The sequence below is a fragment of the Coregonus clupeaformis genome, chromosome 31 (assembly GCF_020615455.1).
Source record: "Coregonus clupeaformis isolate EN_2021a chromosome 31, ASM2061545v1, whole genome shotgun sequence".
NCBI lineage: Eukaryota > Metazoa > Chordata > Actinopteri > Salmoniformes > Salmonidae > Coregonus > Coregonus clupeaformis.
The window spans coordinates 368,947-513,125 of NC_059222.1; the positions used below are offsets into that span (position 1 = coordinate 368,947).

General features: G+C 43.4%; 1 protein-coding gene and 1 pseudogene across 1 annotated transcript; both read right to left on the reverse strand.

The window, feature by feature from the left end:
• Positions 1–3,156: 3,156 nt before the first annotated feature.
• On the reverse strand, positions 3,157–23,518 carry LOC121547941 (annotated as a pseudogene).
• A 2,775-nt stretch (positions 23,519–26,293) lies between these two features.
• LOC121547202 (calpain-15-like) lies at positions 26,294–106,176 on the reverse strand. Its single transcript, XM_041858346.2, has 12 exons — positions 105,889–106,176; positions 63,571–65,245; positions 48,523–48,731; positions 44,165–44,348; positions 36,691–36,914; positions 36,291–36,416; positions 35,907–36,059; positions 31,884–32,045; positions 31,515–31,747; positions 30,883–31,046; positions 30,340–30,518; positions 26,294–28,650 (listed from the first exon to the last, which is right to left on the reverse strand). The coding sequence occupies exons 2-12, from the start codon at positions 65,221–65,223 to the stop codon at positions 28,473–28,475; spliced, it is 3,465 nt and encodes a 1,154-aa protein (XP_041714280.2). The 5' UTR covers positions 65,224–65,245; positions 105,889–106,176; the 3' UTR covers positions 26,294–28,472.
• Positions 106,177–144,179: the final 38,003 nt, after the last annotated feature.

Here is a 144,179-nt window from a genome sequence, read left to right on the forward strand (position 1 = left end):
ATTTCATAGTTTTGATGTCTTTACTATTATTCTACAATGTAGAGAATATTAAAATTAAAATAAAAAACCCTTGAATGAGTAGGTGTGTCCAAACTTTTGATTGGTACTGTAGGTGTTCCTTTTGTCCAGGTGGGAAAGGGCAGTGTGGAGCGCGATTGAGATTGCGTCATCTGTGGATCTGTTGGGGTGGTATGCGAATTGGAGTGGGTCTAGGGTGTCCGGGATGATGATGTTGATGTGAGACATGACCAGCCTTTCAAAGCTCTTCATGGCTACCGACGTGAGTGCTATGGGGCGGTAGTCATTTAGGTAGGTTACCTTCGCTTTCTTGGGCACAGGGACTATGGTGGTCTGCTTGAAACATGTAGGTATTACAGATTCGGTCAGGGAGAGGTTGAAAATGTCAGTGAAGACACTTGCCAGTTGGTCTGTGCAAGCTCTGAGTACACGTCCTGGTAATCCGTCTGGCCCTGCGGCCTTGTGAATGTTGACCTGTTTAAAGGTCTTGCTCACATCGGCTACGGAGAGCGTGATCACACAGTCGTCTGGAACAGCTGGTGCTCTCATGCATGCTTCAGTGTTGCTTGCCTCGAAGCGAGCATAAAAGGCATTTAGCCCGTCTGGTAGGCTCGCGTCACTAGGCAGCTCGCGGCTGGGTTTCCTTTTGTAGTCCGTAATAGTTTGCAAGCCCTGCCACATCCGACGAGCGCCAGAGCCAGTGTAGTAGGATTCGATCTTAGTCCTGTATTGACGCTTTGCATGTATGATGGTTCGTATGAGGAAATAGCGGGATTTCTTATAAGTGTCCGGATTAGTGTGACGCTCCTTGAACCCGGCAGCTCTAGCCTTTAGCTCGGTGTTAATTTCAACCAGCCCACCCCAATAATAAAGATGGTCTGGCCCATCTGGCATTTGTCAGAATTGCCAGACGGCCAATCCGACCATGACTGCAGGTATTTATTTAAAAATAATAAATGTTTAATGGTATAAAAAAAAAAAATGTATTTGAAAATCATACCGAGGGTATTTCTAAATACCCCGGGCTACGGTATACCGCCCAACCTTAGCCTACATACTGTAATTCTATTTCTATGGACTGCAACATTATTACATGGCCAACCTTTGCACAAGTACTGTATGATTAGGATTTTGAAGTACCTCACTTCTCTTCAATCCCTTGTATTCTTAATGTGTGAATTGCAGCAGCATCGTTATGTTCAGGAGAAGCATACTGTCACTTTTATTGACGTTCTCATTTGTTTAACAGTATGTAGAACAGATTATCTGTAGTGTAAATGTACTCCTCCAGGGATTTGAATAAAGAAAGATATGAGTGTCAAACGTAGGTTAATGATTGACAGCAGATAGCCTGCCCACTTCTGTCTTGAACACTATAAGGGTTGTCTCCATCTGAGTATGAGAAACAGATCGGCTATAGACATAACACAGTACTGCTTAAGGGAACTGCTGTCGACAGTGAAAGTCGATCTGGGAAAATCTTGGACACTCATCAAAAAAAAGCTTGTTTTTCCACTCGTGAAAAAGACATTTGGAACTAAAATGTACCACATTAATTGAGTTTGAGATGTGTCAACATTTCAAGAACCTCTCCAACAACTTGCGGCTGCTGGAGATCATACTGTGCGTGTTAGCCTTGGTCATCCCTATTTTCAGGGGTAGGATGGTGAACCCGTATGGCATCTACTGCGAGTTTGTCTGGGTCTTCTGTATCATTGTGGCCGTGGTCCTTCTGGTGTTTGAGATCATGCTTTTGCATATCCTCCTCGCTGCCTGCCTGCCCAACTGGGACGACCTGGTTTGCGGTCTGACCATGCTGTGCACGCTCATGGTCGCCGCCGCCACGCTCATCTTCGCCATCAAATTTGCTTGTTTGTCCTGCGTCAGCAGTATTTTCTGCGTCATCTTCTCATTGGCCGCTACTGTGGTTTTCCTGATCGACAGCGTCATAAGGAAAATGAAGTGTCCGGAGGGCTATCTGTCCAGTCTCAGGGGGGTCCTCCGCTTCACAGAGGCCGTCCTGGCTTGTATCATCCTGGCCGGCGCCACCAACTACTTCCTGGGCGTGGAGAGTGTCTTCCGTCCGCCCGCCATGTTTTTGTGCATCGTGGTCTATATAGTTTGCCTCCCTGTCACAGTGCTCATCATACTCATCCATCTGATCAAGCTACTTGAATGCCTCATCTCATGTATTGGGATGAAGCTGTTGGAGTTGGTGTTCAATGTACTGGCTGTGGTGTTTTACCTGTCTGCTGTCGTCCTCTGGCCCCTCTTTGGTTACAGGCACTACCGTAACTACAATCCGCCTAACTGTGACTACTGTCACCATGATGACCTGGATGTGGTAATTGTGGGGACCATTGGCAATCTCAGCCTATACGTTGTGGACTTGGTTTTTAGCGTCTTGGCTCGAATTAAATCCTAATATCTCAAGTCTTACTAAGTTATCAGCTGTGTACAAGTCTATTTGAAGAACAACATACAATTCACAATAGACATTTTCAAAAAGATGGAAAGAGCACATGTATAAATGTTGCTTCCTACTAACAAATACCATTAAATAAATCAACAAAATGCAAGAATACGGCCTTCTTGTCTTTTTATGTCTTCACATTTAAAATCCACAAAGGTACACTTGATGTCATTGAGTTGTTTATGGATTCAAGAAATTATAGATGTGGACCATGCTTAATTATTTCAGCAGCCTAATAGCGGATGGTATCCAGATAGGCCTGCTATTGGCCTATTATCAGCTATTACAAACTGTATGCGACTGAAATAAAAATAATTGGCTTAGCGAATCTAAATATGTGTGCTGCTGTCATCTTCTACAAATAAACATGTTCCAGTATACCCATACACAAAAATGGATGCACACATGACTGTAAGTCGCTTTGGATAAAAGCGTCTGCTAAATGGCATATTATTATTGTTATATTATTATACCAGCACCAGCAACTTGGCTTAACTAATTATTGAGTGATAGTTCTGCTGTTTGAACTGTTTTTTTTTAAAATGAGCATTGTGACTGCAATTAGAAAAGCACCCTCGATCTCCTGTAAGCAGTTTGTTGAACCACAGTGTAGCAACATGCAAGCTCAATTTCATAGATAACAAAGTATGTAGGTGTACATAACTGGTCACTTTATTTTACATTTGCTTAGAAATACATGGCTTGCATATAAAATGAGTGCAATATGCTACTGTCCAAAATCAATGCAAATGATCTATTGCCTGCTAACAATACAACGTTTTTTTATGGGTAAATTCAAATTGTGAGATATAAACTTTCAACTGAATTTCACCAACCATGGAAGAACAATTCGATAGTCAATGCAAATGCTTTAACAAAGAGACCATGCTGCTTCACACAACTCTGCTCTTGACTGAACTACTGTATCGCAGTGAAAAGTTATTGTTGTACAATGAGACATTGCATTATTTTTCTCACTTTGAGTTGATAAAAAAAATCTTATCCTTATCCTCCTTACTCCTATCCCCTACTCCGCCCCCTTTGTGTCTTGAATAACAATGTCCCGTAGTGTTTGATTTCAATTAAATTCTCAATCATCCTCTGGTTCTTCAAATTCCACTGTCTCCAGTAGGCCCTGGAAGCAGAAGTAGTGGGAATTGCAGTATACAGGTGGTTTGTCAGGAGTGGCCTGGACCTGCTCTGGTTTCTGGGAGGCAAAGGGGTTGACTCTACTGCTTTTTAAATCCATCTCCAACGCCGAGAGGACCTGCAGGGAATAGGTAATCTATGTCTTCCTGTGGGGATCAGGCAGGGTCAACAATTACACACTAAATACTATGTAGTAGACAAGTGAGCTCCCCCTGCACACACACACATATACTGATGAAGATAAGGGGGCAATCTGGGATATTGATGGAGTATGTGGGGAATGTTCAAAACCTAAATTAGATACCTTAGGTAGGAGGTATTAGCATAAAGATTAAACATTTGGCACCTTCGTGTGTGTGTGTGCATGTTAGTAGATACAGTGCCTTCAGAAAGTATTCACACCCCTTGACTTTTTCCACATTTTGTTGTGTAACAGTCTGAATTTAAAAATGGATACAATTTAGATTTTGTTTCACTGATCTACACACAATACCCCATTATGTCAATGTGGAATTTTGTTTTTAGAATCTTTTACAAATTAATACAAAATTAAAGCTGAAATGTCTTTAGGCAATAAGTATTCAACCCCTTTGTTATGGCAAGCCTAAATAAGTTCAGGACTATAATTTTGCTTAGCAGATCACCAGTGGTGGAAAAAGTACCCAATTGTCATACTTGAGTAAAAGTAAAGATACCTTAATAGAAAACGACTCAAGTAAAAGTGAAAGTCACCCAGTAAAATACTACGTGAGTAAAAGTCTAAAAGTATTTGGTTCTAAATATACTTAAGTATCAAAAGTAAATGTAATTGCTAAAATATACTTAAGTATCAAAAGTAAAAGTACAAATCATTTCCAATTCCTTATATTAAGAAAACCAGATGGCACTATTTTCTTGTTTTTTAAGTTTACGGATAGCCAGGGGCACACTCCAACACTAAGACATAATTTACAAACGAAGCATGTGTGTTTAGTGAGTCCACCAGATCATCAGTAGGGATGACCAGGGATATTCTCTTGATAAGTTTGTGAATTGGACAATTTTCCTGTCCTGCTAAGCATTCAAAATGTAACAAGTATTTTGGGTGTCAGGGAAAATGTATGGAGTAAAAAGTACAATAGTGTTTTAAGGAATATAATGAAGTAAACTTAAAAGTACATATACCCCAAAAAACTACTTATGTAGTACTTTAAAGTATGATTACTGAAGTACTTTACACCACGGCAGATCACATAATGCATGGATTCACTCTGTGTGCAATAATAGTGGTTAACATGATCTTTAAATTACTACTAAGATTGTACCCCCACAGATACAATTATCTGAAAGGTCCCTCAGTCGAGTAGTGAATTTCAAGCACAGATTCAACCAAAAAGACCAGGGTGGTTTTCAAATGCCTCGCAAAGAAGGCACTGATTGGTAGATGGGTAAAAATAAATGAAAGTAGAGACTGAATATCCCTTTTTGCATGGTAAAGTTATTAATTATGCTTTGGGTGGTGTGTCAAAAGAAATGGGGCAAAGGAGCTTTTTGTCCTGAATACAAAGTGTAATGTATTGGGAAAATCCAACACAACACATGACTGAGTACCACTCTTCATATTCTAAAGCATGGTGATGGCTGCATCATGTTATGGGTATGCTTGTCATCGGCAAGGACTGGGGAGTTTTTCAGGATAAAAATAAACAGAATTGAGCTAAGCACAGGCAAAATCCTAGAGGAAAACCTGGTCCAGTCTGTTTTCCAACAGACACTGGGAAACAAATGCACCTTTCAGCAGGACAATAATCTAAAACACAAGGCCAAATCTACACTGGAGTTGATTACCAAGACGACATTGAATGTTCCTAAATGGCCTGGTTACAGTTTTGACTTAAATCTGCTTGAAAATCTAGGGCAAGACTTGGAAATGGCTGTCTGGCAATGATCAAGAACCAACTTGACAGAGCTTTAAGAATTTAAAGAAAGAATTATGGACAAATATTGCACAAGGTGTGCAAAGCCCTTAGAGACTTACCCAAAAAGACTACCTGCTGTAAATGCTGCCAAAGGTGTTTCTAAAATGTATTTACTCAGGGGGGTGAATACTTATCAAATTAAGATATATTAGTTTGAGATTTGTCGTTAATTCTTAAAAAATGATAATTTTTTTCTTACACTCTGACATTACGGAGTATTTGGTGTAGATCGTGGACAAAAAAAATGACAATTAAATCCATTTTAATACCACTTTGTAACACAACAAAATGTGGAAAATGTTAGGAGGTCCGCTGTCTCACTGGCAGACGGTAATTTTGGTAATGCTATATAGTGAACAGATTTAGAGAATATGTCCACAATGGTAAGTATAGTATCATTACCTTCAGACTTGGGTAGGCCGGTGACAAAATCCATGGCTATGTGGGACCAGGGACGGCTGGGAACTGGGAGGGGTAGCAGCAGCCCCGAAGGGGACTGATGGGAGGCTTTGCCCCGAGCACAGGTTGAACAGGCTGCCACAAAAGCCCGAACGTCAGTTTCCATTGAAGGCCACCAAAAATGTCTCTTAAGCAGCGTCAACGTGCGTCTCATCCCAGGGTGACCAGCAAAACGGGAGGTGTGAATCCACTGCAACACCTGAGACCGGACCGTCTCGGGAACAAAGAGTAGGTTGGGAGGTCCATCACCCGGTCCCGGGTCCGTGGCAAGTGCAGTCTTCACAAGAGACTCGATCTCCCACTGTACTGCCGCCACGACGCATGAGGAAGGTAGGACTGCCTCAGGCTCGCTGGTCTCCGAAGGGTCAGCAAACTGGCGGGACAAAGCATCTGGTTTAACATTTCTTGACCCCGGTCTGTATGTTAGAATAAAGTTAAACCTACTAAAAAACAGGGCCCATCTGGCTTGGCGTGAGTTGAGTCTCTTAGTGGCTTGGATGTAAGCCAAGATTTTGTGGTCTGTCCAGACCACAAACGGCAGTTCAGCTCCATCCAGCCAGTGCCGCCATTCTTCCAGTGCTAGCTTGACCGCCAGCAGTTCCCGGTTTCCAACGTCGTAATTCCGTTCTGGGGGTGACAATTTCTTGGAGAAAAAAGCACAGGGGTGAAGCTTTTGGTCAGTGGGGGAGCGCTGGGAGAGGACTGCTCCCACACCTGAGTCCGACGCGTCCACCTCCACAATAAACTGCAGAGAGGTATTGGGGTGTATCAACACGGGGGAGGTGGAAAACAGTTCCTTCAAAACCCCTACCGCCTGCTCCGCCTCAGGGGACCACAGAAAAGGGACTTTTGGGGATGTGAGTCTAGTAAGGGGTGCCACCACTTTACTAAAACCCTTAATGAATCTACGGTAGAAGTTAGCAAAGCCCAAAAATCGTTGAAGTTGCTTACGGGTGGTGGGTGTGGGCCATTCCGTCACTGCCCGGATCTTCTCGGGGTCCGCCTTCACCTGCCCGCTCTCAATGAGGAAACCAAGGAACGATGTAGACTGTTTGTGGAACTCACACTTTTCTGCTTTGACGTACAGCTTATTCTCCAAGAGCCGTTGGACTCATGCTCCTCGGGTGACTTGGAAAAAACAAGAATATCATCCAGGTATACAAAGACAAAACGGTTCAAAAAATCCCTAAGAACATCGTTCACCATGGCTTGGAATACAGCAGGGGCGTTTGAGAGCCCAAAAGGCATGACCAAATACTCAAAATGCCCCAGTGGAGTGTTGAAAGCGGTTTTCCACTCATCTCCCTTTCGGATTCTGACAAGGTGATAAGCGTGCCTGAGGTCGAGCTTGGAGAAAACTGTGGCGCCATGCAGAGGTTCAAAAGCTGAGTTGATGAGTGGAAGGGGATACTTGTTTTTAACAGTTATGTTGTTTAAACCCCTGAAATCGATACAGGGGCGTAACGACTTGTCTTTCTTTTCAACGAAAAAGAAACCTGCACCCAAAGGAGACGACGAGGGACGGATTATGCCCGAGGCCAGAGAATCACCAATATACTGCTCCATTGCCTCTCTTTCCGGTCGGGACAGATTGTATAAGCGACTAGAGGGCAAGGGAGCACCAGGAAGCAGTTCAATAGGGCAATCATAAGGCCTATGTGGTGGTAGAGACAGAGCCTTGTCCTTACTGAAAACGTCAGCTAAGTCATGGTATTCTTTGGGGACAGATGACAGATTGGGAGGAGCTGAGGGATGAGTTGGGTTACACTTAGTGGGGGGAACCGCTGACCTAAGGCACTCTGAATGGCAGTTAGTGCTCCAACTGAGAATGGTGTGACGTGTCCAATCAATTTGTGGGTTGTGAAGAGCCAACCAGGGGAAGCCAAGGATTAGGGGGGTAGCTGAGCCAGACATAACTCTTAACTGAATGCTTTCACAATGATTGCCAGAAATCACTAGGGAAACGGGGGTGGTTTGATGAGTTATCTCCTTGAGGAGGCGCCCATCAAGGGCTGTGACTCGAATGGGGGTAGGTAGTGGCTCCACGGGGATACGAGCTTGTGTAATGAACTGGTGGCTAATAAAGTTGTCTTCTGCACCTGAGTCTATGAGAGCTGAGAGTCGGAGGGAATGACTCTGTAAACGTAAGGTTACAGGTACTTGTAATCGGGGAATGATGGGTTCAGGATCTAACTCTGGGCTCGCAAGTAGACCCACCGTTACGAGCGAGCCTTGTCTTTTGGTCGCTTAGGGCATGTAGCCAGAATGTGTGTGGCGTCTCCACAGTACAGGCACTCACCCGCCTGGAGGCGCCGTTGCCGCTCTGCTGGAGGTAGTCGAGCTCGACCCACTTGCATTGGTTCCTCCTCTGTGCTCGGGATGGGATCAGGAACAAGAAGCTGCCGGCTCCGGGGAGGCGAGACTCGAGTGGTTGAAGGCTGGGGAACTCGTCCTCCTAGATGTGGCCGACCGCCTCTCTCCCGACGCCTCTCCCGCAACCGGTTGTCTAGCTTAATGGACAGGGAAACGAGAGAATGTAAATCATGTGGCTCGTCACGAGCAGCCAGTTCATCCTTAATGGCTTCATTCAAACCGTTTAGAAATGCTCCTTGAAGTGCCACATTGTTCCACTTGGAGTCCGCTGCCAAAGTCCAGAACTCAATAGAGTACTCAGCCACACTGTTAGAACCCTGCCTCAAATTAAAAAGTATCTTGGAGGAATTACCCACATGGTCAGGATGGTCAAAAACAGTCTTCAATTTAGCAGAAAAATCAGCAAAAGTCAATCCAGTCAAAGTTTGATTTGAGCACACAGCCTCAGCCCAAACCAGAGCTCTCCCTCTTAACAGCCCCAGAACATAATGTACCTTAGAGGAATCAGTAGAAAACGACAGTGGTCTCTGCCGAAAATTCAAGTCACACTGAAGCAAAAATCCCCGGCACTTGTCCAATTCTCCATTGAACGGTTCAGGCGACGTGACCGGGGGTTCCCGATGGAACGAAGCCTGCATAATGTCAGAGGAAACAACTTGGGGTGCATCAAACTGGGGATCAGAGAGAGATGTAGAACTGATAACAGACAATTTAGAGACTTGTGTTGTTGACTGAGTCACCTGGTTCAGCAGTTGATGATTATTTTCCAAAAGAGTCCGAATCAATTGGTCATGCTGTCCTAGCAACGATCCTTGAGCCTGGATAGCTTGTTGGAAGCTGTCTTTGTTTGCCCCGTGCTGTTTCTCTGTTGGGTCCATGGCCAGATCGTTCTGTTACGCTATGGTTAAACCCAGCACTCAGAGAAACAAAACACGACTAAGGGAGTAGAAGAAACAAAAATTATTTTAATAAAAGTTCAATTTGTCTTAGTCCAAAAACAACTGAAGAAAAGGAACAGAGTGGGCTAGTCGGCTCCGGAGGAAGGAGAGGCTGAGGCAGGCAGGCAGGCAGGCAGGCAGGCAGGCAGGAAGGCAGGAAGGCAGGAAGGCAGGCAGGCAGGTTGGGAGGTATGTCTGAACTGAAGACAAAACAAACGACAGGTTAAGGAGAGTAAAGAGCCAGGCTGAAGACAAAGACAATTTAACTCTACTGGTGAGCCAAGTTACCGCTCTAGTAAGAACAACGATCTGGCGCCGGTGGAGAGCCATGCCCAGGAATTAGTAGTGCAGGTTGATGAGAGAATAGGATGCAGCTGCGTAGGCAGGAATCACTGGAAACAACCCGCAGCTGCACAGGAGAGGCAGATCCTGAGCACGCCCCCCGATCCACTCCAGACACACACCGGCAGACGCACCAACATAATGTGGACAAACACACATACAGATACAACAGACAAAGAGGGGACAAAACAAGGAGGAAGGGAAACAGAAAAGGGAGAGACAAGCTGCCCACATAACAGAAAAAGTCAAAGGGTATGAATACTTTCCGAAGGCACTAGCTAGCTACATTATACAATGCAACATGGTATTAAGCCAAAAAACTGAGTATTGTTAAAGTGCTAATCTGTTAAAGATGGAGAATGTTATACGCTATAGCAGGAAATATGGACGGTAAGATGAGGGTTATGTGGTGCTTACTCTAGTGCAGTAAACAGGGAAGGGATCTTGTAGTCCCTAAGGAGCAGCAGTGTTGGTAGCCAACCCTGATCCTGGCCTTGACTGGCATCAAACCCTATAGGAGACAGAGGAAGTCAAACAGAACTTAGCTCAGACAAAAACAGCTCAACCAGGGAAGCTCACAGTTACTATGCAAAGCTTCAACCTCAAAACCACCAAGTTGACAACCAGGAAAAGCCCTAATCTGTTTCTTGTCCATTCGTTTGAGATACAGTAATTGGAGTTTTAGCCAACACAAAATATGCTAGTCAATTCCATTTTCTTGAGTTTGGAAATTGGAAAAGCAGGACATTTGTCACGCCCTGGCTCTGGGACTCTTATGTTGAGCCAGGGTGTGTTGTTTCTATGTGTTTTGTGTTCTAGGTTTTTTATCTAGTTCATTTGTTTCTACGTTGGCCGGTGTGGTTCTCAATCAGAGGCAACGTGTATCAGCTGTTGCTTGTTGTCTCTGATTGGGAACCATACTTAGGCAGCCTGTTTTCCACAGTGTGTTGTGGGATCTTGTTCCGTGTATGGTTTGTGTCTGTTACTAAGGACTTCACGTATCGTTTTGTTGTTTTGTTCGTTCGTGGTGAATTAATAAATAAGTATGTTCACTCATCACGCTGCGCATTGGTCCACTGTATTCGACGATCGTGACAGAAGATCCCACCATAACTGGACCAAGCAGCGTGTCCAGGAGCCAACGCCAGAGAGGACTTGGGAGCAGAAGAGGGAGAGTCTGGCGAGAGCCATGGAGGCCATAGCCACGGGGGAGAGACGAACCCAATACATTTTTAGGGGGGGGCTCACACCGTGGACGACGGGACTGCTGGAGGCAGATAAGGGGCGAGTTGGTGGACGAGGAGAGAAGGCCACCGGGTTACGGGAGCCATTGGCGAGTAGAGGGAAGGAATATGTAGAGGCACGGCGAGAGGTACTGAGGTGTGTAGCCAGTCCGGTCCGGCCCGTTCCTGATCCCCATGTAAGGCCAGTGGTGTGTGTTCCCAGCCCGGCCCGGCCTGTTCCTGCTCCCCGCACCAAGCCAAGGGTGCGCGTCACCAGCTCGGCCCGGCCTGTTCCATGCCACTCGCACCAAGCCTACGGTGCGCGTCGCCAGCCCGGCTCGGCCTGTTCCTGCTCCCCGCACCAAGCCTGTGGGGCGCATCGCCAGCCCGGCCCGGCCTGTTCCTGCTCCCCGCACCAAGCCAAGGGTGCGCGTCACCAGCTCGGCCCGGCCTGTTCCTGCCACTCGCACCAAGCCTACGGTGCGCGTCGCCAGCCCGGCTCGGCCTGTTCCTGCTCCCCGCACCAAGCCTGTGGGGCGCATCGCCAGCCCGGCCCGGCCTGTTCCTGCTCCCCGCACCAAGCCTAGGATGCGCGTCGCCAGCTCGGCCCGGCCTGTTCCTGCCACTCGCACCAAGCCTAAGGTGCGCGTCGCCAGCCCGGCTCGGCCTGTTCCTGCTCCCCGCACCAAGCCTGTGGTGCGCATCGTCAGCCCAGTCTGGCCCGTCCCTGCTCCCCGCACCAAGCCTGTGGTGCGCTTCGTCAGCCCGGTTCGGCCCGTCCCTGCTCCCCGCACCAAGCCTGTGGTGCGCGTCGTCAGTCCGGCACAGCCCGTGCCTGGGTCACCGGTGCCTGGTCAGGTATCGGTTAGCTGCTCCACATCGGAGCCTGAGAGATCCGCTCCACCGATGTCCAGTCCAGATCCAGCCAGCAGGGCCAGACCAGACCAGGGGCGCTATGGGGGGTTTGTTGGAGGGTGGGGGTCAAGCCCGGAGCCGGAACCGCCTCCGAGGAGGAATGCCCACCCGGCCCTTCCGTGTTCGGTTTATGTTTGGCGCGGTCGCAGTCCGCGCCTTTGGGGGGGGGTACTGTCACGCCCTGGCTCTGGGACTCTGTTATGTTGAGCCAGGGTGTGTTGTTTCTATGTGTTTTGTGTTCTAGGTTTTTTATCTAGTTCATTTGTTTCTACGTTGGCCGGTGTGGTTCTCAATCAGAGGCAACGTGTATCAGCTGTTGCTTGTTGTCTCTGATTGGGAACCATACTTAGGCAGCCTGTTTTCCACAGTGTGTTGTGGGATCTTGTTCCGTGTATGGTTTGTGTCTGTTACTAAGGACTTCACGTATCGTTTTGTTGTTTTGTTCGTTCGTGGTGAATTAATAAATAAGTATGTTCACTCATCACGCTGCGCATTGGTCCACTGTATTCGACGATCGTGACAACATTGCACAACGGCAGAGCTTCTTACCTGGGTGAAATCCAACCACCAGATCTGGCTTAGCTGCTTTCTCGGTCTCTACAAGCTCCTCAAATAACTGGTGGTAGAGGCCCTTGCAGGCACTGATGTAGGTATTCATCCTGGGGCAAAAGTTTGTCAGAGGGGGCCTCATGATGGGCCCATCCACCACCTCTGGCCCCACCATCACCAACTCAATACCCCGGTGTCCAGGGTGCATTTGGTTCAGCTCATCATAGTCCGTCAGTCGGGCTCCCTGGGTCTTACTGTCAGAAACCCCTATCAAGTGGATGGTGAGGTGTTTAGGCCAAACAGTCTAAACCCTAGGGCAATAGTCATCGGTCGGGAGAAGTACTTGCTCGATACCTGCCAAATCAACTTTCTCAGGTCATCATCCTGGCTTGGGCCTGCCGGCGTTGGTCCAAAGGTCTGTCATATTAGTGCCAGACAAGATGGCGTCCAGATGGGGGGTGAGGTCCCCTTGCATTGCAAGCCAGTCATCCCAGCCCTTCACCTTCCCTTGTGGCCGGGTCCACTTCTTTGTAAGGAATGGGAGGTCTCTTGATTGGGTAAGAGGAAGGGGGAGTATGAAATCAGTTTAGGCCTGCTAAGTTGGTGCTATCCTCCTGGTGTTATCTCTATTTATTTATTTTAATACATTGTTCAGAAAATATCATAGAAAAAGAATTGGTCCTAGAATCGAACCGTGTGGAACACCTTTTTAATACATTTTTTTAAAAATTATCTCAGATCATCTGTCTGTACAATAAGGTGGTGCTTCATCATGACAAATAAGAGAGGAAGATTGCTCTTCTTTGTGTCGAATATAGGACCCTCAGTGCACATTGTTCATCTAAATCACGACAAACATGCAGCAATTGGCCCAATGTCATGACTCGTTCCTCTTCCAACTGCCTTCTCTTTCTCTCACCTTTGAACATGAGCCATTCCACCAGTCGGTCAATGGCTACTAAATGCAACTCTGAGCAGACCTTCTTGTGCTGAGGCCAATCAGCCTTCTGACACTGTAATGCAGTAGTAGACATTCAGACACCTGTGGTAGTCAGAAGAAGGAGGAGGGAGAGGATGGAAGGGAAAGGAAAGAACGTGTGAGGACAGTACACCCACTTCTAACCAGAGAACCCTTTTGGATCATGGAACCAGTACAATACATAATGGAGTTCATGACAAGTTTCATGTTCAAGCAAATAACCTAATTTCTTTAATTCAGTCTTTTTCATAATTACCTCACACAGTGTTTGAGTGTTTGTGCATCTGAAACCAGACCGGGCTGCTTTCTACAACTGGCGCAGAATTTAAACCCTTCCTCCATCTTCTGAAACATCTCTTTCTGAGACTTGGAGGCCATGGCGTTGGCCTTTCCCCCTGGGCCTGGGGCACTAGGGAGAGGTAGATGGAGAAACAATATTAGCAACAAAAAATTATAATTATTTTAAAGCATCATCCTTTTCAATATTGCTATAAAAACATTCTGCCATGCCAAAAGCTTTTTTGAATTTCGAACTTGACAGGGAGAATATAAAGTAGGCCTTTATTTCTAACACACTTCAACTGAAATATATTTTTTACACACATTTTACAAACTATGTCTTTACAATGAGAATGAACTAACCACAGATTTAACTAGAAATGCATGTAATAGAAACATGACACCCTTCACTCAGTGCAGGGATGTCTATAAAAAGGTAAGTGTGTGGGTGGCCGGTGGGTTTGGACATGGAGGGGTTGAAAAGGGATCCCATATCACAGAAAAAAATTAAGGGGGGTTAATACATCAAAGGCAAATGTACAGTGGGGGGGAAAAGTATTTAGTCAGCCACCAATTGTGCAAGTTCTCCCACTTAAAAAGATGAGAGAGGCCTGTAATTTTCATCATAGGTACACGTCAACTATGACAGACAAATTGAGAAAGAAAAATCCAGAAAATCACATTGTAGGATTTTTTATGAATTTATTTGCAAATTATGGTGGAAAATAAGTATTTGGTCACCTACAAACAAGCAAGATTTCTGGCTCTCACAGACCTGTAACTTATTCTTTAAGAGGCTCCTCTGTCCTCCACTCGTTACCTGTATTAATGGCACCTGTTTGAACTTGTTATCAGTATAAAAGACACCTGTCCACAACCTCAAACAGTCACACTCCAAACTCCACTATGGCCAAGACCAAAGAGCTGTCAAAGGACTCCAGAAACAAAATTGTAGACCTGCACCAGGCTGGGAAGACTGAATCTGCAATAGGTAAGCAGCTTGGTTTGAAGAAATCAACTGTGGGAGCAATTATTAGGAAATGGAAGACATACAAGACCACTGATAATCTCCCTCGATCTGGGGCTCCATGCAAGATCTCACCCCGTAGGGTCAAAATGATCACAAGAACGGTGAGCAAAAATCCCAGAACCACACGGGGGGACCTAGTGAATGACCTGCAGAGAGCTGGGACCAAAGTAATAAAGCCTACCATCAGTAACACACTACGCCGCCAGGGAATCAAATCCTGCAGTGCCAGACGTGTCCCCCTGCTTAAGCCAGTACATGTCCAGGCCCGTCTGAAGTTTGCTAGAGTGCATTTGGATGATCCAGAAGAGGATTGGGAGAATGTCATATGGTCAGATGAAACCAAAATAGAACTTTTTGGTAAAAACTCAACTCGTCGTGTTTGGAGGACAAAGAATGCTGAGTTGTATCCAAAGAACACCATACCTACTGTGAAGCATGGGGGTGGAAACATCATGCTTTGGGGCTGTTTTTCTGCAAAGGGACCAGGACGACTGATCCGTGTAAAGGAAAGAATGAATGGGGCCATGTATCGTGAGATTTTGAGTGAAAACCTCCTTCCATCAGCAAGGGCATTGAAGATGAAACGTGGCTGGGTCTTTTCAGACACTGATCCCAAACACACCGCCCGGGCAACGAAGGAGTGGCTTCGTAAGAAGCATTTCAAGGTCCTGGAGTGGCCTAGCCAGTCTCCAGATCTCAACCCCATAGAAAATCTTTGGAGGGAGTTGAAAGTCCGTGTTGCCCAGCGACAGCCCCAAAACATCACTGCTCTAGAGGAGATCTGCATGGAGGAATGGGCCAAAATACCAGCAACAGTGTGTGAAAACCTTGTGAAGACTTACAGAAAATGTTTGACCGGTGTCATTGCCAACAAAGGGTATATAACAAAGTATTGAGAAACTTTTGTTATTGACCAAATACTTATTTTCCACCATAATTTGCAAATAAATTCATTACAAATCCTACAATGTGATTTTCTGGATTTTTTTTTCTCATTTTGTCTGTCATAGTTGACTTGTACCTATGACGAAAATTACAGGCCTCTCTCATCTTTTTAAGTGGGAGAACTTGCACAATTGGTGGCTGACTAAATACTTTTTTCCCCCCACTGTATAAACCAGGGATCAGACCCCAATTCATATCAGATGGGATCAAATTCTCTGTCAAACAAAGTAAATTCATGAATTGAATGAGACGTGTCTTACAGCCATTTTACATTGTTGTGCTACCCAATCCGAAGGACCACTTCTGACCACTGTGAGGCGCAGGTCCCCTATTTTTAGAGTGGAGCATTTGGCCTGCCATGTATGGAGAGAGTTGAGGGAGGGGCAGGGGCAGGGGCAGGGAGGTTCAGGAAGCATGGCACATGAAACACACATTACAATGCAATTCATATAATAAAGCCTTGAATAAAATCTACTTATTCAACTTGAAATATCAATAAAACCTATGTAGTTATGTTTGATATGTTGTTGGAAACAGATCCAGATGAGAATGTTTTTAAAAGCATGCACATAATGGAATGGCATATTCCTTTAGTATGGGAAATATTATAGCCTATAAAGTAAACATCATATTGACTGTGACAATAGTTATGAGACACATAAAACCATCATGGCCTTGACCACATCTGAATCAGTCACTCCGTGCATATTTGCTTGCCATAGCGTGTCCTGGTCCGCAATAGACCCATGGGGACATTCAGTGTCTACATTTTGGGATAACATCAACACGAGGCAGGGGAGAGACCATAGACACATGATAGGCTACCCGGTGATTATCTATCAATAAATTATCTAGTAATAAAGCTGATTATTTCTTGGTATCGGTCATTCGAACTCTTTAAGTATAAACACGTTGCTGAATGACTCTCCTTGTGGAGCTTGCTTGAGTCGCAGCAGTGGCCTGCCCCAGCCACTTATACCACCTGTGTTCCACCTTCCAGAACTGTCTGACAACTCTAGACCCTTCCCATCTCTTCAGGTGGTTGCAGTTCTTGCATAGAAACTTCCCCTGAAAGCCATTCCACTGATTTCATCCACAGAGTTGAGCGCAGACTCCTTCAGTGTCGCTATGCAGTTGATACTTCAAAATGTACATTCTTAAACCCTTACCATGTACCTATGTTTGCCCTCTGTTGTTGCGTGCCTTTCTTTGTTTGCTGAAATCCATACTTTTTAATAAAATGTTAATAAAATACAAACACCGAGATTGTTGAGATTCAATTGAAACGTGCATTAGCGCTGAGTTGCCATTTTAGCGCAACAGCAATTAGGAAACAAGTGGTTGTATTTGATGAACGTTTTATGAAATAGTATGGATTTTGGCAAACAAAGAAAGTCACGCAACAACAGAGAACAAACGTAGGTACACGGGAGGGGTTTATCAACATTTGCATTTTTAAAGTATCAACTGCATAGTGACTCGAAGGAGCCAGAGGTTCATTTAAAAAAACTGGAATCTCTGCTCAAATCCGTGGATGAAATCATCGTGGAGTTGAGGTACCTCGCAAGATTTTTATATGCTTTAGAGAATCTCCAGTTTAGATATTTTTTTTCTGTAGGCCTAAATACCCATAAAGTGAGCCTTTTAAAATAGCAATTTTTAAATTATACTTTGTAAGACGATAGGATATTTGACCATATACAAGAGTGCATTTTAATCCACTAGAGAGAGATGTAGATCTATTCAAGACTGGCGCGCGCGCAAGCTACTTGATGTGCATTGGATCGAGTCAATCTGATGGAATGGATACCACATCTGCACTCCTCGGTTTTGACACTGAATGATTCATAATTACACTTCAGACAATAATGGGCAATTTTCACACTTTTGGAACGTCAACTTATTTGTGTAAGATATTTTTTATAGCATAAGAAAATACATATATATGTTTTCAGTTTCACTATTCAGCACGCAATTAACATAACATGTAGCCTTTAATAGCAAACAAAGTGAATGATTCAGTAGTAAAACTAAATGCACAGGCACCACAAATGTACAGAGCTTCATTAGTTTATCATACACAAAAGAGACAATGGAGATGAACACTATGAGATGGAAACAGGGGCGTCATGCCCCCATTATTTTATTTGTATATGGGGTCTCTGCGTCAGGCTCTATCTTTGCCATCATGTCACTAATTACTCCTCCATTAGCTGTCAACCTGACCTCTCTCTCTCTTTCTCTGAGGAGATCAGGGGACCTTGGGTACAACAGGCACTTATTCCTGTTGGATCTGGAGCAGGTCGATATGTCAGCCACTACTCCGTTCTACCTCGCTGTGCTTTGGGGCGTGGAACAAGACTATCTGTTCACAGAGATGTTTCATGGCCAGGAGCATGGAAAATGGAGGAGCCACTGTTTCACAACCCTCTTATCGGGATCAGAGTGGTGACATCTGCCAGCTTGCTGGCCAGGCTTGTGAGAGCAGGGCTCACTAAGTTGGGTGACCTGCAAGAAAAGGCTGGGTGGAAATCTGCCGGCAACACTTGTCATCTCCCGTCTGGATTACTGCAACTCGCTGTTGGCTGGGCTCCCTGCCTGTGCCATTAAACCCCTACAACTCATCCAGAATGCCGCAGCCCGTCTGGTGTTCAACCTTCCCAAGTTCTCTCACGTCACCCCGCTCCTCCGCACACTCCACTGGCTTCCAGTTGAAGCTCGCATTTGCTACAAGACCATGGTGCTTGCCTACGGAGCTGTGAGGGGAACGGCACCTCCGTACCTTCAGGCTCTGATCAGTCCCTACACCCAAACGAGGGCATTGCGTTCATCCACCTCTGGCCTGCTGGCTCCCCTAGTTCCCGCTCAGCCCAGTCAAAACTGTTCGCTGCTCTGGCACCCCAATGGTGGAACAAGCTCCCTCACGACGCCAGGACAGCGGAGTCACTCACCACCTTCCGGAGACATTTGAAACCCCACCTCTTTAAGGAATACCTGGGATAGGATAAAGTAATCCTTCTACCCCCCCCAAAAAAACACAAAAAAAAAAACATTGTAAAGTGGTTATCCCACTGGCTATAAGGTGAATGCACCTACTTGTAAGTCGCTCTGGATAAGAGCGTCTGCTAAATGACGTAAATGTAAATGTAACATGGCTTCCTCCATAAAGTCTACCAGGCTGCTACAGCAGGTGGTGGAATGGGTACGTGCTGCCTTACCAGGCTTGTTCAGAGAGCTGCTGAGGAGTAGGCAGAGACTGGACCGTCTAACCCCGAATGACACTGACCTACCTCTTTTCACCATTGCTGCCGCTGCAGGGGAACACCAGGAGGGGGAGGGAATGATCCTATCCTTTTTTTTAAAGAAGAAATTCTTATTTACAGTGACTGCCTACACCGGCCAAACCCGGACAACGCTGGGCCAATTGTGCGCCGCCCTATTGGACTCCCAATCACGGCCGGTTGTGATACAGCCTGGAATCGAACCAGGGGGTCTGTAGTGATGCCTCAAGCGCTGAGATGCAGTGCGTTAGACCACTGCGCCACTCGGGAGCCCAAGGCATAAGGTTGGCAGTGTGGTTAAGGTTAAGGTTAGGTTTAAAATCACATTTTAAGAAGATTAATTGTAGAAATAGGCCAGGTATATGAATTTGTGGCTGTGGTAACTGGTGACGATCAGGCATAACTCTGATATGAAGTGGTTTTTCTCAAAGTTGCATCATCATCAAATCATTTTATAACAGGGGAAAATTCTAGCCAATGAACATATCCTGTAGCAGCAGTCTACTGAAACACAATAGGTCAGGCTCTCGTACCGGATTTTTGACCACAGAAGATGAAAGGGGTCGGTGAAAGGTGAATAATTGCTGACAATAAAGAGGTAAGTTCGATTGCGTTTCAGTAGAGAAACCAACCAACTAGCTAGCTAGCTAATCAACTATGATTTCAAAGTTGAAATTGAAGTAGGTAGATATTTATTAAAGCAGGCTATTGATTAGGCAAGCTAGGTTAACGTCAGCTAGCTAGGAAGCTAACTAGCTAACATTTAACCAGTTAAAACCTGTGGTTTAACATTTACATTACATTTTAGTCATTTAGCAGACGCTCTTATCCAGAGCGACTTACAGTTAGCGCATACATTATTTTATCGAACCCACAACCCTGGCGTTGCAAACGCCATGCTCTACCAACTGAGCTACATCCCCTGCTGGCCATTCCCTCCCCTACCCTGGACGACGCTGGGCCAATTGTGCGCCGCCCCATGAGTCTAAGTCTGAGTTTAACCAAAGATGGTTTTGTTTTCTATACCGTCTTTGGTTTAACTAAGAGCATTATAGCTAAGTCAACAAGGGGTTTAGTAGAGGAAGAGGACTTGGAAGACCAGCATGACTGGGAAGGAGTGGCAGAGGAAGGGGGAGAGGCATTGTGAAAATAGACAGGGAAAGCCTTGAAGAGGGCGGTGATTGAGAAGGGGGAGTCAAGAGAGGTCAGGCTCTGAACCAAATAATAGCCAATATTGTAAACCGCTAACTGCTTACTTTGAGATAGTCATATTGAAATACAGATTTGTGCAGTTACAATAAATGAGTGACCTCAAACCATTTCTCTCCTCTCTCCATCCCCCTTCCATGCAGGGCCACGGTCACTAATATGTGTTGGTGAAGTTGTTCTCTGCTCAGCTGACAGGGACAGGAGATACAGGAGTCCATTCTGTCCCAAATATGCTACCTTGGCTCTCCTCTATGCACAGCACACTGGGACTTCCTGCAGGTAATCATGACATCCACCAATCACCCCTGTAGCCTAATAATTAGTGGTACTGAGAGTTCCTCTAATTTCTTTGATGCTGTATAGAAGCATTCTTCATAGGACATTTGTCACGTAGAGAAGATGATGACCAGCTGCTGTCTATTGGCTAGAAAGACGGTTCTATACAGAGTATGGTTCTACACTGAATGTATACTGAACAGAAACATAAACGCAACATGTAAAGTGTTGGTCCCTTGTTTCATGAGTTGAAATAAAATATCCCAGAAATGTTCCATATGCTCAAAAAGCTTATTTCTCTTTAATTTTGTGCAAAAATGTGTTTACATCCCTGTTAGTGAGCATTTCTCCTTTGCCAAGATAATCCATCCACCAGACAGGTGTGGCATATTAAGAAGCTGATTAAACAGCATGATCATTACACAGGTACACCTTGTGCTGGGGGCAATAAAAGGCCACTCTAAAATGTGCAGTTTTGTCACACAACACAATGCCACAGATGTCTCAAGTTGAGGGAGCATGCACTTGACATGCTGACTGCAGGAATGTCCACCATAGCTGTTGCCAGAGAATTGAGTGTTCATTTCTCTACCATAAGCCGCCTCCAACATCGTTTTAGAGAATTTGGCAGTACGTCCAACCGGCCTCACAACCACAGACAATGTGTAACCACGCCAGCTCAGGACCTCCACATCCGGCTTCTTCACCTGCGGGATCGTCTGAGTCCAGCCACCCAGCACAAGGTGCACCTGTGTATTGATAATGCTGTTTAATCAGCTTCTTGATATCCCACACCTGTCAGGTGGATGGATTATCTTGGCAAAGGAGAAATGCTCACTAACAGGGATATAAACACATTCCTCCTCATAATTTGAGAAAAATAAGCTTTTTGTGCGTATGGAACATTTCTGGGATCTTTTATTATAAGCTACGGACAATGAACACAGTTGCATTTTATCGATGGCAATATGAATGTACAAAGAGACCGTGATGAGATCCTGAGGCCCATTGTTGTGCCATTCATCTGCCGCCATCACCTCATGTTTCAGCATGATAATGCACGGCCCCATGTCGCAAGGATCTTCTTTGAAATTGTTGCATGTTGCGTTTATATTTTTGTTCAGTGCATCTTCACCTTGCGTAAAGGGATATTCAATGTCTGTTTTGTTTTTTTACCCATCTACCAATAGGTACCCTTCTTTGTGGTTGAAGCTGTGTTTGAAATTCACTGCTCGACTGAGGGACCTTACAGATAATTGTATGTGTGGGGTACAGAGATGAGGTAGTCACTCAAAAATCATGTTAAAAACTATTATTACACACAGAGTGAGTCCATGCAACTTATTATTTGACTTATTAAGCACATTTTTACTCCTGAACTTATTTAGTCTTACCATAACAAAGGGGTTGAGTACTTATTGACTCAAGAAAGTTCAGCTTTTCATTTTGAATAATTTTGGAAAAATGTCTAAAAACATGATTCCACTTTGACATTATGGGGTATTGTGTGTATGCCAGTGACCCCAAATCTCAATTTAATACATTTTAAATTCAGTCTGTAGCACAACAAAATGTGGAAAAAGTCAAGGGGTGTGAATACTTTCTGAAGGCACTACAAGCTGAAGGGGGGTAACTGGGTCTCCCCTATCCTATCCTATCCTATTCTGATGCCCTGATGACAGAGTTCCCCTAACAGGATGGTAATACCCTGGTAATGGAAACCCTTGAGAACAGAGCTCCATTAGGGAACAGCAGGAGATACCTCAGAAATGAGGCGACCAGCCTGTGGCCCTTGACGCCAAATCCCAACTGCAACAGTGAGTCAATCCCCCCAGTGGCCACTTGCATTCGTGTGTGTATCATACTACAGGGTGTGTATTGTCAGTATCAATGTACGGGTGTATTGTCAGTCTCTAGCCTCCACCTGCAAGGGTTTACATGACTGTAAAAAGAAAAGAAAAAAAAGACTACATTTACAGGCTGTATAACAATCTATACACTAAATCTATTCATGGATTTTTACAGAGAATTACAGGGATATGCCAAAAATATAAAGCATTTATAAAGATTTTGTAATTTGTTTTTGTGGAGTGTATTCTATATAGTATATATTACAGAGTACATAACATGCATAAAACTATTATGTTGTAAGTTATTCTGTAAAATACAAATCACCTTTACCTATTCTACTCACATTGTAATAAGACTGTTATATTTCTACACAGTATTAGACAATACATTTACATTATGCCATGCAATATATACTGTATATTTTGATATATATATATTTTTTTTGCATATATACTGCAAATATATATTTCTCTCTTTGAATAGTGTGATATAGAATGAGGCTTATAGAAGTTTGGTGAACAGGAGAGTACACCCTGAGATAATAGATGTCTTGAAACTCTATCCTTGACAGGACTGGCTCCAAAAGCACTGCAGAAATGCATTAAAGGCTAAATTACCTTGACAGACAAATGCCTAGCATGCTCTGGAGTATACGTATACCCACATACTGGCTATACTGTTTAGGCCTGTGTAACTTTGAACTGTATAGAGGTACAGAAGTTCAATACTGGAACTTTACATCAAGTTTCAGATAAGTGTGAAACGTGTCTCTTAGCCAGAATAAGGCATATGTGCAAGGCAAAAAAAATGCATTGTATAATTAATTGAAAACAGATTTTTCCACTCTGAAATAACTACAGTATATACGTATTGTTCATATCTACAGGGCACAAGGAGAACAAAGCATGATATTAGACTTCCCACAAGAAGAAAAGTTGTATTTCTCGAGAGACTCAAGAGTTTCTGACCACGAAGTTGATACCAGAGTCTAAAATCACTACAGACAGGCTATGCAGACAAATTAAAACAACGCTGGTAAACTTGTAAACCAACCAAAATAACTTTACAATACCTTGTCAGGTCTGTTTTAGAGGATTGTGGTCTAGGCTTTTCTTCTTCACTGGGTCTTTTTCTAGTCTCTTCCTCACTCCAGACTGCCCAGTGAGGGATGGTGACGGTGAATGACAGCTCCCCAGGTTAGGTGGTGGTTGTGCAATGCTACCACCAAGCAGTGGAGCCGGTAGTGAAAACCTATCCCCCTCCGGGCTGGGGGCAAGGCAAAAGCACTGATGCCTGAGCTCTGGAGGATTCCCGGCATCTGAGGTCAAGGGGGAGATTTGGGGGGGCAAAGTGAGGGGTTGAGGGGGTGGGGGTTAGGGAAGGGAGGAGGGAGTGGTGGAGGTTAGGTGATAAACAGAGGCAGAGATTAGGAGGGCTGGGGTAAAAGGGAGGGGGGTTGTTGATGGATTATGGCTAGGGGTGTGGATTGGAAGGGGCAAAAGGGGTTTTGGATGATGTCACAGGGGATGGAGGATTGGGGCTTGGGAAGGGAGGAGGCGGGGAGGAGGTTCAGTGATAAACAGGGGCGAAGGTTGGGAGGGATGTTAAGGGGTTAAGTGGTTTGGGAAGGGGTTCTGGGTGACATATGACCTCATGTTCTTGGTTATCAAGGCACATTCCTCTGCACTGTCCCAGCCTCACATGCTGAGGTGCTTTCTGGTGGACAAAGGAAGATGGGTAGGGTAACTGATCCTGAAGAGCGAAGTGCACATATCTTCAAACTGTGGCCAATAAAAACAGAGAATACTATAGACAGGTTGTCAAGAACTGTCTGTTTGTCTACCTGTTACTCTCTGACTGAACAGTAGAGTAGTTAGAAGAGAAAGCTGATACATAAGTAGAGGGCATGTCAAGAAACGAACAAGTTGTATTTTTTTTAATAAAAAAAACTTTTTTTGGTCCATCGGAACCTGAGATGAAAAATTAAACATACACCGTTTTTTTTTTAGATATAGATTTCTCCCAAAATCAATAAAATACTATATTCAGTATATAACATTCCTGCCCAAATAACAAGAGTTCCATTTTCAGCAATATGTTGGATTAAAACAGTTGGTTCACTGTGTCGATTGGGGTTGATTATAGCATTGAAGTCTATACAGTTTACAAATTAAGAACCAGATAGATAGACAGAGGCTGTTGGCTATAGACTGTAAATGGTCAGAGGGTCAGGATTTCCACATAGACCACACCACTGGCCATAGCCTCTAGAGAACACCAGGGTCACCCCTGCTGCAAGGAAGTCACTACCACCACAACTCAACACGAGGTGAATAGAATGATCCACAGGAACAACACAGAGACAGAGAGACAGAGAGAGAGAGAGAGAGAGAGAGAGAGAGAGACAGAGAGAGAGAGAAAGAGAGAGAGAGACAGAGAGAGAGAGAAAGAGAGAGAGACAGAGAGAGAGAGAAAGAGAGAGAGAGAGAGAGAGAGAGAGAGACAGAGAGAGAGAGAGAGAGAGAGAGAGAGAGAGAGAACATGAACAATAAAAACATTTATCAACAGCAACAAAAAACATGTAAGCACACAACATGTAAAGTGAAGTCACAGAGCCTCATGACACTGACATTTGAGGTGCCTTTGGATTTCAGGTATTTTTCAGTGCAGGATTCAGTTTCTGACAAAAGCCAGTCCCACTCAGCTAAAATATATAAGCATTCCTTTCTCTGTCACCTATCTATCTTGTGGTCCTCTGTAGCTCAAATGGTAGAGCACGGCGCTTGAAACGCCAAGGTAGTGGGTTCGAGCCCCGGGACCACCCATACACAAAAATGTATGCATGCATGACTGTAAGTCGCTTTGGATAAAAGCGTCTGCTAAATGGCATATTATTATATTATTATTATCAATCAATCAATGGATTGTTCACTATGGCTGTACTCATCATATCCACAGATTACACACTCATACATGTACAGTACATATCCCATCTTACTTGCACACGTTTTACATTTGCGATACAGCAGGTTCTCTTGTGCTTTCATCAAATCCTTTTTACTATAATAAATTAATAACACACAGAATGGAAAGCCAGTTGGCTGAAATCACAGAGAGCGAACCGACATTCTCCTGACAGTGTTCCGGTACATGTTAGACTTAGACTAAAACAGTGGACTATTTGAACAATATTATGGTCATAATGCCTACAGTACTGTCATGAGTTTGCTATTTAGGCAACTAGTTGGCTATCCAACAAGTTAGAAGTGCTTGTATTGCACGAGACAGCATGTATCATGATGACATTGTCAGGCTATTTATTTGCCATGACTGGTGTCAAAACTGCCATATTTATGAAATCATCGTGAAGACCTCAAGATCTTATTTCATAATTCCATAATTTCCTGGGACACTACATTCGAACACATGCAAAGTTTATAGAAATCATTACACACATTTTTTATTATTATTTCAAGTGCACCCCCGAACCTTTTTGCTCTTTGGATTTCAAGTTATCCCATTTCATTACAGAAAAGAGAGATTCTAATTCTGCCTTAACTTAGACTTATGTTACATCTTAAGTTCTTAACTCCCAAGAAATCGGTGAGCTAAGACGGTACCGTGTTTAAGAGTTTCTCCTCTGTCAAGGAACAAGTGAATGGTTTCAGCTTTGTTTCAGCTTAAAATGAGGGATTTGTGTTGTGAAGTCTGATAGCCTGGTTAAACCAGACTGAACACTGTACAGTGTCAACCAGGCTAGAAGTCTGATGGCTACGGCGTAAAACATGAATAATAGTTGTGACATCACATAGTCTCACTGCTCCCTGTGCATCCTGGGAACTATGGCATATAATGCACCAAGATTGCTGGAGAGGGAAGAAAACACTACATTCTGATATCGCATCAACATTTTGCAGGGGCCTCTTCAGTGTATGTGTGTGTGTGTGTGTGTGTGTGTGTGTGTGTGTGAGTGAGTGAGTGAGTGAGTGAGTGAGTGAGTGAGTGAGTGAGTGAGTGAGTGAGTGAGTGAGTGAGTGAGTGAGTGAGTGAGTGAGTGAGAGAGAGAGAGAGAGAGAGAGAGAGAGAGAGTCTGCGTTTGTGTGTCTGTGTTATTAAAAAGCAGAATTTGTTCTCTAATGTGTTGGCGCATCCCTTAGGGACAGCAGTGCAGATGCTCTGTTTTCTGAGGCTGACGCACCAACCTAACTAAACGCTCTAACAACTCCTCCAACGCTAAAACAAACTCACTTCCTTTCCAAGATCCTGTTCATTAGGACGGGCAATGAAAAACTGAAATGATCATTTCTTATTGGACAAGCCCAGGTAGTCCCTCCCCGTTTCAGTCCATTTTCTTCCATCTGGTGCCTAATGAATACGACACAGGTCTTGTAGTAAACTAAACTCACTGTCCAATCATGGCTTCCACAAGTACTCCCTTAGTTAGTAGTCTCCAGTTTAAGGAGAAGACAGACTAACAATTCAGGAAGACCTACAATGGAGACTTTAATATGACAATGATCCATTGACCTCCACAGTTGTATTTTCCCAACAGGACTTTAACTAGCTTTGTGTATCTGAAGAGTTGATGTTAATGCTGGAGCGAGACTTGATGTACCAAATGTGAGCAGACAAGCTGACTGAATGTGCAAAGTCAATCAACCTCAGGGAGACAGAGCAGGAGTTTGGAAAAATGATCTTGCCTCCTTTCGACATTGATCGCTAAACTGAGGGAAAGTAAGACAAGGAAGAAAGAGAGAAAATAGAGGCTAAGAGGTTACATTTCCTCTTTTTCACGACACCCAGATAATATTGCCTAAATGTGCTGATCTGTACCATAAGCTCTTTCTCTACCTCTCTTCCTCTGTACTCAAAACAAACAGCTCCAACGTCATGGAAGAAAAGCAGCTACCTTCCCAAACCTGTCGCCTCATCCGGAGTGACTGACAGCATGGATAACGAACGACAGCATGTCGAGTTAAAATAGCGATGTCCAACAACTTTAAGATTCCAGCTATGCTATATGTACTGTACAACTGTATATGGAAAACTGTATATGAAACACATTGATTTAACATTTTCTTTGAAACAGAATCAGAGTCCAGCTTTTATATGAAGTGGATAGGATTTGCCTTGCGTTTGAGAAATAATAGCACAGCATTTCAACAGCAGAAAAACTGGGGAGGGCTTGGACAGTTGACCGTCAGACAGACAGACAGGAAACAGAGAGATGGTACCCTAGGTTGCTTGTTAAACGATTCAAGCACACATACAAAATACAGACCAAAGAACGCTGGTAAAAAAAATAAAAGAAATAAAAGAGACCGACATCAACAATACCCTTCTAAAAAATGTTAATTACTGTGGTAAAATTGGTAGTTGGGTTTGGCTCACATAGTACTAGGGTGTAGAGTAGAGGATCAGAATTGTACCCCCCTCCCCATCCTGTTGATAGTTGACAGCTCCACAGGTGCAGGGTGCAGGAGGCAGGACAAGAGCCTGGGGGAGAGAGCACCTAACCCTCCCCCTCCCCCTCCATCCCAAAACCAAACCTCACACAGCAGCGCCTATTGGGAGTAGGACAAAGTTTCCCCTAGGCCTAGACGCTGATCTAAGGTCAGTTTTTGCAGTTCTTCCACCAATGGTAAAGGTTAGGCTTTGAGGAGGGGAAGCTGATCCTAGATCAGCTCAAGGAAACTTCTACCTTGAGTATGGTGGGTTGGATCCATAGACCAAGAACAGTGGGGTCAGGTGGTCAGGTCGGCATAGTGGATTGGCTCAGTGGGGGAACAGCCCCAAGGTGGCTCATTAGTTACAGCACTCCACCCTGACCTCTGAATGATCTTTAACCTTTGGGATGTGGGGTCAACAGTCTTCCTGGGCATTCGTTGACATCTGTTGCAGGGGTTAGGGAAGGAACAGGCGCTGTTCTGTTCTGATTAGGGTGTCCGTCTGTGTAATATACCTGGTCCATAGTCAGACATACAGTACAGCGTTGTAGTTGACAAGGCTAGATATAGAAATCTTCCTTGTTGGTTGGAGGATCTCAGACTCAGGACTCCTCTAGTCACCCAGAAATGCTGATTTAACCTGGGAGGGGTCCCTCATCCCCCATCACATCCAAAATGGCACATCCATCCACCCCCCTTCTCCTAATTCCCAACTGGATCCAGGTGCGTTTGGCAGAATTGAGTCCTCATCCTTCAGGGATCGAGGAGGAATTAGTGGTCATAGGGGCCGTGGCTGGTGCAGGCCGTCAACGTCGGGGTTGAGGTGGGGGCTGTGCGTGGCCTTGGTGGGGGTCCAGTCCCCTAGGGAGGCCTGAGCGGCCTTGCGGTGGGCCAGCCGGTGTGTGATGGAGAAGCCTGCGTTGCCCTCCAGCTGGGATAGCACCACCAGCACCTGCCTGCAAGTCAGAAAACACTGTCAGGAAACATGGTCATGCATGACCATCTTCAACAGAAAGATGTGGTAAATGAATAGTGGAGAATATGACTGGGAGAGAACATGGCCAGAAAACATTGTAATCATTCCATGAATAGTGAGGTGGTATATAACGATGTATGGATTCTAATCATGGAAAATATGAGAACTATGGGAGAACACGGCCAGAAAACATGGTCATAATGCCATGCGTGACCTGATGGTTCGTAATAATAAAGAACACGATCGTGAGAGAATATGGTCAGAAAATACGATCATTTGCGTATCATTGTCTTTACCAATGCAAGAAAAGTTGAAAAACACGGTAATAAAGCCATTCTGTCTTTAACAGTGGTATATAGGCCTACATAAAAATATTTTTTATCAAGTACGCTTTCTTCTCCATGCACCTGGTAGCACCTGCTAGCAGAGGTGTGGACTCGAGGGACATTACTTGGACTCGAGTCTTGACTTGAGTCACAAATTTCATGACTTGAGACTTGACTTGAACTTGGAGCCTCAAGACTTGGACTGAACTTTGAATTGAGACTGATGACTTGAAATTATCTGGGCAGGTTTTGTAGTGTTTTGTCACTCATTTTGTGGCACAGTCTCCGTGGATTACTCTCCACGCAGCCAGAGACAGTATCGCACTTGCAAAAAAACGGATTGGCTAGTGAAACGCACACTCGGTCCTCTGATTGGACCAGCAAACTGTAAATCAACACAGGTTGGGTGAAGGTTTTGTATTTTTTTAATACACTGAACAAAAATATAAACGCAACATGTTAAGGGTTTCTCCCATGATTCATGATCTGAAATAAAAGATCCCAGTCATTTTACATAAAGCTTATGTCTCTCACATTTTGTACACACATTTGTTTACATCCCTGTTAGTGAGCATTTCTCCTTTGCCAAGATAATCCATCCACCTGACAGGTGTGGCATATCAAGAAGCAGATTAAACAGCATGATCATTACACAGGTGCACCTTGTGCTGGGGACAATAAAAGGCCACAATGTACAGTTTTGTCACACAACACAATGCCACAGATGTCCCAAGTTTTGAGGGAGCGTGCAATTGGCATGCTGACTGCAGGAATGTCCACCAGAGCTTTTGCTACCATAAGCCACCACCAACATTGTTTTAGAGAATTTGGCAGTACGTCCAACCGGCCTCACAAACCGCAGGCCAATTGTAACCACGCCAGCCCAGGACCTTCACATCTGGCTTCTTCACCTGCGAGATCGTCTGAGACCAGCCACCCGGAAGAATTTCTGCACAAACTGTCAGAAACTGTCTCAGGGAAGCTCATCTGTGTGCTCGTCGTCCTCACCAGGGTCTTGACCTGACTGCAGTTCGACGTCGTAACCGACTTCAGTGGGCAAATGCTCACCTTCGATGGCCACTGGCACGCTGGAGAAGTGTGCTCTTCACGGATGAATCCCGGTTTCAACTGTACTGGGCAAATGGCGTCGTGTGGGCGAGTGGTTTGCTGATGTCAACAGAGTGCCCCATGGTGGCGGTGAGGTTATGGTATGGACAGGCATAAGACTTGCTTGTGACTCGAATAGTAGTGACTTGGTCCCACCTCTGCCTGCTAGCACCTGTGTAAGTTTACGTTCTAAATAGGCCTATATAAACAATGTACTGTGTGGTGCACAGCAGTACCTGTATAGAGGCGGTACACTGTCGATGGTCTTGAGGCTGCCGCGGGTGGACACTACGTTGAAGCTGTCCGTACAGTCACATGACACGTGGAGGTAGTACTTGGGGTGGCGGTTCTCCACCACCACGATCAGTCCCGCCCAGCCGTGGGTCAGGTAATAGCATGTCATGCCCTCGCGTCCCTACAGAGACATACAGAGACAGAGAGACAGGCACGCACACAGGAACACACACACACAGGAACACACACACACACACAGAGGCAGACGCGCACAAAGAAACGCAGACAGACAGAAACAGAGATACAGACAGACACATATACATTGTAAATAGTACATACATAAGATGCCATTTGAGTTACACATATGCCTGTGACACAGTCTCTCTCTATTCAACCCGCCTACTATGTTTAGATAACGGCAGTTTCTGATTTCTATAACTGGATGTGTTTCGTCTCCAGTAGTGAAATGCTCTCTTTGCCGTCTCTGTGCGAGTGTGTGTCTGTTACAGAGTCTGTGTGTGTGGTGTATGCTACTCCCTTCTCACCTCGTGTCTCTCTCCCTTGTTCTCGGTCAGTAGGATGATGGCGTCGGCCAGCGTGGTAGCCGTAGCCTCCACCTGCTCCACCATCACCTGACGGGAGCTGTAGATGGCCAGGATGTACCCTGGGAAGTCTTGGCTGGGACGCCGTGCACTGGTGGGGCTCGACACTAAAAGAAGACAAGAGAAGATTCAATCTTTCAATCCACAAGCTAGCAGGTTAACTACAGGTGTAAGCACTAGCACTTATGGAATGGACAACATAGCTCGTTTTTGACAATACACGGTCCTTGGGAGTCTTTAATAGATCACTCAGTCCATAGGCATATTCTCCTTATTGAATGCTTTACCGGCTCGTATGAAATTCATCAACATTCTCACACACATATTCAAACACAACTGACACATTCACACTATGAACGTGTCAGTTGTCTTTGAATATGTGTGTGAGAATGTGTATGTGAGAATGGAAAAGTATACATGAACACAAACGTGTGTGTGTATGTGCGCGTTAGCTTGTGTGAACCTAGTGTGGCCAGTACTCCTCTACCATCCATTCATGCTAATCTGTAGAGGGATATACTGTATGCATGTGTGTTTGTGAATGCGTGTTTGTGTACGTGTGTGTGTGTGTGTACCTGGTGTGGGCGGCCCTACTCCGCTGACATTCATCTGCCAGTGGTTAAAGGCGCAGCACACCATAGCGTACTCGCCCGGCTCCAGCATCACATCGCAGCCCACAAACTTCTTAACGGCCCGCTTGCTGTGGGCCAGCAGCCGGCCCAGGGTCAACTTGTTGCCACTGCCAAACGATGCTCTGAACACCATGATACACAGGTCCAACAGGTGGCTGTCTGCTGTGTCCGACCGCCTAGAGGAAGGAGGGGAATAGAGATTCAGAAGTTTATAAGATGTATTGTTCATTCCAACAGGTGCCTGTCGAGAGAGAGAAAGAGAGAGAGAGAGAGAGAAAGAGAGAGAGAGAGAGAGAGAGAGAGAGAGAGTACCTGCTGCCCTCCTGGAAGAGGGCAAACTCCAGCGCGGTCCTCTCCAGCACGGTCAGGGCAGTGACCGTAACAGGACCACAGGCTCTGCTGGGGAAACAGCCCTGTAAACGCACCTCCTGCCAATCTGAGTGGATCTTACATATGTCCACCGAATCAAAGTACCTGTGGAGAGACACAACAAATACACTGTTAGACAGGACTAGAAACCTTATGCACACACACACTTGTCACTCAAAGCTAATTGCGCTCTTGTTAATGGTGCCGGAGGAGATGGCTGCTGTTTTACGGGCTCCTAACCAATTGTGCTATTTTGTGTGTTTCTTTGCGTTGTTATTAACTTATTTTGTACATAATGTTGCTGCTACCGTCTCTTATGACTGAAAAGAGCTTCTGGATATCAGAACAGCGACAAATATTTTTTCTTTAATGAGTCTGACGCGAAGGACCAGGCCCAAATCCCCGCCATTCGCATGAAGAAAAGACGGAGATACAGGGGGCGCAGATCGGGGTGCCTTGTGAGAATTTGTCGGCCAGTGGGTAACCCGCCTCTACCATCTACCACCCGTTCTATTGGCCAACGTGCAATCACTGGAGAATAAACTGGATGAGCTCCATTCGAGACTATCCTACCAACGGGACATTAAAAACGGTAATATCTTATGTTTCACCGAGTCGTGGCTGAACGACGACATGGATAACATACAGTTGGCTGGGTTTTTCGTGCATCGGCAGGACAGAACAGCTACGTCCGGTAAGACGAGAGGTGGTGGTGTGTGCCTATTTGTCAATAACAGCTGGTGCGCGATGTCTAATATTAAGGAAGACTCGAGGTAATGCTCGCCTGAGGTAGAGTACCTCATGATAAGGAGTAGACCACACTATCTACTAAGAGAGTTTTCATCTATATATTTTTTCGTAGCCGTCTATTTACCACCACAAACCGATGCTGGCATTAAGACTGCACTCAACGAGCTGTATAAGGCCATAAGCAAACAAGAAAATGCTCATCCAGAAGCGGCACTCCTCGTGGCCTGGGACTTTAATGCAGACAAACTTAAAACCGTTTTACCTAATTTCTACCAGCATGTCACATGTGCAACCAGAGGGCAAAAAACTCTAGACCACCTTTACTCCACACACAGAGACGCATACAAAGCTCTCCCTTGCTTTCCATTTGGCAAATCTGACCATAATTTTATCCTCCTGATTCCTGCTTACAAGCAAAAACTGAAGCAGGAAGTACCAGTGACTCGCTCAATACGGAAGTGGTCAGATGACGCAGATGCTACAGGACTGTTTTGCTAGCAGAGACTGGAATATGTTCCGGGATTCATCCAATGGCATTGAGGAGTATACCACCTCAGTCATCGGCTTCATCAAGAAGTGCATCGACGATGTCGTCGCCATAGCAACCGGACGTACATATCCCAACCAGAAGCTATGGATTACAGGCAACATCCACACCGAGCTAAAGGCTAGAGTTGCCGCTTTCAAGGAGCGGGACACTAATCCGGACATTTATAAGAAATCCCGCTATGCCCTCAGACGAACCATCAAACAAGCAAAGCGTCAATTCAGGACTAAGACTGAATCCTACTACACCGGCTCTGACGCTCGACAGATGTGGCAGGGATTGCAAACTATTACGGACTACAAAGGGAAACCCAGCCGTGAGCTGCCCAGTGACGCGAGCCTACCAGACGGGCTAAATGCCTTTTATGCTCGCTTCGAGGCAAGGAACACTGAAGCATGCATGAGAGCACCAGCTGTTCCAGATGACTGTGTGATCACGCTCTCCATAGCCGATGTGAGCAAGACCTTTAAACAGGTCAACATTCACAAGGCTGCAGGGCCAGACGGATTACCAGGACGTGTACTCAGAGCATGCGCGGACCAACTGGCAAGTGTCTTCACTGACATTTTCAACCTCTCCCTGACCGAGTCTGTAATACCTACATGTTTCAAGCAGACCACCATAGTCCCTGTGCCCAAGAAAGCGAAGGTAACTTGCCTAAATGACTACTGCCCCGCAGCACTCACGTTGGTAGCCATGAAGTGCTTTGAAAGGCTGGTCATGGCTAACATCAACACCATCATCCTGGAAACCCTAGACCCACTCCAATTCGCATACCGCCCCAACAGATCCACAGATGACGCAATCTCAATCGTACTCCACACTGCCCTTTCCCACCTGGACAAAATGAACACCTATATGAGAATGCTGTTCATTGACTACAGCTCAGCTTTCAACACCATAGTGCCCACAAAGCTCATCACTAAGTTAAGGACCCTGGGACTAAACACCTCCCTCTGCAACTGGATCCTGGACTTCCTGACAGGCCGCCCACAGGTGGTAAGGGTAGGCAACAACACATCTGCCACGCTGATCCTTATAACACAGGGGCCCCTAAGGGGTGCGTGCTTAGTCCCCTCCTGTACTCCCTGTTCACTCACGACTGCGTGGTCAAGCACGACTCCAACACAATCATTATGTTTGTTGATGACACAACAGTGGTAGGCCTGATCACCTACAACGATGAGACAGCCTATAGGGAGGAGGTCAGAGACCTGGAAAGATTTGGCATGGGTCCCCAGATCCTCAAAAAGTTATACAGCTGCACCATCGAGAGCATCCTGACCGGTTCCATCAACGCCTGGTATGGCAACTGCTCGACATCCGACCGTAAGGCGCTACAGAGGGTAGTGCGTACAGCCCAGTACATCACTGGAGCCAAACTTCCTGCCATCCAGGACATATATACTAGGCGGTGTCAGAGGAAGGCCCAAAACATTTATGGACCAATTGTTTGCACAGTGGGAAATGAATATCCAACTGTGTGGAGTTTGGAGTTTGTGACAGCAACTATGTGAGCTTATTACAGTATTATAGAGTCTATGGAGCTAGGAACACAATCATCTGCTAAATATGTGTATGTGACCAATAAAATTGAATTGTATTTTATGTCCTTGGATATCAAATGATCTTCTATGTAGAAGAACCCCTTACCTTCAAATCACTTGTGTTGCTTGTGAGCGTCACGTTACATGTGCGTATTCGTGAGAGTCTCAGCTTTTCATAGATAGCTTTTAATAGTTTGTAGCTCAAATTATTCGGACTCTACAGATGTTTTTGTAAAAAGACCCAGCCCGGGCCCCGTCTCACAAACACCGCTCTACCTCAGCACCCTTTAATCACACAGACTAATGGTTGGTACCAACGGATGCAGAAGAAAAAGACGAATCCAGTGGTACAATGTGTTTAAAAGGGGTTAGAAGTACAAATTGCGCCGGTGTCGCGGTGGGACTCATTGAGTTAAAAGCCGCGAGGACATCACATTGCTTGTCTACCAGGTATTTGTTTGTCAAGTACCCTTTACCTTGCTGTATGCTGAGCAGAGTTACTGGGTTTCCTCTCTCTTCTTTCAGATACAGTATATTGACAGACAGACAGACTCTAGATTCCATTGCTCATTTAATTGACGGAGAGGATGAATTGAACAAAGACAGGCAGACAGACAGACAGAGACAGACTGCACAGAGCATTGGGCCCTGTACCCTACATTGCAATGTTCACTGAATTGACAGAAAGGAAGAAAAGCTGACAGTCAGGGAGGGAGGTGCATCCTTGTTGCAATGCACTCTCCGAGTCTGATTCACAGAGTACCATTCACTTATTGGACTACCAGGCACTTAAGTTTAAATCATGCTACTCAACAACCTAGCAACCACACCAAAAAACAAATCAACCAACCAACCAACCAAATAAAACAAAAACACTTGGTATTTACAAGGCAGACAGGACAGGAGTGGGTCAGTGTCTCTCAGTTTAAGTCTTACACACTAATGAGTCAACCTATTAACTACCAATTAGTCCATTACCTGGAATACCATCTAATTGACTCTTGTTAATGGGACTTATTGGTTTTAGTGAGAGCACACCCAGTGGGTCTCCAACATCGTAGTCACCCATCCCTGACCTAGTCCTAGGTCATTGGGTGATCGGCACATTAAGACGGGACCTACTTGATGAAGTCTCCATACTCCATCCAGAAGACGCCCTCGCTGCTGCCGTGGGCCATGAGCTCATGGCGGAGGAGCTGCGGCCAATCAGGCCACTCGTCTGACCAGCTGCCATTCCACGAGAAGCGACCCCATGGGTTCCTCAACCGCAGGAGTCTGAGAGGGAGAGAGAGAGCATGTCGTTAGCAGAAGCAATTAAAAGGAATGCAATTGGGACTGAAAAACGGAAGGACTCTCATCAGGGTTTGATAAGGTTCTTACAACTACCCGTGGTAAAAACGGAAAGGATACAATGACGGGATTTCCGAAAAAGAAAGATACATGGCCCTTTTCACCAAAAACGTATTAGCCACACCCCCTCCGACTAATAACCCAATCAGCTCTCACCTGTAGCCCTGTACGTCCCGTACATCCAGGATAGAGTAGGCATGGCGAGGGCGGAGGCCCAACGACTCATACACCCCATCATCCACCTTCATGTTCCCTCCACCGCATGATGCCCCCATCAGAAACCTATGGCAAAATGGCAAAATGTGTAGAATTGCAGGAAATTGCTTTAAAACCGCTAATTCTTCTCTAATGAGCGGCAGTATGGATGTGGGTACGCAGACCCACGAGCCACTGCGGCCCCTCACGATGAGTTGTTTTTTTGTGGCCCCCACATCAAAGTTGCCCATGATGAGTTCCGAGTAATTACTTCTTCCCTTGTCCCATTTGTGCATATCATGTTACATCTTCAGAGAATAATTGACTTTCTCCAAAGAAAAACCTCCTCTATTCCACTCACCCGGCCTCCTTGGAGCTGAGCATCTTGGCCCAGATGAGGTCCGTGTCGATGCTCTCCTCGCGGGGGTTGGTGGAGCTGACCTGCAGCATGAGGGAGTCACACGGCGCCCCTGTCAGCGTGGCCAGGCCCTCGATGGCGCGCCCCGCCTGCAGGGCAAAGTAGGAGCCGTGGAGCTTGGCAAGGGCCTTCTCTATCAGGGCCACCCAGAGTTGCTTACGCTGGGCCTGGAAAGGGACAGAGAAAGGAGGGAGGGAAGGGGGATGGCGAAAGGGAGAAGGAAATAGAGAAAGAAAGAGAGAAAGAAAGAGAGAAAGAGAGAAAGAGAGAAAGAGAGAAAGAAAGAAAGAAAGAAAGAAAGAAAGAAAGAAAGAAAGAAAGAAAGAAAGAAAGAAAGAAAGAAAGAAAGAAAGAAAGAAAGAAAGAAAGAAAGAAAGAAAGAAAGAAAGAAAGAAAGAAAGAAAGAAAGAAAGAAAGAAAGAAAGAAAGAAAGAAAGAAAGAAAGAAAGAAAGAAAGAAAGAAAGAAGAAAGAAAGAAAGAAAGAAAGAAAGAAAGAAAGAAAGAAAGAAAGAAAGAAAGAAAGAAAGAAAGAAAGAAAGAAAGAAAGAAAGAAAGAAAGAAAGAAAGAAAGAAAGAAAGAAAGAAAGAAAGAAAGGAGAAGAGAAGAGGGGAGGGGAGGGATACTGTGGGATTATTTAAGATACTCATTGAAGAGGTTTCCCCTCTCTTTGTTATTTCCTCTATGACATTTCTGAGAACCTCTGTCTCCACTAGGGCTGTGGAGGTCACGAAATTTCGTCAGCCGGTGATTGTCAAGCAAATAACTGTCGGTCTCACGGTAATTGACCGTTTAGTATCTCCAGGCTTCCACACATAGCCTACAAGCCATTTTAAAAAGCCTAATAAATCCATGTAATATAGCCTACACCGTCACAATAAAGCCATTATTTATTCTAGACAGGTCTAAAGAAGCATGATATGAAGAAAATGTAGTTTATTTCAGAAGAAAAGAATAGCATGTTCTTCTACCAAATTATTTTTTAATCTTCAACATAGGAATGCTATCAAAAAGAACTTAATGAAACTGGTTACAATTGACGGAGTCACCCATAATTCACCAAATTATATTTTGAAGGAAGAAACAAAGTACTTTAAGCATATGTTTTCGTTTCAGTCGCCTCCATCTCCTCTAACTGAAGCTAATTGTAGAGATGTTTTTTCTATTGATAATGTCAAATTAACAGCCACACAGAAAGACTCATGTGAAGGTGAAATTACAGAGGAGGAACTTCTGGATGCAATTAAAGACTTTAAGTCTGAGAAAACTCCAGGGTTGGATGGCATACCAGTCGAGGTATACCAAACCTTTTTTGATATACTAAGAGGACCGTTATTAGCATGTTTTAACCACTCCTATGTAAATGGTAGATTATCTGACACTCAAGAAGAAGATCTCATTATTACTGAAACAGGATACAAGTGGAAAATATAAAGATCCAGTCCATTTTCAAAATTGGAGGCCCCTTACACTTCAGTGTTGTGATGCAAAAATCCTAGCAAAATGTATAGCGCATAGAATTAAAAAGGTATTGTCGGATATTATTCATTCTAATCAGACAGGTTTTTTACATGGAAGATACTTTGAAGATAATATAAGGCAAGTATTGGAAACAATAGAACACTATGGAAAATATGGGAAACCAGGCCTGCTATTCATAGCAGACTTCGAAAAGGCATTTGATAAAATTCGACTGGGGTTTATATATAAATGCCTGGAGCATTTCAATTTTGGAGAATCTCTTATAAAATGGGTCAAAATCATGTATAGTAACCCTAGGTGTAAAATAGTAAATAATGGCTATTTCTCAGAAAGTTTTAAACTGTCAAGAGGAGTGAAACAAGGTTGTCCACTATCGGCATATCTATTTATTGTGGCCATCGAGATGTTAGCTATTAAAATCAGATCCAATAATAATATCAGAGGATTAGAAATACAGGGCTTAAAAACAAAGGTGTCATTGTACGCTGATGATTCATGTTTTCTTTTAAATCCACAACTAGAATCCCTCCACAGCCTCATAGAGGATCTAGATACATTTTCTAACCTCTCTGGATTACAACCAAATTATGACAAATGTACTATATTATGTATTGGATCACTAAAAAATACAATTTTTACATTACCATGTAGTTTACCAATAAAATGGTCTGATGGTGATGTGGATACTCAGAATACATATCCCAAAGGAAATAAATGATCTCACTTCAATAAATGTTAATAGAAAGTTAGCAAAAATAGATAAGATCTTACTACCATGGAAAGGAAAATACCTGTCAATTTGTGGAAAAATCACCCTGATTAACTCTTCAGTATTATCCCAGTTTACCTATTTGCTTATGGTCTTGCCTAAGCCTAGCGAACAGTTATTTTTTTATTATATGAGAAAAAAATATTCAATTTTATTTGGAACGGCAAGCCAGACAAAATTAAAAGGGCATATTTATATAATGAATATGAATTTGGAGGACAGAAATTATTAAATATTAAAGCATTAGACCTATCACTAAAAGCTTCAGTCATACAAAAGTTATACTTAAACCCGAACTGGTTCTCAAGCAAATTAGTAAGATTGTCTCACCCAATGTTCAAGAAAGGCCTTTTTTCCTTTATTCAGATTACAACAACTCATTTGCAGTTATTTGAAAATATCACTATTTCTAAAACAAGCCATAGAAAGTTGGTTGCAATTTCAATTTAATCCTCCAGAAACGGCAGAACAAATAATGCAACAAATATTGTGGTTAAATTCAAATATACAAATTGACAAAAAAACTAAATTTTTTGACAGAATGTTTAAAAAAGGTATAATCTTCGTAAATGATATCATCGGTAGGACTGGTGGAGTTGTCGCACATGCAGCTAACAAAAACATATGGAAATGTCTGCTCTACCCAAAATTACAACCAAATAATTGCAGCCTTACAGTAAAAGTGGAAGAGGAAAGTGGAAGGGGGAGAAAGTAAGGAACTTGTCTGTCGGCCTTGCATTAAAGAACATAATTGGTTAAGGAAAACTGTGATAAATAAAAAAGTATATCAGTTTCACTTAAGGACGAAAGGATTGACAGCCGTCCCATATAGATTGCAAAATAGTTGGGAAGAGATCTTTGACGTACCGATCCCATGGCATAGTGTTTATGAACTGACACGCAAAACGACACCGGATTCAAAAATTAGAATCTTTCAATTTAAATTATTATATACAATTCTTGCTACCAATAGAATGTTATTTACAGTGGGGAGAACAAGTATTTGATACACTGCCGATTTTGCAGGTTTTCCTACTTACAAAGCATGTAGAGGTCTGTAATTTTTATCATAGGTACACTTCAACTGTTAGAGACGGAATCCAGAAAATCACATTGTATGATTTTTAAGTAATTAATTTGCAATTCCTTCGACCTCATGGCTTGGTTTTTGCTCTGACATGTACTGTCAACTGTTGGACCTTATATAGACAGATGTGTACCTTTCCAAATCATGTCCAATCAATTGAATTTACCACAGGTGGATTCCAATCAAGTTGTAGAATTATCTCAAGGATGATCAATTGAAACAGGATGCACCTGTGCTCAATTTCGTGTCTCATAGCAAAGGGTCTGAATACTTATGTAAATAAGGTATTTCTGTTTTAAATTTTTCATAAATTTGCAAAAGTGTCCATACACCTGTTTTCACTTTGTCATTATGGGGTATTGTGTGTAGATAGCTGAGGATTTTTTTGTATGTAATCCATTTTAGAATAAGGATGTAACGTAACAAAATGTGGAAAAAGTTAAGGGGTCTGAATATTTTCCAAAGGCACTGTATATACTCCGGACTCCGACATTGCTCGTCCTAATATTTATATATTTCTTAATTCCATTCTTTTACTTTTAGATTTGTGTGTATTCTTGTGAATTGTTAGATATTACTGCACTGTTGGAGTTCGGAACACAAGCATTTCGCTATACCCAAAATCTGCTAAATATGTGTATGCGACCAATAAAATGTGATTTGATTCAATTTGTTTAACTTCCAAGGAACCAAATATGCTACCTGCGAAGGTTTTTGGAACCTCACTAATTTGACTGGTAAACTCATGGGTATGCTCAAAATGGCTGTCAGTCCTGACTGGGCACTTTCGTTCTAGGGATTCTATTTCTATGGATTCTATTTCTCTTCTTGCTGTCAGTGCATAGTTAAAGGTCTTTTGCAAATTTCAAAACACAATCGCAGAAAATATGTTTGGAAAGCAAATGGCTACTGCTGAAAAGGGAAGACTAATTAATCTGTAAAAGCTACCATTTTCACAACAACTTGGACACACAGCACTGTTTTTCAAAGTAGCTCAGGCCTATCTTGAGACCATCACCGGTATGGTGAGAAGCCTAGGCTACGCATATTCATGCTATCTTCATCATTGGGTGAGTCAGTGCCACTGGAAAGTTGATTTAGTAGCCTACTGTAGCCTATAATATTTATATATTTCCTCCTAATATAGTGCAATCTGTGTGTCTCCCTTCTTTTTATTGGCCCTGGGCCAGGTCAAGACCAAGGCCCGGTTTCCCAAAAGCATCTTAAGGCTAAGTTAATCTTAGAACCATAGGATCCTATGGATCTCTGTAACAATGAACTTAGTCTAAGATGCTTTTGGGAAACCGGGCCCAGGTCGTTTTTATATATCTGTTTGACAGTGTCAGAGCAGCCACTCATTTTGGTCATTTGTGTAGTATTAAAACATACTCTGATAATGTCTCCTTTTTTTTTTTTTTTACATGGACGAGTAAACTTTCTTCTTCAAATCACCACCCCTGAATCAGGATTGGGCAAAGGTGGTGCTTAAACTGGTGGTGGGGATCTGAAGCAGAAAGTTATCTCGTCCATGTTTAAAAAACATACGGATGAGCTAGATAAGAAGCTGAGATTTTAGTTCTGTGTTAACCGAGATTAGGCACATGTTATGCACAACCAGGATGAGTAAACCACATGTTCTAACCATACCATGTTGCTTATAAAAAAGGTCCCCCTCATGCTACGGTATGAAAACATCATGATAAGGAGATACAGTACGTCAATAGAGTAGATTGAGGTCCTGGCTATAGCAGCCTCATGTGTGGTTTTAGTGTGGCCCCAGGGCAGGTGGTGGCTGGAGGACAGGGGGCCATTAGAGAAAAGGTAAATCTAATCACCATTCTGTAGAGTGACAGGGCTTTGTGTCACTGCTGGAGGAAACACTAACCACTGCGTCAATACAGTGCTCCTCTGACCTCAGCACAGTGTTGTGTAATTTAAAAAACCTGAGAGCAAATCTGTAAGTATATATATATTTTTTAAACAGCAGGTCAAACAGCAGGCCTCCTGTAGCTCAGTTGGTAGAGCATGGCGCTTGCAACGCCAGTGTTGTGGGTTCGATTCCCACGGGGGGCCAGTATGAAAAATGTATGCACTCACTAACTGTAAGTCGCTCTGGATAAGAGCGTCTGCTAAATGACTAAAATGTAAATGTAAATGTAATTAGGGTCAGGTAGTTGCTGACTGTGTCTAAAAGACAATTGGGACCTGGTGGATAGTTTTAAAGGTAAGTGTTTTAGTAGCATATTAGTCTATTCAAAGTGTTTTGTGAAAATGTATTCTTAAAGAGGTCGTGTTGTATACAGTGGCATGCGAAAGTATTCACCCCCCTTGGCATTTTTCCTATTTTGTTGCCTTACAACCTGGAATTAAAATAGATTTTTTGGAGGTTTGTATCATTTGATTTACACAACATGCCTACCACTTTGAAGATGCAAAATATTTTTTTGTTGTGAAACAAACAAGAAATAAGACGAAATCAATACTTTGTAGAGCCAACTTTTGCAGCAATTACAGCTGCAAGTCTCTTGGGGTATGTCTCTATAAGCTTGGCACATCTAGCCACTTGGATTTTTGCCCTTTCTTCAAGGCAAAACTGCTCCAGCTCCTTCAAGATGGATGGGTTCCGCTGGTGTACATCAATCTTTAAGTCATACCACAGATTCTCAATTGCATTGAGGTCTGGGCTTTGACTAGGCCATTCCATGACATTTAAATGTTTCCCCTTAAACCACTCAAGTGTTGCTTTAGCAGTATGCTTAGGGTCATTGTTCTGCTGGAAGGTGAACTTCCTTCCCAGTCTCAAATCTCTGGAAGACAAACAGGTTTCCCTCAAGAATTTCCCTGTATTTAGTGCCATCCATCATTCCTTCAATTCTGACCAGTTTCCCAGTCCCTGCAGATGAAAAACATCCACACAGCATGATGCTGCTACCACCATGCTTCACTGTGGGGATGGTGTTCTCGGGATGATGAGAGGTGTTGGGTTTGTGCCAGACATAGCGTTTTCCTTGATGGCCAAAAAGCTAAATTTTAGTCTCATCTGACCAGAGTACCTTCTTCCATATGTTTGGGGAGTCTCCCACATACCTTTTGGCGAACACCAAACGTGTTTGCTTATTTTTTTCTTTAAGCAATGGCTTTTTTCTGGCCACTCTTCCGTAAAGCCCAGCTCTGTGGAGTGTACGGCTTAAAGTGGTCCTATGGACAGATACTCCAATCTCTGCTGTGGAGCTTTGCAGCTCCTTCAGGGTTATCTTTGGTCTCTTTGTTGCCTCTCTGATTAATGCCCTCCTTGCCTGGTCCGTGAGTTTTGGTGGGCTGCCCTCTCTTGGCAGGTTTGTTGTGGTGCCATATTCTTTCCATTTTTTAATAATGGATTTAATGGTGCTCCGTGGGATGTTCAAAGTTTCAGATATTTTTTTTATAACCCAACCCTGATCTGTACTTCTCCACAACTTTGTCCCTGACCTGTTTGGAGAGCTCCCTGGTCTTCATGGTGCCGCTTGCTTGGTGGTGTCCCTTGCTTAGTGGTGTTGCAGACTCTGGGGCCTTTCAGAACAGGTGTACAGTGAGGGAAAAAAGTATTTGATCCCCTGCTGATTTTGTATGTTTGCCCTCTGACAAAGACATGATCAGTCTATAATTTTAATGGTAGGTTTATTTGAACAGTGAGAGACAGAATAACAACAACAAAATCCAGAAAAACGCATGTCAAAAATTTTAGAAATTGATTTGCATTTTAATGAGGGAAATAAGTAGCCACGGTGTGGCGGTAATACAGTCACCGCAACAGCCCTAGTCTCCACCACAGCCTTGGAATGAACTGAATGAGTGTGTGCATATGTGTTTACTCACCAGTTGGAATATCAGGTTGCTATATTCACTGCATAACAGTGTGCGTGTGTATGACTAATGACGGTGTTTGAAAATCTGTATATACGCATGAATGTATGTGAGTTTGAGAGAGAAAGACAGAGAGAGTGAGTGACTAGGCTAGATATAGTTCTGTGTGTGTGTATAAAGTGTGTCTTCGAGCATACTATATCCGTACGCATGAGTGTGTGTGGTGTCCCCCCTCACCTGGGAGAAGAGCAGGTATCCATTCTCGTCGCAGGGCAGCATGTCGTCCACTAGGACGGTTATCCAGGTACCATCCTTACACAGCCTGACCTGGTAAGCCCCCTCCTGGCAGATGCCCCTGGTGATCATCACCCTCTCCACCAGCTCTGGACGCTCTGCCAGCACCGCCAACGCACTAAGGAACCTACAGGGAGGGCAATAAGATAGACAGTGAATTAGTCAATCAATTAGTGATGGGGGGGAAAAAATCTATACAGTAGAGTATCGCAATATTATTTCTTACGATATTATAAATCGATTATATGACTCCAGTTAATGTTAACAAGCACCAGTCGGCTGTACCTGCGCCAATATTTCTCCTTCTATAGCTTGTTCTCCATCTTTTTTAAATGGTGAGCCAACATGTTTTCAGCACTTTTCTTTTCATGACTGATCAAAACATATTTTCTCATGGCTCTCTCTTGTCTCTCTGCAGCAGACATATAGTGAGCAATATGTTTGGAACATTGAATCGCATTAAAATCGCAGTTTCGAATTGCAATACGTATATAAATCGGAACGTATATATTCGCAATACATATCATGTCGTGATAATATTGTATGGCGAGGTCCCTGGCAAAATCCCAGCCCTACAATCAATCAATCAGTCATTCAGTAAGTCAATTATTCAATTAATCAGTCAGAAAGTTAATAAATATCAAGTAATTCATCGCATTTTATTCATACAAATTTGTAGTGGAGGTAAGCTGGTCATAGCTTCTGTACATCACCTTTCCTGAGACCTGACGTGACAGAACCACTGACCTTTTATGGTCTAGTCATGTGGTACTGATGGTGGACTTAACGCCAGAAAAAACTCCACATGTAGGAAGACAACATTCTGAGGAAGCAGACTCTAAAGGGAGGTTAGGGGATGCAGAAGATCTCTTTACAAATCTCTCTTTCCTAGTGCAAAGCTCCATTTATTTGAGGCCTTTCTCAACAAGCACTGACCTCTTGAGATGTGTGTGTGTGTGTGTGTTTGTGTCCGAGTGTGTGTGCGAGTGTGTGTGGGAGTGTGTGCGCGTGAGCATGTGCGCATGCGTTCGTGTGTTCTCGAGATCTGTCTCAAGAGAGACGCTCTGCATGATTTTCTAGCATCATTTCAACGAGACATTTTCAATAATAACTCAATCCCCGTGTCTGCTCCGGCGCTACCGTTCCAGACAAGCAGGGCCAACCCCATGTAAATCAAATCAATGCAAATCAGATAAAATAATACAATCTAAATCCAATTACTTTGGGCGCAGCGACGAGAACGCTGGACTATGACGGGTTTCTAGCCTCTCCGGCCACTCAAGGGAGATAGGGGAGATGTGATCGTATGTGATTTGACATGTGGTTGCGTAGCTGGGGATGTGTAAATGGACTGTAAATGTGACTGGGGTGTGATTGAGGATGGGAATTGGGTTACTTCCTGTAGTGTGAGAGAAAGTGTGTGTGGAGGGGGCTCTGGGGAGGGTTCTTGTGTGTGTGTGTGTGTGTGTGTGTGTGTGTGTGTGTGTGTGTGTGTGTGTGTGTGTGTGTGTGTGTGTGTGCGTGTATATAGGGATGACGACACGGGCCCAAGGACACCCAAAACAAGGGCGTGGAGAAAACCATCTGTGTCCAGACCTACATTCCTCTGAATAATCCCCCAGTCAGGTGCTGTATCAGTACATCTGGCCGCCTCACCCCTCCTCTCTCTCTTTCTCGGTTCTCTCTCTCCGTCTCTATCTCTATCTATCTATTTCTCTTTTAACCCTTGGCCTACACTGGTCGCGTCCCGGTGGAAATCTAAATAACACAAAAAAAATCCCCATAAAAATCGGTCTTTTTAAACTAGAGATATGTGTTTTTTTTGTATTGGCTGCGTCTCAATCCACCACATCCACCGATATCGCCCCCTTCTGCATCTGCAGTGAAAGGTGGCAGAACTAAACCGGTGTTTGTCAGCCCATGAAAAATTCGGTCTTCTCACGGAAATGTCTGTAGCGTCAGTACGGTTTGGCCTACTATTATGACCACTCTATTGAAAGCTGCCTCTTATGAACACGATGGTTTTGCTCTCCGTCTTTCTCTAGGACGCCCACAAGACTCATCTGAAGGTCCACGGTACCAATATATTATTTTTCAATGGAAGTATACAGTACCAGTCAAAAGTTTAGACAAACCTACTCATTCCAGGGTTTTTCTTTATTTTAATATTCTCTACATTGTAGAATAATAGTGAAGACATCAAAACTATGAAATAACACATATGGAATCATGTAGTAACCAAAAAAGTGTTAAACCAATCAAAATATATTTTATATTTGAGATTCTTCAAAGTAGCCATCATTTGAAGCTTTGCACACTCTTGGCATTTTCTCAACCAGCTTCATGAGGTAGTCACCTGTAATGCATTTCAATTAACAGGTGTGCCTTCTTAAAAGTTAATTTGTGGAATCTTTCCTTCTTAATGCGTTTGAGCCAATCAGTTGCAAAGAGAAATGACAGTCCATCATTACTTTAAGACATGAAGGTCAGTAAATCCAGAGAATTTCAAGAACTTTGAAAGTTTCTTCAAGAGCAGTCGGAAAAAACATCAAGCGCTATGATGAAACTGGCTCTCATGAGGACCGCCACAGGAATGGAAGACCCAGAGTTACCTCTGCTGCAGAGGATATATTCATTAGTTACCAGCCTCAGAAATTGCCGCCCAAATAAATGCTTCACAGAGTTAAAGTAACAGACACATCTCAACATCAACTGTTCAGAGGGGACTGTGTGAATCAGGCCTTCATGGTTGAATTGCTGCAAAGAAACCACTACTAAAGGAGAGTAATAAGAAGAAGAGACTTGCTTGGGCAAAGAAACACGAGCAATGGACATTAGACCGGTGTAAATTTGTCATTTGGTCTGGAGTCCAAATTTGAGATTTTTGGTTCCAACCTCTGTGTCTTTGTGAGACGCAGAGTAGGTGAACGGCTGATCTCCGCATGTGTGGTTCCCACCGTGAAGCATGGAGGAGGAGGTGTGATGGTGCTTTGCTGGTGACACTGTCGTTGATTTTTGAATCTGCAATGATACACCATCCCATCTGGTTTGCGCTGAGTGGGACTATCATTTGTTTTCCAATAGGACAATGACACAACACACCTCCAGGCTGTGTAAGTGCTATTTGACCAAGAAAGAGAGTGATGGAGTGCTGCATCAGATGACCTGGCCTCCACAATCACCCGACCTCAACCCAATTGAGATGGTTTGGGATGAGATGGACCGCAGAGTGAAGGAAAAGCAGCCAACAAGTGCTCAGCATATGTGGAACTCCTTCAAGACTGTTGGAAAAGCATTCCAGGTGAAGCTGGTTGAGAGAATTCCAAGACTGTGCAAAGCTGTCATCAAGGCAAAGGGTGGCTACTTTGAAGAATCTCAAATATAAAATATATTGTTTAACACTTTTTTGGTTACTACATGATTCCATATGTATTATTTCATAGTTTTGATGTCTTCACTATTATTCTACAATGTAGAAAATAGTACAAATAAAGAAAAACCCTTGAATGAGTAGGCGTGTCCAAACTTTTGACTGGTACTGTATATGGAGATAGTTTAGTGCCTAAAATAAGGGGATAAATACATGTAAAACATGTATAGGATAGACACTTCAGATCAAACTTCCTTTAGATTTTTTTGGGGACTATCTGTTGTTCCATGTAGTGAATCTGTTATTCAATGCGTTTCTATTGCCAAATTCAATGTTTCATCCCAAAACAATAACTTAAATTAAAATATTCAATCAAATAGCTAAATGCTCCTTGGTATGACCATCTTAAAACAACCCCCACAACATGGCTTAGACAGGGCTTAGACTCTAGAGGGTTAACCTACCTCTTTCCCTCTCCCTCATTACCTCTCTCTCCCCCTCCCTCCTTCTCTATCTGCTTTAGGCCCAGAGAGTACATCTATAGTCACTGCTCAATGATAAACTACACGGGCCACCAGTGTGCTTGTTCGTTCTCGCGGTTATTCACCCTGACCTTTAAGAAAGAGCGATGAGAGATCACCTCTCACATGTAGAGTGGAGTTGGTTTATTCATTCAGAAATACATTAGGAATAGTCCAGGGAGGACGGAGACAAACACTGTGTCTAAGAAGCACAGCAAGCACACTGAACACACACGCCACGTGGATACACTTCTACACACAAGCCACAGACACACAAGCATGCACACACGCTTCTTAAGGTAGGTTGCACACGGTTTTGTACCCACACAGACACATGCACGCGGACGCACGCACACATAGTTGAGCTACATATACTACGAAAATGCACACGTTCAGTGACGACAACTCACCAACAGTTTCCCAGCAGGCCTTGCAGGATGTCCGAGGGCCGCGGGGTGCGGAAGACGGACCATTTGACGCCCCGGTCCTTGAAGTTGTTGCAGTTGATCTCGTGGGGGCGGAGCCACTTTTTGATTCGCTGCTGGACGCTGTCACCCTCGGGGAAGCCCACGGAGCACGGGCCTGGGGGGAAGCTGTCGTCCACGAAGTTCACCACGTTCTAAAAGAAAGAGAGATATAAAACTCTGAGACAGAGGATTCACAACAGTCCAGCTGATGAAGTAAGTTACTGCCCTGCGAAAACGCATGAGACATTTGCTTTGCGAGGAGAAGGCTGAACAAGTGTAACATCATACCGGCATCAAGACTAGTCGAGACAAGACTAAGTCACCACACAGAGCAAACACGTATGCTGGCTCCACTCTGGAAATCCCATAATATATTTTAAATACAGTATGTGTAAACTAACAACACATCAAATAGCCCTAAACATGACACTGTCAGGGATCTAAGGTTAGACATATAAACCATTATAGACCCTAGCCTACATTTTTCTGTCTGATGTTTGTGTTAAATGGTTGATGATTACATTTGGAGCCCTGCAGGCCACTGTAGGAGTCACAGGATGCTGAGATGGTCACAAGGACAACCACCGGCACTGAATGTTCATGTGGCTAAAGGAGCCTCCCCCTGCTGCTAACACATTAAGATGCACACGCAGCATGGAATGTGCTGTGCCAACACACATCAAAACACATCTTCCGAGATCAAGAAGACGGCACACTGAACTACACACCGACTTGCACTCCCCGTGAAGCACTTTCAAGCGTTCACTTAGGCTAAACATTGTTTCTTTGAAACACACAATTGAGATAATCTGCTAAAAATGTCTACTTCAACATAAACGTAAGTGATCCCTGTTCAACAAAACAGTTTGCATTTAGGCTAACTGACCTACACACCCTATGTGACACACAATGTCACTGCCAAAACCTCGCTCGACAAACCTGAGAGCACACATACAAAGACTAGCCTATCCTATTTCCTCTGCTCACTGGTGGCAGCATTTGGATCCCGCATCCTGAACCAGTGGAAAGTACTGTAAGCACCCACGGCGTCGCACAGTCGGTGGAGGAAAATGGATTCGTCACCCTACACAAAAGCCGCTTCTGTCACCCTCGACACTGTGCCAGACAGCGGCAGCAGCACTTTGGCCCCTGCCCCCGTTTCCCATCATGCTCCAGCAGATTTAGCCCCCCCCCCCGGGGGCCGTCAGTGACTCTGTAGTTCAGAGGTATAAACCGCCTGGTTTGCTTCACAGCAGTTGGGAGAGCTTTCAGCTTTGGCCCTACGGACCTGCAAGTAGAGAGAAAGGCCTTTTTTCCTTTAGTCCCAAAAACCACTCGCCGACAGCTCAGGACCTCACAAAGACGCTAGCGTATAAGAAATAGGATAAACATATATGTGGAGCGTGTCCACTTTCTGCACACGTCGAAATCAAAGGCAAACGAGGACGAAGCACGAGTCATCATGACACGTGTAGAAATAGGACAGACCGCCACAGCGAGCCAGACAGACACGACACAAACAGTCACATGCAGCGTTAGTGTCCCTTCAGCTATTCTCGCCATGGCCAGCTGTTTGAGGCCTGTTGTGAGGGTGACAGTGCAACACAGTGCTGGTCTGACTGACTGTCTCCGATGGAACTGTGGCTGGGCCAATGCCTGAGAGCACTCTAGTGCATTCACAGTCACAGTTCGTGGCTAGGCTATTCCGGCTAACAAAACAAACAGCACTCCAGCTGTCTTAGTCTCTATAGAAACCTGAATCAATACTGGGACGTTTGAATGTGGAGAGGGAGTGACTGGCACTCACTGAAACCCAGTTCGACGCTACAGTCAACCTATTGATCGTGGTAACAGTAGCGATGGATAGCTATTGAGCCGACGTGACAGTGGCACAGTTATTGAACTGCCATCACATAAAAACAGCACTGATAATGCCGTCATTTACAGTGGCTTATTGTAAAACACGTGCCGCTATGGCCAGTTAAATCATGTGGCGGTTGACATTTGTCCAAGTGGAAAGTGGAGGTTTGCCTGTCGCTGTTGCTTTCAGTTAAAATCCTCACATGTGACATGAGGCATTCTTTGTGAGTTGTGCTGTTATATAGCCTCTGCTATTTAATGGAAAATAGAAGGGACAAGAGGAACATATGATGTTGTCAACAGGAAACAATCAATACGTTCAGTGTACTCTACATGCTCCAAAAGAGAATTCATTTTTGGTGGCAGCCAAGAAACAATGTTTTCACCACACAGGGCTTTACAGGTTAGAAAGAATGCCAACATGCCTCAGTGTCGTTCCCCAGTCTTAAATCGTAAAGTGGATGGGCACACTTGGGGCTATTTCTTTATTGCTTAAAACCTCAAGTAGCAGACCATGGAGGGACATTGTCTATGTGGATTGTTGCCTTTGTCCTTATACTTCCTAAATACCATCTTTGCTCCACTCTCATATAGCTTCCGTTCTTAATTTCCTTGTCTGTGACTGAAATGGCTAGACAAGAGATATGTCTCCACAACATTGTAGTAATCTAAGCTCTCGTCTTTGACCCAGAAGGCCACATCAGGAAATCCAAGGCTAACTCTTACATTCTGTAGCTATAGAGTGGCTTTGGAGTGGTCTGTGCCACTCTGTGCATGCCAACTCTGAGTGGTAGCCATATCGTTTATTTACCGGAGGAGGTATTTTAGCATCTCGTGTTAGGCTGAGGCAGTCATGAGGCACCCTGGGGGAGATAGATGCACTGCCTAGCCGACTTCACCCTCCATAAACTGAGATGTGCCGCTCGATGCTCCCGCTGATTATTTTCGCTTTAGGGAAGTGGATTATTGCTGCTACTCTACTCCCCCGTTTCTAAAAATAGAATGGCCCGTGTTCACCTTAGCGTGCACATGGGTAGCGCCACAGCCACAAAGGAAAGGGGGGGAGTTATGGGAGCAAGGGATGAGAAAGAAGGTATGAAGGGATACATTTAGCCTAATTGTTCCAGAGGAAGAGAGGCTCTCTCTAACATCCTTCCTCTATAGCCTGCTTCCCACACACACTCCCAAAGGTGAACCCGCAACTCGCAGAGCAGCATTTGACTTGAATAATGCAAGGTAGAGCCGACGTTGTGCCATTATAAACATGACACGATACCAGTCCACATGGAATGAAATGCACGTGTGAGCGACTATGTTGCTGTATCCGTTTTAATTTCCCCCCCATTATGTTGCTAATACATGTGACGATTTAGGCCTAGGTAAACTGGTAAACACTTCATGCCCACATTCATGATGGAATTCTGTGGCTTTTTTCAATGCCGATTCCATGGGGTCGAGATAAAAAAAGTGAGCTAGCAACAGATACTGCCGTCTTCCTTCTCCCCCTCTTTTGTGAGGAGTCATTCCATGTCATTTACATTTGACATTTTAGTCATTTAGCAGACACTCTTATCCAGAGCGACTTACAGTTAGTGAGTGCATACATACATTTTCATACTGCCCCCCCGTGGGAATCGAACCCACAACCCTGGCGTTGCAAGTGCCATGCTCTACCAACTGAGCTACACAGGACTACAAAGTTGTCTTTTTTAATGATCCAATTGACATTTTAGTCATTTAGCAGACACTCTTATCCAGAGCGACTTACAATTAGTGAGTGCATACATTTGTCATACTGGCCCCCCATTTTAGCAAGCCATGACACCCACCATCTCAGATTGTTCTGAAATCGTTTCTGTAGTTAGAAATAGATAAGATTAGCATTCCTACAACATTATTTTGTTGAAATATAATTTGATCTCTGAGAAATTAAGCTAATTGATTGCACCCAAATGTTGCATTTTAATTTATAGGATTCATATAATATTAAAAATATATAGTACCTGACATTCGATTTGGACTAAACTTTTTTTTAACACTAGCTAGGTTTCCATCGAAATGGCGATATACTTTCATGTGAATATAATAAAATCTGCATAAAGAAAACATTTCCACCAAACGGACTTGTTGCGGATAAAAATCAGAGTGTGATGACGTAGTGCACACAAAATGTAATTTTTCGCTTAAGTTCTCATGTACCAAATAAAAATCTAAAGTTCATTGTGTTTCCATCGCATTTTCAACTCTACCGATAGTTTTGTCATAAAAACTGTTGCGTTAAATAGCAAATGTGCCTACTCTGGTCTTGGCACGTGCACTCTAGCCAACAGCTGGCAGATACAGTGCAGGAAGGTTGTGGGGGTAGGCTAGTCTACATGAGATTATTATGGATAAGAGAGAGAATATTTGTATTTGTCAAATGGCAGTCAATATCGATCATCATGTCACCAGAATCAGACACTCAATATTTATTGGAAAGGAGCATCAAGATCACCGTGCACTTTCACCACCTTGTGAAGTTCATAAGTTATTATTTCATCTGTAGCCGAATAAACACTGCAATAAACTGCATGGTTTCCCGAGTCGTAGTGGGAGGATCACACACCACATCGTCACGTGACTCCAAGTTTACATTGATATGATGGTTATTATATCCATATTTGCGCATAAAGGCGTTTCCACAATAATTTCTAGCATAATACATTTTACCAACACAAAAAGATCCCACCATGTCGAACGAACAAATTATCTGTCAGCATTTATAAAATTGTACTGAAACTTCCATCACAACTGTCTTGATTTTTTTTTATACAGTGTGACTTTACAGCAATAAAAACTGTGGATGGAAACGTGGTTAGTGAGTAAGACAAGAGGAATCCAAAGAAATTGTCAAAAGCCACCTACGGACCCCCCCCACCAAACCAGTTCTCTATGTCTAACAAATAGTATGGAGCTGCGGCTCTGAGTATTTTTTCTTCATCCTATGTAATGTATTCTCAGTGAATTTGGTGATAGGTTTTTTTCTCCTGTTCAGAGAAATTAGTCATTGAAGTTGTTAGGTTTATGTGCCATCCTACATCCTGATATTACCAGGTTCTGACCACTAGATGATGCTGTTCCTGCTATTAGGTGATTTTTTGAAAAATTATCTCCCCCTCCCCTCAATGTTCACCCAAATTACAAAATGCCAAATTGGTTTCCTTACCCTGTAAGCAGTTTATGGACCTGGTATGACAACAACCCATCCAAAGATGGTACCTATATTAGCATTTTCACGCTTCACATCCAAATCATCGATAAGTAACAATCTTTTTTGTTGTTGTTGATATTTTAGTACAGTGGTATTCAAAGTCGCCCCCCAAAAAGTATATATTGTATGGGACAATATCCAAAAGTGTTTGAGAAAGATAATTTGAAAAATACAATTTTATTGAGTAAATTTATTTATTGGTTGCAATGAAATGAAGGTTATTTGTTGATGTGAAAATGAAGGTTGTGTCATTAGATTTGGGGTGGGGTAGCGATAAATTATTGCGGGGAAAAAATAGGGTCCCCAGAAATTCAGTAGGAAAAAAATGGGGTCCCCACTGAAAAAGTTCCGATACCACTGCTTTAGGTTGGTTTGAACATGAAGTGTCAAAATGCTAATATACAGTTGAAGTCGGAAGTTTACATACACCTTAGCCAAATACATTTCAACTCAGTTTTCACAATTCCTGATATTTAATACTAGTAAATATTCCCTGTTTTAGGTCAGTTAGGATCACCACTTTATTTTAAGAATGTGAAATGTCAGAATAATAGTAGAGAGAATGATTTATTTAAGCTTTTATTTCTTTCATCACATTCCCAGTGGGTCAGAAGTTTACATACACTCAATTAGTATTTGGTAGCATTGCCTTTAAATTGTTTAACTTGGGTCAAACGTTTTGGGTAGCCTTCCACAAGCTTCCCACAATAAATTGGGTGAATTTTGGCCCATTCCTCCTGACAGAGCTGGTGTAACTGAGTCAGGTTTGTAGGCCTCCTTGCTCGCACACGCTTTTTCAGTTCTGCCCTACACATTTTCTATAGGATTGAGGTCAGGGCTTTGTGATGGCCACTCCAATACCTTGACTTTGTTGTCCTTAAGCCATTTTGCCACAACTTTGGAAGTATGCTTGGGGTCATTGTCCATTTGGAAGACCCATTTGCGACCAAGCTTTAACTTCCTGACTGATGTCTTGAGACGTTTCTTCAATATATCCACATAATTTTCCTTCCTCATGATGCCATCTATTCTGTGAAGTGCACCAGTCCCTCCTGCAGCAAAGCACCCCCACAGCATGATGCTGCCACCCCCGTGCTTCACGGTTGGGATGGTGTTCTTCGGCTTGCAAGCAGACCCCTTTTTCCTCCAAACATAACGATGGTCATTATGGCTAAACAGTTCTATTTTTGTTTCATCAGACCAGAGGACATTTCTCCAAAAAGTATGATCTTTGTCCCCATGTGCAGTTGCAAACCGTAGTCTGGCTTTTTTTTGGCGGTTTTGGAGCAGTGGCTTCTTCCTTGCTGAGCGGCATTTCAGGTTATGTCGATATAGGACTCGTTTTTACTGTGGATATAGATACTTTTGTACCTGTTTCCTCCAGCATCTTCACAAGGTCCTTTGCTGTTGTTCTGGGATTGATATACAATTTTCGCACCAAAGTACGTTCATCTCTAGGAGACAGTACGCGTCTCCTTCCTGACCGGTATGAGGGCTGCATGGTCCCATGGTGTTTATACTTGTGTACTATTGTTTGTACAGATGAACGTGGTACCTTCAGGCGTGAACCAGACTTGTGGAGGTCTACAATTATTTTTCGGAGGTCTTGGCTAATTTCTTTTGATTTTCCCATGATGTCAAGCAAAGAGGCACTGAGTTTGAAGGTAGGCCTTGAAAAACATCCACAGGTACACCTCCGATTGACTCAAATGATGTCAATTAGCCTATCAGACTTCAACTGTAGGTACCATTGACTTGCATTGGATTTGTGCCACAAATGCAAAAAAGTTAGTATTTGAAAAAGTGGACAACAAAACCAAAGCATGGATTGCTGTCATACTTTGTTCATAGACTGCTTAAACCAATATGATATTTTGTAATTTGGGTGTACTATTCCTTTAACATTGGGATAATTTTTTTTAAATAATCACCTAATCGCAGGAACAGCATCATATAGTGGTCAGACATAGAGAACTGATACTATATACTTGTTGTTGGGGTGGGATTGGTGTGGGGTGTGGGGGTCCGTGGGTGGCTTTTGACCATTTCTTTGGATTCCTCATGTCTAACTCATTGTTCAAAAAAAGTTTGGGCCAAATCAGATGTTAGGTATTATATTTATTGAATATTATATGAATCCTATAAATTAAAATGGCCAATTTGGGTGCAATAAATTACACTGAACAAAAATATAAATGCAACAAGGAACAATTTCAAAGGCTTTACTGAGTTACAGTTCATATAAGGAAATCAGTCAATTGAAATAAATAAATTAGGCCCTAATCTATGCATTTAACATGACTGGGAATACAGATATGCATCTGTTGGTCACAGATACCTTTTTAAAAAAGGTAGTGGCGTGGATTAGAAAACCAGTCAGTATCTGGTGTGACCAACAGATGCATCATGCGGCGCGACATCTCTTTTGCATAGAGTTGATCAGGCTGTTGATTGTGGCCTGTGGAATGTTGTCCCACTCCTCTTCAATGGCTGTGCCAAGTTGCTGGATATTGGCGGGAACTGGTACGCGCTGTTGTACACGTCGATCCAGAGCATCCGAAACATGCTCAATGGGTGACATGTCTGGTGAGTATGCAGGCCATGGAAGAACTTAACATTTTCAGCTCTCGGGAATTGTGTACAGAGCCTTGCGACATGGGGCAGTGCATTATCATACTGAAACATGAGGTGATGGCGGCGGATGAATGGCACGACAACGGGCCTCAGGATCTCGTCACGGTATGTCTGTGCCTTCAAATTGCCATCGATAAAATGCAATTGTGTTCGTTATCCGTAGCTTATGCCTGCTCATACCATAACCCCATTGCCACAATGGGGCACTCTGTTCACAACATTGACATCAGCAAACCGCTCGCCCACACAACGTCTGTCATCTTCCTGGTAGAGCTGTAACCGGGATTAATCCGTGAAGAGCAAACTTCTCCAGTGTGCCAGTGGCCAACGAAGGTGAGCATTTGCCCACTGAAGTCGGTTACGACGCCGAACTGCAGTCAGGTCAAAGACCCTGGTGAGGACTACGACCACACAGATTAACTTCCCTGAGACGGTTTCTGACAGTTTGTGCAGAAATTCTTTGGCTGTGCAAACCCACAGTTTCATTAGCTGTCTGGGTGGCTGGTCTCAGACGATTCCACAGGTGAAGAAGCCAGATGTGGAGGTCCTGGGCTGACGTGGTTACATGTGTTCTGCGGTTGTGGGTCCAGTTGGACACACTGCCACATTCTCTAAAATGACGTTGGAGATGGCTTATGGTAGAGAAATGAACATTCAATTCTCTGGCAACAGCTCTGGTGTACATTCCTGCAGTCCCTCTAATCACTGACATCAATGCAAATGCTTTCGAAAATCTAATCAAACACTTAATGAGAGTCCATGAGCTCATGTTGCTCAACATTTCTATAGGCTATGCAATTGCGGGAGAAAACCGAGTGATGGCAGCTAATAAAAAGAGGATCCCATCAGCTTTCTATAGGCTAGGCCTACTATATTTATTTCTCAACTTTCCTAATATTAAGCATATTGCTTATATTTACAACAGGAGTATAGCCTACCTGGCTGGCATGGAAATAAACCATGGGGAAATGCGTCCTCCATTCGCTATTTAAGTGCATAGATGACATGTATTTTGTCCCGCTGCCCCTGTTTCGATACAGGTGCATGATAATGGTCAATTCTAAATCAAAACAAATGTCACACATATATTATTTAGTATATGTAAAGACACGATTAAATCAAGAAAAGTCTGATGGGTGACAATATTAGCCTATCATTTGTGAATTATATATTATCACTTGTGAATGATGCCCAGCATAAGAAACAATGCCTTCTTTTTGCAACTTTTTCTTATCATAGTCGCACACCTCATGTAGCTTAGCCCATAGTCCTATATGTTTTAATAAGGTTTGTATTACAACTAATGTGGCCAAATAACTTCTTAAAATTAATCCGCTTTACAAGGGGTGTAGAGCCTAACTGGCATATATAAGCAGTACATGAGTTTCAAGTTTGGGGAAGATCATTTTCACCATAAAAAGGCACCTTTATAATAAAAGCATTACATGCATAATTGCATTTGCGGTCACTTTTGATAATGGTGTTTTCTGCTAATGGAACATTCGCGCTTATAGCCTACTACCATGTGCGCATTGCTGCGCTTATAATGTGAAGAAATAGCCTAATAGTTTCAACATTTTAAGCTAAATGTTCTGATCTGTTGCGTCAGCCACATTGCATAAATAAGGTTTTTTGATCCTAGTGTTTGTATTAATTTGGGATTCATCGCATCCCACAACTGTCCCAGACTATGTTTGGAATATGTATTTCTTGCACAGAATAGAATAGGTTGACTTTTGTACTATGGGGGATAGTAGATTGACATAGGCTAGTGCTTTTGCTGTTCGTTAGGCCTACTCATCTTGTTGGCTGACGAAAAGTAAATGTGAACAAGTTCTTCCAATATCTTCAATATGCACCTCGAAATTGGATAAGGACGCGCGCAGTTGCGTCCCCGATGTGTCTGTCTTCACTTGTAGCCTGTGAGAAAGACCCGATCACATGACGGAGAGCCATGTGAGTGAGAGGGCATCCGATTGCGCAGCACACTCAGAGAGATGGGAACAACGCAGCACTCCGGGCCGCAAAAGGCATGGATTTATTTAGGGTGCATTATGGCCACAAAGTGGATGCCGCTGCGAAATTCGAGGCATTATCAAGTGCTTGTCAAATTGTGAATGAGAGACTATTGGAGTGTGTACAGCCTGCACAAAATAACAAAGCAGAGCTCATGCCTTTCAAGCGACTTTTTTTCAAATCATCATTAGAATCTCAATTAAGCATATAGGAGTACCTATTTCTCTGTTAACCGCTTAACACAGAATAGCTGCATGTGCGCACTCCCTCAAATCGTTTGGAGAAAATATGTATATTTTATTCAGCTTTGTTCAATTGTATTCTTCATACTATAAAATAATGCCACGGAATTATAAGCAAATCTTGTCTGCTAAATAAACTAGTGTAGCCCACAGCCATTTGGCATAGCCAGATCAGGGCCTAACATACGGACACCTCTGAGTATGCTATTATTTTCTTCTGAAATAGACTACATTTTCTTCATATCATGCTTCTTTAGACCTGTCTAAAATAAATAGTGGATTTATTGTGAAGGTGTAGGCTATATTACATGGATTTATTATACTTTTTTAAATGGCTTGTAGGCTATGTGTGGACACCAGGAGATGCTAAATGTGTTTATGTTCATTAACGGTAAATTACGTGAGACCGAGAGTTATTTGCTTGACAATCACCTGCTGACGAAATGTCGTGACCGCCACATGGGACCAACACTTTTAGTCACACCAGATACTGACTGGTTCTCTGATCCCACGCCCCTTTATTAATTTTTGTATATATTTTTTCCTCCCCTTTGTCTCATCGCTGCAACTCCCCAATGTGCTCGGGAGAGGCGAAGGTCGAGTCATGCGTCCTCCGAAACATGACCGCCAAACCACTCTCCTTATCACCCGCCCGATTAACCCGGAAGCCAGCTGCACCAATGTGTCGGAGGAAACACTTCAACTGACGACCTGCAGGTGCCAAGCCTGCAGGTGCCCGGCCCGCCACAAGGAGTCGCTAGAGCGCAATGATCCAAGTAAAGCCCCGCTGGCCAAACCCTGCCCTAACCTGGAAGACGCTGGGCCAATTGTGCGCCGCCCTATGGGACTCCCGGACACGGCCACTTGAGAGACCTCCTCCTAACTTTTTTAAAAGTTATCTGTGACCAACAGATGCATATCTGTATTCCCAGTCATATCAATTCCATAGATTAGGGCCTAATGAATTTATTTCAATTGACTGATTTCCTTATATGAACTGTAATTCAGTAAAATTGTTGAAATTGTTGCATGTTGCATTTATAATTTTGTTCAGTTTATTTAATGACGAGCAGAAGTAGTGGGGCAAAGGGACGTCAATCTACATTAGGTGTTTTCATTTGGAGATTAGGTTGTAATTAGGTTTTCTCCATTAAGAAAATCCCTTGATACATTTTTCCAGACTGACATTTATGCCAATTAATAACAATGAATTGTTTCTTGATAGGGTTCAACGTCATTACGGTTAGAGAATCAAGGCTTTTGTTGGCTATGAGAACTTTCAACCCTCCTGTAACAGTTTATTATATCAAAGTTTACTTAGAAAATTTGAAATCGAAATGACTATCACCACTATAAAAACCTAATTTCACGGTTTCAATTCATCACCTAATTAAAAACGAATTATGATTCACGTTTCCTTGTGTGAATTGAAGACTGAAACTGACTGGTAGTGTCTATGTGAGAGAAAGTAGAGTCAGAGAAACTTAAAGTCAGAATCAGAAAGTGTACCAGGGGCAGCATGGTGTAGTAGGTTGAAGTTGCCCCTAGATGCTGACCTTAGGTCAGTTTTGCATTGTGGGAGGGGAAGCTGATCCTAGATCTGTACCTAGGGGAAACTTCACCCTGGAGCAGGCAGCTCAGGGTAGGAAGTTAGGATAGTGTAGGTAAGTGCTACGCTAACTTAGGTCAACATCAGTAACAGGACACAGATGAAGTCTGACTAAATTAGGCTAAATGGGATTACATTTGTCGTAGCTCACTTAAACACCAGCCTGGACGTGACCAACAGATCCTTATGGGCTTTACAACCCTCTCCCCCCCATCTCAATGTTATGTTGTTGCAGTGGTAGCCTATATGCACCTATGGCAACAATAAATATGATACACACAGACTCTGGGCTTGCGATTAACTTACTCATGGACAAACAGAACACCTTCACTTCGGAGCATTTTTAGGACAAACAACTAATAATTGGAATCCATTATGAGAACCACAACCTCATCTGACTTTGAGCTTTTTTCTGGTTTCGGAATGACTTTCCTTTGACGGGAGGGATTATTTGGGATAATCAGAGACGCTAGGCACCGCCGGTGCATTCAAGGGACAAACGTTCACCCAGTTCCCCCTTAAAAATGTACTAACGAGCAGAGAAGCGCAAACAGAAACAACAACAACATAAGCCTATAAGGGTCTCTTGGTAGCATCTTTAACAACGAGGCAGATCGCAGTAGCAGGCTAATCGCTGGAAGCATGGTAAAGAAGCCGGGGTATTAGAAAGCAGTACTGCAGGGATTTTTCTGCCATTGTAATCCATAGGCGAGCCGCCTAAGCGTTTTTTCGGGGCACTTCAGTTAAAAATAAATTATGATTCACGTCTCCTTGTGTGAACTGAAGACTGAAACCGACTGGTAGTTTATTTTCGAGATGGAAAAATGCTTTCAGTGTAAACTTCAATGACTCTAAAGTACGTAGAAAAGATAATGGACCTATATACACTGCTCAAAAAAATAAAGGGAACACTTAAACAACACAATGCAACTCCAAGTCAATCACACTTCTGTGAAATCAAACTGTCCACTTAGGAAGCAACACTGATTGACAATACATTTCACATGCTGTTGTGCAAATGGAATAGACAACAGGTGGAAATTATAGGCAATTAGCAAGACACCCCCAATAAAGAAGTGGTTCTGCAGGTGGTGACCACAGACCACTTCTCAGTTCCTATGCTTCCTGGCTGATGTTTTGGTCACTTTTGAATGCTGGCGGTGCTTTCACTCTAGTGGTAGCATGAGACGGAGTCTACAACCCACACAAGTGGCTCAGGTAGTGCAGCTCATCCAGGATGGTAGTGTCCAGAGCCTGGAGGCGCTACCAGGAGACAGGCCAGTACATCAGGAGACATGGAGGCCGTAGGAGGGCAACAACCCAGCAGCAGGACTGCTACCTCCGTCTTTGTGCAAGGAGGAGCAGGAGGAGCACTGCCAGAGCCCTGCAAAATGACCTCCAGCAGGCCACAAATGTGCATGTGTCTTCTCAAACGGTCAGAAACAGACTCCATGAGGGTGGTATGAGGGCCCGACGTCCACAGGTGGGGGTTGTGCTTTCAGCCCAACACCGTGCAGGACGTTTGGCATTTGCCAGAGAACACCAAGATTGGCAAATTCGCCACTGGCGCCCTGTGCTCTTCACAGATGAAAGCAGGTTCACACTGAGCACATGTGACAGACGTGACAGATTCTGGAGACGCCGTGGAGAACGTTCTGCTGCCTGCAACATCCTCCAGCATGACCGGTTTGGCTGTGGGTCAGTCATGGTGTGGGGTGGCATTTCTTTGGGGGGCCGCACAGCCCTCCATGTGCTCGCCAGAGGTAGCCTGACTGCCATTAGGTACCGAGATGAGATCCTCAGACCCCTTGTGAGACCATATACTGGTGCCGTTGGCCCTGGGTTCCTCCTAATGCAAGACAATGCTAGACCTCATGTGGCTGGAGTGTGTCAGCAGTTCCTGCAAGAGGAAGGCATTGATGCTATGGACCGCCCGTTCCCCAGACCTGAATCCAATTGAGCACATCTGGGACATCATGTCTCGCTCCATGCACCACAGACCGTCCAGGAGTTGGCGGATGCTTTAGTCCAGATCTGGGAGGAGATCCCTCAGGAGACCATCCGCCACCTCATCAGGACCATGCCCAGGCGTTGTAGGGAGGTCATACAGGCACGTGGAGGCCACACACACTACTGAGCCTCATTCTGACTTGTTTTAAGGACATTACATCAAAGTTGGATCAGCCTGTAGTGTGGTTTTCCACTTTAATTTTGAGGGTGACTCCAAATCCAGACCTCCATGCGTTGATACATTTGATTTCAATTGATAATTTTTGTGTGATTTTGTTGTCAGCACATTCAACTATGTAAAGAAAAAAGTATTTAATAAGATTATTTCATTCATTCAGATCTAGGATGTGTTGTTTAAGTGTTCCCTTTATTTTTTTGAGCAGTGTATTTGTAAATAATATAACCTTTAAGAACTAACAATCACAATAATAAAAGCTAGACAGTCAGGGAGAATTGAAAATGTCAAAAACAATGGATTTAGCAGTATTCCTTTTGTTATTAGGTTTGAGCAAAAGAACACAGCATTATCCATGGCAAAATGCATATAATTGCAGGAAACTATCTTTAAAACTGCTCAATTCTCTCTTAGCTCCATGGCAAAATTGCAGGAAATGTGTTTTAAAAACGGCAAAAAATTATCTCAGCTCCATTTAGAAATTTGAAGAATTGCAGGAAATTGGCTTAAAATTGCAAAGATTTTTCTACACCGCCAAAATGGGGGCCTCTAAAATTCCCTAAGATTGGAAGGTTGTGAGTTCAATCCCTGGCCGAATCATACCAAAGGCTGTAAAAATGGGACCTGATGGGTCTCTGCTTGGCATTAAGGAGCTAGATTGGGGGTAAGGTCCTGCGATAGACTAGCATATTATCCAGGAGGTGTACTTGTACATCAACCTGCCTCACGCTACAGAAACAGGAGATAGGCTCCTGCCCTATGAGATGTTCCGGCTCGCACAAGCCAAGGCTCGTTACTTACTTACTGCCACGCCCACCACCTAAGCCCCTTTTCGATCCAGAAAAACCCCTGTACTGTGCCGTTTGGCAGTTCAGCGTTGCAGTGTGACACATGTAAAACACCCCTACTGGATTAATTATTCACGGCACAATGAAATATGCTGTTTGGGAAGCTCGTTGACTATTCATCTCTATTGAAAGAGATGCTGATGTGTCAGTGGTGAGCTCTTAAGAAACAAAATGGCTACCAGGCACCACCCAGCAGGAATAAAATTGTGTGCTGTACATGGAAACTGATTTAAGTTGCTAGCGTAAAATGTTAGTTGTCTTGACCCATGCTCTTTTAGAAAACTATTAGCTTTTGAAAAGCATTAACACAATCAATTTTCCAACGCCCTGTTTCCAGAGCGTCTTACCTCTCGACAGAAGGTAGTGATGTTCTCCCAGAGTTCCTTGGCTTCACCCTCGTCGTTGCGCCGCCTAGCCTCTACATGCATGCTCCCCCTCCTCTTAAGTGGCTTGGCCACCTTGCGCAGTGTCAGGTACTGCTGGGGCGTGTGGCATGCCGCGCAGTTCTTCGACTTGATGTCGTTGAGCAGCGTACACGCCGGACAGCCCCACTGCTTCTCCTGCAGCAGTGTGCACGAGGAAGAGGAGGACGAGGATGAGGAGGAAGAGGAGGTGGTGTTGGTGGCCGAGATCAAGGGGTAGACCCGGGCCTGTTTTCGGGCCTTGTGTCCAGAAGACGATGAGGAGGAGGCTGAGGAGCAGGAGCATGGGCCGGGGAGGCTGCAGTGCGGGCAGCAGCGAGAACTAGGCTCCTGGAAGCCGTGCAGCTTGGAGGTGCAGCAGGCTGAGCACTTGGTCATCCCGGTGGGGTTGCGTAGGGTACACTTGGAGCAGGCCCAGGTGCTGGAGTCCGGACTGGAGGGGTTGGCTGGTGTGAAGCGCACCGACTCGCAGCCCACCTGGTTGATGAGGTCGGCGCCGGCCTGCGACGAGTGGCATGCCTCGCACTTGGACGAGCCGCTCAGGTTGGGCAGGGAGCATCCGGGGCACTTCCAGGTTGTTGGCGATGTGACGGGGGTGTGGGAGGTGTGATGGGGGTTGGTGCCGTCCCCTTCCTCCAGGATGCTGAGGCGCTTGCTGGGGAAGGAGGGCTCCTGGGGCTGGGCTTGCTTGGGCTTGGCAGGGCGGAGGGGAGGGCAGTGCTGGGGCGGCAAGCAGGCCGTGGAGGGCGAAGTTGGGCTGAGGGCATTGGGGTTAGGGTTGGGCGGACGCCCCGCTGGGGGCACCTCTCTCCTGCTGCGGGGCACTGGGTTGTTCTGGAGAGAGGAGAAGGGCGTGAAAGGGGAGGAGAGTGGCGGTGGGGGCAAGTGGGTGTGGGGAGGTTCCTGGGGTTCACAGGGGGTGGCTGCGGGGGGCGAGTCATCCGTCAAGTCAATGAGGAGCGGGGGGGGCCCTGCCACATGGACGGGAAACCCTAGCACAGGCGTGCGCACCTCAGGCACCACCAACGCCTCAGGGGGGATCTTGGGCAGTGACAGTTTCCTTGGTCCCCCGCAGGCCGAACACGACAATGCAACAGGAGTATTATGAAGCGTGCATCGCGGGCATGTCCAGCCCAAGTGGTGGTGTTGCTGCCCCTCGGGTCCACCTGGTCCATCCACCTCCCCGTTGCTCTCTGACCTCCTCAATGCCTCCTCCTTGGCAGGCTGCTGCCCGCGGGGCTCCAGGAGAACAGTGGGAGTCATGACCGGTGTCGGAGTCTCCGGCTGCAGGGGCAGGAGGCCATTGGTGATGGCAGCCATGGTTGTGGTCGGCGTGGGGGTGCCTGGTGAGGATCCGAAGCCACAGACGGTGCAGGCGCCGGAGCCCTGGGGGTTTTTGAGGGTGCAGCGGGGGCAGGCCCAGCGTTGCTGCTCTTCGGTGCTGCTCAGCCTCAGGATCTGGTTGAGGTCGGGCTTCTGGCGCGGTGCCTCGCAGATGGAACAGCGCGGCGCCGCCCCCGTGTTCAGGAAGGTGCATCGGCCGCAAGACCATTCACTGAATGGCACCGCTGCCGCCATGGAGCCCGGGGAGTGAGAGTGGCTGTATGAAGGGGAGGGGGGAGGGGGGAAGAGAGAGAGAGAGAGAGAGAGAGAGATAGGGAGCAGACGTTAAAAAGAAGGTTTAAAATAAGTAGTAGAAAAAAGAAGAGATAGTGAGAGAGTGAGAGTGAGGAGAGAATGATGAAAGGAGAGGGAAGAGCGAGAGAATGATGAAAGGAGAGGGAAGAGCGAGAGAGCGAGAGAGAGAGAGAGAGCGAGAGAGAGAGAAGAGACAGAGATTAGCCAGTGCAGTGGAATCAAATCTCCCTCCTGGGGGCATTGAGGGCAGTAAATCCATAGGAGCCAGACAGACAGAGACAGGAGAATACAGAGTGAATCCACTCACAACCATCCACCTGACTGACACTTATTGGAATGGAGAAACACCGGGACCTTCTAATCTAACACCTCCGATCAACCTCCCTCTGGCCAATTCTAATGGAGAAGACAGAAGGGGAGGCCCAAATAGAGTGTGAGTTAGAATCAAAGCAATACATTTATTTAAATAGGCACTGACGGTTGTGTTCCTATCTTGGATTGGGGCTTTGGGCTTGCTGGTGTGTTTAGGCCTATTCTGAAAAAATTGACAGATTTTCAAAACTAGAATAACTAGGATGTGTTCTAACTAGGATGTGTTCTAACTAGGATGTGTTCCAACTAGGATGTGTTCTAACTAGGATGTGTTCTAACTAGGATGTGTTCTAACTAGGATGTGTTCTAACTAGGATGTGTTAATATGGCCCGTCCTAGGGGACTGACACGGATGAGTGTGCCAGGCTGATGGAGGCGAGGGACCGGTACACCCCTGGGGACACTCGACACGGGGTACTGTTCGAGCGGAGCCCATAAATGTCATTGTCAATCAAAGCACTCATGTGAACACGGACATGGGGAGGTAAATGGACGAGGTGCTAAGAGCTAGCACCACTACCACCTCGCTACACCGCCCCGGCCGCCCCATTGGTTAGCATACAGTGAGGGAAAAAAGTATCTGACAAAGAAATGATCAGTCTATAATTTTAATGGTATGTTTATTTGAACAGTGAGAGACAGAATAACAACAAAAAAATCCAGAAAAACGCATGTCAACATTTTTTATAAATTGTTTTGCATTTTAAATGAGGGAAATAAGTATTTGACCCCCTCTCAATCAGAAAGATTTCTGTCTCCCAGGTGTATTTTATACAGGTAACGAGCTGAGATTAGGAGCACACTCTTAAAGGGAGTGCTCCTAATCTCAGCTTGTTACCTGTATAAAAGACACCTGTCCACAGAAGCAATCAATCAATCAGATTCCAAACTCTCCATCATGGCCAAGACCAAAGAGCTCTCCAAGGATGTCAGGGACAAGATTGTAGACCTACACAAGGCTGGAATGGGCTACAAGACCATCGCCAAGCAGCTTGCTGAGAAGGTGACAACAGTTGGTGCGATTATTCGCAAATGGAAGAAACACAAAATAACTGTCAATCTCCCTCGGCCTGGGGCTCCATGCAAGATCTCACCTCGTGGAGTTGCAATGATCATGAGAACGGTGAGGAATCAGCCCAAAACTACACGGGAGGATCTTGTCAATGATCTCAAGGCAGCTGGGACCATAGTCACCAAGAAAACAATTGGTAACACACTACGCTGTGAAGGACTGAAATCCTGCAGCGCCCACAAGGTCCCTCTGCTCAAGAAAGCACATATACAGGGCCGTCTGAAGTTTGCCAATGAACATCTGAATGATTCAGAGGAGAACTGGGTGAAAGTGTTGTGGTCAGATGAGACCAAAATCGAGCTCTTTGGCATCAACTCAACTCACCGTGTTTGGAGGAGGAGGAATGCTGCCTATGACCCCAAGAACACCATCCCCACCGTCAAACATGGAGGTGGAAACATTATGCTTTGGGGGTGTTTTTCTGCCAAGGGGACAGGACAACTTCACCGCATCAAAGGGACGATGGACGGGGCCATGTACCGTCAAATCTTGGGTGAGAACCTCCTTCCCTCAGCCAGGGCATTGAAAATGGGTCGTGGATGGGTATTCCAGCATGACAATGACCCAAAACATACGGCCAAGGCAACAAAGGAGTGGCTCAAGAAGAAGCACATTAAGGTCCTGGAGTGGCCTAGCCAGTCTCCAGACCTTAATCCCATAGAAAATCTGTGGAGGGAGCTGAAGGTTTGAGTTGCCAAACGTCAGCCTCGAAACCTTAATGACTTGGAGAAGATCTGCAAAGAGGAGTGGAACAAAATCCCTCCTGAGATGTGTGCAAACCTGGTGGCCAACTACAAGAAACGTCTGATCTCTGTGATTGCCAACAAGGCTTTTGCCACCAAGTACTAAGTCAAGTTTTGCAGAGGGGTCAAATACTTATTTCCCTCATTAAAATGCAAATCAATTTATAACATTTTTGACATGCGTTTTTCTGGATTTTTTTGTTGTTATTCTGTCTCTCACTGTTCAAATAAACCGACCATTAAAATGATAGACTGCAGGGGATCAAATACTTTTTTCCCTCACTGTATTATCATCTAACCGACTCCGGCACTCGCCAGCCCGGGAACATCTGTTACTATTAATAATACAGCGTTATACAATTTCAATGTGCGTTACAGTGGTGCTACACAGTAGGAAATACGTCCATCTCACTCTTTGTCCATGTAATAGAGTAGTAGAATTGACTGGATTCTACACTCTTTCGCATTTCCGATGAAACGTAGCCTATTTTTAAGAGTGGTGGTAGAGAAATAACAGGGTACGTCCGTTCAGTACAGTGATGATCATTGCAAAGGCATATGAAGCCGAACTGACTGTAGACTACATCCTAAGAAGTGTGCATCTTCCCTTTAAATACGATTCTGTGCACTCCTTTGAAAAGCATTGTGAGTCTATATTCCTTATGTCTTGTACTGTATGTTTTTATGCAGTAGGGGAATATGAAAAGCATTCTTTCTAAGATTGACAGCGATTGGACTGGCCCGGATCCCACTGCTCCACTGCAGCTCCACTGGATCACCATGTGTCCTGGCACGCTAATTGCCCATAGTTCAACTCCATTAAACCCTTTCAGGCAAGAACACAGCTAAAACCGAAGATGTCCTTTTACAGACCAGTACCTATCTCTCTACTCCTGTTCTAGCCATGGGTCCCAGAGGTGAAGAGAAGCGTCACATTGAGCTGCGGAGGAGGTGAGAGAGGAGGAGTGACAAGAGGGAGGAGTGCAAATGCTGCTGTAGTGCTGTGCGTATGTGATTGAGAGAGAAAGAGAGCGATATAACGGGTAACGCAGGTGAAAAGAGACAATAATGAGCCGAATGAGATAACTGTCGCCTACCATTGAACATCTGGCTGACATGTCGTGATACCAACACCTGACTAAGGTCTGCATCTTACAAAATAGCATTGAGCTATATTGTTAATCTGCAGGCTATTATAATACTGTAAGCCTCTCAACTGCGGGATTTTTTTTTTTTTTTTGGGGGAAGGATCAGCTTAATATTGCAGATAGATTGCATCTTCTATCAATGTAATTGTCTGCATCACTTCCAATCCCCCATGTTTATTTTTATTTTTTATATATATATTCCCCTTTATTACTATTCAACCCCACCATCCTTTCCCTACTTGGAGTAAATTAGTGAACAACGCCCAGGCCTCTACTTCCGGTCTATACTTACTATCTACACCTTATGGACAGAGTTAATTTTACAATAATTCTATATCTATATATATATTTATTTATTTTTTTGCTCCTGAACTTCTTCTACTCTCAACCTCTCCGATCATTTTCATGATGTCCATCCGGTTTGCTTCTAAATGCCATATCTTTCTAACTGTGCTCTTTCCCAAAAGCTCCCAACATACAACCTATATACTTATTATGGACACAGTATGCTTACATTATTAGCTATCTTTGTTATTATTTGTTGTTATTTGTTATTAGTCCCATCCTTCAACTCTATTCAATACCTCCCATCTATCTCTTAACACCATCCATATAGGATTTCTATTTGCCATATATATTTCAACCGTACTGTGATGTTTTACAAAAGTTCTGAACCTTTCTATTCTCATTGCTTCTACAGATTTTGAATTAAAAATAAACATTTTTGCTAAAAGTATTATTATATTATTGATTGATTGACTATGACTTTTCAGATCACCCAGCAATGCTATCTGCAAGGTTAGTTCCAGGTAAATATTGCAATCCTTTAGCCATTCCTGGACCTGTGTCCAAAAACAAGCTACAAATGGACAGAACCAAAACAAATGATCTAATGATTCTATCTCTTCACAGCAAAATCTGCAGAGCTGGGAAGATTGTATCCCCCATATAAATAACATTCTATTGGTAGCAAGAATTTTATATAATAATTTAAATTGAAAGATTCTAATTTTTGAATCCGGTGTCGTTTTGCGTGTCAGTTCATAAACACTATGCCATGGGATCGGTACGTCAAAGATCTCTTCCCAACTATTTTGCAATCTATATGGGACGGCTGTCAATCCTTTGGTCCTTAAGTGAAACTGATATACTTTTTTATTTATCACAGTTTTCCTTAACCAATTATGTTCTTTAATGCAAGGCCGACAGACAAGTTCCTTACTTTCTCCCCCTTCAACTTTCCTCTTCCACTTTTGCGGTAAGGCTGCAATTATTTGGTTGTAATTTTGGGTAGAGCAGACATTTCCATATGTTTTTGTTAGCTGCATGTGCGACATAACTCCACCAGTCCTACCGATGATATCATTTACGAAGATTATACCTTTTTTAAACATTCTGTCAAAAAATAAAGGTTTTTTGTTAATTAGTATATTTGAATTTAACCACAATATTTGTTGCATTATTTGTTCTGTCGTTTCTGGAGGATTAAATTGAAATTGCAACCAACTTTCTATGGCTTGTTTTAGAAATAGTGACATTTGGGAGATTATTTCCTTTTCAAATAACTGAAAGTGAGAGGTTGTAATCTGAAAAGGGAAAAAGGCCTTTCTTGAACAGTGGGTGAGACAATCTTACTAATTTGCTTGAGAACCAGTTCGGATTTAAGTATAACTTTTGGATGACTGAAGATTTTAGTGATAGGTCTAATGCTTTAATATTTAATAATTTCTGTCCTCCGAATTCATATTCATTATATAAATATGCTCTTTTAAGTTTGTCTGGCTTGCCGTTCCAAATAAAATTGAATATTTTTTTCTCATATAATTTAAAAAACTGTTTGCTAGGCGTAGGCAAGACCATAAGCAAATAGGTAAACTGGGATAATACTAAAGAGTTAATCAGGGTGATTTTTCCACAAATTGACAGGTATTTTCCTTTCCACGGTAGTAAGATCTTATCTATTTTTGCTAACTTTCTATTAAAATTTATTGAAGTGAGATCATTTATTTCCTTTGGGATATGTATTCCGAGTATATCTACATCACCATCAGACCATTTTATTGGTAAACTACATGGTAATGTAAAAATTGTATTTTTAGTGATCCAATACGTAATATAGTACATTTGTCATAATTTGGTTTTAATCCAGAGAGGTTAGAAAATGTATCTAGATCCTCTATGAGGCTGTGGAGGGATTCTAGTTGTGGATCTAAAAGAAAACATGAATCATCTGCGTACAATGACACCTTTGTTTTTAAGCCCTGTATTTCTAATCCTCTGATATTATTATTGGATCTGATTTTAATAGCTAACATCTCAATGGCCACAATAAATAGATATGCCGATAGTGGACAACCTTGTTTCACTCCTCTTGACAGTTTAAAACTTTCTGAGAAATAGCCATTATTTACTATTTTACACCTAGGGTTACTATACATGATTTTGACCCATTTTATAAGAGATTCTCCAAAATTGAAATGCTCCAGGCATTTATATATAAATTCCAGTCGAACTTTATCAAATGCCTTTTCGAAGTCTGCTATGAATAGCAGGCCTGGTTTCCCATATTTTCCATAGTGTTCTATTGTTTCCAATACTTGCCTTATATTATCTCCAATGTATCTTCCATGTAAAAAACCTGTCTGATTAGAATGAATAATATCCGACAATACCTTTTTAATTCTATGCGCTATACATTTTGCTAGGATTTTTGCATCACAACACTGAAGTAACTGCGGGAGGTTTTGATTTGATTTTCTTTATTTTAGTTATTTATTTTTTTGCGTATCTTCCTCTTACATGGTAGGCCTTAGGGTTGAATGGCGGGAACCCGGATACTGAGATTTTATGGGATTAACCTCCCAAAACCACTCCCTTTTCCCGGGATAAATAACTGCCAGAAAACTGTAAAGTATAATACATTATTTATATGAACAGCATGGAGTGAAATGGAACTGTTAAATGATATGTGATGTTTAAATCTTGCTTCTCTACGGCATCTGCATGATGAATCATCAACGCTCAGGGTGGGTACAAACAGTCCATCTCAGTATGGAGTCAGTTCACAATGCATGTAGACCTACAGTTGAAGTCGGAAGTTTACATACACTTAGGGTGGAGTCATTAAAACTCGTTTTTCAACCACTCCACAAATGTCTTGTTAACAAACTATAGTTTGTGCATGACACAAGTAATTTTTCCAACAATTGTTTACAGACAGATTATTTCACTTATAATTCACTGAATCACAATTCCAGTGGGTCAGAAGTTTACATACACTAAGTTGACTGTGCCTTTAAACAGCTTGGAAAATTCCAGAAAATAATGTCATGGCTTTAAAAGCTTCTGATAGGCTAATTGACATCATTTGAGTCAATTGGAGGTGTACCTGTGGATGTATTTCAAGGCCTACCTTCAAACTCAGTGTCTCTTTGCTTGACATAATGGGAAAATCAAATGAAATCAGCCGACCTCAGAAAAGAAATTGTAGACCTCCACAAGTCTGGTTCATCCTTGGGAGCAATTTCCAAACGCCTGAAGGTACCACGTTCATCTGTACAAACAATAGTACGCAAGTATAAACACCATGGGACCATGCAGCCGTCATACCGCTCAGGAAGGAGATGCGTTCTGTCTCCTAGAGATGAATGTACTTTAGTGCGAAAAGTGCAAATCAATCCCAGAACAACAGCAAAGGACCTTGTGAAGATGCTAAAGGAAACATGTACAAAAGTATCTATGTCACTGTAAAATGAGTCCTATATCGACATAACCTGAAAGGCCGCTCAGCAAGGAAGAAGCCACTGATCCAAAACCGCCATAAAACAGCCAGACTACGGTTTGCAACTGCACATGGGGACAAAGATCGTACTTTTTGGAGAAATGTCCTTATGGCCATACAGTTCTATTTTTGTTTCGCCAGACCAGAGGACATTCCTCCAAAAAAGTACGATCTTTGTCCCCATGTGCAGTTGAAAACCGTAGTCTTGCTTTTTTATGGCGGTTTTGGATTTCATTTGATTTTCCCATTATGTCAAACAAAGAGACACTGAGTTTGAAGGTAGGCCTTGAAATACATCCACAGGTACACCTCCAATTGACTCAAATTATGTCAATTAGCCTATCAGAAGCTTCTAAAGCCATGACATCATTTTCTGGAATTTTCCAAGCTGTTTAAAGGCACAGTCAACTTAGTGTATGTAAACTTCTGACCCACTGGAATTGTGATACAGTGAATTATAAGTGAAATAATCTGTCTGTAAACAATTGTTGGAAAAGTTACTTGTGTCATGCACAAAGTAGCTGTCCTAACCGACTTGTCAAAACTATAGTTTGTTAACAAGAAATTTGTGGAGTGGTTGAAAAACGAGTTTTAATGACTCCAACCTAAGTGTATGTAAACTTCCGACTTCAACTGTATATACCACACACACACACACACACACACACACCACACTGAACAAAAATGTAAATGCAACATGCAACAATTTCAAAGATTTTACTGACTTACAGTTCATATAAGGAAATCAGTCAATTGAAATGAAATCATTAGGCCCTAATCTATGGATTTCACATGACTGGGAATACAAATATGCATCTGTTGGTCACAGATACCTTTAAGAAAAAAAAGTAGGAGTGTGGATCAGAAAACCAGTCAGCACCTGGTGTGACCACCATTTGCCTCATGCAGCGCAACACATCTCCTTCGCATAGAGTTGATTAGGCTGTTGATTGTGGCCTGTGGAATGTTGTCGCACTCCTCTTCAATGGCTGTGCAAAGATGCTGGTTATTGGCGGGAACTGGAACATGCTGTCGTACACGTCGATCCAGAGCATCCTAAACATGCTCAATGGGTGACATGTCCAGTGAGTATGCAGGCCATGGAAGAACTGGGACATTTTCAGCTCTCAGGAATTGTGTACAGAGCCTTGCGACATGGGGCAGTGCATTATCATGCTGAAACATGAGGTGATGGCGGCAGATGAATGGCATGACAATGGGCCTCAGGATCTCGTCACGGTATCTCTGTGCATTAAAATTGCCATCGATAAAATGCAATTGTGTTCATTGTCCGTAGCTTATGCCTGTCCATACCATAACCATACAGCCACCATGGGGCACTCTGTTCACAATGTTGACATCAGCAAACCGCTCGCCCACACAACGCGGTCTTCCATCTGCCCAGTACAGTTGAAACCGGGATTCATCCGTGAAGAGCACACTTTTCCAGCGTGCCAGTGGCCATCGAAGGTGAGCCTTTGTCCACAATTGGTCCAGCGTCGTCCAAGGTAGGGGAGGGTTTGGCCGGCAGGGATGTGGGTTTGTTTCCCACGGGGGGCCAGTATGATTTTTTTTTCAAAAATTCAATAAAAAAAACATGTATGCATTCACTAACTGGATAAGAGCGTCTGCTAAATGACTAAAATGTAAATGTAAGTCGGTTACGACACCGAACTGCAGTCAGGTCAAGACCCTGGTGAGGATGACGAGCACGCAGATGAGCTTCTCTTGAGACATCTGTGGCATTGTGTTGTGTGACAAAACTGCACATTATAGTGTGGCCCTTTTGTGAGTATGGAACATTTCTGGGATCTTTTATTTCAGTTTACAGCCTATATATAATCTGTCGGGCAGAGAGAGGCGCAGCTTTCAAACAGCTGAAAGAGTTAGTGGCACCAGTGGAAAAGGTTAGTGTAGAACTCTGGTGTGTCAGTGTATGCATGCGCCCACTAGTAGCCCAAGGCAGTGAAAGGGGGAGGAAGTCACATCGCTTTCAGAAGCCATTAGTGACAAACTCTCACTGGCCCGGCCAGCACTCCACTCTCCAACAGGGAATGGACTTAGCTACTGTCTGGAAGTTAACGCTCCAACACTAACACAGAGAGAAGTTAGGACAAATCTGCCCTTAGAGGTGAGGAGCAGAGTAACAGAGAGCCTGGTTAAGTCATCTTAACCCTCCAAACACTAGCAATCAGGCAGTAAGTACTTGAAGGCCATTGCTCAAACATTCACAGTATTAATCTTTCAAACGCATAACATTATTCAGAAATAAGTATCCATTACTAAAACACAAAAGAGGATAAGAGGTTTGGGGATTAGGTCCATCTAAAAGCACTTCGCTAACTCATAGTTCAACTCCAACCAAAACAGAAACTGTGATCAGGGCACTTCTCCATAAAACAATGACAGCAGAAACTGGATTCATGCTAATCTGTCCTCACACGACCGTACTGTTACACTTGCGATTTGAAGTGAAGTGCATTCTCCACAGTACTCCGCTGTTCACTCCATTCTCTATGGCTAAGTGGAGCAGCCCACTGCTAGGGAGACAGAGCATATTCACACATTCACACACAGTCACACACACAGGGTAAATACATTTGAATTCAATCACTTTTGACAGCACCCCTTTTGATTTGAACGAAACCGACCATACATATTTGCTTATTGTAGAAGTGCTCAGAAAGTGACCTTTTGGACTTGAATGCCAAAACATTCAAGAAATAAAGACAGTGTAGACTTGTTTTTTTTTATGTCTACCAGCTACTGTGGTAGATAGATTTTAAAAAATCTACCAGCCACTCAACTTTTCTACAAAATGGATGAGCTTATGTATTCTAAAACAAGGAATGTATTACTATTAAGATGCAATGTGGTATATTGCTCAATTTAAGCTAAATATCACAGATGAGACAAATGTTCAGCTGCCCCTTTAAGGTTACTGTGGTAACGGGGCCACTAAAGTCAACATGTGTGCCTGTGAGAAGCTGACTAGTAGAGCCTACTACCTGGCTAGTACCATACCCTGTTCAAAAGGCACTTACATTTTCTGTCTTGCCCATTCACCCTCTGCATGGCACACATACACAATCCTTGTCTCAATTGTCTCAAGGCTTAAAAATCCTTCTTTAACCTGTCTCCTCCACTTCATCTACACTGATTGAAGTGGATTTAACAAGTGACATCAATAAGGGATCATAGCTTTCACCTGGATTCGCCTGGTCAGTCTATGTCATGGAAAGAGCAGGTGTTCCTAATGTTTTGTATACATATAGGGTTGTCAAACTATGATATAAAATTAAGACATTTTTTAGCACTTTTTTAGCGTAAATTATCAAAAAATTTGTGAACAAAAAAAAAAAAAACATATTCGCAGCTTCGTCCCTACTTTACATCATCTGAGGTTTTACTGTTGTGCTCGCCATCGGTTGAGACACAACATGCTCTTGAATACATGTTGGGTGTCACGTTTTTACTGACAAGTGTAGCCTACTAAAATGGGTATAACATTTACATTTCTACTTTCAAATGGTACCCCAAAGATGGTTGGAGGTCCACACAGAGAATGTTGACCTGAATGGGAATATCTTTTTTTTTCATTATTATACTGTCAATCCTCCATAGGAAATATATACTGAAATCATAGAAATACAGATAATTAGAACAGACATTACCATTTACAGTGCCTTCAGAAAGTATTCATACCACTTGACTTACTCCACATTTTGTTGTGTTACAGCCTGAATAAAAAACGGACTAAATCAAAATTTTTCTCACCTTTTTCTACACACATTTGAATCACTTTTGGCAACAATTACATTTACATTTTTGTCATTTATCAGACACTCTTATCCAGAGCGACTTACAGTTAGTGAGCTCTGGGTAAATCTCTAAGAGCTTTGCACATCTGGATTGTACAATATATATATATATATATATTTTTTTTTAGCTCTGTCAAGTTGGTTGTTGATCATTGCTAAACAGCCATTTTCAAGACTTGCCATAGATTTCCATGCCGATTTAAGTCAAAACTAGGCCACTCAGGAACATTCAATGCCGTCTTCGTAAGCAACTCCAGCGTATATTTGGCCTTGTGTTTTAGGTTATTGTCCTGCTGAAAGGTGAATTTGTCTCCCAGTTTCTGTTGGAAAGCAGACTGAACCAGGTTTTCCTCTAGGATTTTGCCTGTGCTTAGCTCTATTTTGTTTATTTTTAGCCAAAAAAAACTCCCTAGTCCTTGCTGATGACAAGCATACCCATAACATGATACAGCCACCACCATGCTTGAAAATATGAAGAATACTACTCAGTGATGTGTTGTGTTGGATTTGCCCCAAACATAACGCTTTGTATTCAGGACATAAAGTTAATTTCTTTGCCACATGTTTTGCAGTTTTACTTTAGTGCCTTATTGCAAACAGGATGCATGTTTTGGAATATTTTTATTCTGTACAGACTTCTTTCTTTTCACCCTGCCATTTAGGTTAGTATTGTGGAGTAACTACAATGTTGTTGATCTATCATCAGTTTTCACCTATCACAGACATTAAACTCTGTAACTGTTTTAAAGTCACCATTGGCATCATGGTGAAATCCCTGAGTTTTGTGAATACTTTCTGAAGGAACTGTAAGTTGACAATCGACATAGGGTGGGTTAGTAATTAGAAGTTAAAATGTCAATTGTGTACCAGCAAAATTGCAGTGGTCTGAAGGGATAGTTCCATTCTATTTCTTGATTGAAATGACACCCACCCTGTTGTTTTCAAGCGCATGTTGTGTCTCAACCGATGGCGAGCGCAACACAATAACATCAGATGATGTAAAGTAGGGACGAAGCTACAACATATGTGAATATGAAAAACACATTTGTTGATAAGTAACGTTAAGGGCAGAAACATTTCTTAATTTTTATTAAAACATTTTTGGGGGTGAAAATGTTTACATAGTTTGACAACCCTGTTTGTAAACTTTTAAATTATATCAAATTCAACTGTTTTTATTTTCCAGTGATGAAGACATGGATGTCTCATTGTATGGTGGGGTATGCAAAATGGATCAACTTTGAGCACCTTTAACTCCTGAATGTTTTGGCATTCAGGCCCAAAAAGTTACTTTCTGACCATTTCTTCAAATGGGCAAACATGTATGGAAAGTTTTGTTTGAATCAAAAGGGATGCTGTCAAAAAGTGATTGAATTCAAATGGATTTACCTCACAGACACTTTCTCTCCACAGCCTTGTATGCTTCCACTCTGAGGGGAGGAATCGAGGATGACAAGACAACAACAACAAAGGGACACCTCATGTTTTTCAAACAGAATTTCCCCGGCAGCCATTTTAATAACCCTCAGACCTCCTTCTTCACCACCAAAAGTAAACCAAGCTGTTAGCAAAGGAAGGCCACTGTAAAATATATTGTTTTGGTGCTCGCTGGAGCAACGTGACATGAATTCATTCAATGTTACTGGTCCGTAGCAGCCGTTGAGGGATTTGTATTGATTGTTATTTTATTGTGTTACTTTTTATTGTATTTTTTACTTTAGTTTATTTAGTAAATATTTTCTTAACTCTATTTCTTGAACTGCATTGTTGGTTATGGACTTGTAAGTAAGCATTTCACGGTAAGGTCTACACCTGTTGTATTCGGCGCATGTGACAAATACAATTTGATTTGATCCCACTTTTTAAATGGTCATCCGTTTTGGGATGCATAATAGTAAGAGTGGCTAATTATTTTGCATTGAAGCATTATTAAATTGAACTAATGAAGAGATCATGATCTGGCATAGCCTGTGGTACCAACTATCGCTTCTTTCAGTGATGTGATGCGCGTATGCTTGCAGGAACCGACACCCACCCACCCCCACCTTCTTCTGTCCTTGGCCTTGTGTTCAGTGGAGCTGCTCTAAAAGTGCCCACTTCAGCTTCTTAGTGTGGCAGATCTAGGCTTGGGGCCAAGAGCTTTCAGAGGCAGAGAAATGCAAGAGAACCACTTTCCTGCACAAAACCCTGCTGCATTCACATTTGTTTCCACTAGCCACCCTGCAGCCAAGCTGCCCATTATGCTCACCCTCATCTTCATTCACTGTAGCCCTGAGGAGAGGATGCTACTGTATCACCTTAACCAATCACTGACAAAGCCACTGGGTTCTGAACCAATCACAGAGCATGAAAGTGAACTAGGAAAGCCAAAGAGCAGAGGGCAAAACACTCCCCTCCTGTAATGAAGAGATGGAAAGGTAAATAGATTGAGAGGGTAGGGTTACTGGTTAGGAGTAGGTGAACAGAGGAAGGGAGTATAAGGAATGATTATATCCAGAAAAGGTAGTGAACACTAGGAATAAATGGAGGAACAAAGAGGGGAGCAGAATAACGTCTGCAGTGCAAGGACCAGATGAGAGGGCAAAGGGTTAAGGGACGGAGGGCCAAGTTAGAGGCGGTCTGGTCAGTGCTGCAGGCAGTGATGGAGTATGCCACCATGGCTAGCTGGCTGTGCGCCACATTCTGAGCGCCGGTGTGAGAGCTAGTGAGCCAAGCCACCGCCGGCTTCCCCCGCCTCGCCGTGAGACATTTGGCCTTTGTGTGACAGTCATTAGCGCTGCCTTTCCAAGGTTGGCCCACAGCCCAGTGCCTCAGCCTTGGGAGTAATACTACCCCCAATTGGCCACTGGGGGCACTGTTTGTTTCTAATATTCACAACGTAAAGTGACAAACACCACTGCCCACACAGAAGGACGGGGCTAATCATACTATCTTTGCCAAGTCAGAAAAAAAGGCATAAGGTAATTGTACCTATTAAGCCCACCAAATCCTAAGTTTAAACATTTCGAACATATACCGTCCTACTTTCTGTAAGAAAAGTCGAGATAAAATGAAAGATGAATCTCTCATGTGAAGTTTTATGACTTTACTTACAAAAACATTTTATAAGACAAAAACATTTGCTAAAATACGTTAAAAGTCCGGACTGGGCTTAATTGGTACCGAATGTACCCTTTAAGCCTATGGGTGTTCCAAATAAGCCCACCGCTTATATTAATCTATTTTAATTAATTTCCAAATGTTCAAAACGTACATTTATGTAAAATTAGATTATATGAATCTCCCCTAAAGTTATTAAAATAAACAGATCATTACTATTCATCATGAAAGTAGCACGATTGGGTTGTCCAATCGTATTCACAAATATCTATGTGGACTTAGGCTTTTGTTCTTGCCAACCAGTACACACCTGAATGAACAAATCAACTAATCATAGACTTCAATCAAGACATGATTAGGTAAATCAGGTGTGTTATTGCTTGGTTATAAAAAAAAAAGCTGCACCCACATTGGCCCTCCGTGGATAAAAGGTCATGCACAAAGACCATAACACACGCAAGTTTCAATGAATTATCTGATACCTGAGTCACATTTGCTGTACTGCTATTCTTGTTAATTAGTTCAACTTGTCTTCCTAAAGCCTAGCTAACAGTTTCAAATCTCCCTCTCTACTGTTGTATTATAAAAGGTACAGGTGGTGGACCAAAAAACAGAATGAAAGACAACAGGACAATGCCCCCACCCATAAGTGCATGAGTAGTTTCCCAATAGTCATCTTCTTTTCCCTCATTTGTTTGCATTTTTCTATCCCAGATATCCCTCAACCCTGATCTTATTCATCTCTCCGCATCAACGACTTCCTGTACACTCCAAACGTCTTGGAGAGTGTACAGAGATTTTTAATTGTTCTGAATGTTTCTAATCTTGGTAAAGGCACCACGGCTAGATGTATAATATGCAAAACTATTTATAATCATGATCATTGAATATTAGGGATATCAACACACTATCCCCATGTGTTTCAATGTAAACCAGGCTTAATAGAAGCATACTGGGATTAATTGGAACAACAGTGATTTATGGTGAAAAATAAAGAATAGCATAGTCTACTCATAAAATATTTGGAAACCAATGGTTTGGGTTATAAATATACACTAAAGACCACAATGTTATGTAAAGTTAGTATTGATCATATTCAACAATATTTCTTTATTGCCATTTCCATTCTGTATAGAGGTAGTGCTTTTTGTGCCACTGAACACTTTAAGCCCACGCAAAGTGCAAGGTAAATTTAACAGTACAATAAGACCAAATGCATTTAAAAATGTAAGCTGTGAATGACTGAAATCTATTTCCTTGTTATAGTTGACCAAGTTATGTTGCTACTGTGAGACTGACATGCAGGCATGACTGCTACCATGAAAAACCCATCTCTTCATTTGGTAAGAAATAGTCATTAATGGCCATGAAATATGCTATCATGTGCATATATCATTACAATAATATCTTAATTTTACATAAAGTATGATCACTTATCTGAGAATGTACAAACGATATCTGGAAAATATGTTTATCTGAGGGTCGCCTCAACACCAACGTTTTTCTGCAGCTTTGAAACTGTCAATAACTTAAAAACAATACATCTGATTGGCTTAGAATAAAAACTATTATGGATATAACAACCAGATGAATTGACTGAAACATTAAAAACAGCAGAAAATGTTTATATATATATTTGAATCCAACAATGGAAGTGGGCTTAATGGGTTATGTGGGCTTAATAGGTCTGCTTACCCTAGCCCTAGATAGAGAACTGCTTGCAAAGTATTCTCACATACTTTAGCATATAATGTCCCCCTCTTCAACAATAGGGATTCAGTTTTGCAGATGGGCTATTATACACTATATATACACAAAAGTATGTGGACACCCCTTCAAATTAGTGGATTCGGCTATTTCAGCCACACTCTTTGCAGACAGGTGTATAAAATCGAGTACACAGCCATGCAATCTCCATAGACAAACTTTGGCAGTAGAATGGCCTTACTGAAGAGCTCAGTGACTTTCAACGTGGACCCGCCATAGGATGCCACCTTTCCAACAAGTTAGTTCGTCAAATTTCTGCCCTGCTAGAGCTGCACCGGTCAACTGTAAGTGCTGTTATTGTGAAGTGGAAATGTCAAGGAGCAACAATGGCTCAGCCGCGAAGTGGCAGGCCACACAAGCTCACAGAACGGGACTGCCGAGTGCTGAAGTGCGTAGCACGTAAAATCTACTGTCCTCGGTTGCAACACTCACTACCAAGTTCCAAACTGCCTCTGGATGCAACGTCAGCACGAGAACTGTTAGTCGGGAGCTTCATGAAATGGGTTTCCATGGCCGAGCAGCCGTACACAATCCTAAAATCACCATGCGCAATACCAAGCGTCGGCTGGAGTGGTGTAAAGCTCACCGCCATTGGACTCTGGAGCAGTGGAAACGTGTTCTCTGGAGTGATGAATCACGCTTCACCATCTGGCAGTCCAATGGACGAATCTGGGTTTGGTGGATGCCAGGAGAACGCTACCTGCCCCAATGCAGTGTCAACTGTAAAGTTTGGGGGAGGAGAAATAATGGTCTGTGGCTGTTTTTCATGGTTCGGGCTAGGTCCCTTAGTTCCAGTGAAGGGAAATCTTAATGCTACAGCATACAATGACATTCTAGACGATTCTGTGCTTCCACTTTGTGGCAACAGGTCAGGGAAGGCCCTTTCCCGTTTCAGCATTACAATGCCCCCGTGCACAAAGCAAGGTCCATACAGAAATGGTTTGTCGAGATCGGTGTGGAAGAACTTGACTGGCCTGCTCAGAGCCCTAACCTCAACCCCATCGAACACCTTTGGGATGAATTGGAACGCCGACTGCGAGCCAGGCCTAATCGCCCAACATCAGTGCCCGACCTCACTAATGCTTGTGGCTGAATGGAAGCAAGTCCCTGCAGCAATGTTCCAACATCTAGCGGAAAGCCTTCCCAGAAGAGTGGAGGCTGTTATAGCAGCAAAGGGGGGTCCACATCCTTTTGGTCATGTAGTGGATTTATTTACTTTACATTTACTTCTTAGAATTTAAAGTGAGTTTTAGTAACGTCTACATACTCACATCTTCCGGAGAGATGGGCATTTTCAGGTTCTCAATCAATATATACTTTCCCACCCTTTTTCATCACTCAAAAGAAAGTGGTATGGGAGAATACTGGGTACAACATAAATTAAATTGGATAAATTAAATTAAATAGCTCCATGTACCATATTCTGGAAAAAAGTGAAAGCATAATCAGTTTCTGCCGTCGATTCTCCAAGCCTCTATTATTCTATGAAAACAAGAAAGAGATGGAGAAACCACCGACACAATTTCAAAGTAAATATGCACAGCAGTAGAAGCCTCTTCTCCTGTTTTACAGAGGTTCCACTTGCTACCAAAACAATATATTCAGACACAAAGAGAAGAAGGATCAGGCAAACAATACCAGGGAGAAGGCAGTCATTCTTCAGAGGCTTGTGTTTATCATGAAATAATACATATTGTAAAAAACTTGATTGATGTTTTATTAATCAACGTCTCGTTCTGAGAGTCCTCACCTGGAACACAAAGCTAATAGAGTCGCTCTTCAGACGACACGGATCTCCTCTGTTGTGAATCATCTCTCACATAACCGTTAAGGACTTTTCCTTTAACTAGCGCCACTTGACAGTTCTTTTGTTGTTACGGTCTTAAAAAATATGATATCAAATATGACATTGGCTTCTGTTACAATAACACTTGAGAATAAAACGAACAGCTAGGCCTAATCCTAGAGAAACAGCAGTCTGGTTAGCATGGGGAACATGTTGCTAATCATGCAGGATGCAAATCCATATAGCCTATACGTGCTAGTGCTAATTAGCAGTGGAGAAAGCTCAGTAGAGAAACGGTTGTGTGACCACCGCACCGCTAAAAGCTTTTCCTCCTAGGTTCCCCTGTGGCTAGCTACAGGGCTACCTGGCCCGATCATTGGGTGGATATGGTGGTGTGCTGATTCTAGTCTCACTCCCCTGTGGGGCTAGCTGCTAGTAATAATGCAGGTAATCCATACAGCCCCGGGGTCTGACAGCAAGGATCCTGGTGTTAGGGATTTTGTTACTGTGAGCGCTGCTTATACTGTGACTGAAGAACATTTTTTTAAATATTAAATTATTAAAAATGTTAATAAACTAACTGGTTTGAGACCACAAAATCAACCAAAATAGCACTGCTTATACTGTGATTGAAGAACATTTTTAAAAATATTAAATTATTTTAAAATGTAAGTTCATTATAATTTCTACACACTTTCTACCTGGTTTAAGTCATTTAAGTTCAGACCAGAGTATTTTTTCAATTTAAAACAAATATAAATAAAAACTCAGACAGTCGTGACCTACCAGTTGAGAATCGCTGATCTAAAGGATAAAAAGAGTGTTCAACTAGAGGTATGTGATGGAACACACCAAAACGTCACTGAAAAAATTAGGTAAGCTCAGGAATACCATCTACCCTATGGCAAACCAATGCATTTCGGCAGTGGGACTTATTCATGGGACTTTGCTGCTCTGTTCACCACTCCCTAGTGAGATTTCTCCCAGTCAGAGATTGAAGCAACCCTTTTCCACTTGAAAGTCTTATTAATACACAATACCAGTCAAAAGTTTGGACACCTACTCATTCCAGGTTTTTAATTTATTTTGACAATTTTCTACATTGTAGAATAAAAGTGAAGACATCAAAACTATGAAATAACACATATGGAATCAAGTAGTAACCAAAAAAAAGTGCTAAACAAATCAAAATACATTTTATATTTGAGATTCTTCAAATAGCCACCCTTTGCCTTGATGACAGCTTTGCTCACTCTTGGCAGTCTGATATGGCTTTTTCTTTGCAACTCTGCCTACAAGGTCAGCATCCCGGAATCGCCTCTTCACTGTTGACGTAGAGACTGGTGTTTTGCGGGTACTATTTAATGAAGCTGCCAGTTGAGGACCTGTGAGGCGCCTGTTTCTCAAACTAGACACTCATGTATTTGTCCTCTTGCTCAGTTGTGCACCAGGGCCTCCCACTCCTCTTTCTATTCTGGTCAGAGCCAGTTTGCGCTGTTCTGTGAAGGGAGTAGTACACAGCGTTGTACAAGATCTTCAGTTTCTTGGCAATTTCTCGCATGAAATAGCCTTCATTTCTCAGAACAAGAATAGACTGGACGAGTTTCAGAAGAAAGTTATTTGTTTCTGGCCATTTTGAGCCTGTAATCGAACCCACAACTGCTGATGCTCCAGATACTCAACTAGTCTCAAGAAGGCCAGTTTTATTGCTTCTTTAATCAGCACAACAGTTTTCAGCTGTGCTAACATAATTGCAAAAGGGTTTTCTAATGATCACTTAGCCTTTTAAAATGATAAACTTAGATAAGCAAACACAACGTGCCATTGGAACACAGGACTGATGGTTGCTGATAATGGGCCTCTGTACGCCTATGTAGATATTCCATAAAACAATCAGCCGTTTCCAGCTACAATAGCCATTTACAACATTAACAATGTCTACACTGTATTTCTGATCAATTTGATGTTATTTTATGGACAAAAAAATTGCTTTCTTTCGAAAACAAGGACATTTCTAAGTGACCCCAAACTTTTGAACGATAGTGTATATATGTATGTATATATTTATATATATATTTTTGGGGGGGAAGAGCGTTCCTCATTCCCTTCCACTCCCTGTCTGTCAGAGAGGAGATGATGAGTGAGGCAGGGCCTGAGACTCGAGGATTAGCTTGAAGACTCTCTTCTGTAGCCGGCAGGTAATGCGTTCTGGCACCTACATGACTCACTCACCTGTCCGTGTGGTTGGCTTCACTGATAAGGAGAGAAGGGACAGTTTTCCCTTGTGCTCCCTCCGTCCCCTCACTTTCCTGCCCCTATTGTGGTGGAGTTAATGGGTGATGGTAGAGGAGGGGAGTTTGGACAGAGTTATGGCAATGACTGATGACTCAGAGCTGAGTAAAAGAAAGATAGGGACTTAAAAGTACATTTACTACAATTTACTCATTCTACAGCCAACACTAGTGATGGCAAACGTCTCTCTACTAAAGTATGATCAGAGGAATGAAGCTTTATACATTGAGGACCTCAGTGATAGTAGACAGAACCTCAGGTCTAACACACTGAAACTTTGGTGACATCATCAAATCAAATCACATTTTATTAGTCACATACACGTGTTTAGAAGATGTTATTGCGGTTGTAGCGAAACGCTTGTGCTTCTAGCTCCGACAGTGCAGTAATATCCAACAAGTAATATCTAACAATTTCACAACCTATACCCAATACACACAAATCTAAGTAAGGAATGGAATTAAGAATATATACATATTTGGACGAGCAATGACAGAGCGGCATGGACTAAGATACAGTAGAACATTATATAATACAGTATATACATATGAGATGAGTAATGCAAGATATGTAAACATTATTAAAGTGACTAGTGTTCCATTTCTTAAAGTGGCCAGTGATTTCTATAGGCAGCAGCAGCCTCTAATGTGCTAGTGATGGCTATTTACTAGTCTGATGGCCTTGAGATAGAAGCTGTTTTTCAGTCTCTCGGTCTCAGCTTTCATGCACCTGTACTGACCTCGCCTTCTGGATTATAGCGGGGTGAACAGGCAGTGGCTCGGGTGGTTGATGTCCTTGATGATCTTTTTGGTCTTCCTGTGACATCGGGTGCTGTAGGTGTCCTGGAGGGTGGGTAGTTTGCACACGGTAATGCGTTCGGCAGACCGCACCACCCTCTGGAGAGCCCTGCAGTTGCGGGTGGTGCAGTTGCCGTACCAGGCGGTGATACAGCCCGACAGATTGTGAGGGTTTTAGGTGCCAAGCCAAATTTCTTCAGCCTCCTGAGGTTGAAGAGGCTCTGATGCACCTTCTTCACCACGCTGTATGCGTGGTTGGACCATTTCAGTTTGTCAGTGATGTGTACGCCAAGGAACATGAAGCTTTCCACCTTCTCCACTGCGGTTCCATCGATGTGGATAGGGGGGTGCACCCTCTGCTGTTTCCTGAAGTCCATGATCATCTTCTTTGTTTTGTTGACGTTGAGTGAGAGGTTATTTTCCTGGCACCATACTCCCAAAGCCCTCAGCTCCTCCCTGTAGGCTGTCTCGTCATTGTTGGTAAACAAGCATACTACTGTTGTGTCGTCTGCAAACATGATGATTGAGTTGGAGGCGTGCTTGGCCACGCAGTCATGGGTGAACAGGGAGTACAGAAGGGGGCTGAGCACGCACCCTTGTGGGGCCCCAGTGTTGAGGATCAGCGAAGTGGAGGTCTTGTTTCCTACCTTCACCACCTGGGGGCGGCCCGTTAGGAAGTCCAGTACCCAGTTGCACAGGGCGGGGTTCAGACCCAGGGCCTCAAGCTTAATGATGAGCTTGGAGGGTACTATGGTGTTGAATGCTGAGCTATAGTCAATGAACAGCATTCTTACATAGGTATTCCTCTTGTCCAGATGGGAGAGAGCAGTGTGCAGTGTGATGGCGATTGCATCGTCTGTGTATCTATTGGGGCGGTAAGCAAATTGAAGTGGGTCTATGGTGACAGGTAAGGTAGAGGTGATATGTTCCTTGACTAGTCTCTCAAAGCACTTCATGATGGCAGAGGTGAGTGCTACGGGGCGATAGTCATTTAGTTCAGTTACTTTGCTTTCTTGGGTACAGGAACAATGGTGGCCATCTTGAAGCATGTGGGGACAGCAGACTGGGATAGGGAGAGATTGAATATGTCCGTAAACACACCAGCCAGCTGGTCTGCACATGCTCTGAGGACGCGGCTAGGGATGCTGTCTGGGCCGGCAGCCTTGCGGGAGTTAACATGCTTTAATGTCTTACTCAAGTCGGCCATGGAGAAGGAGAGCCCACAGTCCTTAGCAGTGGGCCGCGTCGGTGGCACTGTGTTAACCTCAAAGCGGGCGAAGAAGGTGTTTAGCTTGTCCGGAAGCAAGACGTCAGTGTCGGCGACGTGGCTGGTTTTCCTTTTGTAGTCCGTGATTGTCTGTAGACCGTGCCACATACGTCTCGTGTCTGAGCCGTTGAATTGCGACTCCACTTTACCTCTATACTGATGTTTTGCCTGTTTAAATTGACTTGCGGAGTGAATAGCTACACTGTTTGTATTCGGCCATATTCCCAGTCACCTTGCCATGGTTAAATGCGGTAGTTCACGCTTTCAGTTTTGCGCGAATGCTGCCATCTATCCACGGTTTCTGGTTTGGGTAGGTATTAATAGTCACAGAGGGCACAACATATCCTATAGACTTCCTGATAAACTCAGTCACTGTTTCAGTATATTCATCTAAATTATTTTCGCAAGCTACCTGGAACATATCTCAGTCCGCGTGATCAAAACAATCTTGAAGCGTGGATTCCGATTGGTCAGACCAGCGGTGAGTAGTCTTTAGCACGGGTACTTCCTGTTTGAGTTTCTGCCTATAGGAAGGGAGGAGCAAAATGAAGTCGTGGTCAGATTTGCTGAAAGGAGGGCGGGGGAGGGCCTTATAAGCATCCCGGAAGTTTGAATAGCAATGGTCGAGAATTTTTGCAGCCCGAGTACAACAGTCGATATGTTGATAGAACTTCGGCAGCCTAGTCCACAAATTTGCTTTGTTAAAAACCCCAGCTACAATAAATGCAGCCTCAGGATATGTGGTTTCCAGTTTGCATAAAGTCCAGTGAAGTTCTTTGATGGCCGTCGTGGTATCGGCTTGAGGGGGGATATACACGGCCGTGACTATAACCAAATAAAATTATCTTGGGAGATAATATGGTCGGCATTTGATTGTGAGGTATTCTAGGTCGGGTGAACAAAAGGACTTGAGTTCCTGTATGTTACTACAATTACGAAATCATGAAACACACACCTCCGCCCTTCTGCTTCCCAGAGAGATATTTATTTATGTCTGTGCGATGAACTGAGAACCCATCTGGCTGGACCGATTTTGACAGAATATCCTGAGAGAGCCATGTTTCTGTGAAACAAGGTATGTTACAGGCCCTGATGTCCCTCCGGAAAGAAATCCTTGCCCTGAGCTCGTCGACTTTGTTATCCAAAGACTGAACATTAGTGAGTAATATACTTGGAAGCGGTGGGTGGTGTGCGCGCCTCCGAAGTCGAACCAGCAGGCCACTCCGAGTGCCTCTCCTCCACCGGCGATGTTTTGGGTCAACCTCTGGGATCAGTTCAATTGCCCTTGGGAGAGCAAACGGGAAAGTCGTATTCCTGGTCGTAATGCTGGTAGTTCTGGTGAGTTACCGCCGCTCTGATATCCAATAGTTTTTCCCGGCTGTATGTAATGATACAAAACACTTTCTGAGCTAATAATGTAAAAAATAATACATAAACAAACAAAATACCATCTTCGTCGGCGCCAGTGTAATATACAGAGGGCTTGGTGACATTGAAACTTTGGTCCGTAGTGAGACACACTTTGGTGATAAGTGAGAGGAATGAAAGGAAACTGCAGTTTTAGGGACAAGACACTAAAGCTTTCATGACAATTTGACTGACTAAAGCTTTAACAGTAAAAGCAGTAAAGACATCCACAACAGAGGTATTTTCAACATGTATGCTTGAGCCATGAAAACACTTAAAACCACACAAATGACTGTGTGGTAAAAGAAGAAGACAGAAGAAGTATCCTGCACTTGGTAATAATGGCCCATTCATTTCTTCTAAAGAGGGTAATGTGTTAAGTGTCAAAACAAATAGGGCTTTGTATGAACACCAGGTCATATGAGGGAATTAATAGCATATGTAGGCCTAGATCTGTTTGTTTTCTTTGTCTAGGTGTAAACAGCTAGATTTATTTCTGTATAACGTAACCCATGGCCTCTGGTGAGATTATAGAGACAAAACTCATCAGCTCTTGCCTCATATGCAGATGACTAAATGATCCAACACTGAGTAAAATGGCCTGTTTCCGAGTCTGTACATGTAAGTCCGAATATCTTTAATAATAAGAAGTAGAAGCTCAGTATTGAGAAGTCCGAATAATAACAGAGCTTGACCAGTCTTGATTAGTCGGCGCCGGAAGGTCATGGATCGTTACACATGCTAATAGCCCCTAACACCTCGTCTATTGTCCTCATATCACACTCAGTTCAGCTCAGCAGGAAACCTACTCCAAACATCTACTTAGTAGGCCTATAACCTAGTTCAAACATTTAAAAAATGTCTTATTAAGAATGATAGACTATAAAGTTAATGTAGTCTATATTCATACAATCATCAATTAAAGATCCAATATCAAATCATACTTCAATTCAAACTTTATTTGAAGTGCATTTAAAATAGCAACACACTTCAAACAATCAACAAAAAACAAAACAAGCACAGCAATAAAAGAGATCAAATGTTATCAAATAACATAAAACACGAAAGGTGTCGTTGATTAAAGGCCAAGCTAAAAAGACTGGTTGACAAATGTGGCCGGTGAGGTTTGCATGCTAAGCTGAATATTTCTTAGTATTCCATCCATCCAGCACACCAATATTCTTCCAGATGGTAAATACGTGTTTTTCTGTCCCCAGTAAAATATTATGCATAGGGTCCACTACAGCCATGTCTATGGACATGAAATATGGCCATTTAAATAGCTCAGAGAATATGGCCCCAGTTTTCTTCTCTGCCTTGGTTTTCGCCTGTGTCCAGATAGGCTACTCCTTGCATTTTGTGAACTTCATTCTGATGTTGCAGTACATGTTTGTCCTTCCAGTGCATGATGGAGTGATCTGCTTTTTCAACCCATTTCCATGGAAATGTCTGTAGGCATTTGTTGCAACCTGAGCTTGACGTGGATCTGTGTTGTTGAACAGATAAAACGTTTGTGGTGAAATCCCAAGTAGGCTACATGAAAGTTAAAAACATCAAGTTTCTAATAGAGTGAAAATAAACAGGGGCCTGAAAGGCTCGGCAATAATGTAGCCAACTTTATAAATTGTTATGATATATTACCGATGTACTACAAAGGAGAGACTAACAAATCTGTAATAATAAACACACAAGTACCATGTTCATCCTGCCAAAATAACTCCTGCCTGGGTCTGTTCTTGTTGCAATGACAATTCTTCTGGAAAAGTGGCTGTGTCTTGCCGTTCAACTGTCCATTGATGAGTGAATTTCATGCAAATGTTGTAGTGAACCTGATCATGTTACATGGATTTTAGTTGTATGAGTAAAAATTGCACGATGCTGTTTTGACTAAAACAACCTAATGTTAACTGGCAAGCAAAGTTAGCGAGCTAGCTACCAAAGCATAGTTGGCTAACGTTAGCTAGCTACCCAACGTTGGTAGCTAGCTAGCTAGTGGAGTGGGTTGAGAGTTTCAAGTTCCTTGGTGTCCACATCACCAACAAACTATCATGGTCCAAACACACCAAGACTGTTGTGAAGGGGGCATGACAACACCTTTTCCCCCAAAGGAGACTGAAAATAATTGGCATGGGTCCCCAGATCCTCAAAACTTTCTACAGCTACACCATCGAGAGCATCCTGACCGGTTGCATCACCACCTGGTATGGTTACTGCTCGGCATCCGACCGTAAGGCGCTACAGAGGGTAGTGCGTACGGCCCAGTACATCACTGGGGCCAAGCTCCTGCCATCCAGGACCTATATACTAGGCGGTGTCAGAGGAAGGCCCAAAAAATTTGTCAAAGACTCCAGTCAACCAAGTCATAGACTGTTCTCTCTATTACCGCACGGCAAGCGGTACCGGAGCGTCAAGTCTAGGTCCAAAAGGCTCCTTAACAGATTCTATCCCCAATCTATAAGACTACTGAACAATTAATAAAATGGCCACCAGGACTATTTACATTGACTCCCCCTTGTTTTTACACTGCTGCTACTCGCTGTTTATTATATATGCATAGTCACTTTATCCCTACCTACAAGTACAAACAACTTTGACTAACCTGTACCCCTGCACATTGACTCGGTACCCCAGGTATTTAGCCTCGTTGTTGATATTTTATTGTTTATTTATTTTATTTTTAACTTTAGATAATTTAGTAAATATTTGCTCTATTTCTTGAACTGCATTGTTGGTTAAGGGCTTGTAAGTAAGCATTTTATGGTCTACATCTGTTGTATTCGGCGCATGTCACAAATACAATTTCATTTGATTTGATTTAGTAAAATACAGCAAAGGAGACAAGCGGCTATAGACTGTTTTTTTTTCTTCCATTTCTACAATTAGGTAGTTTGTGGTACCCACTGGCCCGCCAGGAGTCTCTTCGTGCGAGGGAATGATGCATCACCAAACGATGGCATGGATTTCCAACACCACATGGCCAGGCTGAATCAGATGCTGGACTACAACACGGTGGCTTGATATGAACCAAAGGCTGACACGAGTAGCTCAACTATTCCAACAGCAGCAGCAGCTAGAGCAGAGCACCGGAACAGGCGTTCGTCGAGCAAGACAGAATGAGCTATCCGTAAGCTCAATGCTTTGCTACTTTTACAACTTGCACAATGGTAGTACCTAATGTTGACTATTTTAATCCTGTTCATTTGCTAATGATGGTATTTTCTGTTTTAATGAACCAGTACCTGAGCTTGAGGAGACAATGAATAGGATGCTCTCCTCTGACGCCCTGGATCCTTCAATTCAAAGTCCCATTAACCAGCTCTGCAAACGTTAATGTCAAAATACGTTCTGTACTCACCAAAATATGGAGTTTCGCAGAGCACCTATCGTCATTACTGCCGTTACGCACGGTACGTACTTCCAAAAAAGGTCTACATTTCTGGATACTGCACTGCTGCTGGATCAGCGGACCGGTGCGTGGCAGTAATGAGTCATTTTATTTGAGGTGCTGAAGGTGGATTTGGCGCATGCTCACTTGGTCAAAAACAATAGATACTTTGTATTTAGACCTTGTTTTAAAAGTACATCATGTGCATACTGGCAGTAATGATGATAGTTGCTCTGAAAAACTCCTTAGTTTGGTGAGTACCGAACATATTTTGGCATTATAACGTTTGCAGACCTGGTTAAAGGGACATTTCAAAAATGTTTTAATTCATATTCATCATCTTCAGCACCAAACCAACATCAACATACACTATATATACAAAAGTATGTGGACACCCCTTCAAATTAGTGGATTCGGCTATTTCAGCCACACCCGTTGCTGACAGGTGTATAAAGTCGAGCACACAGCCATGTAATCTCCATAGACAAACATTGGCAGTAGAATGGCCTTACTGAAGAGCTCAGTGACTTTCAACGTGGACCTGTCATAGAATGCCACCTTTCCAACAAGTCAGTTCGTCAAATTTCTGCCCTGCTAGAGCTGCCCCGGTCAACTGTAAATGCTGTTATTGTGAAGTGGAAACATCTAGGAGCAACAACGGCTCAGCCGCGAAGTGGTAGGCCACTCAAGCTCACAGAACGGGACCGCCGAGTGCTGAAGCCCTTGAAGAATTTTGAAAAGAATAATGGGCAAATGTTTCACAATCCAGGTGTGGAAAGCAATGGTAAGATGTGAGTGTCAGGATAACTACATGGTATGTCTCAGGATGGACACATTGGCATTCTGGACCTCTAGTTTCCACCGAGTGTTGTTAACATCCCATGGTTCCCCTTATCCAACAGTCGGTGTAGAAACCAGCTTTTGAGTGCTCAGAGATAAAACACCTAAGTTCTTCCGACTGGCATGGAAGTGTCTAGTCTTCAGAGGTGTAAGGATAATTAGGAGTCTGAAACTAGGGTATTTGGAGCAGTGCAAGCACCAGATATATAACAGTAACCTGAGCATGTTCTTGCCGGATGAGAGCTTTACGAGCTGGATGGGAATCTGTGGCTTTCCGAACTCAACATTGTGTGTGAAAAAAAAGCACCTGACCTTTGGCTGTACCCTCTGTGAATATTTTACGACCGGCGCTCATATTTGATGGGTGAATCTGTCAGTGGGGGAGACAGCTGCAGACGTTTGAATATTTAAACAGAGGAAACTGTCCGACTGGGTTTCAGCAGACAAAATGTTGCAGAGACAGAACCATGCAGGGACGGGCAAGAAGCCCTGGCTTTCGGGAGAAGGAAGAGGTGGCAGGGGCGCAGGCATCGCGTGATGCTGTGCTGCTTAATCTGATGTTTCTAAGGAGCACTCAAGCCTCACAGGCAGTGGTGGTGCTGACACAGTGTGTCCTTTAACCAGGAAGAAGCTTTGGAATGGGGAGTCGCAAAATGGAGCTTTATTCCCCACTATTACCCCTCTGAATCAGTGAAAATAATTTCCCCATAAAATGTCCCTAATCTGCATTGACTTCTATCCAGCATTACTGGAGATTGAGTTGAATAGAGTAGCTGGAGCAGGATATTCTGAGAGTGGTGGCAGTTTGCTCATCCCTGTTGGTGTTAGAGATACAAACAGTAATATATCTATTGAACATATGTTATGATCTCCATGGAAACAGCGAGGAAACTCTAAAATCATAATACAGATGGCGTTAATGAAAATATATCAACACTTCGGGTGTGTCAATCCACTTACGACAATGCACCACAAAACCGTGCACGTGTGCTAAATCCATTGTGATCACTTCGAGACTAGTGTCCCGATGTGGCCTGCCCATCAGACAGGCAATAGTCCTAGTTGGGAAGATACACTGAAATAAGTCAGACATAAACGCAGACATAATGCATGTTAGCCAAATCCATGTGGACCCGTTTTAATCCAATTAGAGGGAGAACAGCCAGTGGAATGGAGCCATGGTAAACGCTCACATCCATCATGCTTGGACAGACACAGACGCTTGCAATAGGAAACAACCATGAACAGACAGGAACTCCAGGAGGGGCCGGGGGAATTGGCCATAAAGTCTGCACAGCATATAACCACCGAGTTGCACTTATGGGAAGAAAGAATGGGAAAAGGCTGGCCCTGAGATTATGTGAAACTACCTTGAAAGATCAGCTTGGCATCTGGCTTTATTCCTAGATAACAATTTAGGATTTCCTGGAAGCATCACGAAAAGAGGCAAAACCTTCTTCACACCTGATATAGGCTACAGGCATCAGGCAATGGTACATTTTCATTAGAGACCTGTTTCTATGATAGACACAAGTTAAAAACATCCACTGAATACTTAGCTAGTTTACATGTCTGGTTGCTTTCTTAAGCAAGCCTAAAACTGTGAAGTGAAGAAATACTGATTCACTACACAGACCCTTCCCAAGGCCAATGAGTCACTGCTGGGAGAAGCTGAATAAGGACAGATTGCCAGTTTTCAGGGGCTGGGAAAAACAGCCGGAGAAAGAGTCCAGTGTGGTACAACAAGACACCAGGCCTATATTCGGGGAGTAAACCCTCACCATGAATCACCAAACTTAAGCTGAGCTCACAACAGTCTGTTGTTTTTATATTTCATGCTCTGTCACGGCTCAGCTAGGCTTGCCTAACCTCGTTAGACTCATGGAGAAGTGTGTGTGTGTGTGTGTGTGGGGTGAGAGTGTGTGTGAGTGTGAGAGAAAGGGCGGGGGTAACGCTCTGAGCATCGTTGCACGTCGCTCCTAAAAGACGGTGTCGTCAGAGGATCTGCGTGCGAGTGCATTGTGTGTGTAAGCATACCCACGCCGCTACCAAAAGCAGTGTTATGAGATGTTGTGCGTGTGGTGAGATCTGCATGCGTGCATGTGTTTATTATGAGCTCAGCTGACTGAGGCTGGAGTCTGATTGGTGATGGAGACAGAGGCTTGTTGCTATGGGGATGCACATGAACACAGCGGAAGAGGGTCTCCCAAAACAATAAAGGAGGTCAGTGTATGATGATGGAAACCGATACAGACAGAGGAAACTACACTTCTTATCATTACTCATATATATATATAATATAGGCCTACTAATAATAAAAAGACAGGCACTTCCTTCAGCCCTAGCAGGCACAACCTACCTTATGCACAGTTAAACCTGAACCCTACAAGACCTCTCCAAGAGATACTACAGTTTGACTGTGAACTGAGGGGCAATTGCAGAGTACGTATTGACAAGCACAGACAATGGTAGAAAGAGATGAAAGAGATAGAGGCGGCCCACGCTGAATAAACAATGACATCCATTGTAAGGATATTCGACAGGCTTTCGGAAAATCAATAACTAACAATTGGACTTGATGCCTGTAGTGACTCAGCAATAACCTCAATACATCGAAGGAGGAAGCCGATAGCAGCTCCACTGTTCTCCTTCCCGGAGAACTGACATACAAACCTATTTCACACCTATAACGCTTCGCCCGGTTTCACATTCACTTCCTTCTCGGAAAATGACCCCCCCCCCACCACCTCCCAAGCTAACGAAATGGGACTCTGCCATCTGTGCAGCGGCGGCCATCTGTTAGTGGACAGCACATTGACAGACGTCAAACAACAGAGCCCGGTGTAGCACGTGTTCTCAAACGAAGACGATGGCACGGATTCAAAAGTCTTCTGGTCTGCGAGCCCTCCAAAGTATTTGCCATGATACAAGCTCCCAAATCAACCCAGCAAGAGAGTTTGTGCCTGGGTCGCTCATGCCTGGGTCACTCCATTGGTGCAATCAACTTGGTACACCAATCGGCGCATAGAGCTGTAGAAGGAGGTATTAAGAGGTGGGATTGGAGTTTGGATATGATATTAGATATCAAAATGGAACTATGTTTAGATCAAATTTGGAACAATAGTTTTGATTTAATAATAATTTTCACAGATTTAATGATACTGTAATATTGTCAGTGCATGTAATGCAATTTCATTGAAAAGGCTTGAATATGACATAACAGTCTACAGTAAATCTTGTCTAGGGCAGGGCAGGTGTCCGATTTAAAGTGGATCTGAGAGCTCTGAGAATTGCCACACTAAAAATGACAAAACACCCTTAGGATACCACTCAAATAAAACACAACACCTATCACAATATTGCGATCTGCACAACAAAGCCATCTGTCCTTTATGCTCACTCTAACTGCTCCCAGTGACAGCAATCCCCTTGTAATACAACCCCTAGTGTTGCAGAGCATGGCCCATTTCTCTCCTCGCTGGCCATCAACAGGCCTGACCAGTCTGGCCCAGTCGCAGTGGACTGAAGTGTTGGCTCTTACCTGCGCTCTCTGTGTGGAAGTGGCGGCTGCTGCTGGCGCGTAATGAAGGTGGTGCCCCACACCGGGCTGCTGTGGCTGTTCCTAAGCCAGCCCATAGGAGGCGACAATGGGTACGGGGTGCTCCGGAACCCGTGGTCCGACTCGGTCTCCGCAGCGAGAGAGGAGGCAGAACTCCCCATCACCACGGCTACACGACTTTTTCAGTCTGCTGGGGTTCTCGCCCTTTGAACCCGCGAAGTGTGTGGGACGGGGGGTAGAGGAGTGACAGTGCCTTATGTCTCAGTCTCGGGCTTACAGTTTGAGGGTGGGGATAGGAGAAAAAGGTTGTCTAGGCCCAATGAAAACCCTGCTCATGTGTTCTTAGTCCTGCCAAACTTACAACTGGCATGATTCGAGACAACCCCTACTTAAAAAAAGGGACAGATTTCATCCTGTGAAGTGATTCCAAGTGCGCTTGAAGATGGCTATATCCAAAAAAATCAAATAGAAACGCAATAATGAGGAAATCAGGAGTATTCAAAAAAACAAGTGGAATACGACAACGACTCAAAGTCCAGATCAGGGTAGATTTCCCACTGCGAGCAGGAAGAAGTGTTCAACTGAAACTGTAATTGGTTGCCCCGAGCACTGATTCCAATTTGGCACAGAGTCTGCGGGAAAAGAACTCACACACTCCTCTCTTCTCTGAAGTGGGTACCAATTCTCTCTGTTGTAGACTTCTTAACTAACTATGTGGGCCATATTGCCTGGAGTGTCATTCAACTATACCTTCTGCCTTACTTGCAGTGTTCCTTCGTGGCATGTGCAGTCTCATACCTGGCCCAGCATGCTTGAACCCATTGTCACGCACGGACACAGGCAGTGGAAGGGGCACACACAGAGATGATGTGGTCCTCCGTCAAGCAACATCTCTGAGATAATATGGCACAGTTGAGGCACTCAACTGTTTTTTGTTGTTGTTGACAAAACAGGAATAAAAAAACATAACCAAATAGGAACTGAAAAGTGACTGGCAGAGTTCTGGGGCGTTTCTTTTATAGGGCTTGAGCCAGAATGAGTTTGTCAAATTCAGGACAAACCATGACATGGATAACAACCTAAGTTATTTTGCTATTTTCAAATACTAGGATACTTTTAATATGGCTTTAAGTAAGCTTTTAACTCAATGCATATCTGAATACACTAAAATAACACTAATTTAGTTTTGTATTCTTTTTTACTGTAATGTATATCTGAGAAGAACAGTCTCGGTCTTCTGTCTCAGACGACTTGTGCATTTGTCACCCAGAATGTGAGTGATTCTGTGTGCAGGCACTGCTGCCACACTGACTGAAGCTCTGATATGAATATCCAAGGCTCATCTTTCAAATTTTGACACTTGCCTACAGCTGCTACAACAGATTACTCAAATCACCCCGTTGCATTTGTTGGTGGCAGAAATTGAGAAAAGTTGCACTATTCACAACTGGCAACTCTGATTGAGGCAATGTCCGAATATCTAGCTACATTAAACATGAACTTTGAAATTGAACACAACCCAAAGACAACGTGTCTGCGCATAGAGCGCAGTGTAGAACACGAACAGACCAGAATGAAATTGGAATAGGCTACTGCTCTCAGTTCCAAGTGCGACAAGTGCGACCTTCTTAGCAGACTGTCCCCTTATGGTCTGCATTCCTTTGCCGGTGCGGCCCTGTTACGAACCGGGAGATGATCCCTGTTTCCGCTGTCTGGGTAGCCTATTCGGAGCTTTACTGCAGTCTGACGATCCCGTTGATGATACAGCCGGTCTGGTGGTTAATCTGTGTACAGTAGGCTTTGTGTGTGCCAACCTATCATAGCGAGTAGGTATGCCAGGGGAACTACAACGGTGCATTCCGGGTGAGGAGTCCAACGAAAGCGTGAAGTCTAATTATATGCACATGCATTTTTTTATTCCCATGAATACAAAAACTGTAGCCTGCTTGGTGCCTCTTAAGACATGAAAATATTACAATAGGCTACTTCACTTCTATTATTAAATCTCCCTTACATGAATTATCGACATAAAAAGCTAAAGTCTCTTCAAAGGCTCATAGGGACGGGTAGCCTATAACTATCAGATGAGCCACGCCAATATTGACAATGACACATATTCTGTTCATGCCAATACAGCCTTGCTTATTAAAATGTAGCTAACTACAATGTGGTAAAAGCTTTGCCTACAAATACGTGCAGAGGCATTTAACAATGTATCGAATTACCGTCGGTGCCAGAGCTGCAAAACAGGAGAATTCAGAATAATCCATGAAGGCTACAATTGATGAAATCTGCTGGTTTCCAGTGACTAACTGGTATTGAGGGAAGGGACTGATAACAGGCTATTCAAAACATGAAAATTTAACTAAACAGTCTCATCCAGAACGGATATTAAACGCAAATTCCACTCTCTTCCTCCCGGTCCATTCTCGTGCGCTCATCTCATAAGTCCGGTGTTTTATGACGCTGATCCTCGTTGACGTTGACTTCTATTAGAAGACGTCCTCGTTTCAGCCCTGTTGTCGCTTCAGAAATAAATGACTACCCGTACTGCAATGCTCTATCCTGGGTCCACTGTATATCTTTGCACCGGGGGCTGTTTTCCATTTGATTTATTCCCCCATGGGGTTTTATTCTCCCTCTCTGATAAGTGCAGTGGTCGCAGATGCAATCTCTGCCTAAAAGAGGATTACAGCGAGTCAGCAGCGTGCATGTGGATTGGGATGTTGGGCAGAGAACGCGAAGGGCTGCATTCAAGAGATCAAAACGGATAAATAAGGTCCATCAAGTGCTCCTCAGTAGTGGGACTGATACTGTAGCCTATTTGTATTGTTATAGGTAAATTACAGTAGGCTAGGCTACTTATGATTGGCGGTATACATATATATACACACATATATACATACATACATACATACACACATATATATATATATATATATATATATATATATATATATTGTGTGTGTGTGTGTGTGTGTGTGTGTGTGTGTGTGTGTGTGTGTGTGTGTGTGTGTGTAATATATATATATATATATATATATATATATATATATATATATATATATATATATATTTTTTATAAACACAGCTCTGGAAAAAATTAAGAGACCACTGCAAAATTATCAGTTTCTCTGGTTTTACTATTTATAGGTATGTGTTTGGGTAAAAATTACATTTTGGTTTTATTCTATAAACTACTGACAACATTTCTCTCTTTTTGTAGGTCACTTGATGTCATCCAACGGACGTTGAGTGACATTCGAATGAGTTGGCAGTCATCCCGGTCAGTAGAGAGTCGTTTTCGCCCTCTGCAGCTTTGTTGTCCCCAATGCTTCTTGAACTTGTTCTTATGAACCGGCGTCATTGAAATTTTAAGGATGGAAGCAACCTGACGCTCACTGTATCGCTCTGCTAGTAAAGCCAGAATTGAACCCTTCTTTTCCTCACTCAAAACTTTCCTTGTCAACTCTTTTGGAATGGTCAATAGTTATTTTTGATTAATATTACTTTTAAGGTACTATTAGCACTGTTTTTGTCATCCAGCTGGTCCTATTGCAAGAGGATAGTGATGATCACGGCAGTGGTTTTTATACTTTTCCTCGTTAAATAAGATTTGGTTCAGGTGATCACCATATCAGTACCTAATTCAGTAGAATGAGGTGTGCCTGTGTTGGAATTCAACAGACACTGGAATGGAATGGCTGTCATACATGTAGAGATGCTGATTTAAGAAACATTTGCAGTGGTCTCTTAAATTTTTTCCAGAGCTGTATATATATATATATATATATATATATACAGTGAGGGAAAAAAGTATTTGATCCCCTGCTGATTTTGTATGTTTGCCCACTGACAAAGAAATTATCAGTCTATAATTTTAATGGTAGGTTTATTTGAACAGTGAGAGACAGAATAACAACAAAAAAATCCAGAAAAACGCATGTTAAAAATGTTATAAACTGATTTGCATTTTAATGAGGGAAATAAGTATTTGACCCCCTCTCAATCAGAAAAATTTCTGGCTCCCAGGTGTCTTTTATACAGGTAACGAGCTGAGATTAGGAGCACACTCTTAAAGGGAGTGCTCCTAATCTCAGCTTGTTACCTGTATAAAAGACACCTGTCCACAGAAGCAGTCAATCAATCAGATTCCAAACTCTCCACCATGGCCAAGACCAAAGAGCTCTCCAAGGATGTCAGGGACAAGATTGTAGACCTACACAAGGCTGGAATGGGCTACAAGACCATCGCCAAGCAGCTTGGTGAGAAGGTGACAACAGTTGGTGCGATTATTCACAAATGGAAGAAACACAAAATAACTGTCAATCTCCCTCGGCCTGGGGCTCCATGCAAGATCTCACCTCGAGGAGTTGCAATGATCATGAGAACGGTGAGGAATCAGCCCAGAACCACACGGGAGGATCTTGTCAATGATCTCAAGGCAGCTGGGACCATAGTCACCAAGAAAACAATTGGTAACACACTATGCCGTGAAGGACTGAAATCCTGCAGCGCCCGCAAGGTCCTCCTGCTCAAGAAAGCACATATACAGGGCCGTCTGAAGTTTGCCAATGAACATCTGAATGATTCAGAGGAGAACTGGGTGAAATTGTTGTGGTCAGATGAGACCAATATGGAGCTCTTTGGCATCAACTCAACTCGCCGTGTTTGGAGGAGGAGGAATGCTGCCTATGACCCCAAGAACACCATCCCCACCATCAAACATGGAGGTGGAAACATTATGCTTTGGGAGTGTTTTTCTGCTAAGGGGACAGGACAACTTCACCGCATCAAAGGGACGATGGACGGGGCCATGTACCTTCAAATATTGGGTGAGAACCTCCTTCCCTCATCCAGGGCATTGAAAATGGGTCGTGGATGGCTATTCCAGCATGACAATGACCCAAAAACACGGCCAAGGCAACAAAGGAGTGGCTCAAGAAGAAGCACATTAAGGTCCTGGAGTGGCCTAGCCAGTCTCCAGACCTTAATCCCATAGAAAATCTGTGGAGGGAGCTGAAGGTTCGAGTTGCCAAATGTCAGCCTCGAAACCTTAATGACTTGGAGAAGATCTGCAAAGAGGAGTGGGACAAAATCCCTCCTGAGATGTGTGCAAACCTGGTGGCCAACTACAAGAAACGTCTGACCTCTGTGATTGCCAACAAGGGTTTTGCCACCAAGTACTAAGTCATGTTTTGCAGAGGGGTCAAATACTTATTTCCCTAATTAAAATGCAAATCAATTTATAACATTTTTGACATGCGTTCTTCTGGATTTTTTTGTTGTTATTCTGTCTCTCACTGTTCAAATAAACCTACTATTAAAAGTATAGACTGATAACTTTGTCAGTGGGCAAACGTATAAAATCAGCAGGGGATCAAATACTTTTTTCCCTCACTGTATATATACACACATACACATATATATACACATATATATATATATATATATACACAAATATATACATATATGTATACACACACACATATACATTGGGAAAGTGTGTTGTGTAGGCTATAGTTTTTGATCAACACAATTGTCAATAGTATCATGTTTTCAATTTTGTTATGTAAATGATCCAGTATTTGACTAGTCGGACCAGTTTGGGTTCTTCTTTCAACACGTGACAACAGGAAGAGGTCTTCCACAGAGGCCTACACACACACACACACACACACACACACACAGAGTTACTGTCAGCATCAGAAAGTATGGGCCAGCAGAGTCACCACTCCCTGTTCTATTAAACCAAATATATAGTATTAGGATGAGTAATGTCAGAGTCCGGAGTATATATATATATATATATTTCGTAATTCCATTATTTTACTTTTAGATTTGTGTGTATTGTTGTGAACTGTTAGATATTACTGCACTGTTGGAGCTAGGAACACAAGCATTTCAATACACCCGCAATAACATCTGCTAAATATGTGAATGCGACCAATAAAATTTGATTTGATTTGAAACTATCAAGAAAAAATTTATGTATGTATATATGTATGTACAGTACCAGTCAAAAGTTTGTACACCTACTCAAGGGTTTTTCTTTATTTTTACTATTTTCTACATTGTAGAATAATAGTGAAGACATCAAAACTATGAAATAACACATATGGAATCATGTAGTAACTAAAAAAGTGTTAAACAAATCAAAATATATTTTATATTTGAGATTCTTCAAAGTAGCCACCCTTTGCCTTGATGACAGCTTTGCACACTCTTGGCATTCTCTCAACCAGATTCACCTGGAATGCTTTTCCAACAGTCTTGAAGGAGTTCATACATATGCTGAGCACTTGTTGGCTGCTTTTCCTTCACTCTGCCGCCTGACTCATCCCAAACCATCTCAATTTGGTTGAGGCCGGGGGATTGTGGAGGCCAGGTCATCTGATGCAGCACTCCATCACTCTCCTTCTTTGTAAAATAGCCCTTACACAGCCTGGAGGTGTGTTGGGTCATTGTCCTGTTGAAAAACAAATGATAGCCCCATTAAACCCAAACCAGATTGGATGGCGTATCGCTGTAGAATGCTGTGGTAGCCATGTTGGTTAAGTGTGCCTTGAATTCTAAATAGATCACAGACAGTGTCACCAGCAAAGCATCCCCACACCATAACACCACCTCCTCCATGCTTTACGGTGGGAAATACACATGCGGAGATCATCCGTTCACCCACACCGCGTCTCACAAAGACACAGAGGTTGGAACCAATAATCTCCAATTTGGACCCCAGACCAAAGGACACATTTTCACCGGTCTAATGTCCATTCCTTGTGTTTCTTGGCCCAAGCAGGTGTCTTCTAATTATTGGTGTCCTTTAGTAATGGTTTCTTGGCAGAAATTCGACCATGAAGGCCTGATTCACACAGTCCCCTCTGAACAGTTGATGTTGAGATGTGTCTGTTACTTGAACTCTGTGAAGCATTTATTTGGGCTGCAATTTCTGAGGCTGGTAACTCTAATGAACTTATGCTCTGCAGTAGAGGTAACTCTGGGTCTTCCATTCCTGTGGCAGCCTCATGAGAGCCAGTTTCATCATAGCGCTTGATGGTTTTTGCGGCTGCACTTGAAGAAACTTTCAAAGTTCTTGAAAGGATCCGTATTGACTGACTTTCATGTCTTAAAGTAATGATGGACTGTCGTTTCTCTATGCTTATTTGAACTGTTCTTGCCAAAATATGGACTTGGTCTTTTAACAAATAGGACTATCTTCTGTATACCCCCCCTCCCTTGTCACAACACAACTGATTGGCTCAAACGCATTAAGAAGGAAAGAAATTCCACAAATTAACTTTTAAGAAGGCACACCTGTAAATTGAAATGCATTCCAGGTGACTACCTCATGAAGCTGGTTGAGAGAATGCCAAGAGTGTGCAAAGCTGTCATCAAGGCAAAGGGTGGCTATTTGAAGAACCTCAAATATAAAATGTACTTTGATTTGTTTAACACTTTTCTGGTTATTACATGATTCCATGTGTTATTTCATAGTGTTGATGTCTTCACTATTATTCTACAATGTAGAAAATAGTAAAAATAAAGAAAAACCCTTGAGTAGGTGTACAAACTTTTGACTGGTACTGTACATACATATATACATAAATGTTTTCTTCATAGTTTCAAATCAAATCAAATTTTATTGGTCGCATACACATATTTAGCAGATGTTATTGCGGGTGTATTGAAATGCTTGTGTTCCTAGCTCCAACAATGCAGTAATATCTAACAGTTCACAACAATACACACAAATCTAAAAGTAAAATAATGGAATTAAGAAATATATAATATTAGGACGAGCAATGTCGGACTCTGGAGTAATATATATATATATGTATATATATATATATACACACACACACACACACGCACCCCGGATTCCGACATTGCTCATCCTAATATTATATATTTGGTTTAATAGAACAGGGAGTGGTGACTCGGCTGGCCCATACTTTCTGATGCTGACAGTAACTCTCTCTCTGTTTGTGTGTGTGTGTGTGTGTGTGTGTGTAGGCCTCTGTGGAAGACCTCTTCCTGTTGTCACGTGTTGAAAGAAGAACCCAAACTGGTCCGACTAGTCAAATACTGGATCATTTACATAACAAAATTGAAAACATGATACTATTGACAATTGTGTTGATCAAAAACTATAGCCTACACAACACACTTTCCCAATGGCACAAATATAAACTCTGAGAACACATTGCATTGGCATTAAGTAAGCCTACAAGTCTGTTGCAAAATTACATTGACACTTAACAAATGACAAGTAGCCTACAATCGAGTAACCTTTGGTTTATCTACAGCATAGCTGAGCAGGCTTACTGATTAGAAGGAAAAAAACACACCCAGCATGATCTTTATCTCCCTCCTCCCCCCTTTACACACAGAGAACTGTAACCCTTTGTTACAATGCACCTGTTCCTGTAGACACCTGTCAGTGAGGCGGACCAGCTGGGTCTCAGACAGAGCGAGAGAAGGGACAGAGAGAGAGAGAGAGAGAGAGAGAGAGAGAGAGAGAGAGAGAGAGAGAGAGAGAGAGAGAGAGAGAGAGAGAGAGAGAGAGAGAGAGAGAGAGAGAGAGAGAGAGAGAGAGAGAGAGAGAGAGAGAGAGAGAGAGAGAGAGAGAGAGAGAGAGAGAGAGAGAGAGAGAGAGAGAGAGAGAGAGAGAGAGAGAGAGAGAGAGAGAGAGAGAGAGCGAGAGAGAGTGTGTGTGTGTGCGTTTGAGAGAGTCAGTGCCAGAGAGAAATGTTGTTCATTCAGTAGTCACAAACGAAAGCACAATCTGTCCCCACCCAGTGAGGCAAATGGCATCAATATTATTTATATTTAGTTGCCAGCATGGAATGCTGTCCTGACTGTGTAGTATAACACAAGCTTTGTCGTAAGAGTGATGTTCATGTTCCCTAAAGCGAGGAGTGCCTTTAATCCCCATCTCAACCAGAAAGTATTATGGCTACAGTGCAGTCTTTAAACATCAGTTTGAAAGTGCAAGACACTTACATATTGGGAAAGCATTACAGTAATTTATTTGACAACGTTTCTTCCATTGGCCATGTCACATTTTAGTTCCAGTTAGCATTTAGGAATGAATTATAGGCTAGTCTAGTCTACTCTTATCTATGGCATGCTAGACTAGCCATACAGGGCAGGCAGATAGACAGTCAAAACATATAATAGTTGCTCACAGCCATGAGGGTTAGCTAGAGAGCAATAGCTGGATCAACTGTCACCATGTTCCTACCGCTGCAAAATAAAACTCGCAACAAAGTTTCACAAGAAAGCAGCACGAGTTTGTCAGTTTACCTACAATGTAGCAGCATGACGCGCGACAGCGGGAGACAAGGAAGCCGGGGGACAATTGTAAACAAAGACAACCGTATACCACGAATATAGATTGACATAATCGATATTGTCACAGGTTTGCATCTATTTCTGATTCTACAATCTATGTCGAAAGGATTCTTACCTCAAAACACGTAGCTGGTGATGTAAGGTTGAGGACAAGCTGGTCCTTTCTTGATTGTCGAACGTGTTAACTTTTCTCTATTAGCCAAATGAGAAGTTCTCTCTGAAATTGCACTTTGGCGAGCGTTAGCTGCCGACTACAGTACACTGTTCAATATTACCTTCTCACTCCAGTGCATCCTTGAGCTATTTGTTTTACTAGCTCTCATTTATCTGTCATCGAGTGTAGGTTAGGTACTGAAAACAGTCATCATGTAGCCTACGTTACATCAAACACCCCAGGAAGGGAATCTCCAAGGAGCCAAAGCAAAAGAAACGTACGTTTTCTTCGTAGAGCTAAATCAGTTTCAATGTGTTTGTAGGTTCAGTATGCGTATAACTCATTCGGGAATATGGCCATAAGAACTACGTTTCCCACTGTGCTCTGCAACTCCAATAAGTAGGATCTCCGTTCTTGCGAAAAAAATCTATTGTAATTTTTTTACACAAATGTCATTAGTTGTATTTGACAACCTTTTATTAAAAAAAGACCATTGTATATTTTCTGAAGTTGTTTAATAAAGACAAATACATCAATTTAGATATAGAAAATATGGCTTTCTATTATTGTATTAAGCACATTACGCATACTGATATCACTTATTCTTGTTTTACAATTTATTTGATTTGATTCTATATACCTATTGATACAGGTAGCCTACATCTAATTTATTAAACAACAACAGTTTACACAACCTAGCAATAGGCACACAAAACATCACAAACAAACAAAAACTCACATAAACACATGTTTTACAAATACCAGTCAAATGTAGAATCTCTTAGAATGTCTTAGAATGTCTTATTCAATGCATTGTTTATTTTCCATTGTTTCTATTCCATTTATTGTATGTTATTTGGATATCACAGCGTCCCAGAAACAAAGCCAAAATAAACTGTCCCGCCTAATCTTATTATTTTGCAGACATCTGCTGTCATCTAGCGGCACCACGCAAACGTGCACCATTCGAACAAAACCAACTGATTTGAGTAAAGGACATTAGATTTAAGAAATACAACGCTTTTCCCAACTCAGTAGATGCATATAGAATACAATAGAACAACTTTTATTTTCCCAGAGGAGACTTCAGTTCTGGCATTCGGATTAGGTAGCCAAACATGTAACAGCAAAATAAACATGTAGCCTATACAAGAAAAACATGAACAGAGCATACCTTTTAAGTATGAATTTCTTAGCATCATATTTCTAGGGTAGGCTTAATGTTTGTGGGTGTAGCTTATACTTTATTAGGCCTACATAGTGCCACATGTTTCATATTATGTATTTGGATTATGTATTTGTTTTTACAATATATTGGAGGACATCTAACATAAACAGTTTATACACATCAATAATGCAGGGGTTTTCTAAACCATCAACATTAGCCGAAATCTGGGAAAGGGCTAATAACATCATATACCAAAGATATGCCTTGCATAAACTACTGCACAAACCTTTTGCCTTGGCATGTGAAAGAATTTGTGAGCATGGATAATCTCTACTGCTGGTGTCACTAGGTGTGTTTGAACCACGGAGGGTTCAAAGGATTATTTATGTTCGTCAGAGTTATGACTTTAAAGTGTATAATGAGAGCGATTGAACAGGGGGGCTATAGTATTAATTCTACATTAATTGTGCATTTTGAACTATGAATAATCTGACGTTGATCTCTTGACCCTCTCTCAATACTAGAAATGGCACCGTGGTGAAGTGGGCAAGGCAATTAAAACAATTAAATAAGGGTTTGAGATAATGTGCATGTGGTGACCCTGAGTGGTGGGAATTAAACGTCTTTGTTCAGGAGGAGTTCCGGTGAAGTGAGTGAGGCAGAGCGAGCATGTTACGGTTCGGCACTGTTGTTCTTGTTCCCTCTTGTTTTCTGTTTCCCTTTTTCCCTGTGTGTGTGTTGTTTGTGTCTGTCTCCCCCTGCTGTGCAGCCCAGTCAGAGGATCTAGGTCAGGGGGCGTGGCCATTCTCTCACAAGATCAGTTACATCCAGCTGCGGCTCATTGTCACCAATCAACAAGCAGTTATCTACCCGGGCTGGACACCTCTCCAGCGCCAGTTCGTTCCTTCACCACCTGTGGTAACTTGGCTCCGTACAGGAGTCTCAGTTTAGTTGTTACTCTCTTAGCTTTATAGTTGTTTCTGCCAAGTTTGTAACCTGTTTTCTTCTTCGACCAGATTCCGTCGATGCCTGCCTGCCTGCCACTCCCACGCCGCAACCCGCTCACCAGTTGTCTGTTATCCTCGGCATCCAGCTCTCGGTGCTACTGGCTCTCCTCACCACGCAGCTCCTACCCCGGTCTGTAGCTGCTCCACCCTGCACTACTCCTCTCTGCCAAAACCCCCTGAATAAAACAACATCATATTCACCCTCGTTGTCCGTGTGTCCGTCTCTGCGCCTGAGTCCCCACCAAATCTAACAGAACGAACTGGCCATACATGGACTCAGCAGAGACGCCACATGAAACAACGGGTGATGGCGTACAACGCGCCCTCCATTCACAGGGAATGTTATTGGGACAACACGACCAACTCATCGGGTCTCTATTGGATAACAACCAGCGGTTGTTGGATCAAGTATCTCAGCTCACCTCTCAGGTAGCTAACCTGGTAACACTCACTACTCTTCCTCCCTCTGCTTCTCCTCCGCCTGCTCCTCCTACAGTTGCTCCAGGCTCGGTTTCGCTCCTGCCCTTCGGGAACCCCCTACGACCTCACCCGAACCTTTTACCGGGGACCTGAACAAATGCCGTGGTTTCCTGCTTCAGTGCCGCTTGGTGTTCAAACAGAAGCCCCTGTCGTTCTCCACGGAATCCTCAAAGGTACATTACGCTCTGGGGTTACTAAGGGGCAAAGCTTTGATTTGGGCAGAAGCGGCTTATTCTACTCAGCAGATTGCCAGCCTGTCGTTTGACGATTTTTCCTCTCAATTGGAGATTGTGTTTGATCACCCGGACCATGCCGGGACCGCCACAAAGAGACTATTGAAGCTACGACAGGGCATGGGTTGCGTGGCTGAATACGCCATTGATTTTTGGACCTTGGCAGCCGATTCCAAGTGGAATGACGACGCTCTTCAGGGAGCGTTTGTTAACGGTTTGAGTGACACAATTAAGGATGAACTAGCTGTTCGTGAGGAGCCTGCTAACCTTCATTCTCTCGTTTCTCTTGCTACCCGTATAGACAACAGGCTACGGGAGAGGAGACAGGAGAGGAGCGGTCGGGGTCCGCACTGCAGGCGGGGGCCCTCGCTTTCTGCAACCCGAGCAACACCACCACTCGGACACCGCCCATACACCTCAGCGGATCCCTCCACGGAACTGGACGAGCCCATGCAGCTGGGCCGTGCTCGTCTGTCCCCTGCCGAAAAGGAACGGCGCATGCGGGCTGGTGAGTGCGTGTACTGTGGGGACCGCACTCATTTTCTGGTTAACTGTCCGGTTCGCCCCAAAAGACAAAGCTTGCAGGTAAACGTGGGCGTACTTGCAAGTGTTACACCTGACTCCATGCCCACAGCACCCGTCTAGTTATCCCAGCTACAGTCCAGTTCAGGAATCTGTCTCTCCCTTTAGCTGCTCTCATTGACTCTGGTGCTGAGGATAGTTTCCTGGACATTGACCTTGTTACTCAGGCTGAGATCCCTGTTAAGCCCCTGCCTAAGCCTATTACAGTAACCGCTATTGACGGTCATCAGTTTGCCAACATCACCCACCAAACTGTCCCCGTTTCTCTCATACTGTCAGGCAATCACAAAGAAACCATCCAGTTTAAAGTAGTCTCCTCCTCTGCCTCCCCTCTTATCCTCGGTTTCCCTTGGCTTAGCCTTCACAACCCCCATATTGACTGGCAAAACCACAAGATACACAGTTGGAGCACTCACTGCCATTATGCTTGCCTTGGGTCGAGCTATTCCGCCCTCTGTAGGTTCCCCTGCATCCCCTGTCAAACCCCCCAGACCTCTCTTCAGTCCCTGACGAGTACCTGGACCTGGCCGAGGTATTCAGCAAGTCCAAAGCACTTTCACTACCACCTCATAGGCCATACGATTGCGCCATTGAGTTACTGCCTGGAGCCCCTTTGCCATCCAGTCGGCTTTTCAATCTGTCCCGTACTGAGAGAGAAGCTATGGAAACCTACATAGGCGACTCTCTAGCCTCTGGTCTCATTCGTCCCTCATCTTCCGCTGTTGGGGCGGGGTTCTTTTTGTTGAGAAGAAGGACAAAACATTACGCCCCTGCATTGACTACAGAGGACTTAATAACATCACAGTCAGAAATACGTACCCCCTGCCTCTCATCAACTCAGCTTTTGAACCCCTTCATGGAGCTACCGTGTTTACCAAACTCGACCTGCGTAACGCTTACCACCTCGTTAGGATCAAGCAGGGAGACGAATGGAAAACTGCGTTCAATACCCCTCTCGGACATTTTGAATACCTAGTCATGCCATTCGGTCTCACTAACGCCCCAGCAGTGTTTCAGGCCATGGTTAACGATGTGTTGAGGGATTTTCTACACCGTTTTGTGTTTGTCTATTTGGATGACATTCTTATATTCTCTAAGTCACAGGATGAACACGTCTCCCACGTCCGTCTGGTTCTCCAACGCCTCATGGAAAATAAACTATATGTGAAGGCAGAAAAGTGTGAGTTCCACCGGCAGTCCGTCCCCTTTTTGGGTTTTATTATCGAGCGGGGACAAGTGTCACCAGACCCTGACAAGATCAGAGCAGTTGCGGAGTGGCCCACACCCACGTCCCGGAAGCAGCTACAACGCTTCCTGGGCTTCGCCAACTTCTACCGACGCTTCATCAGGGGTTTCAGCCAAGTGGTTGCCCCCCTGACCAAGCTCACCTCCCCTAAGGTGCCATTCCTGTGGACACCGGAGGCCGAGTCAGCCGTGAGTACACTGAAGGAACTATTCACCACCTCACCAGTTCTTATTCATCCAGATGCTAGTTTGCAGTTTATTGTGGAAGTGGACGCCTCTGATTCAGGGGTGGGGGCTGTCCTGTCACAACGTTCCTCCACGGACCAGAAGATCCATCCTGTGGCCTTTTTCTCGAGGAGGTTGACCCCTGCGGAGAAGAACTACGACGTGGGTAACCGGGAGTTGCTTGCTGTTAAGTTGGCATTGGAGGAGTGGAGGCACTGGCTGGACGGAGCAGAGCAACCCTTCATAGTCTGGACAGACCACAAGAACCTGGCTTACATCCAGTCATCCAAGAGGCTAAACTCCCGTCAGGCCAGATGGGCCCTGTTTTTCAGCAGGTTCAAGTTTACTTTAACATACCGTCCTGGCACACGCAATGTCAAGCCTGATGCTCTCTCTCGCCAGTTTACAGACAATGAAGACTCCAGCAATCCTGAACCTATTCTGCCCGCTTCCTGTTTGGTGGCGGCTGTTCACTGGGAAATCGAGTCCCTCGTCCGATCGGCTCAAGAGTCGGAACCTGGACCGGCCGATGGTCCCTCCGACCTTCTCTATGTTCCCGCAGCCGTGCGGCCGCAAGTGCTCAACTGGATCCACACCTCGAGCTTCTCCTGCCACCCTGGTATGAACCGTACACTGTCGCTACTGAAGAGGCACTTTTGGTGGCCATCTGTTGAGGCTGACGTCCGGGAGTACGTGGCGGCCTGTTCCATCTGTGCCCAAAATAAGGCCTCCCACCGGGCTCCTTCGGGCCTGCTGCGGCCTCTCCCAGTCCCGAGTCGTCCTTGGTCTCACGTGGCCTTGGACTTCGTCACTGGACTTCCTATGTCGGAAGGTAATGACACCATACTCACCATCGTGGACAGATTCTCTAAATCTGCCCATTTTGTTGCATTACCAAAATTACCGTCTGCCAGTGAGACGGCCGACCTCTTGGTCCTACATGTATTCCGTCCCCATGGAATACCTGTGGACATAGTGTCCGATAGAGGTCCACAGTTCATTTCTCGGGTATGGAAGGAGTTTTGTTCTGCTCTGGGTGCCTCTGTCAGTCTCTCATCAGGTTTCCATCCCCAGTCCAATGGCCAGACTGAGAGGACCAATCAGGACCTGGAGGCTGCTCTACGCTGTGTGACATCCCAGAACCCGTCCACCTGGGCCAAACACCTCCCGTGGGTCGAATATGCCCACAATTCCCTCACCTCATCTGCCACTGGTCTCTCACCATTTGAGGCGGCTTTGGGATACCAACCGCCATTGTTCCCGTCTCAGGAAAAGGAGTTAGCCGTCCCATCAGTTCAGGATAACCTTCGTCGCTGCCGCAAGGTGTGGGTGGACACCCGTGAGGCCCTTCTACGGACAGCAGAGCGCAACAAGAGAGTGGCGGACAGACACCGGATAGTCGCTCCCCAGTTCCAGCCTGGTCAGCGAGTCTGGCTCTCCTCCAGCAACATCCCTCTACGCACGGACTCCCGTAAGCTGTCGCCCCGGTATTTGGGTCCTTTCGTGATCGACTCCATCATCAACCCTTCGGCTGTTCGGTTGAAGCTTCCCCAGGCCATGAGAGTCCATCCTACATTTCACGTGTCCCAGCTTAAACTGGTCTCCTCCAGCCCTTTGTGTCCGCCGGTGGATCCCCTCCGCCACCGCAGTATTGTGACGACCATCCAGCCTACACGGTGCGGAGACTGCTGGACGTCCGGAGGCGTGGTAGAGGTTTTCAGTACCTGGTGGACTGGGAGGGATATGGTCCCGAGGAGAGGTCCTGGATTCCCCGGCGGTTTATACTGGACCCGCAGCTGGTGGCTGACTTCCATAGGGACCACCCTGACAAGCCGGGGGGGTCGCCGGGTGGCGCCCGTTGAGGGGGGGGTACTGTTACGGTTCGGCACTGTTGTTCTTGTTCCCTCTTGTTTTCTGTTTCCCTTTTTTCCCTGTGTGTGTGTTGTTTGTGTCTGTCTCCCCCTGCTGTGCAGCCCAGTCAGAGGATCTAGGTCAGGGGGCGTGGCCATTCTCTCACAAGATCAGTTACATCCAGCTGCGGCTCATTGTCACCAATCAACAAGCAGTTATCTACCCGGGCTGGACACCTCTCCAGCGCCAGTTCGTTCCTTCACCACCTGTGGTAACTTGGCTCCGTACAGGAGTCTCAGTTTAGTTGTTACTCTCTTAGCTTTATAGTTGTTTCTGCCAAGTTTGTAACCTGTTTTCTTCTTCGACCAGATTCCGTCGATTCCTGCTGCCTGCCTGCCTGCCACTCCCACGCCGCAACCCGCTCACCAGTTGTCTGTTATCCTCGGCATCCAGCTCTCGGTGCTACTGGCTCTCCTCACCACGCAGCTCCTACCCCGGTCTGTAGCTGCTCCACCCTGCACTACTCCTCTCTGCCAAAACCCCCTGAATAAAACAACATCATATTCACCCTCGTTGTCCGTGTGTCCGTCTCTGCGCCTGAGTCCCCACCAAATCTAACAGAGCAACCCGTTCGGGGATGAAACGTGGGTTGAAGAATAGCGAGATAAACTGGGGGAGAAAGTTAGACTGTTGATTTTCACATGTCGCCTATGTTAAATGTACTTTTTGGGACTAATATGACAGATACTCTACAGTGGATATTTATTTGACTTGTAATGTCTTTTGAATAATAGTCCTGGAATCTTTCGGCTGCTGTAAAGTAGGCTACATAAACGAACATTCTAAAACGGTCTGGAGTTAGCTAACGTTACTTGGATTGGAAGACTTCTTTGTGAAGAAAGTATGCGATGAAATCGGATTAGAACATTCTTTACTGCGCTTGTCGCTTTGAAAGACTTGTCCTGCCTTGGTTTGACAATCCAGAGCTATAGCTATGATTCGCTTTTGATACATATAAAATGTAGCCTATGTTCCAATGTTTTTTAGACCTAGCAACGAATGACAGCAATAATTTATTTCGATTTTTAGTGTGTATTGTCTTCAAAGCTCTGTGTGCACACTGTTGTCATGACAATGCTACAGAAACAGCGCATGGCAAGTTGGTTAGGCGCTCCTGCGTGAAACTTCTATTAAACTATTCTACTACAGACAGTTTACAAGTCCATTCTCACTAGAAAATAACTCTACATTCATTGGCTATGAACTCTAGAATGGCATGAAGCCAGATATTTTATATACGAATGTTCTATTGGGTGTAAGGTTCTCAAATTGAATCTTTTTGTCCCACTGTCCATTTGCCCTTGCTGATGTTTGACTCTCTTGACTCTTGTAGCCTATTTCTTAAACAATACATGGCCATAATTATACAACTAGGAGTTAGCTTTATTTATTGAGAAAAACATATTTTAGTGTTCTATGTAAAGAATCATTGTTAATAGTGGTTAAGGGCTTTATATGGTAGGTAGTTAAAGAAACGGCTGTGTCCATGTGGGACTGGGACTGCTTGGGACCCCGCTAGTCAGGAAAGGGATGCTTTTAGGCTGACATCTTCTTCTTGTTAATAGCCAGCACACATGTAGAAGTGACAGCCTCTACAATAAGTCCAGGAAAGAGTTTAGGCTAGCTGATTGGAAGAAAAAGGAAATACAGTGTCAGAGCGGGCGTAGGTGTGGTGTAGGAATCAGATGCAGGACACAGATGCTAGTCCAAAATTACTTTAGTAAAGTCCACAAAAAGAACGGCTACAACCAGAGCCGGAGGCATGAGAAAGATAACGCACACAGCGTAATAATGCAAAACACAGCAAACACGCACAACAAGTGCGGACTCTCTATCTAATACAGAATAGAGCACTAACTGACTGGAAGCACCAGCTGACAAGGAACAACTACACACAACCACAAGACAGAAACAACGAGAACTTAAAGGACACATAATCAAGACAAAATGAGAAACAGGTGTACCAAAACAGACCAAACCAAACAAACACAGAAACAACGAACGGTGGACTACCATGAGGGGATGCCAGTTCACAAGGGGCTTTCCTTTGTCCTTCATAAAAGGAAATCATTGGAACGGATTAGACCTGTATCCAAACTGATGACTGCAACAGTCATAAACAAAATATGAATCTCCTGTTCTGCTTAGTTGATTCTGATAGTTTTATTAATTTATGACCCTCAGGTGGATTAGTTTTACAACGCTTTCCTCAATGCAACAAGACCTATCTCATTGCCTATGGACATTTAAAGGGTACTTACAATGCTAAACGTCAACTTGCTGTCCAGAAGACTATAAAACACTTGAACATCCCAGGTTGTTGTGTACATGCTGTTTGTTCCCTTGCCTCTCTGTCAGGGCATGCAATGACACCTTTCTCCAGCTATACAATCCCCTGTATGGCCCATATACGCACATACACACAGAGTCACAACCAGAGGCCTGGCAAAATGAATACATCAAAGATACATCTGTTACTTATGCATGTTTGATGTCATAGGCAGGCTTTAGACACTCACTGCCCCGAGTTACAGCATTTATTAGCATGTATAACTAGGTGGAAGATAAGCCGTGAATGATGACTTGGGTTTGGGAGAGAAGGTAAGTTATGGCTGGGATACTGTATTAGAACAGGGTTGCACTTAGTAGGCATGAAACAAGGAAAAACTGGTTGAAACTAAGGAAGAATGTTTAGCAACCTATCCAATGTGTGAATGTTAATTTGTATTTTACGTTGGAAAACCTTTTCTACCATTTGGGTCCACTGAACTCAATTCAATCGCCCCCAAACTGGTCCCCTTGGTTAGATCTTCTATGTGCTTTTATGCTATCATATGACTTGGTTGATTCCAAAAAGTGCATTCAAAGGGATTTTGAAAAGGGGTCAAATGGAGTCTGACATGTATAGGAAGTGTGTGTTCTACTTTTCACCAGTGCACTTTGTAGGGAATAAGATGCCATTTTGGACGCAGACTGTGTAACCAGCACCGTCTCTGCTACAAATCGTCAATAGCATGTCTATAGATAAGGATTCCCATGTAGTCAGTTTAGTGTTATTGTCCCTTAAGCTGTATAACAGTCAGCACTGTGAGTAATAACGACATGGTTAATGTCCTAAATGGCACCCTATTCCCTATGTTTTGCACTTCTTTTGAACAGGGCCTGTAGGGTGCTGTGGCTGTGAATGATTTGCTGTATAATTATGCTGAAGTAATAAATGCATAAAATTATAAATTGTATTCATGAATGGTTTTATAACTGTGAAAAGCTCTGTGGCGTTGGAATAATAAATACCTCAACAGAGATTAATGGGTTTGTTGCTTTTTTAAAGTTACAGTTTTTCTGAATTGCTAAAACACTAAACCCCATTCTCTGAACCAAATGCTCAGTGGCCTAAACCCATTTGTCGAATCAATCACTATTTTTGCCAAACTCTAAACACATTCTCACCTACTAAAACACATTTCGCACTGTGATGCACGTGTGTTACAAAATGGTAAACACAGGCGGCAAAAGTTAAACACAACTACAACACAGTTGTCATCGTTTACACACAACCACTCCAAATTGTTCACACTTGTTTCTAATGATGTGATCAAACCAATTGTACAGAATATAAGCAAGTTCAGAGTGCACAGGTGGCACAGGTGTGTTGAATTTTGATACCAACAACGGATGGAAACAATCTGAGAGGCAGAGGAGGAAGAGTACGTGTAAGAGGTGGTGGACGAGGAGGAAGAGTACGAGGACGAGGAAGAGCAAGACCAAGAACAGTCGTTTCAGAAGAAATTCGAGCAACTGTGATAGACCATGTTGTTGTTCATGGAATGACAATGAGGGAAGCAGGACAAAGAGGACATCCCAATTTGAGCAGATTTTCTGTGGCCACCATTCTGCCTCAGCATCACGTCTTTGTGCTGGTTCCGGCCAGAGGACTTCGTCCATATCACAGGCAACGTTGTCCCTTGCCAGGCAACGGGGGAAAAACCCTCTGGTGTGCTGGATCCAGCCTTGACAACACTCCACACCTATGTCACCACAGGCCAAAGTTTACTGTATACATTTGATTCAGTACATCACTTTGTCAATAGAAAGGAGACTGGGGAAAATAAGAATAATTTTCTTACCATACAATATTTTACATATAGAAGTAATGTCCATTACTATTTTTACTGTATGTATACGTTTGTAAGTGCATTTTCCCTTTTTTGTAGAATTGCAAGACTACCACAGGAAGGCCTGCTATGTTCTCCCAACAGCAAGAGGCTCTCATTGTTGATATGGTCCTTCAAAACAATGCCATCCGACTGCGTGAAATACAGCAAAGAGTTGTTGAACACAATGTAAACTTTGAAGGAATCAACAGTGTCAGTCTACCATTGACCGTGTCCTCCAGCGCAACATGGTACGCATGAAGCAAGTGTACAGAGTACCCTTTGAGCACAACTCAGAAAGGGTAAAAGATCTACGATTTCAATATGTGCAAGGAAGTGTACACTCAGACACTTTCAGCGCTGATGCTTACAGTACAATGCTATGCTACTAGCCTACTGTTACTGTAAACTGCACTATATTGTAGTGTATGTAAATCAGGAGTGCATACAAATGCACTATTGCAGAAGTCTGTCTTTCTGTATCACTTACTAAACTACTTATTTATCTATTTTTATATATATGGAATTGGATTCCATGGAAAGGCCCCATGAATACATTTTTGTAGATGAAGCAGGGTTCAATCTGGCGAAGAGGAGAAGGAGAGGCAGGAACATAATTGGCCAACGTGCCATTGTGGAAGTCCCTGGCCAGCGTGGTGGCAATGTCACCCTTTGTGCAGCCAAAAGTAATTGTGGGGTTCTCCACCGTCATGCAACCCTGGGGCCATATAACATTGAACATCTTCTTACATTTCTGGGGGATCTTCGGGATGTTTTGTTTGAGCGTGAGCAGCAGGATCATCAGCAGGCAGTGCATCCTGTCTATGTCGTGGTTTGGGACAATCTCAGCTTTCACTGTGGTGTCCGGATACGCGAGTGGTTCAACATCAACCAGCGATTCATAAATGTTTGCCTTCTACCTTACAGCCCTTTCCTCAACCCAATAGAATAGTTTTTCTCTGCGTGGCGGTGGAAGGTCTATGACCGAAAGCCATATACCAGGGAAAATATCTTACAGGCAATGGAATTGGCATGTGGTGACATAGGTGTGGAGTGTTGTCAAGACTGGATCCGGCACACCAGAGGGATTTTCCCCTGTTGCCTGGCAAGGGACAACGTTGCCTGTGATATGGATGAAGTCCTCTGGCCGGAACCAGCACAAAGACGTGATGCTGAGGCAGAATGAATCTCTCATTGACTTTGATTTCGCAGTTGCACAACATTTCTGAGTGTACTGTAATGTGCTTTTCATTTAGAGTTTTCTTTGTTCTTTGGGCTTTTGCAGTTGGACTACTGTATTTTTATGCAAGTGCTGAATATACAGATATTCAATACTGTATTACTTGCAGTACTTACAGTATACAATATATTCACTGTACTAAGTTGTGATTACTATACTTTTTGTTTTAATTACTACATGTGTTTACTATATACAATTTAAAAAAATCTGTAACTACATGCCCTGGACGCTGTGTTCTCCATTTTTTTATGTAGTGTCTAATGAACGCTCTGTAGTGTTTATATATTGACTGGCTGTGTCTATGATCTGAAAGCATTGTTTGATTTTGAGCACAGATTAAATGGTTTTGAGGCGATTGTTTGATTTTGCCAGAAGAGTCAGGGGTTTTGTGAATGTAGTTTGAAGATTTGGTTTTGTGTTTAAAGTTTTGAGAAAATGGGTGAAGGTTTCAAGAAATGTGTCTTAGCAATGGAGAAAAACTGTAATCAACCAAGAAGCATGTTTTATATGTATATGGGTATACACTGAGTGTACAAAACATTAGGAACAATAAATAACATAGAGAGCATACAGGACAGTGAGGCAACAAAGAGGCCATCACTCCACTGGCTATAAATCACAGGCCTAAAGGACAACTTTTAAATCCAAGACACCAAGATCTGAGAATATTTAAGAGGCCCTGGAGAGAGAGAGAGAGAGAGAGAGAGAGAGAGAGAGAGAGAGAGAGAGAGAGAGAGAGAGAGAGAGAGAGAGAGAGAGAGAGAGAGAGAGAGAGAGAGAGAGAAAGACTGAGAGAGACAGACAGACAGAGAGAGAGAGCGAGAGACAGACAGACAGACAGACAGACAGACAGACAGACAGACAGACAGACAGACACAGACAGACAAAGACTCAGAGAGCAAGAGAGAGAGAGGGAGAGATGGTTAAAGAGAGAGAGAAAGGTGAGTTAGCTGAGCCATGGAAGTCTTCATGGATCTTCCTCTGTAGATGAAGGGTGACAAGGTGAGAAAGTGCAAGAGATCCACCTACCCTCCCACAACACCCCCCATCACCCACCCCTCACCTCACACTTTGGAACACTGCATGCGTAACACCCAGTTCCTTGCCCCCTTTCTTCCACAAAGCTCACTCAATCTGGTACAGCAGCTGGTTATTTTAGCCAACTGCAGGCTAACTACACTGCATTTTGCCTCTGTGTCCACTGTAGGCGATGGTTGCACTGTGAAGACAGAAAACTCAGCAACTGGGGAGCAGGTGGAACCTCCTGGAGCCAGAATTGAGGATCTCATAGAGTAAGAGAGCTGGCTGTTTCCTTTCATCATGCGTGTGTGTTATTGTATGTTGTCAAGAGGAGTTCCTGCCTCTATTTTGGTCCTTTCCCCTCTCATGAGCACATTATTGTTTACTGGAAGTGTTGTTGCCATGTGCTCCGCAGGTGTAGAATCAGGATTGGGTAAGCATTTGATCAGTGCACTACCACACTGTTGGGGATTTCAAAGCACCAGTAGGCTATTTGGATAGCATTAGATTTTATTTTGTGGTTAAACACCACTCCAGCTACAAGGTCTAAAGTGAATGCAAATGCTTTGAAGGACTAATTTTTAATAAAGAGCCTTTGTGGTTCTTGCTGTTGAACTGTTCTTTATGATTTACAGTATGTGTTGACTGTTATCTGCGATGAGGAAGTGAAGAGATCATGTGGATCCTGTTTTTTCTGTGTTAACTACTATCAGTCAAAGAGGATGTCTCAAGTTCAAACAAAACCTGGAGTGCTGATCTAGGATCAGCTTTAAGTACAGGCCCTGGTTCTATTGCTGGGGCAGCAGGTAGCTTAGTGGTTAAGAGCGTTGTGCCAGTAACCAAAAGGTCGCTGGTTCTAATCCCCAAGCCGACTAGGTGAAAAATCTGTCGATGTGCCCTTGAGCAAGGCACTTAACCCTAATTGCTCATGTAAGTCGCTCTGGATAAGAGCGTCTGCTAAAAATGACAAAAAAATTTAAATATACATATAGGAGTAGGATGATTATCCCTAGACACTGATCTAAGGTCAGATTTACTTCCCTCAACCCTGTATGGTTAAGGTTAATATTTGGGGAAGGAAAGCTGATCCTAGATCTGTGACTAAGGGAAACGTCTTCTCGGAGCCCCCTTGTATGACCTCACGTCTTTGGCAGATGTTTTTTGTAAACAGATGCTCTGTGTCTCCTGGTTTCTTTTGTCTCGCTGATGGTTTTCTTGGGACTGATCTTGTTAGGGACAAATACTTTTACAGGCAAACGTGTCCTTGCATTTTAATAGTTAATCACGCTTTATTTTGAGAAATTAGTAGAGTGAACTCTTTCCAAAAAGAGTGCCTGTGTCGAGTTTGTTGGTTCACTTTCACATGCCAAACGTGCATGCTCACACACACACACGCACACACACACACACACACTGTCATTCACTGTGATTCAGCAAAAGCAGAGTGATGCCCTGCAGGATTGATAATCTAGCTGTCTGTAGAAGGGAAGCCTCTTAAAAGGCTGCCGATAGCGATGTGGAACTGATCTGTAAAGCCTTCTGTGCCTCTGTGGAGTATCCTGAGTGGCCCCTGGTGCTGGATCCTGACATGGCTGATAGATACTGTATGCCCAAGGCCTTATTGCTTTAGAAGCATCTTTGACATGAACCCCCTTCCCCTTTCACAACTACTCAATGCTGATAACAAATAGAGAAGGCATCGTATGTCTGCATGGGAGGGCTAAGCCTTATAGTAATAAGGTCCTAAGAGAGACAATTAATGTGCTATACTGTTGGCGAGTGTGTGTGTCTGTCTGGCAGTCTGTGTGTGCGTGCGTGTGTGCGCAAATGTGTTTCTATCAAAACTCCTCAACCTGACATGTTATGATGTGTGTATGATGTGTATGCATCCGTCCAGGTAAGCAGGACGTCAGGAAATGACGTCAAAACCGGCCACAAGTAAGCTTGGGTGTTGCTAGGGCGTTGTGGACGGGAATGGCGGATGGCGTAAACTGCAAGCTCCGGCTCTGCTAGGCACTTGTTTAAATTTTTGTTTGTTATTATCCTATCCCAAACCTTAACCCTTAACTTAACCATTCCGAATGAATGCCTAAACTTAACCATTGAAATGTGACGTTTATGAACAAGAGTTTGGACGTCTGATTCTGCAGTGAGAGACTGTGAGAGCTTGTTGGGGGTATAGTAGATGGGCACCCTGATGAGGTGACAGTAGCGGGGCTTGCACAATCCTCTGCTACTCCTCTGATTCACCAGTTAGTCATCACCGCTTGGTATGGCAACTGCTTGGCATCCGACCTCAAGGCGCTACAGAGGGTAGTCCGTACGGCCCAGTACATCACTGAGGCCGAGCTCCCTGTTATCCAGGACCTCTGTACCAGGAGGTGTCAAAGGCCCTAAAAATTGTTGAAGACTCCAGCCACCCCAGTCATAGACGGTTCTCTCTGCTACCACACGGCAAGCGGTACCGATGCATCAATTCTGGAACCAACAGGACCCTGAACAGCTTCTACCCTCAAGCCATAAGACTGCTAAATAGTTTGTTAAATTGTTGCTGACAGGTGTATACATTTGAGCACACCGCCATGCAATCTCCATAGACAAACATTGGCAGTAGAATGGCCTTACTGAAGAGCTCAGTGACTTTCAACGTGGGACCGTCATAGGATGCCACCTTTCCAAGAAGTCAGTTCGTCAAATTTCTGCCCTGCTAGAGCTGCCACAGTCAACTGTTAGTGCTGTTATTGTGAAGTGGAAACATCTAGGAGAAACAACGGCTCAGCCATGAAGTGGTAGGCCACACAAGCTCAAAGAACGGGACTGCCGAGTGCTGAAGCGCGTAGTGCGTAGTGCGTAAAAATCGTCTGTCCTCGGTCACAACACTCACTACCGAGTTCCAAACTACCTCTGGAAGCAACATCAGCACAATAACTGTTCGTGGGAAGCTTCATGAAATGGGTTTCCATGGCAGAGCAGGCGTACACAAGCCTAAGATCACCATGTGCAATTCCAAGCGTCGGGTGGAGTGGTGTAAAGCTCACCGCCATTGGACTCTGGAGCAGTGGAAACTCGTTCTCTGGAGTGATGAATCACACTTCACCATCTGGTAGTCTGACGGACGAATCAGGGTTTGGCGGATGCCAGGAGAACGCTACCTGCCCGAATGCATAGTGCCAACTGTAAAGTTTGGTGGAGGAGGAATAATGGTCTGGGGCTGTTTTTCGTAGTTCTGGCTAGGCCCCTTAGTTCCAGTGAAGGGAAATCTTAAAGCTACAGCATGTAATGACATTTTAGACGATTATGTGCTTCTAACTTTGTGGCAACAGTTTGGGGAAGGCCCTTTCCTGTTTCAGCATGACAATGCCCCTGTGCACAAAGCGAGGTCCATACAGAAATGGTTTGTCAAGATCGGTGTGGAAGAACTTGACTGGCCTGCACAGAGCCCTGACCTCAACCCCATCAAACACCTTCGGGATAAATTGGAACGCCGACTGCGAGCCAGGCCTAATCACCCAACATCAGTGCCCGACCTCACTAATGCTCTTGTGGCTGAATGGAAGCAAGTACCCGCAGCAATGTTCCAACATCTAGTGGAAAGCCTTCCCAGAAGAGTGGAGGTGGTTATAGCAGCAAAGGGGGGACCAACTCCATAATAATGCCCATGATTTTGGAATGAGATGTTCGACGAGCAGGTGTCCACATACTTTTGGTCATGTAGTGTATCCATCTCCATTACCTCAGACCCCTGCACATCGACTTGGTACTGGTACCCCATGTATATAGCCAAGTTATCGTTACTCATTGTTTATTTATAGGTTGTGTTATTATTTCTCTTTTTTTCTCTCTGCATTGTTAGTCTACACCTGTTATTTACGAAGCCTGTGACAAATAACATTTGATTTGACACATACACACACACACACACACACACACACACACACACACACACACACACACACACACACACACACACACACAATGCCTTCAGAAAGTATTCACACCCCTTGACTTTTTCCACATTTTGTAGCGTTACAGCCTGAATTTTAAATGGATTAAATTGAGATGTTTTGTCACTGGCCTATACACAATACCTCATGTCAAAGTGGAATTATGTTTTAAGAAATGTTTATAAATTAATTAAAAATGAAAAGCTGAAATGTCTTGAGTCAATAAGTATTCAACCCATTTTGTTATGGCAAGCCTAAATAAGTTTAGGAGTAAACATTTGCTTAACAAGTCACATAAATAGTGTTTAATGTGATTTTTGAGTGACTGCCTCATCTCTGTACCCAACACATACAATTATCTGTAAGGTCCCTCAGTCGAGCAGTGAATTTCAAACACAGATTCAAACACAAAGACCAGGGAGGTTTCCCAATGCCTCACAAAGGGCACCGATTGGTAGATGGGTAAAAAAAAAAGCACACATTGAATATCCCTTTGAGCATGGTGAAGTTATTAATTTCACTTTGGATGGTGTATCAATACACCCAGTCACTACAAAGATACAGGCGTCCTTCCTAACTCGGTTGCCGGAGAGGAAGGAAACCGATCAGAGATTTCACCATGAGGCCTATGGTAACTTTTAAAAAGTTACAGCCTTTAATAACTTGACTGATTTCCTTATATGAACTGTAAATCATTAAAATCTTGAAATTGTTGCATGTTGCGTTTATATTTTTGTTCAGTATATGTAAATTAGATATTTATTTATTTCATTTTTCATTATATTTGCAAAAGATTCTTCAAAGTTTTCACTTTGTCATTATGGGGTATTGTGTGTAGATGGGTGAGATTTGTATTTATATAATCAATTTTGAATTCAGGTTATAATACAACAAAATGTGGAATAAGTCGAGGGGGATGAATACTTTCTGAAGGCACTGTACATAATGATCCATAATCACCACAACAGTAATGAAGTTAGTCATTTTAAACAAAGACTAAGATCTACAATCAACAACGGGGCTGACATACACTGACACCTATTAGTGCTCCCGTGACACTGGCTTTCCAGTTTTTTTCAATCACTTTGGCACATTTGTCAGATGTAAGTGGTACATTTTCAAAACTGTAAGTACAAAACTCTAAACTGGTATCACTTGTAATGCGCCCTATCTTATTTTCAGAACCTTTGTTTGTGCATTCATTGGGGTTTACACATCTTTCACTCCTGAGTCATTCATTCAAACTCTAAGTTTTCCGTGAAATACCATGAGAACATTTAGTTTAGTCACCAATACATCTAATAATGATAGGCTCACCATTTAGTCATTTTAACTGCCAGTTCCATTCCTAAACAATGTCAAGAGTGCAGGACCTTCAGTCATTTCAAGGGGCCATTACGATGCAATAAAATATTGTTTTATTTAATCCAATAGCAAATAATAAAAATGACGCATTTCCAAACTGTTCTTTTTGAAGTGTTGAATAGAAAGAATAAGTAGATGGTAAATAAATGTTGCTTGAATCTCAAAACAATTAACACGCAGCCCCAAACTGAAGCGCGTTGGCTAAAATGACACTATGCATTAAGACTCTCAAAACATTAAATACATGACACAAAATCAACTACCTCCATCAAAACATACAACTTGTTATCTAATGAGAAGTTATTTCAATCAATCTTTACACAATGGCCCAGTAAATACTAACTACAACTATCAATATACCCTAACATGGTTAACCCCCTTGTATATGTCTGTACCATTTGTTAATACTATAATTATAGTATGCACCATAAAAGACAAGTAAACATATTACCAAAGCATGGGCTGTATTCTTTTTTCGTAAAATTAGAAAACAAAGTACAAAAATATGCAGTTTTATAGCTAATCTCATGCTATTCTGAACATTTTGTCATGAGGCTGAGAGAAAATGTTGCTGTTTTAAAACTAATTTCCTTCAATTCTACACATTTTGCCTTGGGGCAAAGAGAAAAATGTGCAATTTTATAGCTCATCTCATGCTATTCTACCTATTTTGCCATGAGGGTGAGAGAAAATGTAGCATTTTTAAAGCTAATTAAAGCAAAAAAACACCTTATAGTTGAAGACTATTCTTTGAGTCAAACAAGTGCATTGAAATTATACAGTGCCTTCGGAAAGTATTCAGATCCCCTTGACTTTTATCACATTTTGTTACGTTACAGCTTTATTCTAAAATTGATTACATTTGTTTTTTTCCTCATCAATCTACACACAATACCCCATAATGACAAAGCAAAAACCGTTTTTTAGAGATGTTTGCTAATTTATAAAAAATAGAAAAACTGAAATATTAAATTTACGTAAGTATTCAGACCCTTTACTCAGTACTTTGTTGAAGCACCTTTGGCAGCGATTACAGCATCGAGTCTTCTTGGGTATGATGCTACAAGCTTGGCACACCTGTATTTGGAGAGTTTCTCCCATTCTTCTCTGCAGATCCTCTCAAGCTCTGTCAGGTTGGATGGGGAGCGTTGCTGCACAGCTATTTTCAGGACTCTCCAAATATGTCCGATCGGGTTCAATTCCGGGCTCTGGCTGGGCCACTCAAGGACATTCAGAGACTTGTCCCGAAGCCACTCCTGCATTGTCTTGGCTGTGTGCTTAGGGTCGTTGTCCTGTTGGAAGGTGAACCTTCGCCCCAGTCTGAGGTCCTGAGCGCTCTGGAGCAGGTTTTCATCAAGGATCTCTCTATACTTTTCTCCGTTCATCTTTCCCTCAATCCTGACTAGTCACCCAGTCCCTGCCGCTAAAAAACATCCCCACAGCATGATGCTGCCACCAACATGCTTCACCGTAGGGATGGTGCCAGGTTTCCTCCAGACGTGACGCTTGGCATTCAGGCCAAAGAGTTCAATCTTGGTTTCATCAGACCAGAGAATATTGTTTCTCATGGTCTGAGAGTCTTTCGGTGCCTTTTGGCAAACTCCAAGTGGGCTGTCATGTGCCTTTTACTGAGGAGTGGCTTCCGTCTGGCCACTCTACCATAAATGCTTGATTGGTGGAGTGCTGCAGAGATGGTTGTCCTTCTGGTAGGTTCTCCCATCTCCACAGAGGAACTCTAGAGCTCTGTCACCTCCCTGACCAAGGCCCTTCTCCCCCGATTGCTCAGTTTGGCCGGGGGGCCAGCTCCAGGAAGAGTCTTGATGGTTCCAAACTTCTTCCATTTAAGAATGATGGAGGCCAATGTGTTCTTGGGGAACTTCAATGCTGCAGACATTTTTTGGTACCCTTCTTCAAATCTGTGCCTCGACACAATCCTCTCTCGGAGCTCTAAGGACAATTATTTCGACCTCATTTGTTTTTTTCTCTGACATGCACTGTCAACTGTGGGACCTTTGTTTCTGTTTTTTAATTTTTATACATTTACAAACATTTCTAAAAATCTGTTTTCTCTATGTCATTATGGCGTATTGTGTGTAGATTGCTGAGGATTTGTTTTTATTTAATCCATTTTAGAATAAGGCTGTAACGTAACAAAATGTGGATAAAGTCAAGGGGTCTGAAAACATTCTGACGGCACTGTAGCTCATATCATGGTATTCTACACATTTTTCCATGAGGCTGAGAGAAAATGTTGCATTTTTAAAGTTAATGAAAGCTCAAATATGGGTGTGTTGACTGTGAGAAAGGCACTGGATTATGAGTTGTCTTGTTTGTTAAATGAACAAATGAAATAGGCAATGGCATGGTGCAAATAGCCATAGAAGCACAGTGACATTTGCGTCGATGCAGCCATATTCGTGGCTTATTGGGGGTGTGGCTTTCAGTTAGTTCTTTTTGGCAACCCATCCCGTGAGAGTGAATGTCCTTCCAGGTCATCTGTTCTGTTATATTTAATCAAATCTGGCTAACCCAGTGCACCACTTGCTATGAATTCTATCTGATGGCCTTTGCATGTTTATGTCAAAAGACAAATAGTGTCCTGCTTGGAACAAGTAAAGAGCATAAAACAAATATTAACTGTATATATATATTTATTTGTTTTTTTTGCTGAATCTGAGTGGGTGGGCCTGGCCCACCCGTGCCTACACCCCTGTTAAGTGATAGCTAATTGTATTGTTAACAAATGACATTAAAATCATATCAAAAGTAAAGTGAATATTGTATTTTGAAAAGCAGATACTTGTATTGAATATGTATCCAAATTTAAAGAGTGATTTGGTGCAGTGAACAAGTGACTTTGTAAATCTGTTTGTTGCTCTCAGTCAATTCAAAATGTGCTTAGAGTTTGGAAATATGAGCCATTTTGATGATCTGTTTCAATGTTTTGCTTAAAGTGGTGAAAATGTACCACATACTTGTGAAAATTGCACTAAAGTTATTTAAAAAACGGTATTATGATTAGTATAATTGGGTGTTCTCAGTGCCACTTAGTAAGTATGAAAAAAAAGTATGAAAACGTATGCCCTCACTACTGTAATTCGCTCTGGATAAGAGTGTCTGCTAAATGACTAAAATGTCAATGTAAATCTAAGGCTGGGTGATCTATGAGGTGCAGTTCAGTATAAGGACACTAGAGGGCAGTGTTGTTGGTGGTTTTGAATGGGGAGCTGGTTGTTCAGGAGACCGCTATGATCTTAATTCTATACACTCGGAACCGTATACGGGTTGAAAATGGCAGAAATTGGACTGTAGTGACTGTACAGTAACATGCTACACATGACGTCAGAGCTCTGGCTCTGCGCTTCACAGCGCTGTATGGGTTTTAACTAACAGCTGAACTTGAGTACCTCGCACGACAAGAAGTTGCCCCCATCCCTCCCGCTAATTACGCAACTTTTGCAAATGTTTTGTTGTCTGAGTAAGAGAAATGCTGTAAGTTAAGAGGACTCTATGTATTTTGAAAGATGAGATGTTGAGGATTACAATAAATACTGCTCTGATGTCGTACAAGCAAGTCAAACACCCGTGAGTCCAAATGTGCACTTCATAAAACTCATGTCATAAAACTCAGTGTCAACGTTTTTGATCATTATGTTTTATGTACAGTTACAAAATGACATGGCATCATACCCTGGGTTGTTTTGAACAGAATGAGCCTTTGTTTGTCTATAGTGAAGAACATTTGCTGCGGAATGCACTCATGACTCCTTTCTATGTGCACCAAAATTATGATCGGTTTCCCTGAATTGCATTGTGAAAGCCTAACACTGTAATATTGTATTTTATAACTTAGCTAGTCATTTTCGCAATATACCAGGCTTTCAAATGATGCCCACCTGACTCAGATTGCGATTTATAATGGACCGTTTTTGGATTGCGTAACCAACAACAGCAATTGTGTGATGTGGGATGCAGGGTTGTGTTCCAAACAAAACAACTACAAGTGTGCTTGCACTAGTTCCCCAACGGCACAGCTAGGAGAGCAACAAAAAAACGTATAGTTGAAGACTCTTCTTTGAGTCATAAAAGTGCATTGAAATTACTTAGGAACTGTGCACACGTTGAACTGAACTGTAATGTCCTCACCTTTGGTCTAATAATTTCCCCATAATCTCCAAACTGTTCCCTTTCAATTGCTACCATGGTTATGCATATGCTTTTAATATTTATTCTGTAAGAAACATGACAATTTAGCCCTATCCATATAGGCCAATTCGTACAAGTGTAATTAAAGAGGGGTTGGATGGATGGTAGTTCTTTGTACTGTTATCTAGGTTTATGTTCTACACATTACTTGGAGTTCATATTGATTAGTGCAGAAGATTTTACAACGAAAAAGATCTAACACCGTTTTTCTGGCATGTGATGGTTGCAGGCACTCGCATGTCTATCCCATACATTCCTAATTGTTCAAACTTCACAAGCCAATGACATATATTTCAATGTGAAGGAGTTGCAATCCGTTTTTGCTTTGTTCCTTGCTTTGTTAAACGCAATGAAAACGAGACGAGGACAAAAGAAAGCAGCAACGCCAAAACAAGCTACGAACGCTACAAACACTGAAACTCCCACAGCCACAATGCCTAATATTACACAGGAGAGTGCAACGGTATCACCTGATGAGCTTCCAGCTTATTTAGAAAAACTCAGTTTACGACTGATATCGGATCTTTCAGTCTCACTCACAACCCTGGTGAAAGATGTGGTGGATGCGGTCTCCTATCTTTACCACACTGGCTGGAAGACTAAGTACTATCCAGGAGCAAGGTATGAAAGTAACAGAGTTGGAGAATGGCTTGTCTGTTTACAGTGACCACGTTTACATGCACACCAATATCCCGTTATTATTCGGATACTTTATTATGTTTTTAAATTGATGCATATAAACATCATATCCCGTTTACAATAACCAGAAAAAGCTTGTATCCCGGTTATGAGAAACCCAGATAAGATGCCTGCTGATATAAGACTGGATACTGTGGCATGTAAACATCTTTTCCCGTTTACTGTTGTTTTTGCGGTCTGGCGCAGGCTCGGTTTCGCATATCGTGGGTGTTGTGTGATGATATTTTAATCTGATTGTCAAACAAATCACTTAAAAAAGTAGGCTACCTGCGCAGTTCGATCAACCATAATAATTCCATAATAATTTAGCGTACTATAATTCATTTGCTCTAATTTAAATTAAGTTTCTGCTTATAATTTCCGACATTTGGTAGGCCATTTGTTTGTCAACTGTAGTTTGATACATGCAGCTTCTCTTCTGTCATAACTTGTTGCCCCAGAAGTCTAAATAAAGAAGTGCTCACCAGAATAATGTCTTACATCGATCCAGTAAAGTTGTCTGATACGTTTAGCAACCGGGGAGAAAACGCAATAACTCCAAAACAGTGGAAAGATTGGTTTTGTACAAGATGTCAAAATTTCATCATTTTGACCGGTTTTAAGGAAATGAAAAGCTGAGAAAACAAAGAAACACGTTTCTGATAAGACTTCAGTTCATCTTCAGTTCATTTTGGGTGCATATTTAATTTGGTTGAAATACTGTCTGCTTGCATAACGGTGTCAAAACACATTACACACACATTTGCATTTTCACAAGAGATGCTGAAAGAAATAAATCATATTTCTCCACTCCTGTTCCTGAGACAAAATTAACATTTGTTGTATAATTTCACTGCAAGAAATTGATAATTCTGCAGGAGTTCATATTATACTACGCTACATGCGAGGTTTTAGGCCTACAGTCAGTGTCCATATTTCAGTTATTATTCCATTTAACCCATATGAACTTAAATGAGGAATATTTTGTTTATTCATATATACAGGGATACATGAGCGGGATTTCAATGGTGCATGTAAACAGCTTATCCCGAATAAGACCTTAAGCGGGAAATTAGCTACTCTCCGGAATACTGTGCGCATGTAAACTTGGTCAGTGACCGAATTGTTAAGCTAGAAAAAGGCAATTAAATAATCAAAACAGAAAATTAACTATGGAAAAAGAGAGAGTGGACATGGTGGAGAATTATTCTCACTCGCTGCAAATGTAACAGAAAAATCTGAAGGACCGAATCCGATTAAGTTTATCGCTGGCTTTTTCGAGGAGGTCCTGGGTAAATAATTATTAGACATTCCCATGGTCTTGGAAATGGGCTCACCACCTAGGCTGGGAACTCACTGGAGCAGGCAGACTCCCTTAATCGTGCCTTTCCATTACTTTCAAGATAAGGAGCGCACCATGCAGAAAGGGAGAAAGCATCTAGAACACAGAGGGGAAAAAAGGTGCGCTTCTACTCTGATCTGAGCTCGAGTGTGTCAAAGAAATGGGCTGCCTTCAACGAGGTGAAATCACAGCTATACAAGAGGCATTTAAAGTTCGGACTGACTTTTCCTGCCGGGCTGTGGATGGAGTAGGACAGGAAAACACACTCCTTCAACTCCCCAGCAGACGCCCAGAGCTTCATTGACCACCAGCTCGAGCCAGTGTGATTGTAAGTCTCCATAGCACCGTATATATGGCCAACAGCTTATAACCTTCAGTAATGAACATAACAATTCACAGGCTTGAAAAGGCCTGTATATCGTTAAAATGCCCTACCTACTACTGCTCTTAGGCTATTCTTCATGAATACCCTTAACCACTTACGATCATGACTATGGAGCTACCAATGACTGTCTATGCAGGCATATTAAAGGCTATGCCTATCTAAGCTCCTTGATTTTGTGACTTGAGCCTACAAGTCTATATAATTATACAATGACACGCTGAAGGATGGTCATATCTGTTTGCTCTCTTTTCTTTTCTTTTTTTATCTTTTAGTTTGTTACTATTTATTTTTGTGTCCTAACATGCTTTATGTTGATATCTTTTACTTTGATGGTTGTGGTAGGGATAACCTACTGTTGGAGGAGGGAAGGGGTGGATGTCGCAGTGGTCGGGGGGAATGAGTGGATGTCAAGGGGGTGGGGGAAAGGGGGGGCATCGGTGGATGTCGAGGTGGGAAGGGAGGGGGAATGGGTGGATGTCGAGGGCATGGGTGGATGTCAAGGGGGGGAAGGGGGGGGGGGGGATGTCAAGGGGGGAAGGGAGGGGGGGATGGGTGGATGTCCAGGGGGGAGGGGGATTGGGAATATTTCCTCAAAAGAATCAGACATGCCTTTTTCATTTTATTTTCCTTCATCTTTTTGGTAACATGAGATATACTGTATATGAATAGCAATATTAGCAACTTAGGTAACCTGGTGTCTTGGAATGTGAAAGTCTCAACCATCCAGTTAAAAGGAATAAGGTTCTCACCCATCTCATGCACATGAAAGCAGGAATAGCCTTCTTACAAGAAACCCACCTAAAAATGTTAATAGAAATAGGATTCTTAAAGATTGGGTGGGTCAGCTTTATCATTACATTTCAATGGTGAAGCACGAGGTGTTGCAATTTTGATTGATAAAAACCATTTTGTTACATCAGAAACCATTGTCTACCCAAATGGTCGCTATGTTTACACAATAGTTATTTTATACAAGCAACAGTTCCGGAAACACAATGGCGTCGCCAGACATGGCAGCTCTGCTTCTAGCTCCTAAGCAACTTATTTCATACATTATTAGCCCAGAACGTTTTTTATGTTATTACATACAGCCGGAAATAACTTTTGGATATCAGAGCGGCGGTAACTCACCAGCATTACGACCAGGAATACGATTTTCCCGAATTGGATCCTTTGTAGTACCCCCCAGGGCAATTTATCTTATCCCAGAGGCTGCTCCAAGATGCCGCCGGCGGAGAAGAGGTATTCGGAGTGGACTTCTAGTGGACACCATCCACCGCTTCCAAGTATATTACTCGCTAATGTTCAGTCTATGGACAATAAAGTAGATGAGCTCAGGGCGAGGATCTCCTTCCAGAGAGACATCAGGGACTGTAACATACTCTGTTTCACAGAATCATGGCTGTCTCTGGATATACTGTCCCCGACCATACAGCCAGCTGGGTTCTCAGTACATCGCGCAGACAGGAATAAAGAACTCTCCGGGAAGAAAGAAGGCAGTGGTATATGTTTCATGATTAACTACTCATGGTGTGATTGTTATAACATACAGAAACTCAAGTCCTTTTGTTCACCTGACCTAGAATACCTCACAATCAAATCCCGACTGTATTACCTCCCAAGAGAATTCTCTTCGGTTATAGTCACAGCCGTGTATGTTCCCCCTCAAGCCGATACCACGACGACCCTCAAGGAACTACACTTATTGTACCTGGGATTTTTTACAATGCAAATTTGAGGAAAATACTGCAGAAGTTCTATCAACACATTGACTGTACTCGACCACTGTTACTCCCCCTTCCTGGATGCCTACAAGGCCTTCCCCCGCCCTCCCTTCGGGAAATCAGATCACGACTCCATTTTGCTCCTCCCTTCCTATAGGCAGAAACTCAAACAGGAAGTACCCGTGTTAAGGTCTATTCAAAGCTGGTCTGACCACTCGGAATCCATGCTTCAAGATTGTTTTGATAACACGGACTGGGATCTGTTCCAGGTAGCCTCTGAGAATAACATTGGCATATAACGGACACGGTGACTGAGTTCATCAGGAAGTGTATAGGGAATGTTGTTCCCACTGTGACTATTAAAACCTACCCAAACCGGAAACCATGGATAGATGGCAGCATTCGCTCAAAACTAAAAGCGCGAACCACCGCATTTAACCATGACAAGGTGACTCGGGATATGGTCGAATACAAACAGTGTAGTTATTCCCTCCGTAAGGCAATCAAACAGGCAAAACGTCAGTACAGAGACAAAGTGGAGTCGCAATTCAACGGCTCAGACACAAGACGTATGTGGCAGGGTCTAAAGACAAAACCAGCGCCGTCACGGACACCGACGTCTTGCTCCCGGACAAACTAACCATCTTCTTCACCCGATTTGAGGATAACACGGTGCCACCGACGCGGCCCGCTCCCAAGGACTGTGGGCTCTCGTTCTCCATGGCCGGCGTGAGTAAGATAGTTAAGCGTGTTAACCCTCGCAAGGCTGCAAGCCCAGACGGCATCCCTAGCAGCGTCCTCAGAGGATGCGCAGACCAGCTGGCTGGAGTGTTTCCGGACATATTCAATCTCTTTCCTATCCCAGTCTGCTGTCCCAAATTGCTTCAAGATGTCCACCATTGTTCCTATACCCAAGAAAACAAAGGTAACTGAACTAAATGACTATCGCCCCGTAGCACTCACTTCTGTTATCGTGAAGTGCTTTGAGAGGCAAGTTAAGGATCATATCACCTCTACCTTACCACTAGACCCACTTCAATTTGCTTACCGCCCCAATAGATCCACAGACGATGCAATCGCCATCACACTGCACACTGCCCTATCCCATCTGGACCAGAAGAATACCTATGTAAGAATGCTGTTCATTGACTATAGCTCAGCCTTCAACACCATAGTACCCTCCAAGCTCATCATTAAGCTCGGGGCCCTGGGTCTGAACCCCGCCCTGTGCAACTGGGTCCTGGACTTCCTAACGGGCCGCCCCCAGGTGGTGAAAGTAGGAAATAACATCTCCACTTCGCTGATCCTCAACACATGGGGCCCCACAAGGGTGCATGCTCAGCCCCCTCCTGTACTCCCTGTTCACCCATGACTGCATGACTGTTTGCAGACGACACAACAGTAGTAGGCCTGATTACCAACAATGACGAGACAGCCTAGAGAGAGTAGGTGAGGGCCCTGAAGGAGCTGATCGTGGACTTCAGGAAACAGCAGAGGGAGCATGCCCCATCCACATCGACGGGACCGCAGTGGAGAAGGTGAAAAGCTTGAAGTTCCTCGGCATACACATCACTGACAATCTGAAAGAATGAAGAAATTTGGCTTGGCTCCTGAGACCCTCACAAACTTTTACAGATGTACAATTGAGACAATCCTGTTGGGCTATATCACCGCCTGGTATGGCAACTGTATCGCCCGCAACTGCAGGGCTCTCCAGAGGGTGTTGTGGTCTGTCCAACGCATCACCGGGGGCACACTGCCTGCCCTCCATTACACATACAGCACCTGATGTCACAGGAAGGGCAAAATGATCATCAAGGACATCAACCACCCGAGCCACGGCCTGTTCACCATCCAAAGAAAAAGCCATATCTCAGACTGCCCATCTTAATCTTTTATTTTTATTGGCCAGTCTGAGATATGGCTTTTTCTTTGCAACTCTGCCTAGAAGGTCAGCATCCCGGAGTCGCCTCTTCACTGTTGACGTTGATACTGGTGTTTTGCGGGTACTATTTAATGAAGCTACCAGTTGAGGACCTGTGAGGCGTCTGTTTCTCAAACTAGACAATCATGTATTTGTCCTCTTGCTCAGTTGTGCACCAGGGCCTCCCACTCCTCTTTCTATTCTGGTTAGAGCCAGTTTGCGCTGTTCTGTGAAGGACATAGTACACAGCGTTGTACGACATCTTCAGTTCCTTGGCAATTTCTCGCATGGAATAGCCTTAATTTCTCAGAACAAGAATAGACTGATGAGTTTCAGAATAAAGTTATTTGTTTCTGGCCATTTTGAGCCTGTAATCGAACCCACAATTGCTGATGCTCCAAATACTCAACTAGTCTCAAGAAGGCCAGTTTTATTGCTTCTTTAATCAGCACAACAGTTTTCAGCTGTGCTAACATAATTGCAAAAGGGCTTCCTAATGATCAATTAGCCTTTTAAATGTTTTATTTATTTATTTATTTATTTAACCTTTATTTAACCAGGTAAGCCAGTTGAGAACAAGTTCTCATTTACAACTGCGACCTGGCCAAGATAAAGCAAAGCAGTGCGATAAAAACAACAACAACACAGAGTTACATATGGGATAAACAAAACATACAGTCAATAACACAATAGAAAATCTATATACAGTGTGTGCAAATGTAGTAAGTTATGGAGGTAAGGCAATAAATAGGCCATAGTGCAAAATAATTACAATTTAGTATTAACACTGGAATGATAGATGTGCAGAAGATGATGTGCAAATAGAGATACTGGGGTGCAAATGAGCAAAATAAATAACAAAATGGGGATGAGGTAGTTGGGTGGGCTAATTACAGATGGGCTGTGTACAGGTGCAGTGATCGGTAAGCTGCTCTGACACCTGACACTTAAAGTTAGTGAAGGAGATAAGAGTCTCCAGCTTCAGAGATCTTTGCAGTTCGTTCCAGTCATTGGCAGCAGAGAACTGGAAGGAATGGCAGCCAAAGGAGGTGTTGGCTTTGGGGATGACCAGTGAGATATACAGTGAGGGAAAAAAGTATTTGATCCCCTGCTGATTTTGTACGTTTGCCCACTGACAAAGAAATGATCAGTCTATAATTTTAATGGTATGTTTATTTGAACAGTGAGAGACAGAATAACAACAACAAAATCCAGAAAAACGCATGTCAGAAATGTTATAAATTGATTTGCATTTTAATGAGGGAAATAAGTATTTGACCCCCTCTCAATCAGAAAGATTTCTGGCTCCCAGGTCTCTTTTATACAGGTAATGAGCTGAGATTAGGAGCACACTCTTAAAGGGAGTACTCCTAATCTCAGCTTGTTACTTGTATAAAAGACACCTGTCCACAGAAGCAATCAATCAATCAGATTCCAAACTCTCCACCATGGCCAAGACCAAAGAGCTCTCCAAGGATGTCAGGGACAAGATTGTAGACCTACACAAGGCTGGAACGGGCTACAAGAACGTCGCCAAGCAGCTTGATGAGAAGGTGACAACAGTTGGTGTGATTATTCGCAAATGGAAAAACACAAATTAACTGTCAATCTCCCTTGGCCTGGGGCTCCATGCACGATCTCACCTCGAGGAGTTGCAATGATCATGAGAACGGTGAGGAATCAGCCCAGAACTACACCGGAGGATCTTGTCAATGATCTCAAGGCAGCTGGGACCATAGTCACCAAGAAAACAATTGGTAACACACTACGCCGTGAAGGACTGAAATCCTGCAGCGCCCGCAAGGTCACCCTGCTCAAGAAAGCACATATACAGGGCCGTCTGAAGTTTGCCAATGAACATCTGAATGATTCAGAGGAGAACTGGGTGAAAGTGTTGTGGTCAGATGAGACCAAAATGGAGCTCTTTGGCATCAACTCAACTCGCTGTGTTTGGAGGAGGAGGAATGCTGCCTATGACCCCAAGAACACCATCCCCACCGTCAAACATGGAGGTGGAAACATTATGCTTTGGGGGTGTTTTTCTGCTAAGGGGACAGGACAACTTCACTGCATCAAAGGGACGATGGACAGGGCCATGTACTGTCAAATCTTGGGTGAGAACCTCCTTCCCTCAGCCAGGGCATTGAAAATGGGTCGTGGATGGGTATTCCAGCATGACAATGACCCAAAACAAATGGCAAAGGCAACAAAGGAGTGGCTCAAGAAGAAGCACATTAAGGTCCTGGAGTGGCCTAGCCAGTCTCCAGACCTTAATTCCATAGGAAATCTGTGGAGGGAGCTCAAGGTTCGAGTTGCCAAATGTCAGCCTCGAAACCTTAATGACTTGGAGAAGATCTGCAAAGAGGAGTGGAACAAAATCCCTCCTGAGATGTGTGCAAACCTGGTGGCCAACTACAAGAAACGTCTGACCTCTGTGATTGCCAACAAGTGTTTTTCCACCAAGTACTAAGTCATGTTTTGCAGAGGGGTCAAATACTTATTTCCCTCATTAAAATGCAAATCAATTTATAACATTTTTTACATGTGTTTTTCTGGATTTTTTTGTTATTCTGTCTCTCACTGTTCAAATAAACCTACCATTAAAATTATAGACTGATCATTTCTTTGTCAGTGGGCAAACGTACAAAATCAGCAGGGGATCAAATACTTTTTTCCCTCACTGTACCTGCTGGAGCGCATACTACGGGTGGGTGTTGCTATGGTGACCAATGATCTAAGATAAGGCAGGGATTTGCCTAGCAGTGATTTATAGATGACCTGGAGCCAGTGGGTTTGGCGACGAATATGTAGTGAGGGCCAGCTAATGAGAGCGTACAGGTCACAATGGTGGGTAGTATATGGGGCTTTGGTGACAAAACGGATAGACTACATCCAATTTGCTGAGTTGAGTGTTGGAGGCTATTTGATAAAGTTGGATTAGCAAACACAACGTGCCATTGGAACACAGGACTGATGGTTGCTGATAATGGGCCTCTGTACTCCTATGTAGATATTCCATAAAAAATCAGCCGTTTCCAGCTACAATAGCCATTTACAACATTAACAATGTCTACACTGTATTTCTGATCAATTGGATGTTATTTTAATGGACAAAAAATTTGCTTTTCTTTTAAAAACAAGGACATTTCTAAGTGACCCCAAACGGTTGAACGGTAGTGTATATATATATATACTTTTTTTTTAAGCTGCTGTTCTGCATACCTATCAATTTTTGTACCTTTGGGTGACCTTGTGATCAAATAAAATGTATTGGAAAATGTTTTTTTACGTTTTCCATAGGACCTTATAATCCCTAACACCCTTTAACCCAATTTCTTACTAGGTTGACCTATCTATTGATGCAAATTGTGCAGCCTGTTCACTCCATGTAAAATACCTTAATAAATTATGTTGCCAACCCACGCTAATCTGGATACCTGCTGGTCCTGTTGCTCAATGATTCATGCTCAAATTGAGTTAAGGAAAGAGCTTAGCCCTTATTTCATGGCCCTCTTTATGTCTCTGTGAAGAACTGACCTGATACCTAGCCATTCATGCAGACTACATTGTTGAATCAAGCCACTCCTATGACAGCTCTACACAGCCCATAGGACAACCTTTTGACAGCTTTATTACTACTGGGGACCATACTGTGGTCACCAAACTCCAGTTAGAAGTTGCCCTTTGACACAGATCTAGGATCAGCATATCCACGCTACATCCTAACCATTAGAGAAAAACAAAAAACTGTCTTTAGATCAGTGTCTAGGAGTAACGTCCTCCTACTCCATGAACTGCTGCATTTTCTCCCCATCTTTTCTTATCTCGCTGTATTAGAGTAGACATAGTAGGAGTCCTCTCGTCTTAACTCTTAACTTCTGTTTGGCAGCCACGTAAGATTTGCAGAAAACATTTTTCCTCTCCTTCACCCCCCACGGTAGACAAACCTGCTGCTTCTAATTCTCCAAAGTTATCAGAAAAGTCCATTTACAAATCCCATTCAGAAGCTCAATTGCCGGCAGTGGAGTCGAGTTCACAGAGATATAATTGCGCTCCCGAGACATTCGATTTAAATTCAGTCGCTTCAAAAAGAGATCATGGAAGGAAAATTGAGGTCATCTCTAGTTGACAGGCCTAATGGTGGCCTTTATATATCAGCTGTGAGGGAACGGATGGTCTGAGGGGAGGCTGATGCTGTATGTAACCGATGTGATTCGTTGATGACACACACACACACACTAGTGATGTGCGGGTCAGCTGTTTGTTTAACCGCACCCGCTCACAATTGTTAATAACCCATCCGCAACCGCCCGACTATATGTGATAAAGGGAAAATCTGAGGCCTGCACCCGACCCTAACCCCCAAATATAGAAAATGCGCTGTACTGTCAGAAACGCCAGAACCATTTTTTTCACAAGGGCTGCAGGATTCTTTTTTTCAAGGCTAATTTAGATAGGCCTATGTTTCTGCTTGTAATTTCCAACATTTTGGTAGGCTATTTGTTAATCAACTTGTCTATAATTAGGTACATTCAGCTTCTCTTCTGTCATTACTTGTTGCCCTAGAAGACCTGAGTCAAAATGTACATTTGGTGTGTCGAAGATCTTCCTAGATATTAGGCTACTGTTCTGGCCATCCCTTCTTTATATTTTCAACTCTCCATTTTGCAGCTTTTCTCTTATTGAAATAAACTCCAACATTGTCCTTTTTGCCTCAGTGAATCGACGTTAAGTTTTTCTGCCGAACGTATTTAGCAATTGTGGTGTATTTGGCGCACGTACAGTTATTCTCTTAAGCTTAGGCTTACGCACTAATGCCAGATAGAAATAATGAAAAATAAAAAAATTAATGTAGCCTATAGATATGAATTTATGGACTTTTAATGCATTGTTTTGTCTTTATAACGACGGGGACTGGGGGTTATGAGTCAACCCGCGCATCACTAACAGACAGACAGACAGACAGACAGACAGACAGACAGACAGACAGACAGACAGACAGACACAGACACGAGCTGGGGTCAATTTGAGTTGAAGGCAGTCAATTCAGGAAGTTAACTTAAACGATTCAATTGTTTGGTTTTTTAAGCATCTATTTTCAATGATATCTCAATAAACTAAGGAGTAGAAGATACGTTTTTCTATTTTAGAATTTTAAATTAAAATCACTTCTTGAATTGACTGCCTTCAATTCAAATTGTCACATACACGCACGTACACACTTGTGCACGCACACAAACACACCATCATGATGACAATAACCTCACTTGAGACCTGAAGCCTTGTTAACTCCAAGAGCTAATGTCTTTAGCTCAGCGGGCTATGACATTCTTGTGGTGTGCATTAAATCCTGTGACATGAAGCTATCAAGATAGAGGTGAACTGACAATGGTTTGGGCATTTCTTCATGCAACATGCCCACAATAAAAAATTGATTTCACCTTTAAAACTCCAATAGCATCTATTCTAAACAGTGTTTCATTGGCCCGGCTCCAGTTGCAGTGTGTTTGACTGCAGGCGAGGAGGCTAAGGGTTAATCTAGCTCTGTGTTCTCATCCCCCTTGGAGCCTGCAGGACTTCAGAGCAACACCTGCTCCAAACACACATGCGGAATAGAGAGAGATAGTCGCTGGTACCATAGCAGGATTTGTTTTCACTGTGAACAACTGTTTACTTGGTTGTGTAACAAGTGGCTGGGAATAACATAACAAATAAAATAAAATGTTATTTGTCACATGCGGCAAATACAACAGGTGTAGACTTAACCGTGAAATGCTTACTAATGAGCCCCTTCCCAACAATGCAGAGTTAAACAGTATGAAAAATAGCCAATAAAAATAGAAACACAATAAATAACAATAATGAGGCTATATACAAGGGGTACCGAGTCAATGTGCAGGGGTACGAGGTAGTTGAGGTAATATGTACATGTAAGTAGGGGTAAAAGTGACTAGGCAATCAGGATTGATAATTAACAGAGTAGCAGCAGCGTGAAAGTGTGTGTGTATGTGTGTGTGTCGTCAATATGCATGTGTGTGTGTGTCGTGTGTGTGTGTGTGTGTGTGTGTGTGTGTGTGTGTGTGTGAATGTGTATGTGTGTTGGAATGTCAGTGTAAGTATGTATGAGGAAAAAATAGGTCAATGCAAATAGTCTGGGTAGCCATTTCATTAACTGTTCAGCAGTCTTATGGCTGAACAGCTGTTCAGGAGCCTTTTGGTCCCAGACTTGGTGCTCCGGTACCGCTTGCTGTGCGTTAGCAGAGTGAACAGTCTATGGCTTGGGTTTTTCACAATTTTCCCGGGACTTCCTCTGACACCACCTGGTATAGAGGTCCTGGATGGCAGGGAGCTCAGCCCCAGTGATGTACTGGGCTGTCCGCACCACCCTCTGTAGCGCCTTGTGGTCGGATGCCAAGCATTTGCCATACCAAGTGGTGATGCAGCCAGTCAAGATGCTTTCAGTGGTGCAGCTGAATACATTTTTGAGGATCTGAGGGCCCATGCAAAATCTTTTCAGACTCCTGAGAGGGAAGAGACGTTGTCGTGGCTTCTTCCCGACTATGTTGGTGTGTGAGGACAATGTTCATTCCTTAGTGATGTGGACACCGAGGAACTTCAAGCTCTCGACCCGCTCCACTACCGCCCCATCAATGTGGATAGGGGCGTGCTCGGCCCTCTGTTTCCTATAGTCCACGATCAGCTCCTTTGACTTATTGATGTTGAGGGAGAGGTTGTTATCCTGGCACTACACTGCCAGGTCACTGACCTCCTTCCTATAGGTCAGTGGTCACCAACCGGTTGATTGCGATCGACTGGTCGATCTCCAAGGCATTCCTAGTCGACCGCCAAACATTTCTGTAAAAAAAAAAACTATAAAGCCTTGCGTTCCTATTTTTTTATTCATTTCACGCTGTTGGCGGTAGATGCACTTGATTCAGCAAAGTGTTCCCATTTTTAACCATTTCATGTGTCTGAAGCTAGAACTGCGCCTACACGGCTGGCCCAGAGACCAAATCAAGTGCACCTATATGCCTACCCCTGGCCAATCAGATACTGTAGCTCACATCACCGTGTCTGCACAGTTTCCTCGAGCCATAGACCTTCAAAAAAGCCTTAAACGCACAGCAAAGTTGATACTGTGAGATTTCAAAACTTTTAAACCATGACTCAATGAATATATCAAAGAGCTGCTGTTTTTCAGAATAAGTTAATGTTTAAGTTGTTATTCAGCACTGTCAACACTTTGTGTTCAACACTTTTATAAGCCATAAAATGCACGTTCTCCTTACTTCCACTCATGCTACAACCAGCACTGCAGATGCAATGAATGAGTATAGCAAAGTGTTCCCATAAACTTGCATTGTTATTATTAGCGGCTTGTGTCTTATTTATTATCAAGGAATATTTCACTTTTTCTGGTCATAGGAGTAACAACATGAATTGGTGCATGAGGCAGGAATAATGCAGTGCGACTTGAGTTTCGCCATCGGCTGGAAGACTGTTTCCTTTTCTCAGCGGAGGGAGGGAGAGCGGATTATTCTGCTCACTCAGCTGTGCCTCACAAGTAATACAACAAATGATCTATTACCAGTGTGATCATATGCCTACTTTTTTTAAATATAATTTGAAAATGGTCTGACAAGAACAACATTGGTAGGGCAATTCAATCATAGCCAATATGCAGTGATAATGTATTGGACCTATAGCCTACTGCACAAACCTCATTGCTACAGAACTGTTTTTAATTGGTTAATGTTGCATAGGCTTACGTTTTTTAAGTAATGTAAAAAAAAAACCTGAACGGTAGATCTCGGCTTGCATTTTGACTCAGAAAGTGATCTTAACTCAGAAAAGGTTAGTGACCACTGCTATAAGCTGTCTGATCGTCGTTGGTGATCAGACCTACCTACCACCGTCGTGTCCTCAGCAAACTTAATGATGGTGTTGAAGTCGTACGCGGCCACGAAGTCGTGGGTGAACAGGGAGTAAAGAAGGGGACTTAGCACGCACCCCTGAGGGGACCCGTGTTGAGGGTCAGCAATGGCGGATGTGTTGTTGTGTTATTGCTTACCCTCACCACCTGGGGGCGGCCCGTCATAACATGTTGCAGAATAGAATAGCACGTTATTAAAAAGAATGAGTCATGCAGAAATTAATACAAAGGTATATATTTTATAGCTTCTAAAACATACTCTATCTATACTTTCACATACGAGTGCTCTAGTCTAGCGTTCATCATTTCTTCCTTACATTTGTCCATTAATTCTAGTGGCAAGTGGACGATTGTGTTTGTTTTTCAACGCATAAATCTCTAGATGTTCTTAGATAGAATTGGACTTTCCATCAAATTCATGATTTGACATGCCCTGCCTAATTTTACCACTGTGCAAGTTTGATGTGAAATGCATGAGGTGTGTCAGCCTCCTAGTGCTCGTCTCATGCTGGGCTCATAACTCATGTGATGCTGCTGTAGGAGGCTGAGTGGCATGTAGATGTGGCATTAAGCCTCTCAATTACATACTTGTATTTTTTTCCCTGGGAAACTGTGGGGTACTGTAGCGTGAGTATGTGTGTGCTTATGTGTGTTTCTCTGTGTGTGTGTGTGTTTGTATTTGTGTTCATATGCGAGTTTATGAATGTGTGTGTCAGAGATGTCTCACAGCTTGTCTCCAAGGGTGTGTACAGCATAGCTGGAAGGTCTCATGCCCCTGCCTGACAATGACTACATCCTCTTATCAAACTGAACTTCCACTTCACATCTACCCTAATGAGGATTACAAACCCAGTGTGTCTGTGTGTTTGTGTGTTTCCTCTCACAGTCCACGCCGTTCCATGAGTTTAGTCCCATGTGGTTCCTACCCTTACCACCTGGGACTAAACACCTCCCTCTGCAACTGGATCCTGGACTTCCTGACGGGCCGCCCACAGGTGGTAAGGGTAGGTAATAAACGTCTGCCACGCTGATACTCAACACGGGGGCCCCTCAGAGGTGCGTGCTCAGTCCCCTCCTGTACTCCCTGTTCACCCATGACTGCACGGCCAGACATGACTCCAACATCATCATTAAGTTTGCTGACGACACAACAGTGGTAGGCCTGGTCACAGCCTATAGGGAGGAGGTCAGAGACCTGGCCATATGGTGCCAGGGTAAAAACCTCTCCCTCAACGTGATCAAGACAAAGGAGATGATTGTGGACCACAGGAAAAAAAGAGGACTGATCACGCCCCCATTCTCATCGACAGGGCTGTAGTGGAACAGGTTGAGAGCTTCAAGTTCCTTGGTGTCCACATCACCAACAAACTATCATGGTCCAAAAACACCAAGACAGCCGTGAAGAGGGCACAACAAAGCCTATTCACCCTAAGGAGACTGAAAATATTTGGCATGGGTCCTCAGATCCTCATAAAGTTATACAGCT

What these genes read in the sequence shown, in the direction of transcription:
- LOC121547202 (XM_041858346.2), bottom strand. Translation starts at nt 65,223, where the DNA reads ATGGCGGCAGCGGTGCCATTCAGTGAATGGTCTTGCGGCCGATGCACC. An exon ending in ACAAGGGAGAGAGACACGAG is followed by an intron (nt 30,519 to 30,882) that starts GTGAGAAGGGAG and finishes ATGTCTCTGTAG; the next exon opens with GGACGCGAGGGCATGACATG. An exon ending in AGTGTACCGCCTCTATACAG is followed by an intron (nt 28,651 to 30,339) that starts GTACTGCTGTGC and finishes TCTGACTTGCAG; the next exon opens with GCAGGTGCTGGTGGTGCTAT.